This window comes from Mus caroli, unplaced genomic scaffold, assembly GCF_978045245.1.
Source record: "Mus caroli unplaced genomic scaffold, Mus_caroli_1 scaffold_17, whole genome shotgun sequence".
Lineage (NCBI taxonomy): Eukaryota > Metazoa > Chordata > Mammalia > Rodentia > Muridae > Mus > Mus caroli.
Window position 1 is genome coordinate 42,476,091 of NW_028227272.1, and position 110,405 is coordinate 42,586,495.

At 40.8% G+C, this 110,405-nt stretch overlaps 3 protein-coding genes, 1 long non-coding RNA gene and 1 pseudogene across 5 annotated transcripts; 2 read left to right on the forward strand and 3 right to left on the reverse strand.

Moving 5' to 3' along the window:
* Nucleotides 1–17,956: 17,956 nt before the first annotated feature.
* Nucleotides 17,957–21,888, reverse strand: LOC110311310 (OX-2 membrane glycoprotein-like). Its single transcript, XM_021184577.3, has 3 exons — nt 21,825–21,888; nt 18,899–19,237; nt 17,957–18,261 (listed from the first exon to the last, which is right to left on the reverse strand). Exons 1-3 carry the CDS (start codon nt 21,886–21,888, stop codon nt 17,957–17,959), a joined length of 708 nt encoding a protein of 235 aa, XP_021040236.2.
* A 1,043-nt stretch (nt 21,889–22,931) lies between these two features.
* Nucleotides 22,932–24,379, reverse strand: LOC110311311 (TNF receptor-associated factor 4 pseudogene; annotated as a pseudogene).
* Nucleotides 24,380–25,330: 951 nt separating this feature from the next.
* Nucleotides 25,331–91,090, forward strand: Slc9c1 (solute carrier family 9 member C1). Of its 2 annotated transcripts, none has more exons than XM_021185158.2 (28): nt 25,331–25,394; nt 29,484–29,731; nt 30,968–31,068; nt 32,701–32,829; nt 34,078–34,243; nt 36,998–37,123; nt 39,448–39,609; nt 42,149–42,248; nt 43,467–43,610; nt 44,857–45,031; nt 45,799–45,880; nt 47,384–47,550; nt 49,462–49,587; nt 54,088–54,185; nt 56,061–56,180; nt 58,389–58,584; nt 60,366–60,551; nt 61,783–61,932; nt 63,241–63,292; nt 64,632–64,780; nt 67,324–67,449; nt 68,611–68,709; nt 71,144–71,317; nt 83,530–83,661; nt 83,777–83,962; nt 85,884–86,010; nt 89,250–89,305; nt 90,908–91,090. In XM_021185158.2, exons 2-28 carry the CDS (start codon nt 29,578–29,580, stop codon nt 90,950–90,952), a joined length of 3,528 nt encoding a protein of 1,175 aa, XP_021040817.1. In that variant the 5' UTR covers nt 25,331–25,394; nt 29,484–29,577; the 3' UTR covers nt 90,953–91,090. The 2 variants fall into 2 exon arrangements, with proteins under 2 accessions (XP_021040817.1, XP_021040818.1); XM_021185159.1 differs by lacking the exon at nt 25,331–25,394 and adding an exon at nt 25,519–25,580.
* Nucleotides 25,574–60,556, reverse strand: LOC110311692 (uncharacterized). Its single transcript, XR_002379986.1, has 3 exons — nt 60,494–60,556; nt 58,217–58,314; nt 25,574–25,952 (listed from the first exon to the last, which is right to left on the reverse strand). It is a non-coding gene; the product is annotated as an uncharacterized LOC110311692 (long non-coding RNA).
* A 3,908-nt stretch (nt 91,091–94,998) lies between the features above and the next one.
* Gcsam (germinal center associated signaling and motility) lies at nt 94,999–104,671 on the forward strand. The gene is made up of 5 exons (XM_021185581.2): nt 94,999–95,103; nt 100,451–100,507; nt 101,402–101,448; nt 103,306–103,334; nt 104,309–104,671. Exons 1-5 carry the CDS (start codon nt 95,075–95,077, stop codon nt 104,624–104,626), a joined length of 480 nt encoding a protein of 159 aa, XP_021041240.1. The 5' UTR covers nt 94,999–95,074; the 3' UTR covers nt 104,627–104,671.
* The last annotated feature ends 5,734 nt before the right edge of the window (nt 104,672–110,405 follow it).

Sequence of the window (110,405 nt, forward strand, 5' to 3'; positions counted from 1 at the left end):
AATTATAGATATTGATAATAAGCTACATTTCTTTAAACCAAGAGGAAGAGATTTCAAAAAGAAATGATAAATGTCTGTATAAACAGATATGTTTAACATGTTATCAAAATACCTGGTACTTCATAAACATCTATAATTTTTATGTATCAGTTCAAATAATTCTAATTTTAGTTTCACAACCTAAAGATATTAATATTGATAAAACCTCACTTGAATGTACTGCTTCCTGGAATAGGATTATATAGTAAAACGTGTATTTATCTCAGCTTATTTCTAAAATGATAATTGCTACTAGCCAATGCATGATTTAATTTGAAATGATAAATCATAAAAAATATCTAGTGACATAAAAACATATATACTTCCAATATCTGTCTGGTGGTGTGGGTTATTAGGTTCTCACCCTCTGTTGATGGTGATGTGGACATCAGAGTTGACGTTGTATTAAGATTCTGTGTTGGTGATGGTTTCGGCAAGTTCTCTGACCTAGAGATAACGTGACAGTTACAGAAATAAACAATACTGACCAAACACTCATCATTGCAGCACATTGTAAAAGCAGGCTATCAATAAAAATTGAAGACATTAATATACAAATCTTTTTGAACACTTGTCCAATATATTACAACTTGCCTAATGTTTTTAATCTAACCTAATAAGAGCAATAGTTTAGGATGTATCTCCATGGAGACCATATCACTATATCACAAAATTAATCCTCTGTTCCACAAACGCTAAATTCACACATGCAGATATTTAATTATCATACTCTCTAGGATATAAAGCAGGCATTTAAAAATTACAGTGTTCAAACAGGGCTCTTAGTCCTCTCTGCAAAGGTTGTTCTTCCTCTACTTTTGTGCATATTTGTACAAGATTTCTTTAATGCTAAAACCCTTGCCATGAGCAAGATAAGTCTTTTTTCTCCACAGCTGTCACTCAGGAAATCTACCTGTTTTAAACATAACCTTAATCCTGCTCCCTCCTCTTTTCTACTCCTTCTTATAGAGAGGCATCACTGGTCATCCAGACTAGTGTAGCATTCTGTTCAAAATACTTCTTAATTCTTGCCTTCTACCGCATCTCTCCCACCTCCCAGTGAAAGAGACTTCTGGATTAATTAGACACGAAACATTCCAACCTCTTTGATTTATGTGCTTTCAGGGCTTGAGATAATGCAGCACAAAATCTCACAGTATCTTTTTACATTTAAATATATGGCAGTAGAACAAATCACATGCTGATGATTATGTCTATATTATCTGCTGTCACTCACTAGTATTTTCCTATTTATATTTTCCTCACATTACATATTGCTGTCCACCAGGGGAGCTGGAAACATGGCTGAATATTTTATTCTATTAATCCTATAAACTAGGCTTACCATTTCACCTTACACCTCATCTGGACCTACCTCAGACTTCTCATTTCTGTCCCTTCGGGTTTTTTTGTTTTTTTGTTTGTTTGTTTTATGGTTTTGACACTCGGGTACTCTTTCCATCTGTAGTCCTGACCTTATGCTCTCTCCTGTGAAAATCTATTCTCAAGAATGAGTCTTAAACTTGGACTGAAGAAATAGCTCAGCAGTTTAGACCATTTGGTGCTGGTTCAGAGCACCCTGGTTCAGTTTCTAGCACCTATATGGAGTTTTCATAACTGATTGTAACTCAAGTTTTAAGACCTTTTCTGGTCTCCACACACATAAGACCCACATGTAGTGTGTGTACACACACACACACAGGCAAAACACACAAACACATAAAATAAAAATAAAGAAATAAATTCTTTTAAAAAGACTTACAGTCAATTCACTACTTAAAAAAAAGTTTGTCAACAGTCTACATTTTACAATCCTCTGATGTCAGATAATGTGCAGCACATGGAAAAGTTTTCCTTGAATATTCTCTTCATGGTGAATTTTCCCAGACCCCTTAGAATTTAAAAAAATAACAACCCACAAGCCAGGCTGTGGTGACACACGCCTTTAATGCCAGCACTTGGGAGGCAGAGGCAGGCGGATTTCGGAGTTCGAGGCCAGCCTGGTCTACAAAGTGAGTTCCAGGTCAGCCAGGGCTACACAGAGAAACTCTGTCTTGAAAAACCAAAAAAAAAAAAAAAAAAAAAAAACCAAACAAACAAACAAAAAAACACACAAAAAAAACAACCAACCAACTAACCAAGCAAAACAAGATTACCCCCAATAGCTCTATTTTACTTAACCTCTCTGTCACATCCAGTTATCCTATATCTTACCTTTTCTTTTGGAAATAAATATAGAGACCAGCACTGATGATGCAGGAAACAAAGAACAAAATGATGAGTGCAATTGCAGTTATCATCCACTTTAAACAAGGATTCGTGGTACCTGAAAAACATGAACCAGAATACATTAATTCTCTGGCTACACTGTGCTGCTATCTTGGGGTCTTGACTTTGTAAAGCTTTCTTGTCTTGCTACAGCTTGATTGACATACAGATTTACTCTATAACAGGCTTTGCCGTTACCATGGAATAAAAAGTAAGAACCTGGCCGGGGTAGCGGGAGCGCAGGGTTGCCTGACACCCGCCAGCTACCCACGACCCCCGCCGCAGGATTTTGGGACTGCTGGTGAGTGGAACACAGCTTCAGCTCCAATCCAATTGCGCGGGACCTGAGACTGCATTAGTTAGGGAAGCAGAAACCGGCCTGAGTAGGGCCACAGGCCACATCCGGCCGGATCAGCGCCGGGGTAGCGGGAGCGCAGGGTTGCCTGACACCCGCCAGCTACCCACGACCCCCCGCCGCAGGATTTTGGGACTGCTGGTGAGTGGAACACAGCTTCTGCTCCAATCCAATTGCGCGGGACCTGAGACTGCATTAGTTAGGGAAGCAGAAACCGGCCTGAGTAGTGCCACAGGCCTCATCCGGCCAGATCAGCACCGGGGTAGCGGGAGCGCAGGGTTGCCTGACACCCGCCAGCTACCCACGACCCCCGCCGCAGGATTTTGGGACTGCTGGGGAGTGGAACACAGCTTCTGCTCCAATCCAATTGCGCGGGACCTGAGACTGCATTAGTTAGGGAAGCAGAAACCAGCCTGAGTAGGGCCACAGGCCTCATCCGGCTGGATCAGCACCGGGGTAGCAGGAGAGCAGGGTTGCCTGACACCCGCCAGCTACCCACGACCCCCGCCGCAGGATTTTGGGACTGCTGGTGAGTGGAACACAACTTCTGCTCCAATCCAATTGCGCGGGACCTGAGACTGCATTAGTTAGGGAAGCAGAAACCGGCCTGAGTAGGGCCACAGGCCTCATCCAGCCGGATCAGCGCCGGGGTAGCAGGAGAGCAGGGTTGCCTGACACCCGCCAGCTACCCACGACCCCCACCGCAGGATTTTGGGACTGCTGGTGAGTGGAACACAGCTTCTGCTCCAGTCCAATCACGCGGGACCTGAGACTTCTCTGGTTGGGGAGAGAGAAATCCGGCCTACATAGGGCCACAACCCTCTTCCGGTCAGAAAAGCACCGGGGCAGCTGGGGCGCAGGGTCTGCTGACACTCGCCAGCTACCCACAACACCCGCCACAGGATCTTAAGACTTCTGGTGAGTGGAGCACAGCTTCTGCTCCAATCCAATTGCGCGGGACCTGAGACTGCATTAGTTAGGGAAACAGAAACCGGCCTGAGTAGGACCACAGGCCTCATCCGGCTGGATCAGCGCCGGGGTAGCGGGAGCGCAGGGTTGCCTGACACCCGCCAGCTACCCACGACCCCCGCCGCAGGATTTTGGGACTGCTGGTGAGTGGAACACAGCTTCAGCTCCAATCCAATTGCGCGGGACCTGAGACTGCATTAGTTAGGGAAGCAGAAACCGGCCTGAGTAGGGCCACAGGCCTCATCCAGCCGGATCAGCGCCGGGGTAGCGGGAGAGCAGGGTTGCCTGACACCCGCCAGCTACCCACGACACCCGCCGAAGGATTTTGGGACTGCTGGTGAGTGGAACACAGCTTCTGTTCCAGTCCAATCACACGGGACCTGAGACTGCTCTGGTTGGGGAGAGAGAAATCCGGCCTACATAGGGCCACAACCCTCTTCCGGTCAGAAAAGCACCGGGGCAGCTGGGGCGCAGGGTCGGCTGACACTCACCAGCTACCCACAACACCCACCACAGGATCTTAAGACTTCTGGAGAGTGGAACACAGCTTCTGCTCCAATCCAATTGCACGCGGGACCAGAGACTGCATTAGTTAGGGAAGCAGAAAAACGGCCTGTGTAGGACCACAGGCCTCTTCCGACTGGACCAGCACCGGGGTACCGTCAGCTACCCACGACCCCCGCCGCAGGATTTAGAGACTGCTGGTGAGTGGAACACAGCTTCTGCTCCAATCTTTAAACAGTGACAACGATAACAACTAACCCCAGAGATTACCAGATGGCGAAAGGTAAACGTAATAATCTTACTAACAGAAACCAAGAACACTCACCATCATCAGAACCCAGCACCCCCACTTCGCCCAGTCCAGGGCACCCCAACACACCGGAAAAGCTAGACACGGATTTAAAAGCATATCTCCTGATGATGATAGAGAACTTCAAGAAGGACTTTAATAACACACTTAAAGAAATGCAGGAGAACACTGCTAAACAGGCAGAAGACAATAAAGAGAAAGCACAAAAATCCCTTAAAGAATTGCAGGAGAACACTGCTAAAGAGTTACAAATCCTTAAAGAAAAACACGATAACATAATCAAACAGGTAGAAGTCCTTACAGAAAAACAGGAAAACACATCCAAACAGATGATGGAAATGAACAAAACCATACTAGACCTAAAAAGGGAAGTAGACACAATAAAGAAAACCCAAAATGAGGCAACACTGGAGATAGAAAGCCTAGGAAAGAAATCTGGAACCATAGATACGAGCATCAGCAACAGAATACAAGAGATGGAAGAGAGAATCTCAGGTGCAGAAGATTCCATAGAGAACATCGGCACAACAATCAAGGAAAATGTAAAATGCAAAAAGATCCTAACTCAAAACATCCAAGAAATACAGGACGCAATGAGAAGACCAAACCTACGGATAATAGGAGTGGATGAGAATGAAGATTTTCAACTCAAAGGCCCAGCAAACATCTTCAACAAAATTATAGAAGAAAACTTCCCAAATCTAAAGAAAGAGATGCCCATGAACATACAAGAAGCCTACAGAACTCCAAATAGACTGGACCAGAAAAGAAATACCTCCCGACACATAATAATCAGAGCAACAAATGCTCTAAATAAAGATAGAATACTAAAAGCAGTAAGAGAAAAAGGCCAAGTAACATATAAAGGCAAGCCTATCAGAATTACACCAGATTTTTCACCAGAGACTATGAAAGCCAGAAGATCCTGGACGGATGTTATACAGACACTAAAAGAACACAAATTCCAGCCCAGGCTACTATACCCAGCCAAACTCTCAATTAACATAGATGGAGAAACCAAAGTATTCCACGACAAAACCAAATTCACACATTATCTCTCCACGAATCCAGCCCTTCAAAGGATAATAACAGAAAAAAAACCAATACAAGGACAGGAACCAAGCCCTAGAAATAACAAGAAGGTAATCCCTCAACAAACCTAAAAGAAGACAGCCACAAGAACAAAATGCCAACTTTAACAACAATAATAACAGGAAACAACAATTACTTTTCCTTAATATCTCTTAATATCAATGGACTCAACTCCCCGATAAAAAGACATAGACTAACAAACTGGCTACACAAACAAGACCCAACATTTTGCTGCTTACAGGAAACTCATCTCAGAGAAAAGGATAGACACTACCTCAGAATGAAAGGCTGGAAAACAATTTTCCAAGCAAATGGCATGAAGAAACAAGCTGGAGTAGCCATTCTAATATCTGATAAGATTGACTTCCAACCCAAAGTCATTAAAAAAGACAGGGAGGGACACTTCATACTCATCAAAGGTAAAATCCTCCAAGAGGAACTATCAATCCTGAATATCTATGCTCCAAATACAAAGGCAGCCACATTCATTAAAGAAACTTTAGTAAATCTCAAAGCACACATTGCACCTCATACAATAATAGTGGGAGACTTCAACACACCACTTTCACCAATGGACAGATCATGGAAACAGAAACTAAACAGGGACACAGTGAAACTAAGAGAAATTATGAATCAAATGGATCTGGCAGATATCTACAGAACATTCTATCCTAAAACAAAAGGATATACCTTCTTCTCAGCACCTCATGGTACCTTCTCCAAAATTGACCACATAATTGGTCACAAAGCAGGCCTCAACAGATATAAAAATATTGAAATTGTCCCATGCATCCTATCAGATCACCATGGCCTAAGGCTGATCTTCAATAACAAAATAAATAATAGAAAGCCAACCTTCACGTGGAAACTGAACAACACTCTTCTCAATGATACCTTGGTCAAGGAAGGAATAAAGAAAGAAATTAAGGACTTTTTAGAGTTCAATGAAAATGAAGCCACAACATACCCAAACTTATGGGACGCAATGAAAGCATTTCTAAGAGGAAAACTCATAGCTCTGAGTGCCTCCAAAAGGAAACTAGAGAGAGCACACATTAGCAGCTTGACAACACACCTAAAAGCACTAGAACAAAAGGAAGCAAATTCACCCAAGAGGAGTAGACAGCAGGAAATAATCAAACTCAGGGGTGAAATCAACCAAGTGGAAACAAGAAAAACTATTCAAAGAATCAACCAATCAAGGAGCTGGTTCTTTGAGAAAATCAACAAGATAGATAAACCCTTAGCCAGACTCACTAGAGGGCACAGGGAAAGCATCCTAATTAACAAAATCAGAAATGAAAAAGGAGACATAACAACAGATCCTGAAGACATCCAAAACACCATCAGATCCTTCTACCAAAGACTATACGCAACAAAACTGGAGAACCTGGATGAAATGGAGAAGTTCCTAGACAGATACCAGGTACCAAAGTTGAATCAAGATCAGGTTAATGATCTAAACAACCCTATATCCCCCAAAGAAATAGAAGCAGTCATTAATAGTCTCCCAACCCAAGAAAAGCCCAGGACCAGATGGGTTTAGTGTAGAGTTTTATCAGACCTTCAAAGAAGATCTAATCCCAGTTCTTCACAAACTATTCCACAAAATAGAAACAGAAGGTACTCTACCCAACTCATTCTATGAAGCCACAATTACTCTGATACCTAAACCACAAAAAGACCCAACAAAGATAGAAAACTTCAGACCAATATCCCTTATGAATATTGATGCAAAAATCCTCAATAAAGTTCTTGCTAACCGAATCCAAGAACACATCAAAACAATCATCCATCCTGACCAAGTAGGTTTCATCCCAGGGATGCAGGGATGGTTCAATATACGGAAATCCATCAACGTAATCCAGTATATAAACAAACTCAAAGACAAAAACCACATGGTCATCTCGTTAGATGCGGAAAAAGCATTTGACAAGATCCAACACCCATTCATGATAAAAGTCTTGGAAAGATCAGGAATTCAAGGCCCATACCTAAACATGATAAAAGCAATCTACAGCAAACCAGTAGCCAACATCAAAGTAAATGGTCAGAAGCTTGAAGCAATCCCTCTAAAATCAGGGACTAGACAAGGCTGTCCACTTTCTCCATACCTATTCAACATTGTACTTGAAGTCCTAGCCAGAGCAATTCGACAACAAAAGGAGATCAAAGGGATACAAATTGGAAAAGATGAAGTCAAAATATCACTATTTGCAGATGATATGATAGTATATATAAGTGACCCTAAAAATTCCACCAGAGAACTCCTAAGCCTGATAAACAGCTTCGGTGAAGTAGCTGGATATAAAATTAACTCAAACAAATCAATGGCCTTTCTCTACACAAAGAATAAACAGGCTGAGAAAGAAATTAGGGAAACAACACCCTTCTCAATAGTCACAAATAATATAAAATATCTTGGCGTGACTCTAACTAAGGAAGTGAAAGATCTGTATAATAAAAACTTCAAGTCTCTGAAGAAAGAAATTATAGAAGATCTCAGAAGATGGAAAGATCTCCCATGCTCATGGATTGGCAGGATCAACATTGTAAAAATGGCTATCTTGCCAAAAGCAATCTACAGATTCAATGCAATCCCCATCAAAATTCCAAATCAATTCTTCAACGAATTAGAAAGTGCAATCTGCAAATTCATCTGGAATAACAAAAAACCTAGGATAGCAAAAACTCTTCTCAAGGATAAAAGAACCTCTGGTGGAGTCACCATGCCGGACCTAAAGCTCTACTACAGAGCAATTGTGATAAAAACTGCATGGTACTGGTATAGTGACAGACAAATAGACCAATGGAATAGAATTGAAGACCCAGAAATGAACCCACACACCTATGGTCACTTGATCTTCGACAAGGGAGCTAAAAACATCCAGTGGAAGAAAGACAGCATTTTCAACAAATGGTGCTGGCACAACTGGTTGTTAACATGTAGAAGAATGCGAATCGATCCATTCCTATCTCCTTGTACTAAGGTCAAGTCTAAGTGGATCAAGGAACTTCACATAAAACCAGAGACACTGAAACTTATAGAGGAGAAAGTGGGGAAAAGCCTTGAAGATATGGGCACAGGGGAAAAATTCCTGAATAGAACAGTAATGGCTTGTGCTGTAAGATCGAGAATTGACAAGTGGGACCTCATGAAACTACAAAGCTTCTGCAAGGCTAAAGACACCATCAATAAGACAAAAAAAACACCAACAGATTGGGAAAGGATCTTCACCTATCCTAAATCAGATAAGGGACTAATATCCAATATATATAAAGAACTCAAGAAGGTGGACTCCAGAAAGTCAAATAACCCCATTAAAAAATGGGGCTCAGAACTGAACAAAGACTTCTCACCTGAGGAATACCGAATGGCAGAGAAGCACCTGAAAAAATGTTCAACATCCTTAATCATCAGGGAAATGCAAATCAAAACAACCCTGAGATTCCACCTCACACCAGTCAGAATGGCTAAGATCAAAAATTCAGGTGACAGCAGATGCTGGCGAGGATGTGGAGAAAGAGGAACACTCCTCCATTGTTGGTGGGATTGCAAGCTTGTACAACCACTCTGGAAATCAGTCTGGCGGTTCCTCAGAAAATTGGACATAGTACTACCGGAGGATCCAGCAATACCTCTCCTGGGCATATATCCAGAAGATGTCCCAACCGGTAAAAAGGACACATGCTCCACTATGTTCATAGCAGCCCTATTTATAATAGCCAGAAGCTGGAAAGAACCCAGATGTCCCTCAACAGAGGAATGGATACAGAAATTATGGTACATTTACACAATGGAGTACTACTCAGCTATTAAAAAGAATGAATTTATGAAATTCCTAGCCAAATGGATGGACCTGGAGGGCATCATCTTGAGTGAAGTAACACAATCACAAAAGAACTCACACAATATGTATTCATTGATAAGTGGATATTAGCCCAAAACTTAGGATACCCAAGATATAAGATACAATTTGATAAACGCATGAAACTCAAGAAGAATGAAGACCAAAGTGTGGACACTGTGCACCTTCTTAGAATTGGGAACAAAACACCCAGGGAAGGAGTTACAGAGACAAAGTTCGTAGCTGTGATGAAAGGATGGACCATTTAGAGACTGCTGTATCCAGGGATCCGTCCCATAATCCGCTTCTAAACGCTGACACCATTGCATACACTAGCAAGATTTTGCTGAAAGGACCCAAATATAGCTGTCTCTTGTGAGACGATGCCGGGGCCTAGCAAACACAGGAGTGGATGTTCACAGTCAGCTATTGGATGTATCACAGGGCTCCCAATGGAGAAGCTAGAGAAAGTACCCAAGGAGCTAAAGGGATCTGCAACCCTATTGTTGGAACAACATGATGTACTAACCAGAACCCTGGAGCTCTTGTCTCTAGCTGCATATGTATCGAAAGATGGCCTAGTCGGCCATCAATGGAAAGAGAGGCCCATTGGACTTGCAAACTTTATATGCCCCAATATAGGGGAATGCCAGGGCCAAAAGAATGGGAATGGGTGGGTAGGGAAGTGGGGGGCGCTATGGGGGACTTTTGGGATAGTATTGGAAATGTAATTGAGGAAAATATGTAATAAAAATAAAAAAAAAAAAAAAGTAAGAACCTGGATGGCAGCTGCTACTTCTCTTTATAATTAGGAGTGTGCGTCCTTCTCAGTGAGGCAGTATGGCGTTATTTTTAACTGAACCAAAGTGGTTTTATCTGGTTTTTACTATTGTTTTTCAATAAGATATTACATAGCAATTTTAGATAGGTGGAGGAGATTGAATGTGAAGAATTTTACGTGGTAATACGAACTCTTTTCTGAAGGTAATTCCAACAAAGCAGAAAAACGACATTTGGAATTTCACCAGAATGAGAAATTCACATCGCTAATATTTAACATAAAATGAGCAAGGCATAATGTTTTTCTGAATTGATAAATTGCTTATTATTGACATTTGCATTTTAATAATTAAAATCAACCATAATAAAACAGAAAGGTTTATAAAAGATACTTACGACATTTAATTCATATAATCCAGTTTTATGAATTGGGAGCACTTACCAGAAAAAGGATCTGGACAACTTGAGTTTCAATTAACAAACATAATACAAATACTTATCTCTAACATTTCTTGAGAATCTTTAAAAACAACATTAATATAAAATGGTTAAATAAAAAGCAGCAAAAATACTGGCATGACCTTCAGTGTGAGGAAACAGACAACATGGAACATGAATCCAAGCATGAGCGCCTAGGGTACAGGAGGAAGACAATTAGTGAAAGAAATGATAGAATACTTTCACACTTTTATCCCCAGATACAACTGAAAAGAAAAAACTCTCTTAAAATGGGTAATGAAGAAAATCCTCCATTGCTGGTGGGATTGCAAACTGTTACAACCACTCTAGAAATCAATCTGGAGGTTCCTCAGAAAATTGGAAATAGATCTACCTGAAAACCCAGCTATACCACTCTTGGGAATATACCCAAAAGATGTCCCTCCATGCCACAGGGGCAATGTTCCACTATGCTCATAGTGGCCTTATTTGTGATAGCCAGAAGATGGAAACAACCTAGATGTCCCATGACAGAAGAATGGATACATCCTGAGTTTTTCAGGCAAATTGATGGACCTAGAAAATATCATCCTGAGTGAGGTAACTCAGACCCAAAAGGTACTCATAATAAGTGTATATTAGTGAAAAAAAAAGTACAGAATACCCAAGATACAGTCCACAAAACTCAAAAAGGTCAACAAGCTGAAGTGTTCAAGTGAGGACTCCTCAATCCCACTTGGGGGAGAGAGAAGAAAGCAATTACAAGTGAGGAGGGAGGGAGGGACCTGGGAGGGAAAGTGGACAGGGTAGATGGCAGGGAGAGAGTGGAACCTGATCTGATACTGGGTGAGGGAAAAGGACCAAAGCCCTGAGGGCCAGAAGAAAGAATGTAAACAGGCAACCTCTGGAAATAGGAGGTTGGGGTTGACCCTCCAGAATGCACCAGAGACCTGGGAGGTGAGAGACTCCCAGGACTCAAAGGGAGGGATCTTAGATGAAATGCCTGACAGAAGGGAGAGGGAACTTATAGAGCCCATCTCCAGCAGGAAGACATGACATCAAATGAGGGATGGGGTTGCCATCCCACAGTCACATCTCTGATAAATAATTCCTGTCTGAAAGAATTACAGGAATGGAAATGGAGAAGCGCCTAAGGAAAAGAAGGTCCAGTGACAGGCCCAAAGTGGGATCCAGCTCAAGGGGAGGTCCCAAGGCCTGACACTATTCCTGAGGCTATGGAATGCTCACAAAAAGAGATCTATCATGACTGCCCTCTGAAAAGACCCAACAAGCAGTTGAAAGAGTCAGATGCAGATATCTGCACCCAACCAATGGACAGAAGCAGCTGACCCCAATTGTGGAATTAGGGAAGGCTTAAGGAAGCTGAGAAGAAGGGCGATTCTGTAGGAGGATCAGCAATCTCAATTAATCTGGTCCCCCAAGATCTCTCAAACACTGGACCACCAAACAGAGAGCATACACCAGCTGATATGAGGCCCCCAACACACATACAGTAGAGGACTTCTGGGTCTGTGTACATCCAGAGAAGATGCACTTAACCCCCAACAGACTGGAGGCCCCAGGGGAATTTAGAGGTCAGGTGGGGCAGGGCGTTGGGTCAACCATGTGGAGACAGGGTGTAGTGGGGAGGAGTTGTGGGATGTGAAGCAGATGAGGGGTGGATGGGGGGTACAGGGAATGGAATATGGAGTGTAAGAAATAAAAAGAAAATAAAAATTAAAAAATAAAACCTTTCTTCTCAAAAGAAGGAAAAGTACCATAGAAGAACTTAAAGAAAATGTTTATACCCCCCCCCCAGAAAATATGAACAAAAGAAAAAAGTCATGGATATTAAGATGAAGTAAAATCCTAACCCAGATTGTTTAATGTACTTTTAGTGATGAAATTCTTCATGAAATGAGAATATATTCCCAATTTACTGATGCTTAGTGGTTCTTGGTTCCTGGGCTAATGTGACCAAATCAAGGGAAAGTTACCTATTTCTCACTAGTTTATACAATCCAGCTGTCATTCATCCTATCCTAATATGGGAATAGAGAAGAAAAGGTCTCATTAACCAAATCGTATTATTTCAGTCTCTCACCTCATTCTTGTTATAGTAATTTCACGAGAACTGTCAATATACAGGAGTAGAAACATGACCAATAGCCAGAGGTTTACTGCACTCCGTGTCACCAAGTATACTGGCTGGTTTTGTGTGTCAACTTGACACAGCTGGAGTTATCACAGAGAAAGGAGCTTCAGTTGAGAAAATGCCTCCATGAGATCCAACTGTAAGGCATTTTCTCAATTAGTGATCAAGGGGGAAAGGCCCCTTGTGGGTGGGACCATCTCTGGGCTGGTTGTCTTGGGTTCTATAAGAGAGCAGGCTGAGCAAGCCAGGGGAAGCAAGCCAGTAAAGAACATCCCTCCATGGCCTCTGCATCAGCTCCTGCTCCCTGACCTGCTTGAGTTCCAGTCCTGACTTCCTTTGGTGATGAACAGCAGCTTGGAAATGTAAGCCGAATAAACCCTTTCCTCCCCAACTTGCTTCTTGGTCATTATGTTTGTGCAGGAATAGAAACCCTGACTAAGACAAATTGGTACCAGCAGAGTGGGGTATTCCTGTGACAACCTGACCATGTTTTGGGGAGGACTGGGGAAGGACTTTGGAACTTTGGGCTTGAAGATCCATTGGTTAAGAGCTCTGTCAGATGTTGTGTAGGAGCTTGGAAGATAATGCTGAGAACAGTGCAGAAGATGGAGGTCTGGTTTATGAAAATTCAGAGGGAAAATTAAAGACTCTTTTCAGGGCCATTGCTGTTTTGATTGTGAAGATTTTGTAGTTCTGATTAGCTGGGGCTGAAGAATCAGCTGTGATTAACAAGATACCAGAACTACTAAAGCAAAAACTTTGTATTACTGGGACTATTGATGCTGGTTAACTGGAGCTAAGAAATTAGCGGTGATTAAGAAGAGACCAGCATCATTGATGTGACATCTTCTGGAAGGGTTTTCTGAAAGCACAAAGAGGCTGTGTTCCAGAGATAGGCAAGGTTGTACTCCTTCTGCAGCGGGACTTGGTAATGTGTAAGGGTCACCCAGGTGGTACTGGTTTTGAAGGCATGAAGGGGTCACACAGAGCAGCTAAGGCTCGGCACTGTGAGAAGCCATGGAAGGCCATTGGTGAAGGTGCAGCCTCAGTTGCAATTGAAGGCCCAGGACTGAAGGGGTCATGCAGTGTTTTGGAGATGCCAGTACCATGAGATGACCACCAAGAGCAGCAGCAGCAGTGGAGTACAGGCATCTGGAGCCCAGAGGACGACGTGTGTGCTGCAAAGGGCATGGCTGGAGAAGTGACCCAAGCCCTTGGAGGAGCCCAGAAGATCTTGAGTTGGATCCCAGATGTTGGACGGTTGGAGATTGATTTTTGCTTTGATTGTGACTGTGCCCTGATATTTTCCCTCTTGAAGGAAGAAACTATTTTAATGGAGCCCACAGTTAAGAGACTTTTAATTGTAAAAAGACTTTGGATTTTAAAAGAGATGGATATTTTAAAGAGATTGAGATTTTAAGAATATGTAAAGACTGTGGGACTTTTAAAGTTATTTAGACCTTGGGGACGAATAAGAATGTAAGGGTTGAGGCTTACTAATGATGTGTTTGTGTGTCAAGTTGACAAGGGGTCAATTATACTGGCTGGTTTTGTGTGTCAACTTGACACAGCTGGAGTTATCACAGAGAAAGGAGCTTCAGTTGAGGAAATGCCTCCATGAAATACAACTGTAAGGCATTTTCTCAATTAGTGATCAAGGGGGAAAGGCCCCTTGTGGGTGGGACCATCTCTGGGCTGGTGGTCTTGGTTCTATAAGAGAGCAGGCTGAGCAAGCCAGGGGAAGCAAGCCAGTAAAGAACATCCCTCCATGGCCTCTGCATCAGCTCCTGCTCCCTGACCTGCTTGAGTTCCAGTCCTGACTTCCTTTGGTGATGAACAGCAGCTTGGAAGTGTAAGCCGAATAAACCCTTTCCTCCCCAACTTGCTTCTTGGTCATTATGTTTGTGCAGGAATAGAAACCCTGACTAAGACACCAAGTGAGGGTCTGGAAACTCTGTCAGCTTGCACTGTATAACAGGGAAGGGGAAATGCACAGAACTTCCTTATCCTTCTTTTAGTTTCCAATAACCTGCTTGTCTTTCATCGGAGAGTACTGTTATATTTATCTCAAGCATAGTACAATTAGTATTAATTTTGTGGTCTATTTAATCATCTAAGCCTTATTCTCCCTTGGAGAATAATTTGGATCCCTTTATTGTAGGTTCTGATGGTGAAGCTCCTTATATGTCATATGTTCATAGTTAAAACTGAATTTTGTCCCAGTGGTGTTGCCATAGCTTTGCATCTGAAGTTCAGCAAACATAAAGACCCCAGGCTCTTCATACCTGTGTCTTTCAGATTCTAGGATGTATCCAAGGAAAAAGCAGAGAAGGTGAATCCCTGTAACACATTTCACCTGCTGGCAACCTTTGTTTTGTAAAGGCTAAGGTCTTAAGAAGGGGAATATTTTACTAGAATGGGTGCCTGTTTTCCTTAGCACTCTGAAACCTGAAATGCATCTGCTAATTTGAAAAATGTCCAGAAATCAATATCAAGATATACAAGGCTACAAAGCTCAAATGAAAAGCTGATGGTCTGCAGACAGCACATGGTTAATGAAATCCTGCAGCGGAGTGCCTTGGTGGCCATTGGCAATCCAAGGGTGCCTTATTTCATACAGGTATTTATAGTTCCAAATAATTTGTTCATATACCAATATAGTAATGCAAATTATAGCTACTTAAAAACACACTTTGACCCAATCGGAGGACTATTAAGAAAAAAAATCTGACTAGCCAGGTATAATGGTGCATGCCTTTAATCCAAGTATTTCAGAGACACAGGCAGGCAGATCTCTGTGAGTTCAAGGCCAACTTGATATACATAGGGATTTCCAGGTCAGCTAGAGCTACATAGTGAGACATTCTCAACCCGCTCCTTCCACAAATGAAAATAAGGAATCTAACACTCAATATTCAAGAAGATGTGGGGAAAAGAGGAATGCTAACTCACTGCTAGTGGAGCTACAAATACTTTGGAAATTGGTGTTGAGACTTAACAAGCAATTAAAAAGAGAATTACCAAATGGTCCAGCTAGACTCCAGATTCCAGATTCTACCATAGAGGCACTTGTATGTCCATGCTTATTGCTGCTATATTCAGAGCCAAGATGTTCATCAACAGATGAATGACTAAACAAAAACATGGAATATATATATAATGTGATATTATTCAGTTGCAAATAAAATATAAAATCATGGAATTTGTAGAATTTCATCATAATGTAGAATGTTCATGAAAATCATGAACATTGAGAAAGGTAAAAACAAACTCAGAGTGACAAAAGCCCTTATATTCTGCCTCATGTGGATTCTATACAGTGTGTGTGTGTGTGTGTGTGTGTGTGTGTGTGTGTGTGTGTACAGGCCTAATTGTGATTAAAGTCTTTTTTTAAAAATCTGGAAAAGAGAATGAGAGAGAGTAATCTTACTAGGTGTATACCTAATAAAAGAGGTGGGATCAGGGTGTGGACACATGGACCCGTGAACCCCGAAAGAGAAAGTAAATCAAGAGTGAGGAGGCTCTAAGGCAGAAGGCACTAGGTGGCAAGGGCATGGGGGAAATGGGAGGAAGGAAAACCACAAAAATTCACGTTGTTTTCAAATGTCATAATAAGATATACTGATCTAGACAAGACAATTTTTCCTAATGCTATTCACCTATCCTTGTAGACCACAGCCTAGCATAATCGCCATCAGAGAGGTTTTATCCAGCAACTGATAGAAGCAGATGCAGAGACCCACAGGGAAACACTGGGCAAGGCTCTAGGAATTTTTTGGAATAAGGGAGGAAGGCTGGTAGGAGCCAGAGGGATCAAGAACACCAGAAGAACATGGTTCACAGAATCAACTACCCAGGGCTTATAGGAGCTCACAATCTGGGACCTGTATGAGTCTGTACCAGGTCCTCTGTATATATGTTATGGTTGTGTAGCTTAGTGTTCTTGTGGGACTCAGGACTGCCTCTGGCTCTTTTGCCTGTTTTTGGAACCCTCTTCTTCCTACTGGGTTACCTCATCCAGCCTTGATATGTGTGTGCCTAGTCTTATTGTATTCTCTAATGCTATGTTTGATTGATATCTATGCGAAGCCTGCTCTTTTCTGAAGAAAAATAGGGGAGGGGTGGATTTGATGGAGAGAGAATGGGAGGAAAGAAGGAAGGGGAAACTGTGGTCAAGATGGAATAGATGAGAGACAAAATTAATTAATTAATTAGTTACTTAGTTAAAAAATAAAATTTTAAAGTGAGGAAGAGCCAATGGCTGTCACCAAATAGATGAAAAGAACAAAACTAACATTAATTAAAATGTTATGAAAAAGTTTAAAAAAAACCATATGTGACAGAAAAGTAAAAATGGGTATCATTGCCTCAGATAAAGAAAAAACAAAAACTATGAAAGAAAAAAAAAAAAAGCAAACAAAACACAGGCAAACACAGTAAGGCAAAGAGTATATTTAATGACCCCTATTGCAGCATGCAAGGTTAAGGTGGTCAAGTATCTGTGTTCTTTGATTTGACATTTTAAATAACATCTTTCCCTACATCACTAGTTGTATTGGTACTCACAATGTAGACCTGGCTGGCCTTGAACCTGCAGAGATCCTTGTGCTTCTACAACCAAGTGCAGGGATTAAAGTGTGTGCTACTGAGCCTGGCTTGATTGATTGATTCTTTAATCATGTGCGTACTTTACACTGATTTACTTCTTCAAAAATAGCTGGCTTGTATGAATACTTTTCATAATAGATTTTTAAAAGATAAATCTTCTCTCCTCTCTCTTTCTTTCATGTGTGTACATGTATGTGTAGGTCTCTCTCTGTGTGTAAGTGCACGCTTGCTTGCATACATGTTTGTTTGTGTGTGTGTGTGTGTGTGTGTGTGTATACTTGCATGTACTATGGAAGCCAGAGATAAACCAAGCTATCCAACTTGTGGCTTTGCTAACATTATTTATCTTAGAGAATTTAATTGAGAGCAGAGGGTCACTGATTACTCTAGGCTGTCTGGCCAGCGAGTCCTCATAATTCATCTTCACTTGCCTGCCCAACATTGGAATTAAAAGCACACACCCACAAATGGCTTTTCCTGTGGGCATCAAACTTGAGTTCTGTGCTTTCATGACAAGCATTTTACAGACTAAGCTGTTTTTCCCACACCAGCTGCCCCCCCTCCCCCCGCGCCTTTAACCCCACTGTCTCTTACTTACCTCCTTCATTGACTGGCAGATGGACTATCTTCTCTTCATTTCTTACGGGGTGAGTCATGGACACAACCAGGTTCTGGAGACCCAGGGACCTCGCAGTTTTCAAAGAGATGTTGTAGATTTTAGTGACAGTCACTGTGGCATTGGCATTCTGAGCAAAGTACTCTTGTAGGTGGACTATGACTTGGGAAGGGTAAACAGAGATTCCAGGGGCAGGCTTTCCCACAGCTGAACCATGAAGGCTATAAAGATCTTCAGAGCCAGGAACAGACTGGAGTTCAGTTATGAGTTCAGATACAGCTGAGGCAAAGAGAGGGAAACAAAATCACTACAAAAGCAAGTCATACCAAATTCTCTGCTGTGAGAGGGTGGTCTTTCCCCCAATTTCTATATGATACACAAATGCTGAAAACACGTCCCTGTCTGATACCTCTTGACAGATGTCACAAAACTTCCAATATCTTTTGCTTTGTCCACTGACTGCTGTTTCAACTTCCATGCATCTATAAATTATATTATATACATCCCAGCACTTTACATTTATAGCAGCATAATACAGAACTTGTGTTCTTACTAGTACTGTGTTTTTGCTTATTTAAGACTGAGAAACACTAATTCCCTTAGTTTTTACCTTCCGTTGTTCTTGTCTGGGATCTCTATTTTTCTCACACTTTCTTCTCCATTTAATACTCTGATACCTTCTGGCTTTTCTCCACTCAATGGAAGCCAGTGCAGCATAATTTAAAGAAATGATTGGAGGTGGGAGGCAGTGCTGTCTGAGCATATCAAGTTATTAGTTAATCTAATACCTTGGATTAATCATCATCACCTTTTCATTATATAACTTTCCTTCTCTGAACAACATCTTTAAAAGCTAAAGCTATAACTCCATGAGGTATAACCCCATAATAGGACCCTTGAGAAAGAGGCTCTATACTTAAAATGGTAAGGCAGGTTTGTTCTCCATGGCTGCCTCGTGGGAAAATGTTAAACAGACACTTGTAGCAGGCTTCATCTTCAAATGTCACTCCTTGGATAGTCATGAAGGAGGTGCTGGGTTCCAGAGTCTTGCACTGCAGCCTGTTTACATATGGTGGGAGAATCTTTTCTCCATATGTATGGCTGTAAGTGCCAATATTGTGAGGCAAAGAGCCTTGGATTTTCTGCCAGGTGATTTGCAAAACATTTGCCAGACTTGTGAAGTTGCAGAAGAGGGTCACGTTTCTTCCCAGGACAGCTGTTTCATAATTCTTATGCTTTATTCTCTGTAAAGACCCTGAAAATGAGGTTGAGTATTAAGTAAAATATAGATGCATACTACTCCAGATGTCCTAACAGCATTTCTCTTTGCCTTATGATAACCATTTTTTATTACCTCTTCTACACAATAGGAAACGGCACACTCTATACCAAGGATGTATGATTACAAGCAAGCTTGTATCAAATAGTTTTCCAAAACTTCAGTGTATCTAAGCTGTACAAAATCATGAGGAACATCTTAAACACATGAAGCACATTTGTTAGAGAAGCCCTGTGTTCATCAGGAAAATCTGGGCTCGTGCTTCACATGGGCTGATCTGAAGGACTGTGGTCTTCTAGCAATATTTTACTTTCCTGTAGCTCAGCATGTTCCGCTCCATAATAGCCTTAACTGACACGACCTGACTCACAGTGTCAAATCAACACAAGGCCATCGGACAGTTAAAACCACTACAGACATTTTAGTTTTCATAAGTAGTTTGTTCCTTGCTTTCAGCAAAGGATTAAATACACAAGAAAACCGAAAGAAGAAGAAGAAGAAGAAGAAGAAGAAGAAGAAGAAGAAGAAGAAGAAGAAGAAGAAGAAGAAGAAGAAGAAGAGGAGGAGGAGGAGGAGGAGGAGGAGGAGGAGGAGGAGGAGGAGGAGGAGGAGGAGGGAAGGAAAGAAGAAAGAGAGAGAGAGAGAGAAAGAAAGAAAGAAAGAAAGAAAGAAAGAAAGAAAGAAAGAAAGAAAGAAAGAAAAGAAAGAAAGAGAGAGAGGAGGAGGAGGAAGAGGTGGAACAGGAGGAGGAGAGAAGGGAGGAGGAAGAAAAGAAGAAAGAAAGAAAGAAAGAAAGAAAGAAAGAAAGAAAGAGAAAGAAAGAAAGAAAGAAAGAAAGAAAGAAAGAAAGAAAGAAAGAAAAGAAAAGAAAGAAAGAGAGAGAGAGAGAGAGAGAGGATGGAAGGAAGGAAGAAAGGAAGAGACAATCAAGCTGCCATCACTGATTCATAACAGTCTCTACACTGTGTAGTCCCTCACCAGCATTTGTTCCCAGGCCCTTTCTCTTTACAGTGAGAGCTATACCATGATAGAGATCTTTCTCATTATGCATTTTATTTACTTAGTCTTTACTGTTGCTAGGGATTGAACCTCATGATAATAAAAAGCTTTATCATTAAACCTCAGCCTCTCTTTTTCCCTCTTGTTTTTCTTTTCTTTTTTAACTGTTTTTTTTATTTACATTTTAAAATGTTATCCTCCTTCCTGGTTTCCCCTCCACAAATCTCGTATCCTTTCCCCTCTGATTCTATGAGGGTGCTCCCTCACCCACTCACCCACTCCTACATCACTGCCCTAGCATTCCCCTACACTGGGGCATCAAGCTTCCACAGGACCAAAGGTCTCCCATTCTATTGATTCCATATAGGGCCATCCTCTGCTACATATGCAGCTGGAGCCATGGGTCCCTCCGTGTGTACTCTTTGCTTGGTAATTTAGTCTCTGTGAGCTCAGGGGGGTCTGGTTGATTGATATTATTGTTCTTCCTATGGGTTGCAAACCCATTCAGCTCCTTCAGTCCTTCCCTAACTCCTCCATTAGGGTCCCTGTGGTCAATACAATGGTTGGCTGTGAGCATCTGCATCTATATTGGTCAGGGAGACAGTTATACCAGGCTCCTGTCAGAAAGTATTTCTTGGCATCAGCAATAGTGTCTGTCTGCCCCTCTTTGACCATGATTTTGGCTTCCTCTCCTAAAATATTTTTTTAAAGATTATATTCTAGGTTTTTAATTAGCTTGTTGTGGGGATATGTGCCCTTGAGTGCAGGTAACGACAGAAGATAAGGGGTCTTTGGATCCCCTGGAGGTTGATTGGCAGGCGCTTGTGAGCCTGGTGATGTGGGTGTTTCCAATAGAACAGGGGTCCTACAAAAGTATATTATTTGCTTTTAACTCTTAACCACTGAACCACCTGTATAGATCATTAACCCCAACTCTTAAAGGTTCATCATAGATGCATATAATCACCTTAACATGAAGCCAACTGATAGTTTTAATGCTCTCCATTCAGTCACTCAGTATGAGCAGAAAATAATAGGATGATATGACATAAGTTCTCAAATTAGGTCCGCTTGCAATGAGAGACAAATCCAGAGAGCAGATTATTTATATAACAAAAACATCTTAATGAACATGAAGAGTCTTGAGACAAGTCGGTCTCAGATTTAAAACATATGTGTGCTGCTCAACTGTGAACACAGCCATAACTCTAAGGAGCAGACACATGTGAAGAGGTCCTTTCTGTCTAGCAGATATGCTGCCTTTAAAGTTACACAGAACAGACATCATCTATTACAGGAAACTATCTAGGTTCAGCAAGGTGTGCACACCTCAGAAGCTGTGTGCCCATCTTCATTCACACTTCCCCCACTTTCTATAGTCACTATTTTAAATATAGTCACACTATCTGATTTGCTAGCTGTGAGAGTATACACATCTATGGTGAGCACACAGAACCAAGCGCACGTCCCTCTTAACTACTTGTGTGGTAGTAAATGGCCTGCAAGATAGTATTTGTTTGCCATTGACTTCCAGCTAAATATCTGTAAAAGAAAATAGAGTTACCTGATTCTTGTGCACAGGGAGGAAGCATTAAGAGATGGAGAATGCAATGAAGTAAAAAGCCCATTGAATCTGTGCATGGAGTTGCTTCCTTGCTGAACTTCCAACGGACAATGTAATTTCCTCCTACTTTTTCCCACCAAAAAAAGTTATTCATTACCTCATCAACTGCTCTCAACGCCAGACTGAGTTGTAAAGAACAGCATTTCAACTAATAGCTAGAGAAGTACTTGGAAGGAAAATGGATGAAACGTTCCATCCACATAGAATCAAAATAAGCCAGGGCTATAAAGAGAAACCCTGTCTCGAAAAACAAACAAAACAAAACAAAACAAAAAAGCCAGTCTCAGAAAGACAGCAAGTTTTCTTCTATTTGTGTATCTTAGATTTAGTATAGATGTGTAAACCATATGTATGCATCACTATACATAACTAGAAAGCAGGAGTCAGTGGACAGGAAAGACTAGTGAGACGCCAAAGGGAGAGAAGAAAAAGTGAGAGAAAGGAGAGGTTATGGGAGGCGAATACGGTCAGACTACAGGATCCACTCAAAAGGAATCGTCTCGATAAGACCCATGCAGTGATCATCTGTCAAAATCAATAATCTTTTCACAAGCATAAATACTATTATTTCATTTAATAACCTAATTCTATTTTTTATATATATAAACACAGTTCAGGATTTATTTTAAAAAATCAGAGTTTTCCTCCTGTGCCCACCTAAGCACTAGAGAAATAAATAACCAGAGAGGGCGCCACTGGGTGAGTGGAAAGAAGTTAACCTCAAGGCAGATTCTTCTAACAACCCCTCCTTTTGCCAATACCTCCCACGCCCTCTATGGTTCTTGGGACATAGCACCTGAGCAGGCACCTCAGTCCAGGTAGAATGTGGCTGGCACCAAGGCATGTCTGCCCTGCCCAGGAGGGGACACAAGCCCCGGGATCACGTTTCTAGCCCTTGATAACCCTGAGACCTGCTCCCCTCAGGGGCCAAGGATGAAGCACCAATTGGAGGTACCTGAGGGGTAGGGATGCTGGGTGGTAGTAGGGAGAGTGAGCTAACAGCCTAGGCAAAAGAAGCTGAAAGGAGGTCCGGCCCTCAATCTAGTTTCAGCCAGTGCCTGAGATCCGGTCCCGCCTCCCTTCCCACTTGAAGCCAAAAGTCTCTACTCTCAGCTGAGGATCTTCTGCGGTAAGGATGAAAACCGCATCATCCCGCATGTAATTTCGTTTTCGGATGTCCTGGTGGGAAATGAATTTAGGGTAGCCAAAGCCCAGAGAACTCTCATCCAAGGAGCCTTGCCAAGTGCCAGGCTTCTGGAAGTTCTTCCGGTTTGGATAAGGGTGGAAGGTCTCAGTGACATGCTGTGGCTTAGCCAAACCTGGGTCACTCTGATCCAGCAGGGAGAAGGTGACCTAGGCGTGCAAAGGGCCACTCAAGGAGATTGTCAAAGGTGCCTGGCAACACACGAATGTAGATAGAGAGTTGTGTGACTCTCACCACTGCCGTTGCCATTAAAGAATGCAGACACCTGCAGCTTGTAGCCATACATATGGGTACAGAAGGCTGGGCTGAAGCACTCCAGGTTAAGTCTTGGCCTTGGCCTCTTGTAGAAGACGCCCATAGCCGCCAAACTTCCAGATGAGCACTCCATCACTGCCTGTGGATAGCTCTCCCAGCTCTCTCCACAGCTCCCTCAGCTCTTGCCACTGCTGGCTCACCAGGGCACACATCATAGCCAGATGTGGCTTTACGCTCTCCGCCATGTGACGTCCCATTGCCAGCTTAGGGCAACCGTGCTTGCAGCTAGACTCTTTGAAAGGGCAGAACACAAAGGTAATGGGGCAGCTATCCTTCAGATGGGTGGGCAGGTCCTTCCGAGCCACAATGCTCACTCCACATTGGTTGGGGCAGGGAACAGGCAGGCGTGGGTATTGGTACCAGTGGCTCTAGATGGTGTCGTAAAAAAGATCCTTAGTACAGTAGACACAAGACTGGACGTATTTGGGGCACTCAGAAATGGCATGCTGGGCCAACAGTCGCCTCATCATGCGGTTCCCACACTTGCTCTCACAGTACACATTCTCTTGGGGGCACATACCCTCGTGACTCTCATAGGCCTCCCCACTGAATTCACAGACACACACACACAAAGTCACACTTGAGGCTGTATTTAGAGCGATCCTACTGCCAGTGGGTGGGCAGTTCACTCTGGCTCAGCATGGCCAGGCAGTGATTCGGGCAAGGGACTATATTGAAGCTCCAAGTATTCAAGTGGCCCTGTAGATGACACAGTGGCCCATGCCAGCGGCAGCCCCCCTCACTGTGGATGCTGCGTATAGACAAGCCTAATACCTGGATCTCCAGTCTGGGTCTGGGTAGATCTTGGCATAGCTGGTCCTCAGGTCCTTGGAAGATTCCTTTACTGAGGAACTCTTGCAGGCAGGTGTCGCAAAAGCGGTGGCCTCAGGTAGACACCTGCACAAGCTCGCGCATGGGTTCCCAGTGGAAACAGCAGCCACAGCTTGGACTTCTCCAGGAACTTGTAGTCGGGCATGGCGCGCTGGCAATGGGCACGTGGTAGTCTCACAGCCCGCCCCTTACTCTGGCCAAGTTTCCCCTTAATTCTATTTTTAATATAAGAAAGGCATTCAGATCTTATCATTTCCATGTAAATGCTTAGTTGAGATACTCTTAACTTTCATTCCATTAAAACTTTATAAGTAGTTTATCAGTTTTAAACTTTCATGGTTTCTTTGACCATTTGCGAAATGGATTTACACTGTTAACTTGTGGAGATAATTCCTTTCAATGATCCCTATCGTTTGGAGCTGTCAGGCTGTATAAGGCTAGGAACGTTTCTCCACACAGCCAAGATGACAATGTAACGCTCTCCTGCTTGCTCCCTGTCGGTGACAACTGCAGAAGACTAAGGAGTTGTGATGCTGCCATTTTGGACAGCTCCTGCTGAGGCATCTCTGGGCAAGGGCAGGAAGGAGGGGCTGGAAGCTGCTTTGAGGGATTTTGCAGCGCACCACTTAGGGACTACACTCTATGTGTCTTGATTGCATTCTTCTGTTCCCAGAACCAAGTCCTCAACCCAAAGTTTCAAATCCAGCAACCATAAATTCTGCATTCAAAATATCTATAACCTCACTGTATCCAGAAGACTCTCTCTTACTTGAATTCAGAGAAAGCACTGTGCATGTGTTCATGGCCAGAAACTCACTATACCACAGCTTAAATGTACAAAATATATTTACTGGATTGCATTTATTGTAATGTAAACAATACATTTAACTGGAGGATTCTTTTCTCGATCCTTTACTATTTTTCTAAATAAGTACAGCTTTAAATTTTTCAATGCCTTTAATACACAGTAAATGGATGCTGTTTCTATGAGCCAATCAAATCAGGAGTTAGGAACCTCTAGCCAGTAGGCACATAGTAGGGGCGGGGCTTGGAACAAGTAACTGTCAGTGAAGTTGCAGTTGGTTTTGGACAGTTCTGGAATGAGAGGAGGTTTCTGGCGTCCATTTCTCACATTCTCCAGGACACTCCTGTGCCCGATGGTGAGCCCTTCTGTTGTTTCTCTTTCTGGAAATTGACCTTTCCAACTGTTACTTGGTCTATGATGCTCCTCTGTTGGACGATCAAAGGAAGCCACAGCATTTAGCTTTAGAGTTGACTCCTCCATTTAGGTCCTTGGGCCTTACTTGTTACAACCAAAGACTCTCCCTAAGATCAGTTGTCTCATGGTGAGTTGCTGGCTCGCCCCTTCACCATTAAACTTTTTATATCAGTTCTTGAGAAACTACTCACCGCCACGTGGATACCGACTTCCCATTGATGAGGTACTAAGTAGTCATGCCCTCAACAAAAGTGAGGTAGAGGGTTGTCAGCCCGGGCTGTTCACTGTGGGTTCCCAGCACCCTGAGTAGAACTCCCTCCCTGTTCAGGGTCAGTGAGTTGGAAGGCTGTTAAATGTCTCAGAGTTCACTAAGCAGACATCGAGACCCTCAGTTGTATCCAATCCCAGTTGTGAAATTGTGAGGCTTGCACTTCATAGCTTGTTCAAATGAGTAGGGCGTCCATTGCACACTATTTGAGATAGTTCCGTCTCTGCATTCCTACAAGATAGTAATGGCAAAAAAAAAAAAAAAAAGTTTTCAGGAGCAAAGTGAATGAATGTAACTTTCCTGCTATGAGAAAGGGAATCTCTCTGAGCTTTGGTTGGCTGGCCACTAAGGGTAATCAACATGCCATCTTTTGAGAGGGTAGACATCAATATCTCCAGTCAAACAAGACCAAAACATTTCCTTGGTGAAGTCATGTCTGAAACTATACAGGAAAAATCATTATGTTTCTCATAATGAGACTTAAACTTATAAATTTATCTAAACATACAAAGCTGGTTTATTCTGCAGAAGTTTTGATGGCATTTTTAATCTGGTTGTTTTTCCTGTAGCTTTTGTACACATATCTTTAAAATACTAAAGTATAGAACTACTAGCATTTACAAGATAATTTGTGATGAAACATTTTTGGGGGGAAAAGGCTATTTGGTATATGTTTAGTATTTACCACACCATAAACACGACATTAAAAATTTCTGTTGAACTTAATCTGGGGTATCCCTAAATGTCGGCAATAATCAAAACTTGGGGTAATTATTTAATTTTCTGAGGCTGGTTTATTAGAATTAAATGTTTTAAAATGATTTGAGAAATGAGGGAAGTGTTTATGGGACTATGTGTTCCAATCTGCAGTTCTGAACCAGAGACCCCCCCTCTGCTGTTTTAAATGCTGAAAGCAGGCAGGGAGGGTCAAAATGGGACTCGTATAGTACCCATGGCCCAGGATGCACTCTGGATCGATGGCGTTCACCTCTGAGGGTAGTAACTACGCATCGGGATACTTTTCCCTCTCAGCTTTCCAGGTGACGTGTGTTGCTGCTGAGATGGATGGAGTGTCTTACGCGGAAGACAGAGCTGAGTGCCTTTGCTCTATTTCCAGATCAGTCTCAGGCTCTTGTTCTGTTTTGTCTTTTTTTTACTTTTGAGGTAGGCTCTTGCGTAACCCAGTCTGTCTTTGAATTTGCTCTGTGGCCAATGATGTTCTTGAACTTTTTATTCTCCTGCCTCCATCTCCTGAGTGCTGGGATTTACAGGTATGTGTCACTTTGGTCTGTTTAAGCTATGCTGAGGATTGAACTCACAGCTTTGTGCATATGAAGCAAGACTTGTAGCCCTATCTTGAGCTCTTGTTACATTAAGAATACATTGAAATATATGTTCTTTGATGAAATACAAACACACACACACACACACACACACACACACACACTTTAACTCTAGAATCTAGACTGATCCTTACGGTTAGAGATCAATGTTCAGGTAGCCTGACTGATGTGCTCTTAGCTGGGGCAAGTTGTTCTACTGGACACAAATAGTCCCACAGAGCATCAAGTTTACACATGAAATGGCCAGGTGTGATGTCACATAGCTTTCATTCCAGATCTTGGGAGGCAGAGGAAGGCATTTATCTATCTATGAGTTTGAGGCCAGCTAGATGTAGTGAGACCCTGTCTCAAAAATTACTTAGTTAGTTAATTAATAAAACAACTAATTGAAACAGATACAAGATACTTGTGTGAGCGCTGTGACTCCATACATCCCCGCTTTCACTTAACAGCAAGCTCTTTGTAAATGACATCACAGTGCTGTTTATTCAGACTTGCTCTCATTATAGGTTAGATTTATTGAGATACCAAATAACACTATTGTCCCGACACACCCAAATTATAGGAAATCCTCACCCCATAGACCTTTTCCAAAATCTCTCAAAGTGTAAATCTCATAAGAAGTTCTCTGTAGCATCATTTTACCAAGGTACTCCATGGGCATTCCCCTAACTGCTATGAATAGTAAAACCTGCTAACTACACATGCATTTGTGATTGTGGGCATCTTTGTCACAAACCTAATCAAAATCAGTGCTAAGCTTTGAAACTGAAAAACTGAGGGACAGTTTCCTTTGAGCGGGGAGAATTACAGCAATTGTTAAGTAGTTACATATTAAAATCACCCGGGACATGTAGGTGATCTCTAGGCACACTGCTCGATATCAGTATAGCTCCGCAGGGGATGAGAAATTCAGAGAGCTGAGTGACATGGGCTGGGAAATTAAACAAATATGAAAACAAATCAATGGAGTTGGAGAAAACAGGCTTTCCCACTACAAAGAGAAGCTAGACATACCTCTGTGTCCAGGCAACCTGAGCATGGAGTTTGTGCCCATGTGATGCAGTCACTATAAATACTGTGTACAAGTCTTATTGATGCTAATGATACAGGAACACTAAGAAAGCAGGATGCAGCATCGTTATAAGAGAATGAGCTGATCAGTTTAAAGAAAGCACAGAAAATCAACTCGGTGAGACCCATGTGGGCGATTTTACTGTTCTGTTTACACATTCATTATTTTAAAGTTAAACATAAGAACATATTTATTTAATTTGTTTTTCAAAACATTGTTTGTAACCAGAAAAGTACACACACACACACACATACACACACACACAAATATATTTATATTTCAGGTCAACCTGGGCATGAGGAGTCCTTGCCCCCCACCCCACAAGATAAGAAATCTTGAAGGCAAATAAAGACCTCTGATATAAAACTGTTTTACCTTGGGAAGAGATAAGTTCTCTGAATGCGGCTATTGTTCATTGTTTTAAACTCTTATCAGACTCAGGGCCTAATAGTGTTCCACATGGGATAAAGTCCTGGTTGCGCCCCATAATCAGCCTCCAAACCCAGACACTATTGCATATGCCAGAAAGATTTTGCTGAAGGGACCCTGTTATAGCTGACTTGTATGAGGCTATGCCAGTGCCTGGCAAATACAGAAGTGGATGCTCACAGTCATCTATAAGATGGAACACTGGACCCCTAATGGAGAAGCTAGAGAAAGCACCCAAGGAGCTGAAGGGGTCTGCAACCCTATAGGTGGAACAACAATATGAACTAACCAGTACCCCCCAGAGCTCATGTCTCTAGCTGCATGTGTAGCAGAAGATGGCCTAGTCGGCCATCACTGGAAAGAGAGGCCCATTGGACTTGCAATCTTTATATGCCCCAGTACAGGGGAACGCCAGGGCCAAAAAGTGGGAGTGTGTGGGTAGGGGAGCAGGGTTGGGGAGGGTATAGGAAATTTTTGGAGTAGCATTTGAAATGTATATAAAGAAAATATCTAATAAATAAATTAATTAATTAATGAAAAAAAAGAAAGTCCTGGTTGCTATTATGGTCTGGTAATTGTACTCTGATTAAAATTTACATAGAAGTCAAAAGGTTCTTTCACTGCCTTATAAAACTGAATAACCTGCTTCTGGTCTCAATGGAGCGAGAAGGGTTCTGTGAATGATTCTTTTGGCAAGTTGAAAAGGTTCAAAATGATGCAATGGCTGGGTAGCATTCAGGGCTGCAAATGGATACAGAGCACCTCTGGCTAGCTCCTATCACCTGGGATTCTGCATTTTACATTTCATTCCAGTAGGAAGTGTCACAGAAAGGAGTTGCATTCCTAATGTTTATGGGCCCCGAGTGAGGACTTGAGATACTTAAAGAAGAAATATGTGATTTTCTTCTCTTTTAGAAAAAGCATTAGGAGACACCAAGAAGAAAAGGCCCTTTGATCCTCTGTGAGTTTTTCAGAGACACATAGAGCTTGAGGCAGACTGTAATTAAACATGGACATGGAAGACGTTTCTGAAAATTTAACTGCATCCCACAGTATCAAACTGACTAATATGTGGCTGGAACTACTCAAAAGTGTGTTTCTGAGCACTCCCCAGGACCTCCCTGAAATCATCCTGATACTATCTTTGATCTGTACAGTTGGAGGTAAGCTAAGACCCATCCCTCCTCAGTCTAGTCTATAGATACATTTTATAAGTGATATATAGAATTAAAGAATGTAACAGCAGTAGGAAATTAGAATTTTATACCTCGTTTCATACATTTAATGTAATATGTTCAGCTGAAAGAATTAAACAGTACCTATCTCTGGGAAAAGTTGTCTCATATCTGTCATCAGGGTCCTTCATCTCTCTCAGGTTAAAGGACTTACAGCACAGTCACTACTAGGTCAGACTCATCTTTCAGTAACTAGAGCAATTAAAGGAGATAGAAGAATCAAAGTTCTAAACAGAAACTTCCAGAAAAACTAACTAAATGATAAACCTACACTTACCCTTTATAAATGGAGGAGGAGGAGGAGAAATGATGAGGAGGAGAAGGAAGAAGGAGAAGGAAGAAGAGGAGGAGGAGGGAGAAGCAGAAGAAGCAGAAGCAGGAAAGAAGAAGAAGAAGAAGAAGAAGAAGAAGAAGAAGAAGAAGAAGAAGAAGAAGAAGAAGAAGAAGAAGAAGAGGAGGAGGAGGAGGAGGAGGAGGAGGAGGAGGAGGAGGAGGAGGAGGAGGAGGAGGAAGAGGAAGAGGAAGAGGAAGAGGAAGAGGAAGAGGAAGAGGAAGAAAAGATTGAAAATGGTGTTTTTCTTTAAAAATTATACTAAAAGAACCAGAAAAAGTAACTGGAAGAAAATGTACTGATACTTAACAGAGGATTAGGTGCTGCCTTTTCACAGAAATGGCAAACAAAAGCAGAAAAGTTACAAGTTACTGTGGTTTTCTTGTTTCTGTTGGGCAAATTGTAGCCAGGTTCTCATTCCATTGTTCCTAAGACAGGAATTTCCATTAGTTAATTATCCTTTTACTAGAGAGTAACATAATTTGGGTTACAACCATGATAGTGGTTATAAAAAATATTACAAGTATTACCCAAGAACCAATGGTTTCTAGCAACACTTAACTAAAGTCTCTAAAGAAATGCAATCCATCATAAAAGTTACAAAGCAGGAATCCAATCAGCTAATGTCAGCATTGGTTTTGTGTCTTTAAGTATGAATGCAGGTCTTGATTACATGTAAATAGTAATTAGTAGTCGATACTTCTCTACTTCCTTGATATTTAGAAGTCGCATAACATATAATAGTAAAGATCAGTAAATATAACATTTCCTTGTCTATCAGTAATGAGTACAGATTTTGCATTGTCTATCAGTAACAAGTATACTTTTTACAGCATTTTTGAACATGCATCTGAAAGATTTTCCAATTCCTCTTCCTGTGATACTATTTTTAATTGGATGCTGTTTTGAAATTCTGAGTTTTGCATCTACCCAGGTATGTATAATAAATGAATATAAACATTATACCTAAGAGTTGCATAAATGCAAAGAAGGATAAAGCATTCTTGGGAAAAAAACCCCAACAAAACCTGATCTTCCACTTAAACAAGCAAAGGATGCTTGTAATGATGATGATGATGATGGTGATAAGAATAATAACAATAAGAAATAACCACACTGAAAGAACAGAGTCCACAGTCTGAAGGCACAAAGGTTGTTGGGAGTGAATATGTATACAACTACTAAGGATAGATCAGAATTCCTAAACAAGAACTTGGCCAGGAAGATAGCATGGAGTGTCTATCATAGGATTCTGGTAGTAAGATAATTCTGATAGTGATCTGATACGGTTGCCTCAGTTAAAAAATGTTTTATACATTTTCTATAAGCCATGCTTATCCTTAAAAGGGGCATAAGATGAGATATATAAAGAAATATTAATTGAGCCTATTCCATGAAATGAAAATGACAAAGACAAAAGAGATTTAGATAAGGAAGTGACTACTATCATGGACATTGGGATCATGTAGACCGAGGAGAATACTTATTACAGGGAATGTAGAGGGTGTTCCCAATGCATTAAACAGTGCTCTCATCCAGAAACTTAGGGTAAAACTATCTCATACTCTATATATGAAATGAACAGTGAGTCAGATTTAGCCCAAGGGCTGTATTTAGCCAATGAACACTTTAGGCAGTCAGTTCAGTGAGTGTGAGAGCTGCTTTGAAGGTGATGGACTTTTCAGATATAGCCAGTAATGTTAAAAGAGTCTGTCTATCTGCACAGGACAAAAACTGAACTGTTCACTTATCTAACCCCAACTTTGACATAAATACAACTTTAAGTCCTTCCACAATCTCCACCGAGGGAAAATGTCTGTGTCAAGAGCTGTGGCCTAAGATAGCACTCTGAGATCTGGTAAGCCAGCCTGCCATGGATTCAGTTCCTGAGAAAGCACAGAACTGGGCCAGAGGTAAAAGACTTTTAGAAGAACAGCAATTATGGGTGTGTGAGCTTTATCTTATGCCTGTTCTCAAAACCTTGATAGCATAGGCTAAAGCCATGGAGGCCAGCTGAAATATGCACATGGGGAAGGCTACACCACAGAAGAAAGATGAACCAAATGAATGTTCCTAATAGAGCCTGCTGAGGTCTACTAACATCAGGAAAGATGCCCTCAGCTATTTCACTACTCACATGAACTTCTTCATCTTGGTGCCAGCTAGTCTTCTCATTCTTTCAGAGACGTTGATTAAATGTGGCTTTTTCATAGCTCCTGGGACTTCATAGGATCATTTATTCATTTATAGATTCTTATGTGTAAGAACCCACTTACTTAAAATTCTCCTTTGTTCCGGCAAATCTGCTATATGATCTTTACTCCCTGTGTCAATGTGTTTCCTCTATCCTCTCTCTGAGAAGGGCTCAGAGATGTGTATCAACTTTCCATCTGCCAATCAGATGGAAAGTTGTATATAACTCATCAGAATAAGTCTTCAACCACCTACTGTGTTGTATTTTTTCTGAAACTTTCTTTCTTTCCCTGTTGCTAGAGAAGGGTCTCTGGCATGTGTTATCTGCTAACTAAGGGCGAATATGTATGAATAATCAATTTTATATTACCAGATCCAGATATATGCAGATGCCATACAGTGGATGGATCCAGACATATTCTTTGGTATATTCACACCAGTGATTATCTTTAACGTTGCCTTCGACATGGATATATACATGCTTCAAAAATTATTTTGGCAGGTAATGGTTCTGCTTTCAAATTATTCTCCATACACTAACCATGTTAATTAATTTCAGTTTATAATTTTATCCCAAAAATAGAAAATCAAGAGGATGAGAAAGTATGGTATATCGAAGTGAATAATCTAGAAAGAAAGAAAAAGAGAGAGAGAGAGAGAAAGGGGGAGAGAGGGAGGGAGGGAGGAAGGAAGGAAGAGAAAGAAAGAAAACATTGTCTTAGGGTTTCCAAGGCACCTCTTATAAGGCCCACATTTAACTGGGGCTCGCTTACAGGTTCAGAGGTTCAGCCTATTATCATCAAGATGGGAGCATGAAAGTATCCAGGCAGGCATGGATGAGAGTTCTACATCTTCATCTGAAGACAGCTAGCAGAATACTGATTTCCAGGAAACTAGAATGAGGATCTTAAGCCCACGCCCACAGTGATACACCTGTTTCAACAGAGCCACACCTACTCCAACAGAGAGACACACCTACTCCAACAGAGAGACACACCTACTCCAACAAGGCTACACTTCCTAATGGTGCCTCTACCCCAGACAAACATATTCAAGCCATCACACATAATTTGGCAGTGTTCTAGCATATTGGAAACTCAGGGAAAAGTTGGAGAAAAGAAACAATTCTGACTATTGGCAAAATTTGATAACAATTATCATTTTAGCTCTGGGAATCTGTAAGAACGTGACGATGACATGTATTGTCTCAAGGAAGAAGGAATTTGATGAGCAATGTCCCATTTTAAATCCCTACCATCTAAAGCTACAACTGCTGGGAATAGTGGAAACGCAGAGAGAGACTCACGGAAGCAAGCATAATCCAAATTGCAGTGACATCTGAGTACCAAGAGGCGAGGTCTTTGTTAATGAAAGCCACTGAGATAAAACTCATCTGGTCACAAGCTGTGCATATATGTCTTGCAAAGCTATCAAAAATAGTTCCGTAAATAGGAGGCTATGGCCTAAACACCATCAGAAGCAATGCATTTTAACTTAAAACCAGGCACATTGAGTTCAGGCACTTGACCAGGAAGCACAGGGGACAGGAGAGCACTAGCTGCCGAGAGCTATGGTACATATTGGCCCAGAAGACCTATGCTCAACCACTTCCTGTTTAGGTGGGAAGTGGGGGATGTTGTTCTAGCAAAGTGAGCTAATGAACTGCTAGCCAGTTCTCTGTTTGGTCTGCTGCTTTTCAAAACAGACTGCAAAAGAGATCTTATCTCTCTAACACCAAATGTCTTTGCAGATACTACTAATTACAATCCCTGGATTTCTGATTAATTACACCTTAATACTTTGGTATCTGCAGTCTGTGAATAAATTATCTTTGAAGACTGTCCCCTGGTTACTATTTTCAGCTGTTCTTATAAGTTCAGATCCTATGCTTACTTCAGCCTCCATAAGAGACCTTGGTAAGTACCCCTTTCTCTTCTCTTTTCCTTTCCTATACTGAGGACATAGTTTGTAGCTAGCTCATCTTCATATTAAGATCCTTTGTCAGAGATGGACTTAACCACATGCACTGGTGTGGTAAGGGACTGGAAGATACGGGAGACTAGCACAAATACTGCAAGTGATGCTTAGGAGAGAAGGAAAGACCAATGAGGAGCTTATCCTGCATCTAAAAAAAGCAGTTTCCCATCATGGAATAGGGTCATACAAGCATCTCCCTTGCACTGACAGAACACTATGGACCGGCACATTAAGATGTACATGCTGTTGTCAATTTTCTTTTGCTTAATATTTATTATCCTTTGAAAATAGTCAATAGGATAATGTCATTTAAAATGCCCTTTGTAGTCACTGAGAACATTCATCAAAAGCCAGAAGAATAACAAACAATAAAATTACACATCATAGAGTTGTTGTGGTATATGCTATTTAGAACTGACTACACATTTGTAGCAAACTTGCAGCTTGGTCTTCATGAGGGACCCCTAACAAGTGGAGAAGGGTCGTCTCAGACTCTGTTCCCTGCCACTGGGTCCCCTCCCCCTTGCTGGACTGCCTGGCTAGGCTTCAGTGCTTAGTTCTTCTGGGACTAGATGTCCCAGGGTAGGGTGGTACCAGAGGGGGAGGGGTCCTCTCCCTTCTCTGAGGAGAAGGAGAGGGAGCTATATGGGGAAGGCTTTGTAAGGATGGATCTGGGAGGAGAGGAGAGAATGGGGCTCTGAAAGGGTTGTTGAGTGAATAAAAAAATTATTGGAGAAAAAAATAAATTAAATAGACTATCAGGGGAAAGAGAAGTAAAATATTAAATTAAATTACTCAGAAAAGCAAAGTAATACAGATTTTTATACAGGAAAAATGACCTAGTTCCCCTATTCAATCACCTTTTTAATGATGGACTTCTATTTTATTTTAGATAGACTATTAATATGGATTAATCATGGGTTCCTCCCCTGCACACACACACACACACACACACATATGCACACTAACAACACACACATATTCTTGTAAAATTAAATTCTACTCTGTGACCAGATAAATGGAACAGGGATGCTCTTAACAAACAGGAATAAAATATGAAAGACATGTCAAGTGTAAATATATGAAGAAAGGAAAGCTGAGTCTTGAAGATAAGGAGACTAAGATGGAAAAGGGAAAATGTGTTTATTCTATTGTATGCATTCATTTGGTGATACTGAGAATGGAATTCAGGTTTTGCAGCATGGTAGGCAAGTGTTCTACCATTGTGCTATACTTCATAAGAAACTTTAAAAGAATATGCTTAGCTGGGCAGTACATACTGGGAATCCTAGAACGTGGGAGACTAAAGCAGAAGAAGCATGAGTTCAAGGCCAGCCTGAGCAACAAAAGGAAATACTGTCTCCAAATTCAAGCAAGCCAGAATCCATCATTAACCATGGGTTGTCATCTTCTCGACACTCTTCCTCCAGGTTCTTACCTTTTGTGAATTTCACCAATCTAGCCGTTCTCTACTCAAAAGATGTACATTTTTATGATGTGGAGAATCCAATGCTGGACCTGTTTTAATCTCTTGTACTCTAGTATTCCTCTTCATTTTTCCTTGTCCTTTTAAAATTACAATCATCTACTTGGAAGACTGACCTCATAAACACTGGGCATTTTGCTATTAGTCTTGGAATTTTCCTGTTCTTCTAAAGTTGAGTCTTTCAAAAAATATTTGCAAAAAGGTGTCTTTCTATCAGCAGCATTTTGCTTGGTCTTGAAAAATCAAGATTTTTGACCTTGTGAGTACATGGGTATGTACACTTGAGGCACAAGTGGGTGTGCACCTGTGAGAACTGAGAACTTAAGAAATCATCCTGATTTTCTTTCACTGCCTTGGAGTCAGGCTCTTTCACTATGGAAGCTCACAAGTTTGACTTGGTCAGTCAGGGAGCCAGGGAACTGGCTGTCTCTCTCTACCTTCTTAGTGCTGGGGTTATAGGTGCAGATGGCCAGATAATTCACATGAGTTCATGATATCCAGCTCAGGTCCTCAAGATTGTATACAAGAAGTGTACTGAGTGCACTGTGTCTCTATCATCTAAGTATTTTTAAGCTCTATAAATATGATGTACTTGTATACGTCATATATAGTTGTTCATTATTCACAAGAAACCAATCTGCCGACGGTGTCGACTGTATGCCCATACAGGACATACATTTACATTGTGTTCTCGAGGTTTGTTTTTGTTTTTTTTGTTTGTTTGTTTGTTTTCTTTCTTGACTCCAAATTTGTTATTAATTTTCAGACAGTCCCTGTTTGCTTAACTAGTTGTATTTTATGAACTGGAGCAATTATACAATAGTAGGTTTTGCTGATGAATGAACACCCCAAATGTGGTGGCTTAAAGCAAAATCTGTTCATTACCTAAACATAATGGACTATACTTAATTTAGTATTTGATTATGAGACTTAAGAGTTGGTAAATAAATAAATTTACTTGTTTTTTTTTCACCATGTAGATAGTTTAGGTGACTCAAATCCATAACTAAGAATAGGTCCAGAATTAGATTCTCTGCATCATAAAAATGTGTGTCCTTTGGGAAGAAAACTGCTAGACTGAAGAAATCCACAAAAGGTAGGGACCTGGAAGAAGAGTGTGGAGCAGATGAGAACCCATGGTTAATGCATGCTAATACAGTTTTATTCTTTAATATTGATGCAGTTTTATCTTCCTCAACATGTTTAGGTCTTTCTAGAAGCCTCACAAATTTAATTAATGGAGAGAGTCTACTGACCTCAGTGTTTTCCTTAGTTATATATAGTGGTGTTGTGCATATCAGATTCAAGTCAAAGAATGTGAACCGTACCCTAGGTAAGAATTTTTCTCTAACATCTTAAAAGGTGAATTGTTTTCTTAAAGTGCTCATGAATGTTGTGTCTTATTATAAATTATGCTTATAGAAAGTAGCAAGTATTGGCAGGCTGACTTGACCTGTACATAGCATGCTTTCTCACTGTGGGCTGGGGTGAAGCTTCCCATGGGATCATTTGTGTCCAAGCAATGAGATGATGGGATTTTCTTGTTACTGCTGCTGTTGTTTTGTTTTCTTTTGTGTACCCCAACAAAAAACAAAAACAAACAAAATAGCTTAGAAGATAAGGCAGTACTTGCCTTTCATTATGTTGGTATTTGGCCATTACCCAATGACTGTATACTCAGGTCATGGTAGCTCATTAGTGAGTAAACATTCAAAGGTTTGAACCTACTGGGGGCCATTCTCTCATTCAAACCAACTCATCCTACACTAGGATAAAGCTACAGAGGGCCTCAGACCCAGGGAGCTAGAGCAGTTTGTGTTATGAAGACTGTTTCCATTCCTTCATGTTTCACAAACCATAACTTCCTCTTTTTATATATAATTTACTTATTTTCATTTTGTGTACTTTGGTGTTTTCCCTGCATGCATGTCTGTGTAAGGGTATCAGGTCCCCTAGAACTAGGGTTACAGACAGTTGTGAGCTTACATGTAGGTTCTGGGAATGGAACACAGGTCCTCTAGAAGAAAGTCGGTGCTCTTAACTGCTGAGCCATCTCTCCAGCCCCCATTGTCTCCTTTTCCAGTGGTAGACGGTGCTGGACTAAGCTGCATGTTCAGAACTCAGGTGCATACAGGGCCATTCCCAGAATTCTCCTGTCATACTCTAGTTATCTCTGGAGAAATTCCTCTTTCTACTGGACAGATCAAAGATTCCTTCCTTCCTTTTATCGATGAGAGTGATTCCAGGTGGGAAGGAATCCAAGCCACCTCAGCCATGTTGATGATACCGTACCTACTAATGGATATTTACAGACAAGACTTACAAAGGAACCCTCTTCCTTGCCTTTAGCCACACCAGAGTACCATCTCCAGATTCACTTCCCACAATTAGCCAGCACATGGGAGGTGGAGGCGGGAGTAGCAGGCCTTAGAAGTCTTAGCTACGTGTTGAATTCACTGCCAGCTTGGGCTAACTGAGACTGTCTCTATACAAATGAAGACATGGGCAAGCCAAAGAAAACTCAGCAACAACAATAAAACAATAAAATGGAAGGAAAGCTGTCTTTGGAACTTAGGAAGAAATCAGAGAAGCACAAAGCATTTCATGTAAAAATATACAATGAGGAATTGCCTTCAGGAAAAGAAGACAATCACACCATCCAACAATAAAAAGTTACTAGTCTCTCAGGTGACAGACCAAAAAAAAAATAAAAGAGATTGACTGGGCAGAGACAATGTTTTATTTACTTCTGTATTCCTCTGCCAAGTAAGCCTGTATCCTGAACAATGCATGTGAGGAAATACTGATTTGGGGTTCAGGTTGCAGAAGGTTGCAGTCCATCCATCATCCATCATAAAGGGACACTATGAGGGACTGATACGACACACATCAGCCACAAATGTCATCAGTTACCATGGAAATACAAACAAGGCACACAATAAGATATAACCTCTATTGACTCCTATTCAATTGACATTTGTTAAAAAAAAAAATCCTGGCTATGGGGATGTAGAGGTAGCTCACTGGTTAAGAACACTGCCAGTTTTTCCAGCGGAGCAGGTTTTGTTCCCAGCACTCAATATTGGCTCACAACTATTTGTAACTCTAGTTCCAGGAGATGCAACGCCCTCTTCTGACAAAATCAGGTACTAAGTATACACATGGTACACAGCCATAAATGTAGACAAAACATACTTCCATATAAAACAACATAAGAATAATGTTTTAAGAATTACTTCTTTTATCTTTGAGATTATGATATTTTATGTCGTTTCCTCCTTCACTTTCCTCCCTACTAACCCTCCACACAAGTAACACTATATAGACTAAGTGGGTTATTTTCATGTACTTAGAAACAAATTAATTAAAAATAAAAACCTTAATGTTGGTGAGTATATAAAGAATAGGCACTCCTATGAACCATTGGTATAAAGTAATTCAGCTATAGGATCCTTAATGAAGGGTCCTTAAGAAGCTACAAACAGAACTAAATATAGTCCAGTAAACTTAGTACCTTGAAGGGATACTTATACTCTGATGTTCATTTTAACAGAGCTAACTTTAACCATGACAGAATGAAAACTTGAGTAGAACATCATTTAACATGAAGGCCAAGTGAGTTCTATGACTGGTTTTCATGTATCTACTTTCTTGTAGCCCACAAAGTCATGTCTACAGCTTGGTCGTATATTGTTGAAAGCTTCATTACTGGAATCGTATTTACAAAAGTGATTCAGTTGTGGATGGCCACCATCTTTGGTGATGATGTCAATCATATCACTCTCATCTTCTCAGTTTTATACCTCATCTTCTATGTTTGTGAGTAGGAGGGCTCATGCTTTACATTAAATTATATAGACGGGGTAGGTGTAAAAACACCGGCAAAGAACAGATAACTATGAAAACATTTATGATTTTTTTCAAGTGGAATACTTTTATTCAAATACTATATCAAAAATTTTTAAATGTGCACACCTGTACACAGAGAACAATGTACCCAGGCATAGAAAGCCAATACTATTAAAAAATAAAGAGGCATTGGACAGAGCTACAATTGTAATCATACTTTATTGGGCCATTTCTAAAGAAAGAGTTTCATAACCAATTGTACAAAAAACTATGAGTATAAATATGAGTGACATGCTTAGCATACATGATGTAGAAAAAAACGTACTCAACAGAACAGACTGCATATACTTTGCCAAGACATTGGCTCTCAACCTCCCTAATGTTGCAACACTCTAATACAGTTTCCCACGCTGTGGTGACCCCCAACCATAAAATTATTTTTGTTGGTATTTCATAACTGTAATTTTGCTACTGTTATAAATTGTGGTGTAAATATCTGATATGCTGGATATCTGACCTATGACTCCCCCAAAAAGGGGTTGTGACCCAGAGGTTGTGAAACCCTGATCTAAGCCCTCCATATCTGGAAATTCTGATGATTTTACATTGACAAAAATTTATAAGCTATTTAGGTGTAAACCTAAGGAGCTTGGGTGTACACAGAAAAATGCAAATGTTACTGAGATCTATAGGATTTGAACAAATTACAATGGAGAAAGACTTCTGTTTATAAATTCTAGAAGAAGTGGGCACTCTTCTGTGAAGAACATTCCCTACTAGACAAATCTCAAAGCATTTAGTAAGTCTATAGCCGTTAAAATGTAGTTCTTGAAATACAAAATTCCTAAGGAAATCAAATAGATAAAGTGACCCAGAACTGAGCTCAATATGTGTGTGTGTGTGAGGAACTTAAGTGAGAGTGGTATATCCAGAATATTTCTTAACTTTAAGAATACATAACTTTGCCGGGCAGTGGTGATTGCACGCCTTTTATCCCAGCACAGAGGCAGACGAATTTCTGAGTTCAAGGCCAGCCTGGTCTACAGAGTGAGTTCCAGAACAGCCAGGGCTACACAGAGAAACCCTGTCTTGAAAAAACAAAAAGCAAACAAACAAACAAAAAAGAACACACACTTTAAGGTGTGTTAATTAATTAGATTAAGAGGGAGCCTTTCATAGACCTGTGCGATCCCATTTCAGAGTGGCACAGTGTGACTGTGCGCATTGTATGGGAGTGTGTGGAGCAAAGATTACTCATAAAAAGAATTCTGACTCAGTTATTTAAAATCCCCAAACTCTAGAAAACTTCTTTGCAAACTCAAACACCTCAGGACTCATAAAATGACCAGCATTTCCTTCCTCACAGCCTCCTTAGTTTTTGCCTAAATCCACAGTCACTTCTGGAAAACTCACAACGAAGTCTCATCCTATATAGCTCATGATTCTGTCAGATCCGATGGCTCCCTCTGTTTCCTCATGACCTCATCTTTCCTGCCTCGTTTCTGCTGTTTGTCTTCAGTGTAAATATTTACTGAGCATGTGTGTATGCTAGCGGCTGTTAATTGGCTCTCATCCATAGTCCAAAGCGTTGCAAATTCTTTCTTTCCAGGGAACGTTAATGTTTGTCCTAAAATAAACTCCAGTTTAAAAATTGCCCTTCATCTGTCATTTTAGTTATTGTTTTGTTTTAGGTCTTGGTTTTGAGGCAGTGGCTCACTATGTAGACCTAGCTGATCTGGAATATGCTGTGCAGGACAGGCTGGCTTTGAACTCATGGACCTCCTGCCTCCTGCCTCCTCCCTCCTCTGCCTCCCAGGGCTGGGATTGCATATTTGCACCATCACATCTAGTTCCCAAAACAATTCTTTAAAGTTATATCTACAGTCTTAGGAGTGGAATTATGAATCTTCTCTTTGTGTTGTACCATATAATTAAAGTTTTTACAAGAATGTTACCTACCTAAAAAACAAAACAAAACAAAACATTGACAGTTTTCTATACCGTTCAGTGCTTCTATACTAGATGCATCAAAAATTAAAAAAAAAAAAGTAGGAGGAGATCCACATGGGGGCTTTGTTGTCCCCAATACCTAATTCTAACACAAAAGATACCTCTTGTACTATCTTCCAAATAGGAGGTATATAAAGTGGCTTGGTCCTTGCAGAATTCATCAGGTCACCCTTTTGACTTTTGATTTGTGAATCAAGCATTCCTTTGAAACAGTAAGTATGTAAAGGATTCTTAGCCTCACTGGGATAGAGGAGAGATTTTTGAACTGCTGATGATATGAAGCTGAAGTGGTGTAAGGACATACATCACTTATTTTACTATACAATGGAGTGTGTATCTGAGGAGGAGAAACTCTGAACAGCAGTAATAACTTGTAATATTTTCCAGACGAAACTAAGTTGGGTAACTTCTTGGTAAGTCCATGATATCTGACATTTTAACACCCAGTAGAGATCATGTTACCATTGAAGTTGATCTTTGTTGTTCATTCTCAAATTAGGTGAACTCTTTGGAATGTCTGGAATATTTACTCTGGCCACCATAGGACTTTTTCTAAATTCTACAAGCTTTAAACCAGGAGTTGAAGCATTTCTGCTCGAGTGAGTGGCTCTCCTGTTTTGACTTTGTTTTATACACTGGAAGCTATGAGATTTCAACAGTAATTGTATCTGTATGGTGTGAGTAAAACAGTGATAGGTAAAATATCCCACTAACTTTTCTGTAACATTCATTGATGCATAATTTTAGACAAAGCCGGTCACTGGATCTTGAGTTTACATTGGATATATTATCCCCCTAACTCATATCCCTTTTAGTTAATATTTTGGTTGCTATATCCTTATGACTCCAGCAAAATTGCCATTATTCCTAGTGCTGTCGATAAACATAAACTCTTCTGGCTTTTGGTTTCCAAACCTTCTTCCCTCCTATGTACTGCCTACCGCCTTACCTGAGCCACTTATTCCACAGACATATAAATAACTACTGTATAATCCCAATTCCAGGAATCTATTTAAAATATAACATACATCAGGCCCTGTTCCTAAAGGTGGTATAAGTCTAAGATGATAGTGGTAAGTCCTACTGCTTACTTCAACAACCTAGAAAGGATTCACTCTACTGTTCTGAGAGAGAAGACAACTCTAGCTTCCATCTTTTTTCTCATTCTCTCTGGTCCCCCATTTCTCACAACTCTGTAACTTCTCAGCCAAGTCATTGATGCTATCACCTGTACCTCTCCCATCCATCTTGTCATAGGCTGGATTCCTTTGTCTCTAAGCCACTGTAACAACTGTAAGGCTTCTGATCTCCTTTACCTATGAACTTAGACATTTTCATGGCAAACTGGTGATGTTTGTCTCCTGACACTTCTGCACTGATTTCTACCAATCACCACCTTCTATCCTCACCACATTCTATCAGTTAACATTTTATTATTAGTGATTTTTTAGGACTTACATTTTTATTAATAAGATAATTTTTATTATCAATGTTTTCATGTTACATGAACCATGGCGTATGGATGATCAGCTTCTCTGCTACGTCATGTTGCATAGATAAAACTGAAACTTTCTTTCAGATTCAATAGAAAAAAGAAAGTTACTAATTTACGCAAATTAATTAATTGCTTTTGAATCCTATGTTTACCTGCATTAGTGTTCTTTTCTTAACTGTTTACTTTTAACATATATTGAGTGTTGATAAATTCCTCCTTCATTTTTATTTCATTGATTATTGCATAATGTTTCATGTAGGTAAGCTTTATAATAAACATATAAGTTAACTACAACTATATTTTATTCTTCTCCAAAATGCAGATTCTGGAACTGCCTGTCTTTTATTGGTTTTCTTATGGTGTTCACTTTCATTGGACTTCTAATCCCTGCACACACATACTTGCATATATCATTTTCTGATGTATATTATTCATTAAATATCTACTTCACACTGATTGTTTTAAGGTAAGAATGCCATGTGAAATGTGTGTATAGAAAATTATCTCAAGGATGTTTTATAAAATAAAGAAATGATTTTTTACCTCAGCCTGAACAGTTAGTTGACCTAAACTTCTCAAGTTGTCATTAGCAAAGTAATGCCCAGGAGTTGTATCAGGTAGATTTTAAATGAATTTGAGAGCAACATAAACACTTTGTAAAATTTCTGAGTATAATAAGTTCACAATCTACTAAAATTATTAAGAGGCAACTACTATTAATATTTGTCATATTTCACTTGGTATTTTTTATCTTTGTACAAGGTTAGAAACCTTACCTAACAGGAGGAATTGTATCTTGTAATTTTTGCTCAATATTAGGTTATCATTTCTTTGAATTCAAAACTTGAAATGGAAACAGCTCTTTAAAAAATTATCTTGTCTCTAGCTGCATATGTATCAAAAGATGGTCTAGTCAGCCATCACTGGGAAGAGAGGCCCCCTTGGTCTTGCAAACTTTATATCTCCCACTACAGGGGAACACCAGGGCCAAGAAGTGGGAGTGGGTGGGTAGGGGAGCAGGGTGGGAGGAGGGTATAGGGGACTTTTGGGATAGCATTTGAAATGTAAATGAAGAAAATATCTAATAAAAAATTGAAAAAAATAAAACCAAAAAAAAAATAGAGTTAAAACATTCTTGTAAGTCCCCCCCCCCCCCAATAATGTTTGCAGTCACCTTATTCCAGGCTTATGTACACAAGAAAGGAAGCCATAACTGGAGCCTCATCTGTCACTCAAATAGTTAAAATTCTATTTCCATCTAGTGTAATCAGTTGATATCAACCAACTACTTGCAAATATTTATCCCAAGTGATCATGCAAAATTGGTATAGCAGGAATGTCACGGGGGATGGAAGAAAACTGAACAATACAGATGAAATGAGCAAGATGAAAACTTCAAAGCAAAAGAAAGGGAGGAAATCCCCACCCCGATTTTCTGCTTACCACTTCTTATTGTGGCCTTGAGATTACCAATGGTCTAAGTCTTCCACTTAGAGACGCACCACCCACACGTGATGTGAAATTCCCCTAGCGCTCAGCAGTGCAAAGACATAACAAGAGCCAGTCATTCTCTGTGTGTGTGCCTCTAAGACGCACACCTTTTGGAGCCACAACAACAATGTGTAAAACATAGCTCACCAGGAATACAGTAGAATAAAACAGAAAGACGCGTCTACAACAAAAATAACGTTACAACTCTTTTTGTTTTCCAGACTTTTGGTCTTTCTGCTAATGAGCCCCATCTTGTCTCGACTTGGTCACGGGTTCAGCTGGCGCTGGGCATTCATCATGGTCTGGAGCGAAATGAAAGGAACACCGAACATAAATATGGCACTCCTGCTTGCCTACTCGGACATTTCTCTCGGTTCCGAGAGGGAAAGATCTCAAGTAAGGAAAGCTATGTTTTCTTATTTGGGTATTTGATGCGAGTGCAGTTCAGTGTTGATTTTGTAGAGCAAGCTTCCCAGGGGGTTGGGCTCTCGGTTTGTAGTCTGTTGTGAACTCCCCTATAAGGAAAACTTTGTGACAAGGACTCTAGCGTGTAGGACTGGCCAGAAAAAATCAAATTATTTTCATCCCCCTACCAGCTAAAGACACTCAGCCTCCTTCACAAATCTAATGGGTTTCAGATGATGGTGAATTAAAAACTGTAAGTCATTTTAAACAGCAGCTGTTGCAAGACATATTCTCAATTGTTTTTACTTATTCATTTTAGAATCTGTTCATTTGAGGAGATAGTTAGATGAAAATTTGCTCTATTTCCTTGAGTCACTCTATAAGCTTACCTTTAATAATTCTAGAAAGCAAAAACGTTTGCCAGGTAAGGATGTCTAAGTAATGCCCTAACTGAACATACTAGAATGCTTCTCCCTTTATTGCATGTTAAGGTGAGATTATTAAAAGAACTTTGCAGACCCCAAGAGGGAAGACGCAGTTCTGAAACTGCTTTTTTTTTTTCTTAAAACATGCCTGAAGATGCATGGGTGCAAGAATATAGTGAGTCACCATACCACTTCTTTCATGTCTGGTACCAAATTTCCTTACTTGCTTCAATCATTTGTTAGCATATAACAACCTAGTTCGATTTATACTACAGAATACATTGCAATAAATTATTCTGAATACTTACTTAATGTATTTGTTTTCAATTCTAGATACTATTTCATGGAGTGTCAGTATGTGTAATTACCCTGATTGTCAATAGATTTATTTTGCCAATGGCAGTTACTAAACTAGGTAAGCCCCACTGTTTACTATGGTGAGAGAAAAAAAATATTCCAAATACTCTAAAAAGCACTAATAAGAAAATATCCACCTAAATACAATTCACAGAGTTTTCCAATTGAAGAGGAAATTGAATCAGTATATAAAATGCAAAAATCATTCAGGCTAATAGACTTATTTTAAAAGATTTTTATGTTATCCTAGTATAATTAAAGGGTAGTATAAGTTCATTCAATTATTCAGAAAACATTTGGGTAAGAATGCTCTAGATAGTAGACACTATTGTAAGAAGTATTACATTCTGAAGACAGGTAAGATGTCTAAGCTGGCAGAGTTCACACTGGAATAAAGAAACACAAGCTGTGACTAAGTCAAGTGAATTTGTGAGATTCGCAGATACACTAAAGTAAATAAGCTTTGTGCAAAGTAAAATAGAGATGATGACAGGTGCTGCTTTCCTGAGGAAACTAGCAACTGTGCATTCAAGGACAGAAAGCAGTAGATGGATGTGACCCTCAGGGAATAAGGCAGGTGATTCATCTGGCAGGCTTATTTGCCTGTATGACTATGGACATTGCTTTTCAAGAACTTCAGTGTGAATGTCTGAGAAATGAGAGAGTCATTAACATAAGTTCTAATCCTATGAGGTGGTGCTCCCTCCCATATGTGGGTGATGAAGGTTAGACATTTTGTAAGATCAAGGCCACAATAGCATAAGCCCAAAAGAAGAAAAAAAAAATCAAGTTACAAACAGTACTGCTTCCTCGCTTAGAAAACTGGGAGTAAAGACTCACCCTGAAAATAAATAAATATAGATAAATAAATAAAATAGATAGTAGAGACTAGTGAATACAAAATGCTGAGTCATCTTTCCCTAACACGTAGTAAGCATTCGATAAATATCCACTATTGCTCTTACATCTGGATCTTAAACAGAATCTGCAAGTACAAAAGCCTTGAACTGCTAGCATCCTTGCCTTTAGAGAGTATATGTAGAATCTGTAATGTCTAAACATAAGCATACTTCATGGCAGGGCTGGAAGATAGATCAGTGGATAAAGTATATCCTGCCTAAGTATAAAGGTGTGAGTCTAGAACCCATCCCCCTCTCCCCAAAAAGCCAGATGTGGTGATGTATACCTATAAACCTATAGCCCTAGCCCAGAGAGTCTCATACAAGCATATGCCAGGATCCTGCTCACTGACCAGCCATGGTAGCCCAGACAGCCAACTCCAGGTTCAGTGAGAGATCCTGCCTCAAAGACTCAGAGGAGGATGTGATTGAAAAGGGCATATAAATGCCAACCTGTGGTCTCTACATCCAACCACACAAGAGACGTGTACCTGCACGCATGCACATACCACACACATACACACACACACACACACACACACACACACACACACACACACACACACGGTTAGTGTTGGTAAGTAAAGAACAAAAGGATATTTTATAACTCTTACGAAAATCATATCTTTCTGTTGTTTGTACAATGTGCTTTTTGCCCTAAGGACTTCGTGATGTCACATCAACAAAATATAAATCGGTTTATTATACATTCCAACACTTTCAAGAGCTAACCAAATCTACAGCCACGGCCCTCAAATTTGACAAAGATCTTGCTAATGCTGACTGGAACATGGTTGACAATGCAATTATACTTCAAAATCCATATGCAGTAAGCACATAATAGTTTTCTATGCCACTAGAGTAAATATGAATGCCATTAAATGTAGATTTAATCATATGTGTTAATTCAAATTGAAAACATTTATAATTAAATCGTAGAGAGGTATATTGGTCACTCCTTATTTTCTGTAATAATAAGGAAAACATCTTAATACTGTAGATATTGCATGACAAAGTAGAAATCTCAACCAATCTGAATTCATAAGACATACATGTAAAGTAAAAGGAGAGAGCAACATACTGGCATGGCCTTTTAAAAATATTGTTACAAAGAAAAATGCCAGCCTCAGACAGGCTCACAAGATCAGGAGTCCGAATGGTCTTACAATCACTTATTTATTCATAGTTTATTTAGGTTATTATGCCTGTTAAGCACTGGCTACAACCAGTATGTATGGTTAGTTGCATTTTATATAAAATAGAGGCCCAGGTCAGCACCAAAAGTTTCTCTGTGTTTGAAATAGCACTTTCTATCTCTGAGCAATACTTAGGCATTTTAAAGCACTCAGGACATCAGCCTGGGCTACAAGAGAAGCTGACTCAAAAACAAAAAAACCAAAAAACAGTAGTACTCACCACAGCACTGAGTTATGGCTGCCATAGGGGAAATGGTAAAGTATCCCTGGGTCTTCCCAAGGCCATTCTTCTCTTCCCATGGCCTGAGCTGTGCAGCTTCTCATTGTCGTCTTTGTCTGGGTCACACTGTGTGAAGGGCCTGTTTTGAGGAATGCAGAGGTGTGGTCTCTAGGAAGTAAGATTCCAAGTCCATTTCATATTCATAATCTGTGCTTGAAGATGTAGCTGGGGACTCAGAACCAAGTCCTGTCCAGGAATACAACTGGAATTTCTGCTTAGACAAATACTGGGTTCATTCCAACGGTTTCTTCAGTTTTACTCCATCTCTGATTAGACCATTTTGCTGACCTGTCTCCTATCCGGATCCTCTGGAACGCCATTGATCCCCTGCCCCTCAGAGTCTGATGCACATTGTGGTACCAGGCATTTTCACCTCATTCCCCATTTGGTCATAAGGAAGTTCCCAGGCCACACTTGATAAGTTTCCAAAGCAGATGATCAAGGCCCAGCATTGTCCTGTTTGTGGTGCAGCCCTGGCGTGATTACCATGTTATAGATAAGACCTGGGCTTCATACTCAGAAGATCTAGCTTATATTCCAGCTTTTAACTCATCGCTTTTTTTCTTTTTAAAGCAGTAGACAGAAGCAGGAGCCTTGCACTAAGCAAAGCTAAGTCACACAAGGTGGCTGTAATTCCCCTGCTTCAGTCTCCCTTGTGAGTGGAATTATAGGTCTGTATCGATATCCCTAGTGTTCTGTCCTCTTGGGAAAAGATTTTTCTCTATGCTTCAGTTTTCCTTCTTGGCAAATTTTCCACACTTGCATCTCTTTAATATATGCTCACTTTGTTTTATTGTTTCTTGGTTTTGTTGTTTTTGTTTTTTTCTGCCTTGAATGATTCATTTAAACCAAACTCTAAGGGCAGCAGACACAGTGACAGCTACCCACCTCTCCCAGTTCTGACACAATGGGTGATACCAATGTACACATTTCCAGCAAGTGATGCTGAGGCTGTCAGGGAACCATACAGAATCACTAGCTCAAAGTGAGACTGTATATGTTTTAGCTTTTACAAGCACTCCATAACTCCATAGAGAGAGAAAGGTATAAATCCTTCCCTCCACCTGCCCACCATTTCATCTCCTATAGAACTGAGCAGATAGTGAGGCCACCTAAGCAAATGAGGAGCGATTGGCTATCTTTATATACCTGCCAGATTCTGTTATTTCCCAAAACAACTAATGTGATATAATAGACTGTTTTGCTAAAGGATATATTAATAATTATTTATTACATTTTTGCTTCTTTTCATTGGCTTTATTAGTTGAACCAAGAAGAAATAACAGAGCATCAGAAGGTGAAATGTCCAGATTGCAACAAGGAAATAGATGAGACCCTCAACATTGAAGCCATGGAGCTGACCAACAGACGTCTCCTGTCAGCGCAGATAGTTAGTTCTTCACTACACTCCTCTAAACATGCTGGGCATCCAAAGCTGTGCTGGGCAGCTTCTCTCTTGCTTGATATAGTTTGGTTACTTCCACGTACACAACTCAACACAGGCATGCTAGCACGAAGGCTAGTACAGAATACCAGCATTGGGGGAATTCAGAAAGAGAAACACTAGGGGTGGGGGGGAGGGAGGAAGGAAGGAAGGAAGGAAGGAAGGAAGGAAGGAAGGAAGGAAGGAAGGAAGGAAGGAAGGAAGGAAGGAAGGGAAACAGATGGAAGGAAATCTCAATGTATATTATATATAAAATGCATATTATTTCCAATATATTTTGTGTTATAGATACACTATATATTATATATATTCCATATCTATAACACATAATATATATGTATATAATATATTCCCTATCTATAATATAGAAAATAAAGGGAATAATATATAATAATATATACTATATATGTTTTTGTAAATAGTATATATTTACATTTTATATATAGTATAGATTATATATATACTATATATGTATATATAGTATATATATAAAGGTGTTTAGTTTGGAAATTTCACAGATGCAAATGGCAGCCTTCAGCTGTGTTTAAAACAGCTGGTTCCATAAGTCTACCATCTCTGATTCTAATTCAGGTATTTTCCACGAAATTCTCTAATAAATGCAGTTAGAGGCTATTGTGCTTTCATTCAAAAGTCAGTTAAGGATTAGAGATGCTCTGTGGTGAAACCATGAACAAGATTCTAGGCAGTTGCTTTTGGCCTAGTCTCAGCTTTCCCTCCAGGTCAGGATCCTGGGCACATGCTAGGACTCACTCCTTCACAGCTTCCATCTTCCTTCTCCTTACTTGCAGAACAACCCGTACTTTTCAACTATGGCAGCCTTTCAAGATTCTAAGCCTTCTTTCTGCCCTCTCACCCTGCTTGGGAAATGGGCAGTGTGTAAGCTCTGAGTTTTCTCTCTTCTGCAGTAATCAAGGCAGATAGGAGACATGTTCTCGTAGCCCCCACTTACTTGAAACCTAAGTGAAGCATCAGTGCCGTGTCTATAGTGGATGAGTAATGGGCTGCCAGGTACTGAATGTCACCTGCACACTTCATACTTGTCGCACCAGATTAAGTGTAACCATCTGTGGGACAAGACTGTCCTCTCTCATAGTTAGGTGAGCAGGTGGGAAAGGTTTTGTTGTCGGTTTTTGTTTTTGTTTTTGTTTTCAGCTATTCTTTTATTATGAAAGCCAAAGCCCCAGGGAGCTGTGGTCCCTAAGGTAAGCAGAGAAAAGACAGTCAGCAGGGTTTTTCCTTGAAACTCTCTTAGCAGCTTCTACAGCAAGGACAGGAAAGTGCCTCTTCTTAAATATATGCCAGCAGAAAAGAGGGCAAAAATGTGGGTCAGAAGGAAACGGGAATAGGAGAGGCAGCAAGCAGAGCACAATTTCAAAGTAGAAGGGGATTTTGAAAGAGTGGTGGCCTAACCCTGGATAATCAGGCCAGCCCTGCTTGGCTTCTTTTAGCTATGACGACTTACTGTTTGTGTGTTACGGAATCAGAAAGGGAAGTTTGAAATTGGTCTCTAACTCTGGGGAAAAAAAAAGGAAACTTCATGCCACATATTGTTACAGGGCTCAGGAAATTGAAATCACTTTTCTAGTTTTTCTGTGAAAGTCCCCAGATTGAAGCATTCTAGTGTAATAGAAAAAAATCTTTAAGATAGAGGTTGAAAAACACACTGTGGACAAATCAGCCACTTGTACAGCTGTATAACCTAAATCTGTCTGAATCGGCTAAGCACTGTCTTGCAATCAAGACAGCAGACTCTTTTCATATTGCTTTTCCAAATGCACAGCTCATCCTTCCCCATCACCTGAAGCACAGCCATCTACTTTCCTCTTAAATAAACGGCATCCTCCAGCCATCTGTCTCCTAAAGCCCGTACCTCCGCCCTCACCTCATTTCTGCTGTGTCTCCTTGATTCACTTGCCCTGGTCACATGTGTGCAGACACACTCCAGCCTGTCCATTGGTCACTCAACTTTGCCACATGGCTCCGCTTCCACATGATTTCTGCCATTGCTCTTCTGTCCCACGGCTACCCGCCATATCTTTTATCCATCGTGTTATTAAATTTTACTTTAAAAATTTTTATTGAAAATAGATTTTTCTCATATAATGTATTCTTATTATACTTTCTCCTCCCCTGACTCCCCACTGTCCTTTCTATCTCTCATTAAAAAACAAGTAGACATATAATAATAATAATAATAATAATGGTAATAATAAATGAGAATAGGACAAAACAAACAGAATAAAAGAGCCAAAGAAAAGCCCATGAAACATATATAGAAGCAGAGACACATTCACACACAAAGGAATTTCACAAAAACACAGAATTGGTAAACATAATATAAAGTAAAAGACCTGTAAGGTAAAAACAAACAAACAAATAAAAAGCATAGATAAAGTATTATGAGACAAAAATCCTCCCCCAAATACCAGTGAGTTTGTCATATTCTGGCTGTCTAGTGCTGTGCGTGATTGAGGCCTGACCTTTAAGTGTGGGTTGTATACCCAGTGAGGCTCTGCCAGAGAAAACTAATTTCTTCTTTTCAAGAGACTATCAACTGGAGATAGCTTCTGGATTAGGAATGGGAGTCTAATTTCTGTCTCAGTTCTGGGACTTGATCTGGCTCAGACCTTCACAGGTCCCGTGCGTGCTGCCACGGTCTCTGGGACTTCCTATGTGTATCAGTCCTGCAGTATTTAGAAGGACTTCTTTCCTCAGTGTGTTTGTTTGGCTCCTATAATCTCTCCTTTTCTTCCACAGAGTTCCCTGGGCCCTGAGGGTAGAGATCTGATGGACACATCCCATTTAGGACTGAATGTTCCGAGGTGTCTCACTGTGAACATTATCCTGCTGTGGGTCTGGGCCTTTATTTGCATCTTCTTCAGGAGGAAGCTTCTCTGATGATGACTGAGTAGGACACTGATCTAGAAGTAGACCACAATGTCTATCTAGTCTCAGATTTTTGTTACAGTTTATCTAGTCTCAGGTTTTTGGTCAACCAAGCAGTGACAAGGATGGGACCCACCGAATGGAGTGAGCCTTAAATCCAACAAGGCAGTGGTTGCTGACTCCTGCAAGCGTTGTTCAAAAAGAAATGCTCTTGTTCCCAGCAGGTTGCTCACTCTGCTCATGTCATTCCACATGGTTGGAGTCCATCTTCACCTTCACCGTCTTTGCATATTTCCTGTAATGTGGCCAATTTCTGGGCTCAAAATTCTAAGGCTGATAGTAGTAACAACTGGCCTCTTTCAGTCTTCCAAACTTTGTCATTCATATCTTAACTACTTCTGGTTAACTGAAAGAACATTTCCTCTACTGTTGTAGATTAGAAAAGAAAGTATGGTGTAGCAAGAGAATCATACAGAATGGCATTGCATTGTAATGCTGATGAGAAACAATGTGTCACACTCAGATAAGTCTGGGCTTCTGACATTATCTTGAAAACGCTGCCCTTTGCATCTGTCATAGAGTGAACTCGATTCCTCGTGAAGTGAAACATATATAGACTAATTAATTCAATAAGCGTTGCTTTCTACAACCAACCATTTTCATTTCTCTCTGTTTAGTGAAAATGATCATTTAGAACTTTACATTTTTTCTAGTCTCTAACCACTTCACTACAAACATTTCTAAGGTTTAATGGTATCCATATGATTTTCCACTTTCTCAGTTCTTTTTCCCCACAAATTACTATTTTTAACTTTAAAGATAATGAGAATATTATTTTAATTATATACTCTTCATGTGCATTAACGCTGTTTAAGGGGAAGACCACTGCTCTGTTGAATTCCTGTTGCCATAGGCATCTTTAATAGTGCTGGGGATCCACTTAGACTTGACCTTAGTACAAGGAGATAAGAATGAATCAATTCGCATTCTTCTACATGATAACCGCCAGAAGCTGGAAAGAACCTAGAACCCCCTGTGGGGGGTTCCCACAGCCTCAAACATAGTCCCTGAAGATCAGCAGATTGTCAGTAAGCAGCAAAATGGTGATTGCTTTGTCTTATAGACAGGGGACAGCAGAGTTGGGCTGTGAACTATTTGGCAACAGGGAATTCAACAAAGTGAGTTCCAGGACAGCCAGAGCACTACAGAGAAACCCTGTCAACTCAAAAAAAAAAAAAAAAATGACTCAAACTCGTTTTAACCCTTCGGGACTTCTAAACACCCTTAACAAATAAGTTTCACAGTGCAACAACCCCTAAGTTATTTTTCACATAACTACTTCTTGAAAAGCTGGTCACTGACTAGCAGTTCCAGGGTTTCCAATTGGCAACATGGTGGCCTGAATGCTGTAGAAAAATTCTTCCTGCAAGTATGTTATATAATTTGCCTTCTTTTTCATGAATTTTTTTCCTATGAAAGAGGTAATAAGTTGTCACTGTGTCCACAGCACATGTTAACTTTAATCAACACTTCTTTTAGGCGAGCTACCAAAGACAGTACAGGAACGAGGTTCTGTCCCAGAGTGCAGTGCAGGTGTTGGTGGGCGCAGCTGGAAGCTTTGGTGAGAAGAAGGGAGAGTAAGTACGGTGTCAGGGGAGGGCTTCTCCCCTAAAGCCCCTCTGCATGGGCATTTTCATGGTTGTGTGTTGTAACACCTCCCCTGGTCATCTGGTATCATTTGCACAAAGCACCCCCTGCTCTGCACACCATACTCAGTCCCCTCCTTTCCATGTCCCAAACTCAAGGCCTTCGGGCTAGTGTATTTGGCAAGCATCTTCCTGAAAGAAATAATCCTTTTCTCTTTCCTTTCCTGAATGCAGAGCCAAAGTGTAGCAAACTGGTTTTCCTTTTAGCCTCTCTGAACACCTGCATAGGGGCCAAGTGTCCCTTAGTCTCCGCAGATGCATCTTCCCAAAGCACCAAAGTTAACACCTGGTATAGTCTTTGTGAGCTGGGACTGATTTCCTCAGATCCGTCATCTCAGCAAAGCTGGTGTATTGGGGAGCACCCTCTGGTCACCATGGGTAGGGATATGCACTATATAATTAGCAGAAGGAGAGCAGTTAAACTGCCATGTAGTTGACACAGTGTCTACCCAAAGCCCAGACATACCTCCCAACCCTACATCTCCCCCTGAATGCTGAAGAAACTTAAATCCAGCTAAAATGACTCCAGGGCCATTTCCAGAGCCTGCTTTGACATGTACACTTGGCTCACTATCCCACAGAGAAGCCTGGGCTTCGGTAGCCCAGACAGTAAAGAGAAAAGCTGTTTATCAGAAGAGAATCATGGTTAATCTACAGCACAAGACATGTACAGAAGATGTAAATTCTCATGGTAGCCCAAGCACAGACTTCTCCCAAGAGCACAAGAGTTTTCATTTTCAGCCAATCTGTGCAAACCATTATGATACTTTATGTGTCAAGGTAAAAAGATAAAACGTGGGTTATTTAAAACCTGGGTTTCTTACCATGTATTTAAGGATGCCCATGTATGGCACAAGAATCTCCATTTGTTCTCCAAATCTGTGCCTTTCAAATGGGTGGATGACCTCTGCAGAATTGAAGGAGCTGGGCAAATGTATCTTTTTGAAACAATACAATGCCAATGCTCTGGGTGGAGAAGACAGATACACAGAACACAGTGGAAGCTTTGAAATGACTGAATAAATATCACCCTAAAAACCTTCATCAATATGTTGGCTTGGTGAGAGGCGGAGTGAGAAAAATAAAGTTTCAGAGGGGCAGGGGAGCCTCGATCTTTACCTTTAAAGCAGAAGAAACCCAGGCCCAGAGGGCTGAGAGAGAATTGACGCAAAGAGAGGGTACAAACAAATTCCTTATAAAATCAAGAGTGCTGACTGAGTAAGACCAAGTCACCACTTACAGATCAGAGCTACTCCAACACAAAAATTAAAAGAAATCTGTAAGAAGCTCCTGATAAGTGCTACCAAAATGCTTTTGAGCTCTTTGTGACATTGACCTCTCCAAGTTAACATGTGTGCCTTCTCATGGTGACTTCAACACAACCACTTGCCTTGAAGGGAATTGGGTGAGGTGGCCCAGATGCTTTATGCACTCCTGAATTTTGCCAGCCTGACATAGCTATTTCACCCCTATAAACAAGCTTGCTGCTGAGATAATTTCTTCATCACCAAAATTGATTATGACATCTAAAATGAAAAACCTAGATGTCAAATATTTGAAACATTGATGAATGTTAAGATTTCTAGGACTTGTAATCCTTAATAATCTGAATTCTCTTTAATAAGTTGGTCTCACAACCTGACTCCACAGATATATATCTACAATTCAAGACTTAGAGCCATGCTATGAGAGGGTTAGTCATTGTCACACAAAATAGTCCTCCCTGGTTCTGATGGTACTGCAATGGACTTATCTCAAAATATGTAAAATGCATTTAATGATTCTCTCTTTCTCCCTCTTTCTTAGATATATGAGTCCTGAGAATATAAAGAATTTTTCAGAAAGCAAAAAACTCCTCTCCTTTCTTAGAAAATTACTACTCAACTGGGTGTATAATACTAAAAAAGATAAAGGGGTTCCATCGAGGTGAGCAATGCTGAAATCAGAAATGTGATGGTAACTTTTGAAAGTTAGTTTCTTTTTAAATTATAATCTAAATAATTTGAAGTCGTTTATAATTTAATTCCTTACTCACATGAAAAAGTACTTAAGAGAAAGGGAGATGTAAAAGTGACTGGGAGATTTGGGAGACTGGGGTGTTTTGTATTTTTGGGAGGGGTTGGTTTTTTCGAGACAGGGTTTCTCTGTGTAGCCCTGGCTGTCCTGGAACTCACTCTGTAGACCAGGCTGGCCTCGAACTCAGAGATTTGCCTGCCTCTGCCTCCGGAGTGCTGGGATTAAAGGCATACGCCACCATGCCCAGCTGTGTTTTGCATTTATAAGGTGCTGTGTATGCTAGACAAATATTCTAGTACAGTGCTAAGTGTTCTCTTTTTAATTAGTATGGTATAAATATTTAATTATATTTAAATTTACATAATAATTACATAATTATATGCAATTATATTTAATTAGTATGTTATAAATATGTACAGCAATATATTTCTTATGACATTTTCATACACATAATATTCAGTTCTGCTGTCCACTTTTGTCACCCTCCAACTCTTCTAAACTAACTACTCTTCTACATTCATGTCTTTGAGTGTGTGTGTGTGTGTGTGTTGGGTGTATATGTGCATGTGTGTGTGTACAAGAGAAGAGAGAAAAAAGCTGTTATGCCCCCAAAATGGTCCAACGAGGAGCTAATCTCATCCAGTGATATTTATTTCATTTTCTTATATTTCTGGGATGAAGTGGGTATTTAAAGAGATCCAAGGATATTCCTGGGAAAGGGGTATCTGGAAAAACTATGGGCCTCATTAATGTCAATACATTCTCAAACAGTTCTATTTGCAATCCTTCTACTTTTTTAAAAAATAAAAATAAAAATCTGGAATTTCCCAGTCCAAGTATGAGGAAGGGGAACCTGGTACTCGTGGGAGCTGTGAAAGGAAAACGATTAAAAGGGTTTGTGGTGGGAGTCTGCACAGTAGCTAGAAAGTCTGTGATCTACTACTTACAAGCAGTGACAAAGCTGAAGAAATGTTCTCCCATCAGCTCTCAGCTGCATATATAACCACAGGAAAGAGGTGACCCTATACTCCAGACATTACAGCATGTCGGCTTCTGCATGACCTTAGCTGTCTCAGTCGTCTGCAGACCTCATACAGTGACAGCTGCTGTGAGCTCAGGCAGACCGCAGCTGTTAGACCTGAAGTCCTTTTCCTACACTCCTCTCCCCACTGTCTCTGACCCTTCTCCCACGATGTCCCCTTGGCCTCACAAAGGGTGAGATAGATGCTCCCTTAGGACTGGGCATTTAACAGTCATCTATTCTCTGTAAAATTGCAAAAGGGAGCTTCTCCTATCAAAGCTGATAGCAGCCACAGTAGTCTATGGACATAAACATGGCTCTTTAATAGGCTTGAGTGGGCACAACATGTCCACTTTGCACAATGATAGCAATAGTTTGCCCACTAGAGCCTACTACCTCCCCATCCAAAGGCTTTTTGACCAGTTGACAATTCCAGACATAAATTGCCTCATCCAATCAGAAAGCAATTGGTTGGCCCCCAAACAGCCTCACCACTGGTGCTGGTGCATTGGTTGGTTCATCTTGTCTGGCCAGTCCAGCCAACATGGTTTCACATAGTGTTCACAGGTGAGCAAGACTGGCCATGATATTTTTTTCCCTAGAAACTCCATGCCACCTTCTGAAACTATGAGAGCTAGCTAGCAGGAAGGAAACTCTGTTTCAGCTTGATTTCTCTATATCCTGTAACCAAGGCATTTGGGTCAAGCAGTAGAGTCTTACCAACTAGTGTTGGTAGGCAACCAGTAGCAGTAGCAAGTGCATGTATTTTTTTCCTGAGGTGGCATTAGGGGAAGCCTCAGGGATATTTCTGATCAACAGTTCATAGAGAAGTTTCTGCCCTTGGCACAAGGATTCTCATTTTAAAACTGTATTCTCCCACACAAGGTATTTCCAATGAAACTCTTTTTAAAAAAAATTAGCTTACCATTTGCCATATTTGATCAAGGATGCAGACACCAAACTAGTGAGGTTACAGCCTAGAATCCAGCAGAGTTCCCTGGCTCCAGTTAAGAAGGAATAGAACTGACCAAATAAGGAAAAACAATTCATAGAATTTTTTTAGATTAAAATTGTATCTTCCCTTCTTATTTTTTCAGATACATGTTTCTTCATGCATGCCATAAAATAGTCTTCACAAATGAATTTGAATATACTGGATACCTTGCGGTATTAATGAGCACATATCCTATGATAATCTGTTGGATTTCCCGACTAAAAGACATCTATGACAACGAGATAAAATGTGCTAACTACTATTTTCTTGCCTTCTATATTCTAGAGGCTCTACTTAAGGTAATATAAAATGTGTGCACATGAAAGCCTCATGGGAGATGAGGAAATTCCCTAATCCCATTTCAACATGAGCTGGAGCATTTTGAAATTATGTCTCTTCTTAAAGCACACTTTCTTCAGATACACCAGAAGAAGGCATCGAATCCCATTACAGGTGGTAGTGAGCCACCATGTGGTTGCTGGGAATTGAACTCAGGACCTCTGGAAATGCAGTCAGTGCTTTTAACCTTTGAGCCACCTCTCCATCCCACACAAACTTAATTTTTTAAAGTGACTTTGAGAGGGACAGTAGAAAATATGGATGCTTTAGGCACTGACTCTGTATTTGCCAAAATAAAAATTTTAAATAATATAGGTTAAAGAGATGCAGGGTGGGTTTAAACTGTATTGGTCATGTTCTTTTAACTTATTTTTCATACAATACTTATTCTTTACTCCTCCCAGATTCTAACCACCTCCTTTCTCTCTCTCTCTCTCTCTCTCTCTCTCTCTCTCTCTCTCTCTCTCTCTCTCTCTCTCTCTCTCTCTGTGTGTGTGTGTGTGAAAATCAAACAAACAACAAAGAAAACTTAGTAATACAAAACCCAAACAATGGAGGGATGGCTCATTGGTTAAGAGCACTGACTGCTTGTCCTGAGTTCAATTCCCAGCAACCATGGCATGGCTCACAGCCATCTATAATGAGATCTGGTGCCCTCTTCTGGCCTGCAGGTGTACAAGCAGGTAGAACACTGCACCGGATGCGTCTTTAAAACAGAGCAAAACAAAAAGCACACAAACCCCACAGAGTCCGTTTTGTGTTCACCCACTACTCCAAGACAGGATGGTTTGAAAACATAATGTACAAAAAAGATTTTCTGAAATGGACATATTTGAGCATGTACCACATGTGATGCCCTCTGTTAGCTTTACAATGTACTGAAATAAGAGGACTGGTGCACTTGCCAAGGCTGTTTTGATAAAATATTTACATTTCCCTAAGTTTTCAAGGTATTCAAAATGATTTATTTTACATCATCCCAAAACAAAACTGAGAGAAGAAAAGACATCCTTTCACCAACTTAATCTTTAAATCTTGAACTGACTTGATAAAATCTAGACTGTTTGAATTGCAATATATATGATTTCCTTACTACTTACATTTGATATAAATTAAATAATATAAACAGAAACCTCGGGATTCTTGTGGCATTTAGGACTGTTGGAAAGGTATCCTTGTTACAGGATATATATATGACTTTGTCTTGCCTTCCAACTGCTGACCAGTGAGAACTCCGGTGCCATTTGATGAATCTGCCTTTCGTCTACACCCGAGCTGTAACGTCATGCCTATATCAGTAGTCTTAACAGATTTTCTTCACTAATGGGTGGCATCCTGAGCATCCTCTGCTCGCTTGCCTACCTGCGCCTGGTATTACTGGTGGTGTTTCTGACATACTGCGCCCCAGGAAGATTAGGGGAAAGATAACTGGTAATGTTTGCATTCCCTTTCGGGGAGGTGGGCAATGCTTCCTCAGCTGAATTTAAGGAGTGGGCCACTGAGAGTTTGAGTACACTTGGTGATAACACAAATTGTTTGGCTGTTGTTCTTGTTGTTGTTGTTGCTGTTGCTGTTGTTTTGGCTGGGGGAAAGGTGTCAAGGACAGGGGGGGTTGGGGTGGACAGAGACGGACTGAGAAGTGAATATGATAGGGCTGTACCCCGAAGAGTCAATGAAAATATTATGTTGGCGGGAGGAAAAGCCGAAAACACGACAGTGTGATTTCTTTTTTTATCAACAGGTGGCAGCAATGAGGAAGGAATTTTTTTCACACACCTGGCTCCTGTTCGAGCTGGGGATTACCTTAGTCGGCACCCTAGATATAATACTTATCGAAACAGACTCCATTAGTTACAATTTTGACTTAACTGAGACTGTGGTCTTCATGAACGTGATTCGACTCCTTCGTATACTGCGCATCTTGAAGGTAAGGAGCAAGGGCAGGACACATGACTTCCGTTTCCACCGTCATCTTGGAGTCAGGGAATGTCAGTTAAAACCAGCCCAACAGGTTCAGGGAAAACATTTTCTGGCTGGCTGATGTTTAAGCCATTTAGCTACTTTTAACAAGTCAAGTTTTAACATTTTATGCTATGAGTACTCATAATATAAAGCAGTTTAGCTCATAGAGCTATAGGCACTCATCACAGCTTTCCCTTTTAGTGCAGAGTGCTTGAAAATCCACAATTACGTAGTTACAAGTGCATTGTAAGTAGTGCTTTTTTGTACAGTTTACCTGGGAGTCAAAAGATAAAACTCATCAAAACAAATCACCACACAGACCATGCATATGGACAAAGTCAAATGTATATATTCACACAGTTCAAAGACTAAAATAAACACATATCATATTGTATAAATTCGGTGTTACACAAAATTGCTTGCCTAATCAATGTTGCTTTACCACATCTGATGGCAGTTCCTTGCTTCTTATATTACATAAGTAGTTGGGAAGTTGTTCCATGATACATCAAAAGAGGATGTTTGGGTGCAGACACAGTCATAGACTATTGTCTTTCTTACACAATCTTAGAAATGCTTTGGAGACTAAGCCCTAAAACCAAGCCCAAGGTCAGCCATCAGTGTATACTTCTGTAGTATTCTTCAGGACAATACATCACACTAGCACACAATTTTATCTAAGGACACCAAGTCTACAGTATTACAAAGTCTATAGTTCTTTCTTTCCAATATGGAGTATACGGAGTCTGCCGAAGAGATAAGGAATTCGGGATCTGTCTAAGAAAACTGTGGAAATGTATTCAGAGAACTCTGAATGTTTGTGTCAAATGGTAGACCTTGTGAGTAGGAAGAGAAACTAGATGTCATCTTTATTCCTTTGAAGCATGTTGTTAGAAGGGAAATGGCATAAGAATCTCTACATCCCAGCGCCCTGGAGCAGAACGGCTGCAAAATAATAGCATGCTGGTTAGTTTCCGATACCTTTGATAAAGAGCCATCACCAAGGTGGCTTAGAAAAGAAAGACAGGGGCACAAGTCTGTTGAAGGAGGGAGATATGGCAGCTGCAGCAAAAGCTATGGGCTCACATCTCGTACTGCGGTCACAAAGCAGAGAAAGAAATGAGGCAAAGTAAGCTAAGCATAAACAAAACTATACAGGTAATGCCTAATAATAGTTCCTTTTTTTTTTTTCTTAGCTTGTAACACCAAAACTGCTGCAAATCATAGACAAAAGGATGAGCCAGCAGATATCCTTTCGGTATTCTATACTGAAAGGCTATGTCCAAGGGGAAATGGATGTACTGAATATAATTGATCAGATTGCAAGTTCCAAACAGACTAAACAGGTGAGAGCAAACGCAAACATGAGGAGCAACCACCACTCTTTTTACTGCCCTATTGCTGACACGCACATGTCCCGAGTGTCTGACTCCTGGCTTGCTATATCACTTATCTTATTCAACAAGAAAGTCTGTAAATGCTAGTGCCATATTAGCATACTAGGAGCTTCCTGGAAGGTGCCTTTGCATCCTTGCAAAGGGTTCAACCCTCTCTTAGCGCAGGCTTCAGGATTAGTGAGGGACGAGTGCTAAGCGAGGAGTGGTGGCCACGGAGTTTCCTCACCATTTCCCAAAGCTCCGACCATTTCTTTCCACTTTTCTGGTTTTGGTCCAGATAAAAACTAAGGAAAATAGCAGCCACTAGCCTGAGAAAAGACAGCATTTAAAAGACTGACAGTTATCTGCATGTACCCAGTCGTCTGTTCGCATTGTGCAGATGAGAAATGGGATCAAATGAGATTCATTTGATCATGCCTATACTTCCTTGGCTGGTAAGTGGCAAACACAACTCTCAGACCTAAATACTAGAGCTTTCTTTTTATTCTGTTTGAAACATATTAGTGTTTGTACTATCTAGGTGGTACACAGCTATGCAGAATTCAAGCTTGTCTTCACTGCAGTTTGTAACACTTGAATGCCAAATTATATGTGCCAAAAGCATAGTAAAAATATTGCACACCAAATTAACGGTAGGACAGCATTTCTTTCCTCTGCTACCTGCAAGTATAAGCCAGTATTCCTAAGTTTTCTTACAATCTCTCACGACTAACACCTAGCAATAAGATTTGAGAAGGAAAGGAAAAGACACAAAGGACTTGGGTCTCTAAAATATCAATAAATTTTTGTTACCATTTCAATTCTCATACTTTGGTCAAATGTTCTATGTGTTTAAGATTGAGAACCACCCCAGTGTTCCTAATTTGAAAGCTCACTGCCTAAATTCAATTCTGATCCTTAAAACATTCTCCTTCCTGCATAAAAATACTTATTTTAATTTTATGTGCATGAATGTTTTGCATGTGTGTATAACTGTGTACAATGTAGATGCCTATTACTCAGTGAGGCCAGAAGAGGGCACCAGGTCCCCTGGAACCAGACTTAGGAACAGTTGAAACTGCTTTGTGGGTTCTGAGAAATGAACCCCAGGTCCTCTGCAAGAGCAGGAAGAGCTCTTAACTGCTGAGATATCTCTCCATGCCCTCCCTTATCCTTTTGAATAAACTTATCAGATTAGCTTAAAAATCAGTTACAAATGCAAAGCTCCTTTGTAATGGTTTATTTTCCCAATGAAGATGATATCTTTTTGTTCTATAGATACTGTTAAAGCGGGTAATGAGGAATATGGAGCATGCTATGAAAGAGCTAGGTAGGTACCTTCACTCTAAATATACAACTTAACCATCTCTTATAGTTATGACAACCTCAGAAAAGCCATGGTCTGTACCATGTAGTTCTGCAAGAGACCAGAAGAAGGTAGACTCGCTTGGAACTGAAGTCAAGACAGTTGTGAGCTTTCATGTGGGTTCTAGGAGCTCTTAGATAAGCAGGTGTTCTTAGTCACTGATCCATCTCTCCAACCCCCAAAACCTAATTCTTAACAGTAAAATGGTAAACTTAAACAAATAATATGGTTGTGTTTTCTATGGAATGTAATGTTAGTGTAAAGTTATATTAACATATAATAAATGTATTAGTGTAGTATTACCTCATCATATTTGTTCTCTGCCTGAAAAAATACAGGTTTTTAATGTGTTTTCAAACGATCCATGTTACCACACTAAGATCCTGTATGTCATTTGTAGCCTGATTAATTTCCCTCTCTTCCAAACCAGATATAACTTGTGCCTTCATGAGTGACTCAAAGAATATCGCCACAGAGACTCATGACTTATGGGTTGAAATCAGAATAGAGCCCGAGGGTCTCTCTGAGGAGTGCAGAGGGCTCAATGCCCACCTGGCAAGAGTGTCACCTTTGAGTTATGCCAGGCTGTACCTCTGGTATAGGGAAAATCCTGAATAGAACATGCACCCTCATAACATAGGGCTCACATGTGAAAACAGGGCTTGGCAGGAAGTGGCTGGCAGCAAAAGAGCCCAGAGAGCCTGGGGGTGGAGCTTGATTGAGCTATGTGGCAAATAATCACAGGGCAGAGAAGCAATCATGACTAAGGGAAAGCCCACATGTCCAGAGTGAGTGGAGTGAGGTTTAAATGGGCATCTAGGAATCCAGAAAACATAAACAAAATGACACATACAAATGTGTCTTCTAGATTCATCAAGAGAACATGGGGAAAATGGCCCAGAAAAAGTCAGCTATATGACTTAGTTGGAAACCATAGATGAACAAGCAGTACATACTCAAAGATCCTGTTTTGAACCGAACAAGAAAATGGATTGTAAATACCAGATATGTGGCCCCAAGCATGCTTCCAGGGCCCAGTGATGCTGGGCCAATGTATCCATTAGTTTAAGGGCAGGGCTTTCCATCCCTTTTCCATAGGCTCAGCTCAAGTGTGAGTGTTATCCAAGAAAAGGGCTGAATCTCATCACTACCAGTGAGGGGCTGGAGACAGCAGGCCTGCCAGTGGAATGCTTGTCCCAGGGTGAATGTTGTACCTTTTGGACTTAGAGGAAACTAGTTAGCTTCGGGTCCTTACTTAAGACAATCTTCTCATTTTACCTGAAAATATTGCGCTGTTCTTCAGGCTACTTAGAGTATGATCATCCGGAAATCGCTGTCACTATGAAAACCAAGGAGGAGATTAATGTCATGCTCAATATGGCCAGAGAAATTGTCAAGGCTTTCAGGTCCAAAGGAATTATACACAAGGTGGAAGGCACTGAGATTAACAAGGTGAGATGGCTCATTCTCAGAGTAAGCATGTAGATTTGTGACATAAGTCACTGAAAGGATGAGACCAGGATATTAGAGGTTTCACTCCTTTGTGCTTTGTGAGCATGAAGCATGTGCAAACTTGCACTAGACTGTCGGATCTTCGAGATGTTAAACGCACTCCTCAGGATGTTCACAAATAGCATCCAAAGACGAACCCAAGTGCTTCACTATAAAAGTAAAACTAGACAGAGCAAAAGCAGCATAATAATGGAGGACCAAAAGAATTATCAGTGTGTTAAAAAGACAAATAGGAGAAAACAAAACACGTCAGAATGGCAGAAGAAAATCTTGTGGGGAGTTGGAAGAAAGTAAGGTGTAGATATAAGATTTTAAAGACAAATATTTATAGAAACTTACCTTAAATTTATATTAAGTTCTCCAAATGAAAGGCAGAGAGGAGCAGAAAGGCTAAAACTAACATGATCAAACCACAGGCTATTTTCAGAAAATAAGGAAGTCGAACCTTTACCTAAAACCAGGCAGATAAAATAATTCAAACTGCATACATGGCCTAAAAATAAAATCTAAAACCATAAAATTAAAGGAGAAAACATAGGGCAAAAAGTCCATCACTACTTAGACTGACTTATTGAAATTAATGCCTAAAGCACACATAGAAATAGAAAGAAGGAAAGACAGAAAGAGCACTTTAAAATGTTCATTAAATTATCACATACTAAAAAACTTATTCACAGACTGAGATGGAACATTTTCAGTATATATATTTAAGATATTGATACATAGAGAAATTTTCTAAAGCTAGTCAAACCTGATTTTTAAAATGAAAATTGATCTGAAAATACATTGCACCCCCCAAAAAAAGACTTCTAAATAGCGCAGTAAACATGTAGAAATTTGCCTACTGTCATTTATGCCCAGTGAAATCAAAATGTAAACAAATGAGACAACAAACAGAAATGACACCACGTCTCCCTGTCACACAGACTCAGGGAAGCAGAAAATACATGTCAGTCAGCAAACAGAAAATGGAATCCCTGTGCACCATTGGTGGGAATATAAACTTGTACCGAGTACAAGAGTAGTGAAGCTCTCACAACACATTTGTGTTGCTATTTTGTCTAGCAGTTCTTTGATATACACTCAAAGGTAGAAAAGAGCCGAGTCTTTAATAGGGTTCTATATCTGTATTCATAGAAACATTATTCACAGTATCTGCCACACAGACAGATGAATGATGATAGAGAATGTACTATATGTATAGAGTCGAATATCCTCAGTCTTAATGAAGGAAGAAATGCAGGACATGGGTGGATGAACATGGAAGATTCTATGCTGAGGGAAATAACCCAGTCACAAGCACTGTGCAATTTACATAGAACGTTGCAAAATGAAGGGCTCTGGCCAGTGGCAAGGACTGCACAGTACAGATGTGGTCAGTTAATGCCACCGCAGCACAGTGTCAAAAACAGCTAACGCAGCAAACTTACCCTATGTAAACTTACACCTTAGCACAAGGAGATTTTGGAAATTTTGAGGGGTTATCTATTACTCTAGAGGTTGAGCCATGCTACAATAATAAAATATTGCAAAATTACAGGAAAAATGGGGGAAATGAGTGGGTAGAACATATTTGAGTCCAGCAACAGGCCAAAGACTTACATGAAAATAACTCTGAAACTCTAAAATCACTATAATGCTATTTATAGAAATTTTTTACTCTTTATGAGGAAAAAACTTGCTAAACTACTCACTGCAAAGTCCGTATTTTTGTTTAATTTACATAGATCATACCACATCAGCTGTAGAACTTCACACAGTGAAATGAATTGTGAGTGAATAATGTAGCAGTGGTGTTGAGGACTGGATCTCCTGGAGCTGGCCTTGCAGGCAGTAGGTAGAAGAAGCAGAGGGATCACATCCTCAACCTCAAACATAAAGCAGAGAAAGCAAATTGATGTGGGCCAGGCTAGAAACTCTAATCTGACTCCTAGTGACATTCTTCACCCAGCAGGGCCACACCTCTCAAACCATCCCCGAATAATGTCACCAACAGAGGACCAAGTCTTCAAACATGTGAGCCTCTAGGGAACATTTCTCACTCAAAGCACCACAATCCAGAATAAGAAACTGTTACGTGCTGTGGCTTGGGTCTGCGTACAGTAAAAAGCTGCTGCTGCTGCTCTTTTTGCTCCTCCTCCTCCACCTTTTCCTCTGCCTCCTCCTCCTCTTTCTTCTTCTTGTTGTTGTTGTTCTTCTTCTTCTTTTCTTCTTCTTCTTCTTCTTCTTCTTCTTCTTCTTCTTCTTCTTCTTCTTCTTCTTCTTCTTCTTCTTCTTCTTCTTCCTCCTCCTCCTCCTCCTCCTCCTCCTCCTCCTCTTCCTCTTCCTCCTCCTCCTTTCTTCTTCCCTCTTCCTCTTCCTTCTTCCTCCTCCTTCTTCCTTCCTCCCTCCCTCCTTCTTCTTCCTTCTCCTCCTCCTTTTTCTTGTCTTCATTCTGTATACACAGTTTTTTTCACCTTCTTTCTTACATATTGTGCTTCTAGTTAATCATGGCCAAAAAGATCCAGGTGCTTGATCTGCAGTCTGTTATCCAGCCATTTAATGTTGAAGAAGCCCCATGCAATATCCCATGGCTTAGTGAAGATCCTGAAGCCATAACCTTTATTCAGGTAAAATTTTCACCTCCTGATGATGCCTTTAATGCACTACCAAATAATCATGAAAACAGTAAGGATTTGACCATGATACTCGCTAGTTAAAACTCTGTAATTGTCCCTTGCTATCTATAGGCTATGATCAACATCTCTTTGAGTACAACCCACAGCCCTGGGACAAGATGCCTCCCACCTGCCTCTTCACCTTCAGCTTCTGTTTCCTACCTGCCATATGCCCTTTATTTTGTTTATGCTGAACTATTGGTGGTGCCACTCACACTAAACTCTCTTCCAAACCCGCTAATCTGTGGATTCTCTGTGATTTCTTGGAAATGCCCACTGGTCCTAGACCCTTTTCAATCTATCCTTACTTGTTACACGTCTGCAAAGTACCAGACATAGTCAGAGATGTAGGTCCTTGGGCTAATTTCTCACCAGAATACCATTGTGTTGTCTTTGGTGTGAAATAAGAAATGTGTTACTATTGTTTCCAGTATGCATGTGTGCTGTCCAATTATATTATACTGCAAGTAATTTTACATCTCTGCCCCCACTGCTTAGTTCATTCGTCTTTCCTTTTTCTTTCTTTCCCTTTTGTTTTTATTGTCATTGCTATGTATTGCAAACTGGCTTCTAAGTCTCACTATCTTGCCTCAGCTTCCCACGTGTCAAATTACAAACATGAGCTACCAGGTCTGGCTTCGTTAATCCTTTGAATACCCACCCTACCATTCTCATTGATTGCTTGCAGAATGAGTAAATCAATAGCATGTTTTAATGGTATTCTTTTCGGTGCTTGTTGAGTACCAAGCTTAATCTTCCCCTTAAATATTCACAATGGGTTGTTATATACTTAGATTTTAGAGTGCCCGAGATATGGACACGCCATTCATCCTGTCTACCTGAAACTTTTCACCTAGATGAAGCGTTTTCATTCTCTCACTCTGTTCTTATTTCTAGATTATTTTTCTTCATACATGTATGAGATTTGGATACAAAAATTATATTTGCGGATCTCCAAATTCCCCTGCATGCATTTATAATCCTCTTTTCTCTCACAAAATTGCAACCGACACAATCTCTTAGATATTATTGAGTATTTAATTTAAATGTATAAAAGCTCTCTTAAAGTATAGATCAACATCCCAAATTTCTTTTTTCTTTTTTTCTTTTTAGGAAAAAGCAAAAGTTGTAACATTTGACTGTGGAAATAACATATTTGAAGAAGGGGATGAGCCAGAAGGAATCTATGTAATAATTTCAGGCATGGTTAAGGTAAAGCAGAGATGCTTATGAATGTGGTTGTGAACATTCAAGTTGTTTTTTTTTTTTAAGAAAAAAAAAGAACTTTGCAAAATTAAGAATTAATGACTTTTCATGCTATAAAATGAAGAGACGCTTTCTTTTTTATTTTATTTTTTTATTGATCCTTTATTCATTTACATTTCAAATGGTATCCTCCTTCCTGGTTACCCCTCCACAAATCTCCCATCCCATCTACTCTTACTCCCTTTCTTTTGACTCTGTAAGGGTGCTCTTCCACCCACTCATCCACTCCTACCTCACCTCTCTAGCATCCCCCTATGCTGGGGCATCAAGCCTCCACAGGACCAAGGGCCCCTCCAATTAATGTCATATAAGGTTATCCTCTGCTACAAATGTATCTGGAGTTATGGATGCCTCCACGTATACTCTTTGTTTGGTGGTTTAGTCTCTGGAAGTTCTAGGTGGTCCAGTTAGTTGATACTGTTCTTCCTATGGAGTTGCAATTCCCTTCAGCTCCTTCAATCCTTCCCCTAGCTCTTCCATTGGGGTCCCCAGGCTCAGTCCAATGGTGGCTGTGGGTATCTGCATCTGTATTGATCAGGTACTAGTAAAACCTCTCAGGGAACAGCCATTACAGGCTCCAGTCAGGAAGTACTTCTAGGCATCAACAAATAGTGTTGGGTTTGGTGTTTGCAAATGGGATGGACCCCTAGGTGGGGAGGTCTCTGGATGGCCTTTCCTTCAGTCTCTGTTCCATTTCTTGTCCCTGTCTTTCCTTTGGACAGGAACATTTCTGAGTGACCAATTTTGAGATGGGTGGGTGGCCCCATCCCTCAACTAGGGGCTGTGCCTATTTGCTGGAGGTGGGCTCTACAGGCTCTATCTCCAATTTGTTGGGTATTTGGCTAAAGTTATCTCCATTGAGTCATAGATGGCTAACATCCAAAATATAACAAAGAACTCAAGAAGTTAGACTCCAGAGAACCAAATATCCATATTAAAAATGGGATACAGAGCTAAACACAAAATTCTCAACTGAAGAATCTTGAATGGCTGAGAAGCACTTAAAGAAATGTTGAACATCCTTAGTCATCAGGAAAAAGCAAATCAAAATGACCCTAAGATTCCACCTCATACCAATCAGAATGGCTAAGATCAACAGACGCTGGCAAGAATGTAGAGAAAGAGGAACACTCCTCCAATGATAGTGGAACTGCAAGCTGGCAAAGTCACTTTGGAAATCAATCTGGCAGTTCTTCAGAAAATTAGAAATAGTTCTACCTGAAGACCCAGCTCTACCACTCCTGGGCATATACCCAAAAGATGTTCCAACATATAACAAGGACACATGCTCCACTATGTTCATAGCAGCCTTATTTATAATAGCTAGAAGCTGGAAATAACCCAGATATCCTTCAACAGAAAAATGAATACAGAAAATGTGATACATTTACACAATGGAGTACTGCTCAGCTATTAAAAGCAGTGACTTCATGAAACTCACAGGCAAATTGATAGAATTTGAAAATATCATCCTGAGTGAGATAACCCAGGCATAAAAGAACACACATGGTATGGATTCACTGATAAGTGGATGTTAGCCCAAAAGTTCTTAATACCCAAAATACAATTCACAGATCACATGAAGCTCAAGAAGAAGGAAGAACAAAGTGTGAATGCTTCAGTCCTACATAGAAGGGGGAACAAAATAATCATAGGAGGTAGAGGGAGGGAGGGACCTCGGAGAGAGACAGGAGGAAGATGGAAAAGGGGGGGAGGGGACAAGATCAGGTATTTGAAGGTCAGGAGAGAAGTACATAGGGTCAGGAAAATGAATTGAGAGATGTAGCAGTGGGAAATGGACAACTGGGAATAGCCACTAGAAAGTCCCAGAAACCCGGGAAGAGAGAGGCTCCCAAGAGAGCCTTTCTTAAGAGAGCAGTTAGCATGAAAATGGTGATTTTCAAAACCAGACACCATGACCAACAACCTGCTACCTTCCAAGCTGTACCTTTCTTTCTTTCTATTTATTTTCTTCAAACACTGCCCCTTCCTGTTCCCCTCCTCACTGAGACCCAGCCTCACCCCCATCTCCCATCCTCCTTCCCCTTCTCTTTTGATAGGTAAGAGGAAACTACACAAAGAACAATCTCTGAAGATGTAAATTTATCAATTGTGGCTCTTTGTGTGTTTACATGAGTGGAAGATTCACCCATTTAAAATGGATACACGTTGGCCTTGACGAGCAGTCAGAAAGAGCTACCTGTTTCAGAATATTCTGTGGGAAAGTCACTGCTCATTTAATAACTTTATTTTAAGAGGAACTATTTTCAGGATGCTGCAAATACAGTGTAATTGTTAAACTCGAAGCAGGAAAATGGCAAGCAGTTTGGGTGACGTAAATTAACCGGCATATGTGTTTTTCTCTCTTGTTTCTTAACAGCTTAAAAGGTCAAAGCCACACCTGGAGATGGAAAGAGTATCTGCAGAGTCAGAGATTAAAATTCATCCACTGCCCCACACAGAGTACCTGCTCAGCGGGGAGATAATAGGGGAGTTAAACTGTCTGACTAAAGAACGGATGCAATATTCTGCCACCTGCAAAACTGTTGTGGAGGTCAGAACAGCTCCTCTGCCATGATGCTGTATCAAACTTAGAATGTTTTTAGTGCTTAGCATGTGCCTAAGGGCCAGCAGCCATGTGTGTTTTTAAATAGGAAAGGTAAAGAAACACTCACTGTTTACCATTGGATACATACTTTACATAACTGTTTGTTGAAAATGGCTTGTTTCTGAACAGATCACACTGAACCAGCACAGTTCCCACCAAAGAGGTCCTTTATTGAAAGGGGGGAAGAAGCGAGCAAGAGGAAAGAGAGAAAAATAGGTTGGGTTTCTGTCTTTTATCAGAACCTTAATGTAGGTAACCTAGCTGATGACACACACAATCGATGTGGGTAAGGGAGTGCAGTTGCCATGGCAACAGAGGCAGGAGGGTCCCAGTCTCCTAGGGATGGCATCATCACTGGATTCAGAGGCTAGCTGTAAACAGCTTCTGATGCTAACAATAATGCCCTAGCAAAATAGTTTCAAAAGTGAGTCTACCACAATGAAAGAATTTAACCAGGAAGTTTGGGCCATATGAGCTGTTTCACTAAGATGTATATAAAGTTTAAGTCTGGCAAATTCTTACTCCAAATGAAGATTTTAATCTAGCTGTGTGGTTTTTTTAATTTGTGAATTCATCAGAATAAAAATTGTCTTTATTTAAAAAGGACAAGAAAAAGAAAAGAATGTAAATTGTAAGATAAGGAAGGGTCAGCACTGGAATGTATTGGTAGGAAAGCTGATCAGAGGGGATTAAAAAAAAAACCTCCCTCCCACTCGAGACATGACTGAGGACAAAAATGATCAGTGCACCAGGGGTCTCCAGTGGCCCCCAAAAGAATAATGTCCACCCATGAAAGCACAGGGAAGAAACGAAAGCGAAGGTCTTTAAACCCGGAGGCAAAACTATGATCTGGAAATGGTTTTCCAGGAAACACAAGGAGACAAACAAGTCAGTGAAGCCAAGAGGGAAATCATCTGCTTTATCTACAATGTGAGACATCCTGAAGGACGAATGACCTGACATTTTAACAAGTCAATGGCATTAAGTGGGAACAGGAACAGAGAGAGAGAGAATATTAGGACAAGTGGACACAAGAGATGTAGCACCCATGTGTAATTGCTCTACTTCAGATAAACCAAGTACAAAGAGATATATTGGAGACAATTTGGAAATTTTTCAATATGAATAAAGTGTATGATGCATTTATAAGCAGACCTATATGAAGAGACATTTTTTTAAAGTGTGGCTCTAGGAACCTTTAAGCATTCTAAATGTGAAGATGTTTAGCTAATAGAAAACACATTTGCCATATATTTTACGGATAGAGCAAGTAAGACTGAGAAGGCTGTGGTAAAGGAGGAAACTGAAATTTAGCAGGAACATGTGTTTCTTAAACAAAGGTTACTCTTTTAAGTGGGAAAGAGGCCTGCAAGTCCAAAGGTTGTGGATGGGGAGTTTTTAATCTCTGGATTAACGCTCAAGGGCCAATATTTTTCTTTCTATTTTAGCTTAGGTGGGTGGGAGCAGGGAGAAAGAAGCATAGCCTTGGTAGAGGGATTCAACTGAGCTGCATAAAGCTTGTCACTTGAAAGAGTTACAGAATGTCTAAGTATCAGTTGCACATGATTGAAATGTGATGCTTATGCATGCATGCATGTATGAGCTCATATCTATGTATGCACACGCACAAAAGATCATCATTATCATTTGGAGGCTGGTAATCCAGGCACGGATTTTAGACAGCTACCTAATCACTCACTGAGCCTTTTAGACCTCTTTAGATGGATTTTTTTTAAGTAGAATAATCAAATCTATTACATTTTAAAAGTATCTTTAAGTAGTGGCACAGTTTGTAACATTCTTCATACCTAGGATTTGAATAAAAACACCAGCAAGCATTTATAAAGGCACTGTATACATAGCAAACCCATCACAACCAAGTATAAAACCTCACCAAATTCATGGGACACTGTTTTCCATCACAATAAGCAGGCATGTCCAAAATAAGTCTGAAAGCCTTCAGAAGAGAAATCAATAAGGTTGGCCATGCACTAGTTATTTTGAACTGCCAATTTGACACAGTCTGGGAAGAGAGAGAGTCTTAATTAGAAATGACCTACATCAGGCTGGCATGATAGGCTGGCATGTGAATGCATCTCTAGGGGATTGTATTGATTTTTATCTGATGGGAGATGGAGCCCATTGTCCGTAGCCCTGTTCCCTAGCCAGGGGACTATAAACAGTAAAACAGAAGAGAGAGAGCTAAGAGCAAGCTAGCAAGATGAGTTTATTCTCTCTCTGCTCTTGACCATGGATGGGATGTGACCAGTTGCTTTGAGCTCCTGCATACCTTACACAAAATGATGGACCCTTACTTGGAATGAGAAGCTAAAAACACCTCTTTGACCAGATGATTTGTTTTGGGGGTGGGGGTCAGAGTATTTTATCACAGTAACAGAAAAGAAAGTAGGACAGCCCTTAAATGCACCCTGAGTCCCTGCCTCCCACAGTTCTCCAGTCACCATGCAACAAGAGCCTAGAGAAGATGGTGAGTTTGATGAATTGTGAAATTGTATTCAATAAAATGGCTGAAATAATAGACCAGCTAAAACTATAAAGAAAGACCAAGACCTTGTGTCAAAACAAACAAACAAAAATAACAACCAAAGCAAATACTGCCAAAATGTAAGGATTTTTAAGGTTTAGTTGTCAGAAAGGAGATATTTTAAACAACTAGTATCCAACTGAAGGACCAGGAATAACAGACCATGAAAGCAAAGACTGGACATAAAGTGGCCTTCTGTTGATCTGTCCCATCAATGCTGTGCATGAGCCCTGCCTTCTCCAGATCTACTGTATGAAGGCTGAGAGGAAACACCGCATCTCTAAATCTACAGTGTCAATGCTGAGAGGGAGCACTGTCTTCTCTAGATCCACTGTGTCAATGCTGAGGGGAGCATCGATAAGATCCAGAATAGAGATAGTTTCAAATTTAACTTACTTTCATGTTACTCTGCTTTGAAACCCAGCTAAAGCCACCTATTGATTAACCCAAGCAAATTATAAAGGCCAGCCTTCACTGAGCCTCCGTGATCAGATAATTAATAGCTCCCTGCAACAAATCTCAGCAATTCAGAGGAATAGAGAGGAATCTTTTTGTTGTTGTTGTTCAGTAGTTGTTTCTTTTTTAAAATTTTTAATATTTTTTATTACGTATTTTCCTCAATTACATTTCCAATGCTATCCCAAAAGTCCCCCATACCCTCTCCCCCCACTTCCCTACCCACCCATCCCCATTTTTGGCCCTGGCATTCCCCTGTACTGGGGCATATAAAGTTTGCATGTCCAATGGGCCTCTCTTTCCAGTGATGGCCGACTAGGCCATCTTTTGAATCTGTAATCTCTACAGTGTGTCATCAGGAATCATGAAATTTTGAAAGCTTTTTCTTGAGATTATAATTTTCACACATACAAAGAAACATTAAACAATGATGGATGTCAGGATGGAGTGATGCATTGTATAAAAAATAATGTTAATATCGCCCAGAGGATGCATTGAGCTAACAAGTCACTGAAGCAATGAGTACAGATAGAGCCAACGAACTCGAAGAAAACATACGTAATTAAAGAGAAACTGCTCTTAAACATAGGAGAGATGGAAGATATCAGCAAAATATACACATGAAATGAATGGTCAAGTGGAAGGTTTAAGATTTGCTCTATACAGATTGAGATGCCAGTTTAAAAATAACATGGGGAAGGGAATGCTAGAAATGGTGTAATCGGTAAGAAGGACAATCGAAGGGAATCTAAGGCTTGAAAGGAAACAGAAAACTGGGTGTGGTGGTAAATGGATTGTGACTTAGAAGCTGGCCTGAGCTATATACAGAGACCCTGTCAAGAAAAGAGAGATGGGAGTAGTAGGAGAGGAAAGTGTGAAGGGAAGGGAAAAGAAAGGGAGGGGGAAAGAAGCAAGCAAACAAGCAATCTATGCAGTGGCTTCTGCCAGCATGCTGGCAAACCCTGCAGTGATATTTTCACATCTATGTAAAAACCCATTTTAGCACTTTACAAGAATTGAGAAATTCAAGTGAAAGAGCACCAAAGAAGGAAGGAAAGAAAAAGAAAGATAGGAAACCAGGAACCAGAAAAATAGGAAAGAAAACTAAGGAAAGCTGCAGAGCAGTATTCATGGCAAACACAGAAACAGAAATTCTCAAAACAAGGCTAGCAACCCAAACACAAAAGCACAGAAAAGATGTTTCATCACAAGTATGATGTATCTCAAGTATGCTCAAATGACTGAAGATACACAAGCCAGCCAAGGTGATACGCTACCACATCAACAGCACAACAGGCAAAATCTCAAGCTCCATCACAAATAAACACTTTATAAAATTCATCATCAACTCATAAGAAACAGTCTGAAAAGTTAGGGATAGAGGAGAAAAGCACCGGGGCAGCTGGGGCGCAGGGTCGGCTGACACTCTTACCCACAACACCCGCCACAGGATCTTAAGACTTCTGGTGAGTGGAGCACAGCTTCTGCTCCAATCCAATTGCACGCAGGACCTGAGACTACATTAGTTAGGGAAGCAGAAACCGGCCTGAGTAGGGCCACAGGCCACTTCCAGCCGGATCAGCGCCGGGGTTGCTGGAGCGCAGGGTTGCCTGACACCCGCCAGCTACCCACGACACCCGCCGCAGGATTTTGAGACTGCTGGTGAGTGGAACACAGCTTCTGCTCCAATCTTTAAACAGTGACAACGATAACAACTAACCCCAGAGATTACCAGATGGCGAAAGGTAAACGTAATAATCTTACTAACAGAAACCAAGACCACTCACCATCATCAGAACCCAGCACCCCCACTTCGCCCAGTCCAGGGCACCCCAACACACCGGAAAAGCTAGACACGGATTTAAAAGCATATCTCCTGATGATGATAGAGGACTTCAAGAAGGACTTTAATAACACACTTAAAGAAATACAGGAGAACACTGCTAAACAGGCAGAAGACAATAAAGAGGAAGCACAAAAATCCCTTAAAGAATTGCAGGAGAACACTGCTAAAGAGTTACAAATCCTTAAAGAAAAACAGGATAACATAATCAAACAGGTAGAAGTCCTTAATGAAAAACAGGAAAACACATCCAAACAGATGATGGAAATGAACAAAACCATACTAGACCTAAAAAGGGAAGTAGACACAATAAAGAAAACCCAAAATGAGGCAACACTGGAGATAGAAACCCTAGGAAAGAAATCTGGAACCATAGATACAAGCATCAGCAACAGAATACAAGAGATGGAAGAGAGAATCTCAGGTGCAGAAGATTCCATAGAGAACATCGGCACAACAATCAAGGAAAATGTAAAATGCAAAAAGATCCTAACTCAAAACATCCAAGAAATACAGGACACAATGAGAAGACCAAACCTACGGATAATAGGAGTGGATGAGAATGAAGATTTTCAACTCAAAGGACCAGCAAACATCTTCAACAAAATTATAGAAGAAAACTTCCCAAATCTAAAGAAAGAGATGCCCATGAACATACAAGAAGCCTACAGAACTCCAAATAGACTGGACCAGAAAAGAAATACCTCCCGACACATAATAATCAGAACAACAAATGCTCTAAATAAAGATAGAATACTAAAAGCAGTAAGAGAAAAAGGCCAAGTAACATATAAAGGCAAGCCTATCAGAATTACACCAGATTTTTCACCAGAGACTATGAAAGCCAGAAGATCCTGGACGGATGTTATACAGACACTAAAAGAACACAAATTCCAGCCCAGGCTACTATACCCAGCCAAACTCTCAATTAACATAGATGGAGAAACCAAAGTATTCCACGACAAAACCAAATTCACACATTATCTCTCCACGAATCCAGCCCTTCAAAGGATAATAACAGAAAAAAACCAATACAATGACAGGAACCACGCCATAGAAACAACAAGAAGGTAATCCCTCAACAAACCTAAAAGAAGACAGCCACAAGAACAAAATGCCAACTTTAACAACAAAAATAACAGGAAACAACAATTACTTTTCCTTAATATCTCTTAATATCAATGGACTCAACTCCCCGATAAAAAGACATAGACTAACAAACTGGCTACACAAACAAGACCCAACATTTTGCTGCTTACAGGAAACTCATCTCAGAGAAAAGGATAGACACTACCTCAGAATGAAAGGCTGGAAAACAATTTTCCAAGCAAATGGCATGAAGAAACAAGCTGGAGTAGCCATTCTAATATCTGATAAGTTGACTTCCAACCCAAAGTCATTAAAAGAGACAGGGAGGGACACTTCATACTCATCAAAGTTAAAATCCTCCAAGAGGAACTATCAATCCTGAATATCTATGCTCCAAATACAAAGGCAGCCACATTTATTAAAGAAACTTTAGTAAATCTCAAAGCACACATTGCACCTCATACAATAATAGTGGGAGACTTCAACACACCACTTTCACCAATGGACAGATCAGGGAAACAGAAACTAAACAGGGACACAGAGAAACTAAGAGAAATTATGAATCAAATGGATCTGGCAGATATCTACAGAACATTCTATCCTAAAACAAAAGGATATACCTTCTTCTCAGCACCTCATGGTACCTTCTGCAAAATTGACCACATAATTGGTGACAAAACAGGCCTCAACAGATACAAAAATATTGAAATTGTCCCATGCATCCTATCAGATAACCATGGACTAAGGCTGATCTTCAATAACAAAATAAATAATAGAAAGCCAACCTTCACGTGGAAACTGAACAACACTCTTCTCAATGATATCTTGGTCAAGGAAGGAATAAAGAAAGAAATTAAGGACTTTTTAGAGTTCAATGAAAATGAAGCCACAACATACCCAAACTTATGGGACGCAATGAAAGCATTTCTAAGAGGAAAACTCATAGCTCTGAGTGCCTCGAAAAGGAAACTAGAGAGAGCACACATTAGCAGCTTGACAACACACCTAAAAGCACTAGAACAAAAGGAAGCAAATTCACCCAAGAGGAGTAGACAGCAGGAAATAATCAAACTCAGGAGTGAAATCAACCAAGTGGAAACAAGAAAAACTATTCAAAGAATCAACCAATCAAGGAGCTGGTTCTTTGAGAAAATCAACAAGATAGATAAACCCTTAGCCAGACTCACTAGAGGGCACAGGGAAAGCATCCTAATTAACAAAATCAGAAATGAAAAAGGAGACATAACAACAGATCTTGAAGACATCCAAAACACCATCAGATCCTTCTACCAAAGGCTATACTCAACAAAACTGGAGAACCTGGATGAAATGGAGAAGTTCCTAGACAGATACCAGGTACCAAAGTTGAATCAAGATCAGGTCAATGATCTAAACAGCCCTATATCCCCCAAAGAAATAGAAGCAGTCATTAATAGTCTCCCAACTAAAAAAAGCCCAGGACCAGATGGGTTTAGTGCAGAGTTCTATCAGACCTTCAAAGAAGATCTAATCCCAGTTCTTCACAAACTATTCCACAAAATAGAAACAGAAGGTACTCTACCCAACTCATTCTATGAAGCCACAATTACTCTGATACCTAAACCACAAAAAGACCCAACAAAGATAGAAAACTTCAGACCAATATCCCTTATGAATATTGATGCAAAAATCCTCAATAAAGTTCTTGCTAACCGAATCCAAGAACACATCAAAACAATCATCCATCCTGACCAAGTAGGTTTCATCCCAGGGATGCAGGGATGGTTCAATATACTGAAATCCATCAACGTAATCCAGTATATAAACAAACTCAAAGACAAAAACCACATGGTCATCTCGTTAGATGCGGAAAAAGCATTTGACAAGATCCAACACCCATTCATGATAAAAGTCTTGGAAAGATCAGGAATTCAAGGCCCATACCTAAACATGATAAAAGCAATCTACAGCAAACCAGTAGCCAACATCAAAGTAAATGGTGAGAAGCTTGAACTAATCCCTCTAAAATCAGGGACTAGACAAGGCTGTCCACTTTCTCCATACCTATTCAACATTGTACTGGAAGTCCTAGCCAGAGCAATTCGACAACAAAAGGAGATCAAAGGGATACAAATTGGAAAAGATGAAGTCAAAATATCACTTTTTGCAGATGATATGATAGTATATATAAGTGACCCTAAAAATTCCACCAGAGAACTCCTAAGCCTGATAAACAGCTTCGGTGAAGTAGCTGGATATAAAATTAACTCAAACAAATCAATGGCCTTTATCTACACAAAGAATAAACAGGCTGAGAAAGAAATTAGGGAAACAACACCCTTCTCAATAGTCACAAATAATATAAAATATCTTGGCGTGACTCTAACTAAGGAAGTGAAAGATCTGTATAATAAAAACTTCAAGTCTCTGAAGAAAGAAATTATAGAAGATCTCAGAAGATGGAAAGATCTCCCATGCTCATGGATTGGCAGGATCAACATTGTAAAAATGGCTATCTTGCCAAAAACAATCTACAGATTCAATGCAATCCCCATCAAAATTCCAAATCAATTCTTCAACGAATTAGAAAGCGCAATCTGCAAATTCATCTGGAATAACAAAAAACCTAGGATAGCAAAAACTCTTCTCAAGGATAAAAGAACCTCTGGTGGAATCACCATGCCGGACCTAAAGCTCTACTACAGAGCAATTGTGATAAAAACTGCATGGTACTGGTATAGTGACAGACAAATAGACCAATGGAATAGAATTGAAGACCCAGAAATGAACCCACACACCTATGGTCACTTGATCTTCGACAAGGGAGCTAAAAACATCCAGTGGAAGAAAGACAGCATTTTCAACAAATGGTGCTGGCACAACTGGTTGTTAACATGTAGAAGAATGCGAATCGATCCATTCCTATCTCCTTGTACTAAGGTCAAGTCTAAGTGGATCAAGGAACTTCACATAAAACCAGAGACACTGAAACTTATAGAGGAGAAAGTGGGGAAAAGCCTTGAAGATATGGGCACAGGGGGAAAATTCCTGAATAGAACAGTAATGGCTTGTGCTGTAAGATCGAGAATTGACAAGTGGGACCTCATGAAACTACAAAGCTTCTGCAAGGCTAAAGACACCATCAATAAGACAAAAAAACCACCAACAGATTGGGAAAGGATCTTCACCTATCCTAAATCAGATAAGGGACTAATATCCAATATATATAAAGAACTCAAGAAGGTGGACTCCAGAAAGTCAAATAACCCCATTAAAAAATGGGGCTCAGAACTGAACAAAGAATTCTCACCTGAGGAATATCGAATGGCAGAGAAACACCTGAAAAAATGTTCAACATCCTTAATCATCAGGGAAATGCAAATCAAAACAACCCTGAGATTCTACCTCACACCAGTCAGAATAGCTAAGATCAAAAATTCAGGTGACAGCAGATGCTGGCGAGGATGTGGAGAAAGAGGAACACTCCTCCATTGTTGGTGGGATTGCAAGCTTGTACAACCACTCTGGAAATCAGTCTGGTGGTTCCTCAGAAAATTGGACATAGTACTACCGGAGGATCCAGCAATACCTCTCCTGGGCATATATCCAGAAGATGTCCCAACCGGTAAAAAGGACACATGCTCCACTATGTTCATAGCAGCCCTATTTATAATAGCCAGAAGCTGGAAAGAACCCAGATGTCCCTCAACAGAGGAATGGATACAGAAATTATGGTACATTTACACAATGGAGTACTACTCAGCTATTAAAAAGAATGAATTTATGAAATTCCTAGCCAAATGGATGGACCTGGAGGGCATCATCTTGAGTGAAATAACACAATCACAAAAGAACTCACACAATATGTATTTACTGATAAGTGGATATTAGCCCAAAACTTAGGATACCCAAGATATAAGATACAATTTGCTAAACGCATGAAACTCAAGAAGAATGAAGACCAAAGTGTGGACACTGTGCACCTTCTTAGAATTGGGAACAAAACACCCAGGGAAGGAGTTACAGAGACAAAGTTCGTAGCTGTGATGAAAGGATGGACCATTTAGAGACTGCTGTATCCAGGGATCCATCCCATAATCAGCTTCTAAACGCTGACACCATTGCATACACTAGCAAGATTTTGCTGAAAGGACCCAAATATAGCTGTCTCTTATGAGACGATGCCGGGGCCTAGCAAACACAGGAGTGGATGTTCACAGTCAGCTATTGGATGTATCACAGGGCTCCCAATGGAGAAGCTAGAGATAGTACCCAAGGAGCTAAAGGGATCTGCAACCCTATTGTTGGAACAACATGATGTACTAACCAGAACCCCGGAGCTCTTGTCTCTAGCTGCATATGTATCGAAAGATGGCCTAGTCGGCCATCACTGGAAAGAGAGGCCCATTGGACTTGCAAACTTTATATGCCCCAATATAGGGGAATGCCAGGGCCAAAAGAATGGGAATGGGTGGGTAGGGAAGTGGGGGGCGCTATGGGGGACTTTTGGGATAGCATTGGAAATGTATTTGAGGAAAATATGTAATAAAAATATTAAAAATCAAAAAAAAAAGTTAGGGATAGAAACTCAATAAGCAAACAAGATCAAGGCAGATTGTGCACATATACATGTGTATATACATACATGCATGCACACATATACTTAGTGCAAAGCTAACGTTATAATGAAAGGGAAAAGCTGACAGCTCCCTTTCTCCTATCACAGATTTTCACCATTTTCACTCAACAGACTACTGAAGTGTGAGTCACAAAAATCAAGAGGACAAAATAAACACAGGGTATCCAGGTAGGAAAGGATGTGGTCAGTCAGTGACGGTGAAATGACCACAGGCAGAGAATATGCCCCAAGACCATCTGAAAAATGGTAGAACTATCAAACAAACTCAACAAGATCATAAGATGTAACATACAAAAATAAGTCCTGTTACTATATGCTAATAGCGAACCATCTTAAATAGACATCAGAAGAGCAATCTTGTAATAACTACAAAGGAATAAGTTTACCCTGGGAAAGGAAAGATCTTTACAGTGAAAATAAAATACTGATGAAAGGCACTGAGAAGGTCAACAAAGGCTGGAAAGACAGCCTATGTCCCTGGAGTGGGAAAATCAATGTAAAGAATCTAAACGAAGAAGGGATCAGCAGACTGTGGAGACACCCATTTATCCATGTTTACATTCACAAGTCAAGACATGAAAACAACCACAGCATCCAGCAACTGATTTTTGGTTTAGGAAAACATGTGTACTGTGGAATACTATTCAATCTCTGAAAAGAATGATGGGCTTGAGAGATGGTGGGCTCATTGATACAGGCGCTTGCCTCCAAGGCTGATGACTGAAGTCCCATCCCTGGAACCCACTTGGTTGAAGGACAGGATCTACTGCAGGTTGCCCTCTGATTTCTGGAGGTGTTCCATGACATCTGTGTGAATTAATTAACTTAGAGCATAATTGTCATTCCTTAAAGGTATAAAATGTTTTACTGAATGAGATTCTATTTTTTCAAGAGTATGAATGATCTTGAAGATGATTGTGCAAATATTAGAAACCAGGAACAGAAATCAAAATACTACATTTTTTGGTTTTATCTCCATATGGAATATAAAGCAGAAGGCTTCTCTCAGAAAGCACAGAGGGGTGGTTACCAGAAGTGTAGGGCAAGGGGAAAAGGGAAGGTGCTAGTCAAGGGTACACTTTAGTTCACTGGAAGAATGTATTTTAATGTTCTATTGTACTGCATGGTGAACGCAGTAATAATAGTGTTTATGTCAAAAACAGTTAAAGGACTAGATTTGTAATGTCCTGAATACAAAACCTTGCAAGCTGGTAAGGTGTAGGACATGCTCATGAGCTTGATGTGTGAGCATACATAGCTATTATTGGCCAAAGAAAAGAATAAAAATAAGCATGGAAGATGGCGACTGGGGTTTAGCTTGGTTTAATTTCAAGATGTGCCAATGCCAGACCACACCAAGAAATGCATAGTTTTAAAAAATAAAAAATAAAAAATAAAAGCTGAAAAGTCCTTGTTGGACCATGGAGCTTTCTAGACTTGTGTCTGTTCAAGATTGCAAGCCTGAGCTAATAAATGCATTTTATGAGATTTCTGGGCTGCAACATGCCATCTTAATTCTTAGCTTGACTGCCACTGCATGGACATGACAGATATTTCTTCAGCCATGGGCTTACACAAATTTTTCAATTTGTTTTCCCTTTTTCCAGACATATTTTATTCCCATTAGCCACTTGTATGAAGGCTTTGAAAAAAGATGTCCTAACATGAAACATAAAATGTGGCAAAAAATTGGACTTGCCATTACTGCCCAAAAGATCCGAGAACACTTATCTTTTGAGGTAAGAGGGGTTCCCGAATTCTTCCCACCCACCCCTGTCCCCAAGCAAACCTGCACAAAGATAGGGGCAGAAACCGACTGTAAGCTAGTGACATGAGCCTGTGCTTCTCCTTAAGGACTGGAACTACAAGCTGCAGTTGAAACTCTGCAATGCCTTCATAAGAGACATCCCCAAGTCCACGAAAACCGACATCTATGACGAAACAGTAACCCACGTTGTCCTCATCCATGGATCTGCTGAGGACTGCCAGCTGCGAAAAATTTATAAGGCGCCTTTCCTAATTCCTGTGACGTGCCATCAGGTACAGAAACAAGCATCACACCAAAAACGCATTGATCTTAGAAAACCTGCCACTGCGATCTGGCTTTCTGCCCCTGCACCTCCTCCTCTCCTTCCTTCCAGCCCACTATCCTATATTTACCCACAGCCATGTGCGTTCACTTAGACAGCGGTCATGGACGGCATTCGCACCCAATGACCTAGCCAGAAGCTTTTTCCATACAATGCCAAGGCCAACAAAACTCACCGAGGAATAGAATTTTGGCCACAGTTACAACGAAACACACAACAGTATGGATTTTTGGCCACCATTACATTTTAGTGCAGTGGCACCTAAGAGAACCCACTAGTTTCTTCATGCATTTCAGAAGGACTAAATCAACAGTACTCTAGAAGGTCCTGACAAGCCCCACTAAATAAAGTGGAAGCAATTTTGTTCCAACTCAGAAGATAAATATAAAATATAAAAATATAAAAATGAACACTTTGCTATTTAAACTGTTAGGAGTTCAAAGGGACTCTTTGCTCCATAATCCTTGGTTTCCTAGCAACCACAGCCTGCCCTTCTCCCTGGCTTCTGTTTCTGCCTTAGGCGCTCTGTTCTCAGCATTCTCAGTACAGCAGTCACCCATCACTGTCGTACTATCTTATGGTCTCCTTATAGCCTTTCAGTGGCCTTTTTACAAGTGGCTACTACCATTGCTAGAACAAGAATTCCGGGGTTCCTGATTACTTTTTACTCAGCTACCTCTGTTGGCTGTATCTGAAATAAGACCATAAGTAGGAGAGAGATTTTAGACCTAACATTCCAATGCTAAGGGAGAATATACAGGAAAGAGGCCTTCCAGGCTGCCTTCAAGAAACTAAGAGATAGCTTGTTTACATAGAAAGAGCAATAGGGTACTCTTGTAGTATACTAATCACAGTCTTCTCTCTCTCTCTCTCTCTCTCTCTCTCTCTCTCTCTCTCTCTCTCTCTCTCTCTGTGTGTGTGTGTGTGTGTGTGTGTGTGTCTTCCAGTTCTACCAGTGACAGCCCTTTCATATGCACCAATCATAATTCTTTTATGACTAAACACAAGCTTTGCCCAGAGTCACTGGGGAAGGCTCCCTTTCCTGCCCTCTGTAAGAAAAGATAAAGGATGAACATGGTTACCCACCACAAGTTGACAGAGGCTTATTTTACCTGGAGTGGGATGCTGTAAAGCTGATGAAAGTTGCTTAGAGCATCAGAGTAAGGTCTCCTATGGCAGCTGGAACACAAACCTGAACAGGAGCTGCGACTGCACTGGTCCATGCAGCCAGAGTGGAGTTTTCTTTGAATGATCACAGGAGTTACTAGACCAGAAGCTGTGTGTCTAGCACAGCTAAATTCAAGACTACAAGACCTAAGGTAGAGTCCGTCAGCTGTCAATCAAAATGTCGAGTGGCCCTACCAGCTACTAATAGCTCAAAAAGGAAAAGATATTAAATGATGCTTACAATAAATGCTATTGTGGAATGATCACCCTCAATAGTGTTCCCCAGGTTCAATCCTTATCCAAATATCCTTAAGAATGGATACATCATCCTAAAGATGCATTATCAATAGTACTCACCTATAACTAATCATATAAAAGGCAAAAATCTGGCAATTTCTGATATTTAGCAAAGAAAATATGTCTTAAATGCTCTGTTAGAAAAAGAAGCAGCATATTTAGTGTGGCTTGGTCTTCGGTTATTAAAAAAGAAAGCAAACTGTATCAGTGTAGTTATCATAAAGTCTATGTGAAATAATATGCCCAGATGCATCCAGGAAAAGTGTATGTGCAGAACCAGGTGTAGTGGCTGATGCTGGTCATTCCAGCAGTCAGGAAGCTGAAGACCTAGTATACCTGCTTTCCAGAGCAACAGGTAATTACATAACAGCCACTTAGAAATTAATATGCATTCTCTTAACTTTCAGATACAAGGCATGGAAGACTTCACAAAAGTAATGATTATTCAAACTTCAATTGCTGTAAGAAAATTCAGATGGAATGTAAGAAAGTACATCCCACCTCGAAGAATTTCTATGAAACCAGATTCTGAAAGTGAGTTAGCTGTACTGGGCATGATTATAAGGATTTGTGTTCCTTTCATAAAATAGTGATGTCTGCGTTTAGGAACAAGTACATGCATTCTTCCTAGAGTATTGAGAACCTCCTTTAGCTGCCATATTTGACATGTTAAACTTCCCATCACTATGACAAAAAAACATGAAATAAACAGCTTACTTACAGGAGGAGAACTTCATTTGGGTCCATGGTGTCAGAGACTTCAGTCTGTTCTTTACCTACTCTGTTGCCATAGGTTTGTATGGCAGATAGAAGATAGAATGTGTATAACATCATGGAACCAGAAGCCTGGGGGGGTGCGACTTTTCTTGTTCTTCATGGTATCTAGGAGGCAAAGAGAGACCAAAAGAAGCCAAGACAATATATTCCAAACACCAAGACCTACGATGGTACCCCATATCCCCAGGCAAGAGAAAGAAACAGGAAACAGACACTAGCACTCAAGTACCCTTAGGTACCTGCAACTTTACATCCCTCTTGGACTCCCCCCTTTCCCTGCTCCCTCCACATTCCAACTTCTTTTATTCTCATTGTCCAGTGGTTTAAAGCATCCAATCAAGATGTAAGTCACTATTTGTATGGGACAGAGAAGCCAACATTGTATATAAAGCTCTGCTTGGACTCTAAGACATCTGGAGAAGCCTATAATTGGTACAATTGACTACTCCTGGTAAAAGAGACCTTGAGGTCTAGTTTCTTGGACTTGAATGCCTACAGAACTAGTCATCTCTATTCTCTGTAAATGTCTTCACAGGCACACAGGAAGTGTACTTCATTAACTGCCCGTTCAGGTGTCCTCTATCTAATCAAGTTATCCTTTGAAGAAAACCGAAATCAATTATCCCAATATACAATATCAGAGATACACTTAGAAATATTTATATTTCATCTATAAATATAAGCCTGCATAATTATCAAAATAATATGAAAAAATGATTGACAGAATTGTCAGCTCTTCACCCAAAAGAAAATGTCAGGTATATGAATAGCAAGATAAAATATGGCTTACATTCTGAATGGCAGACATATGAATCACTGGATAGTGTTGGCAGAAAGCCTGTTCTTTAAACAAATTTCATATGATAAAAACTATATTACAGCAAATAGGATTGTTTAGGAACTACAATTCCTCATCAGTTGAATGACATAGAAGGTTTACAGGTTCGTCTTCTTCATTAGTGATTGTTTTCATTATTTTCCTCATTGCTGTGACCAACTACTTAACAAGAAGTAACTTAAAGGAGCAAGGGCTTATCCCAGTTAGATGTAATTCATCACAGCAGGGAGACCGTGGGTGGCCTTGGGAGTGAGAAGCTCTGGTCACTGTGTATTCTTTGTAGGAAGCAGAGAGAGACGAATGAGCTGCTCAGCTTGATAGAAAAGAGTTTTTCTCTTTTTACCCAGCCCAGGACCCCAGCCCAGGAGATGATGCTATCATGCTCAGGGCGGTTCCTCCTCAGCTAAACCGTCCAAGAAACTTCCTTAAAGACACACTCAGAGATGTCTCTTAGGTGATTTTTAAACCCAAGTTTATAAGGATTTCCCATCATAGTGAGATTTTAAAGCATATATATGAGACTCATTTATGAAAAAGGAATAGTAAATCTGATATATTTTCTTACTTTATTGGTCCTAGTATAAATTAATGAAATTATAGAGATTTTAAAAATAATAAACTTTATAACCTTTGATTAAATAATGTGATTTCTAGACATTAATTACAAAGATATAAAAAAGTATAAAAAGATAATTGGGTATCACTATAAAGATAGAATATTAGAGTCAGTGAAACTGTATAATAAATTACTATTTAATTAACAATTTAATCAAGAAGATTGATTATTACATCATCATTAAAATAATAACTTTTCATGATACAATGTTAAAAAAAAAAACCCTGTGTCATATGTCAAGTAAAACTACCAATGCTATGGTGTTAATTCTAAGTGAATTTTATCTTTATTGGTGTATACGTAAAACCTATTAATATATGTTTTAATTAGGTGTGGGTTTGTGCATGTGTGTGTAGGTGCCCAAGGCCAGCAGGGAATAAGAACTCACTGGAGCTGGAGTTGTAGGCCATTGTGAACTTCCCGACATGGGTGCTGGGGGCCAAACTCCAGAAGAACAATACATGCTCTTAACTTCTGAGACATTTTTCCAGCTCCCAGACATTTACAACTTTGTGGACATAAAATCCTGTCATCATACAGGTTGCTACTGACCATAAGATCCAGAACCTGGAGATGATGGTCCTGGAGTTGATACTATCTGTCTCTCTGTGGCTGCCATCTCTTCTCCTGAGTCTCAAAAACCTAGAAAGGCCAAATGACCAATGGTTCCTCTGAAAAAAAGACCTAGTGGTCTCTAATTCTTGGGCAACTTCATGTACTGTTTCTACTACCTGGGACCCTCAAACCTTCCCCATATCTCTCTGTTCAAGGACTTGCTGCACCATGCTTTTCAATCTCTCTCTCTCTCACTCGCTCTCTCTCTCTCTCTCTGCCTCTCTCTCTTTCTCTCTCTGTCTCTTTGTCTCTGTCCCTTTGTCTCTCTATCCCTCTTTCTGTATATCTGTCCTATTTTTTTTTGTTTCTGTCTCTCTCTCCATCTCCCCATCTCTCTCTCTGTCTCCCTCTCTCCCTCCCCCCCACCGTGTGTGTGTGTGTCTGTCTCTGTCTCTCTTTCTCTGTCTCTCTCTCTCTGTCCATTTGTCTCTCGGTCCCTCTTTCTGTACCTCTGTCCTATTTCTCTTTGTCTCTGTCTCTCTCTCCATCTCCCCATCTCTCTCTGTCTCCCTCTCTCCCTCTTCCCCCTCTCCTGCCCCCCCCAAGAGTCATAAGTGATCATCTCACCACAAACCGTGTTCCATGTTTGTTTACCTGTACTTTCTGCTGACAAAAACTCCAAGAAAGCGTGGCTTTCACATGGGTCCTCATTGCTAACATAAGCATTCAGAAATACATATTAACATAGTAGTGTTAAAGGATATTAAAATCATAAATGCTATTTTTTCTCAGCTTTTCACTTCTCTTGAGCACTTGTTTCATATCTTTACAATTAAAGCCTGTTAGATACACTTTGAGAAGTGACCTTTCATCCCACTGGTGTGAGATCACAGATCCCTTGTGTCTGCAACCCAAATGGGATCATAGATGACCTACTTAAAAGTGTGACTACCTCCGGGGATGGAGTAACTCTCTCTTCCTTTGCAGGAGAATCATTTGAAACATTGGATGAAACCTCTGAAGAGGACAATGGTAAGAAAGAGGTAAGTGAGAGCCCCCTTTTTCAAGTTATATTAATTTAAAAGAAAGTCTTCAATTTATGTAAACTACCAATGCATTTCTCTTATCCTGAAGGACTTTACCTACTAATCATTTTACAGATTTCAATGGGAAGAGTTCTCTTTGCCAAGCCTATAATAGGCTGTTAACATACTTTTGTGTAAATATTATACAAATGACTAACAAATTCAAGAGATGGCAGAACATTTGTCTTGAATCATATTAGCACACTAGCATCAGCAAGGATAATGTTGGCTGAAATCTGAGCCCCTTTACCGCTGTCATGTTCTAAATTTGGCCAGGTTCAAAGGCTGCCACAGCTTCTACAACTACCTCTGCAAAGCATCTAGGATTATTCAGTCTGGAGAGTAGCAGCTAAGCCCCTAGAATCACAGTCCTTGATGAATGCAGTGCCGAGTATTCTAATCTCTTCTGTCCTGGACTAACCTGAATTTCTCAGAAAGCCCCACACTAACTTTCTAGGCCTAGGATAGCAAAAGAAAACTTCAATTAAAAAACCATGTAAAGAAAACAATTAAAGGTAAAAATATAAAGTAAATTTAGTTTGCTTGGCAAGCTAACCAAGCTTATGGAACTCAGCCTCCTGACATATTTTAGAGATGGAAAAGAGCCAGGGAAGCTAGTTTTCTTGTACCTGTTTTAAAAGAATGGTGCTTGTCCATCATTTTTTTTTAAATGGCACACACTTAAAGTTCTTGTGTTTGAGAAATCTAGTACTTGAGAAGTTGAGGCAGAAAACTAATGACTGCATGATATTCTTTCTTTCTCCTTTAAAGCAAAAGCATTGAGAAGCTGAGGGTTTAAGGAAAGACAGAAACAGCAGCCGGCTGTGTTGTTGAGTAGATGTTTTTTATTCCCAAGTGTTAGAGGTTGCTTATGTTTGAGGCCTACTACCGTGTTCCTTCCCACCACTATCATCCCAGAACGTGGTTTTCCTTGAGATGGCAAGATAACCCCTCAAAGCCCTGACCCATCAAGAGACAGACCCCTGTTCTGGTCCTTCAGGATGGAGTATGTACAATGACCACTGCAAGAGTCCCAGGCTTGCCTCCTCTGCTCTGTGTCAGGTCCCACACCAGCACTCCTCTGTCCATCAAACCCTTGTGCTCTAGTTTTCTTTCTGTTGTTGCGACAGACGACAACAGCAACTTGGAGAAGAAAGGAATTTATTTCAGCTCATAATTTTACATTAGAATCCAGCTTTGATGGGAGGTAAAGGCTAGGACTTCCCATCACTGCCACACTTAAGAACAGGAAGAAATAAATACATATGCATTTACTGTCGTACTTACTTGCCTGTGCTCAATTTGATTTCTCTGCTCCTGGATAGTTCAGGACCCCCTTCAGAAGGAATAAAACTGCACACTCCAGACTACCTCTTCCTCAAGTAACATAACTGAGTCAGTGCCACGTAGACATGCCCACAAGCCACGGCAATGCAGACAGTCCTACTTGAGACTCTCTTCTCAGATGATTCCAGAATGCTTCAAGTTGACAAAACTTAACCATTATACTTTCTTTAAAAAGACCTGAAATCTGATTTATGTTTTCATATCCACTTTTAGAATCAAGAAAATGAGGAATTGATAGAAGACGATATTAACATCTAAAGAGTCGCCTGGAAAGAAAGTTCAGTTCACTGCCTAAGCTTCTCAAAATGACCATGAAAACATTTACTTCTGGAGATAGAGACAAGCCGAAGTTTATGTGCCTTTTATGTGATAATGTGAATTAAAGCACCTCACACTAACCGACCAACTCTCCAAATGATGATGTTATTTCTGTATTTAGACTGGGGTGGGGGATAAAATAAGATTCTAAGATTTTCTTGTAGGCTTAGATTTTTTTTGAACCTACTTTTAATAAGGATTCTCAAACACTTCGACCCCCTGCTAGCCCATCCTCCAAAGGTAGGGGAGAATAGATGGTAATTAGGACAAGGGGATGTGGACATGATTAGAAAGTAGTATTTTGGGGTGATTCCAATCTCGGTTTGTCAGGATACTAGCAGTCCTATGCAGTAGTGTCTTAGGGTCTGTACTGGCTAGTTTTGTGTCAACTTGACACAGCTGGAGTTATCACAGAGAAAGGAGCTTCAGTTGAGGAGATGCCTCCATGAGATCCAACTGTAAGGCATTTTCTCAATTAGTGATCAAGGGGGAAAGGCCCCTTGTGGGTGGGATCATCCCTGGACTGGTAGTCTTGAGTTCTATAAGAGAGCAGGCTGAGCAAGCCAGGGAAGGCAAGCCAGTAAAGAACATCCCTCCATGGTCTCTGCATCAGCTCCTGCTTTCTGACCTGCTTGAGTTCCAGTCCTGACTTCCTTTGGTGATGAACAGCAGTATGGAAGTGTAAGCTGAATAAACCCTTTCCTCCCCAACTTGCTTCTTGGTCATGATGTTTGTGCAGGAATAGAAACCCTGACTAAGACAGGGTCTTACTGCTGTGAACAGACACCATGACCAAGGCAGTCATAGACAACACTTAATTGGGATGAGCGTACAGATTCAGAAGTAAAGTCCATTATTATCAAGATGAGAGCATGGAAAAGTACAGGCAGGCATGGTACAGGCAAAGCTGAGAGTTCTAACATCTTCATCTGAAGGCTGCTTAAAAGACTAACTTCCAGGCAGCTAGGATGGAGGTATTAAAGTCCACACCCACAGTGACACACCTACTCCAACAAGGCCACACCTCCAAATAGTGCCACTCCCTTTGCCAAACATATACAAACCATCACAAATCAGCAGCAGTGGTACTATCCAGCAGAAACCTCCAGGCCTCTGGGAGGAGAAGGGGATTGAAGAATGCAAAGACAATGAATGGAGAGTTACCCCTCAATCTGAAACAAGCATCGGAGAGGGGAGATGTGTTCTCTACCAACAGCTTATGAGGATATCAGTGTATTTATGGAGGAAGGGGTGGTTAGCCTCGTTTTGAAGAGGAAGCAATGGAACTTAAAGAATTCAGATAAATTGCTTGATATCTTCACTATGTGATGGACTCACTATACAGTTGTGAACTGGTTTAATCATATGCCATTTGCTAGGCTGCTGAGGTTTTCTTGGTCTTATTTTCGAAATCTAGGCTACTAAAGAGAAGTATACAGGCCCAATTTCAATGATTGTCAGTGTCCGGCTTGATGCATAGTCTGGATTGTAAAGATCCTGTAGGAATTGATTCTGTCGCAGAGATCTAGATCTCTGCCACACCCCAAGCCCAACAACAACCTGAAAAGAACATGTAGAGCTCTTTTATCCCTACTCGCCTACAAAAAGCAGGAACTGGTAGCAAGATAACCACAGAATTCACCTATAAAAAAGCTCTAGAGTTTGCGACTGTCAGAAAGCCAGTAAAGTATGGTTATTCAGATCTTGTTACCTTATTATATAAAAGTAGAGTGGAATAGTTTTTACACTGGTGGTTAACTGCCCACACAACAGCAAACAAGAAGTAGATAAGGGCAAAGATCTCAGCTCATAAATCTTCTCACTGGTATAAATATCCAGGTTTTTGTTTCTAGTTCAGGGAGTGTAATTTCTTACAGTTCTTAAGTACTGGAGTAAATGCTGATGGGAATAAAGAGAGAAGGGCTCAGAGATTTCCTTTTTGGACTTGTAACACTTTCATCCCATTGCAGTGGGAGCAGTTTATTTAGCCCCAAATCTGTACCACACCAACAATGAAGTTAATGCCCAGCTCCGCCCCTTGCAAAATCAACACATTTTCTTTCCTGGTATCTGAGACTCCCACAGCTCAATGTCTTCATCTAGTGGTCGGTAGTAAAACTGAAACTTGAAAACTGGGACTCAATAACCCAAAATGTCAAGGCAGACTGATGTTCAATCCCGGCCCCTAGTGCTTTGACTCTGGTTGTAGACAGCCAATGTGAACATTTGGGGAGAATTAGGAGGTGTGGCCTTGTTAAAGTGGGTGTGACCTTTTTTCAGGAGTTGTGTTGCTGGGGGAGGGTGGGCGTGGTAGTTAAGCTTTCAAAAAAATCCCAAACAAGGAAAAATCCTTGTTCTCTCTGCTGCCTGCACATCAGGATGTGAAGTTCTCAGCAACTGCCCCTAGGCCATGCCTGTCTGCTTTCCACTATAGTGAATCCCCTGAAACTGTAAGCAAGCCCACAATTACTTTCTTCCATGCGGGGTGCTTTGTTCATATTGTCTTTCACAGCGACAGAACAGTAACTAAGATAGTTCCCATCCTGCGGTTTGCCTTAGATATGACTTCTGTATTGCTGGAAATCAAATAAAGAAATATATCTCCTCTGTTCTGCTCACTTTTGAGCCCAGGGTCCTCGGCACACAGTAGGTTCTCAACACACACTTGTTGACGGGATGAACAAACGAGTAACCAAACAAGAAACAACCATCATGTGAACGATGATTGCAGTCCCAGGATTCATTTAAGCAGTATAACATACAGTTTACACATCCTTAGTACCATAGTGAAGAAGGCAGAGACACACAGCCACTATAGTGGGGACAAAGAACAAGATCCTCTCCTAATATCATTGCCACCTGTCTGTGCAGGGAGTGGGGTGCTCCTGGCAAGCACTCCAGGAGATATTCAGATTGTTTCTGGGTCCTGGGTGTCTGGGCCTCTGAAATGCAAGGTATCTGCAGCAATATGGACTCAAATTCTGCCTTTAGAGGGCAGCCAAGAGCAATAGCAATAAGGCTCTGTGTGTAGGGAGTCTGATAGCCCTGACCAACAGCTCAAAAGATGATTTATAAAGGGCGGTGCTGCCGTTTCGGTTAGATGAATTTTGACTCTTGGAGGAGGCATTGTCAGACAAGATGGGGAATTTTTATTTAAACCAATATATTTATGCACAGACTTCCATAACTGCAGGTATTTTTAGGTAGAGAGCTAGTAGTATGACTCCTTGTGACTTTTTCAGCCATCCTTACTGTCATTTTACCTTCCTCCTTCTGGATTTATCACCCCCCCCACACACACACACACACACACAGAGAGAGAGAGAGAGAGAGAGAGAGAGAGAGAGAGAGAGAGAGAGAGAGAGAGAGAGTAATTAGAGTGCTCCTATTTTTCCCATTTCCCACATCAAACCATTTCACCCTACGATTCCCCTCTCTATGGCTCTGTGGCCACTTCACTCAGCAATGGACCCTCTCAACTTGCCTTGTTTGTACAGTTACTCCAGTATATGTGCTCGGGAGTACATTTTGAAAGTTTATATACGTCCAGCTAGACTGTGGCTTGATTCTGTTTTCCCTTTTGGAGGTTTTATTTTTTTGGGGGGGGGTATTTGATATTTCAGACTTTTTTGTTCTGTTTGTTTATTGTTTTGTTTTGTTTGCTTCTAAACAATGATCCTCCCCCATTTGACTTCCTTACTAAATACAGGTGTCTGCCATGGAAAATCTCCCATGGTTCCTCCATTAGGAAAAGCTTGGGACTCCCTAGTGGCTAACCCTCTCCCTAACCACCCTTTCTTTCGTTTGGTTAATAGTCTGGTGCATCAAGGCCCTGGCCTTTCAAGACACACAAATGTGCCTCTCATCTCCCCCTCAGCCTCTTCCTCCTCCTCCGTCAGGCAGGCACCTCCTCTTTCTGACTCTACACGGGTGACCAGAGCAGCTCTGAAGCTACTGTCAGTCGGAAACTGCCAGTTACAGAGCACAGTGCCAGACCAAGGTGCAAGCCGGCTGAGAAGGAAGTGGAGACTACCAGAGGGAAGGTGCTGAGAGGCCCGCCTCATGGGGAACTGTTTGCAGAGGACAACCAGGTGAGCTCACCCCCTCCTGCAAGCAGAGACCTGAGCCAGAGGTGAAAGAAAAAAAAAAAGAGGACAGCTTTTAGGGTGAACAGACTAGGGAAGGGGTGTGACAAGAATTCAGTCCCTCCTGATCCATACACCATGTGACATCCTTACAGGTTTTCACACATACAGACAATGACAACATAAGAACAGGTGAAATGAGAGAAAGAACTTATTAAAGGAGGACTCCTGTCCATCTAAGAAATGAAACATCTGTCCTGGGGCTGGGGAAAGGCATCCTTTCTTGGACCCTGGATGTTCCTGAATGAGTTATATGTGCCCACCATTTTGGGGAGTCTTTATAAATTTAAAATAACACCACATTTCCTGCCATGTTGAGGCGGCAGTTAGTACACTTATAAGCAGGTTAAGGAAAAGGTCATGTCACTAGGGAGAAGACTTGCCTTCATGTTCCTGGACTTTGGTCTCCTCATTTTAAATGGAAAAAAAAATTGTTATAATCCTACCTGGAGGTTCCAAGTGTAGATGGTGGCACCATGGTCCCTGACAGAGAAGGTCTCAGTGATGGGGGACTCTTCTCAATTTTCAGAGCAAATCTTTCATCCAATCAAAGAGAACACATGTAAAAGAAAATATGATCACACAAAATAAGAGAATTTCTATGGTATAAAGTCTGGTGATCTCTGGCAGGGGGTCTTCCTTGCTGCCTTGGTCTTAAATAGCATATAAAGGGGAACATAGAAAAATGAGGTCTTGCACAAATGCCACTTACCCAAAGGAGGCTTGGCAGTATTCATATCTTTTCCAGAGAGCCAGTATTTGCCCTGGACTCTCCCAACCCTCCTCCCCCTTCTAGTAGCCTTAGTAAGATTATGAATGGCTGCCCTTATAGCTCCCTGTGACATCCTGTAAAGCACAATTGCTTCTTAATTTCTGCTCACTGCTTTGTGAATGCCTGGTTCTTGCCTTTGTTTCTGGCACACAGCAGGTAGTCAGTGCTAGACTGATGACTGGAAGCATTCCTGAGGAGAGAGAAAGCAAGATAAAGATATGGTATAGATGAAGAAGCAGTGATAGATGACACACCTGCACTTTCGTGTTTCAGAACTTTGCTGTGGGGTTAAGTGGTGTAACACCAAAGTATATTTACTATGAGAAGGTGAAGTGTATAGAAATACAAGCAGAAGAAGATGAGACGAGCTGGTAACCACACTTACAGTTACAGCTTTATACCCACAGTCTTCATTTTAGCTCCTATATCTGATAGTCACTTGTACTTCTTTTTCTACTAAGAGCCAGTATGCCTTCAATTAATTTTTCTTTGAGGTTTAGTGTATTTTGTTTCTGAAGTTAAAAGCTATTTGTATTTTTAATAGTTTTTTCTCATAAATATTGCAGAAATTAATATTTTTTCTAGTCTGTGGTTAGATTTTTATTTCTGTGTTCACTACATTTTAAAGATGATCCAATTCTTTCAGGAAATCCCTTAGGTTTCTTTCCCTGTGCTCACTCCTGGTAGTTCTTCCTTACCAATTCACACACTCATTTTTGTGTGATTTATTAGTTTACATTTAGTCTTATACATCAATGCATGGTTCAGATATTATTGTATCCCTAAATAATTGCCCAGTTATTCCAGCATCCCTCTTCCTGTGCTGGCATCTGTTGTCCATCTTTCTTCTGTTATCCCCATGGGCACATTCCTTTCTATGTCTCTGTAGATCAGAGGATAGAAAATATCTCTTCCTAACAGGAAGAGCCCAAGGTCTTAGAGAAAAGCATTTTCCCAAAAGGAAACCTAGCTTTTCCCCCTTCTTGGTTGTAGAACCTCAAACAAGTTGCCTAAACTGTCCCCAGATTCCTTGTTAGTATATAACAGGACAATAGCATCAACCAATGGCCTTGTTCTGAAACTAAATGGAATGCAGCACATAAAAAGACTGGTGCATACAAAGAAGTACTCAACAATTTTATTTCTTCATATTTTCAATTTCCAGCAAATTGGGAAAAAACAGTTTAAACAGAAATCCAATCAAGTGAATGACTTTATTGTCTCTATTTTATTCTTTCCTTCCCTTTCTATATATCCCTTGTTCTCTGGATTTCTGAGAAAGGTGCTAACTCACTGAAGCCCATTACTTGGGTGCAGGCCCTGGAACCTCAGTGAATAAGAGAAGGAGCAGAGAAGCCCAGGCCTCTCCCTGTGAGGTGGTATTTTCAGGCTGATGAGGATTCTCAGGAATGTTTTTAGCATCACAGATGCACTGTTTTTTGTAGTGATAAAGATGTTAGATCTGAAACCACCGGCAGTGCTCCGAGCTTCAGAAGGGGCCATTCATAGATGACAGGGCAATGAGGGAAATGCTTAGATGGTTCAGGATTGCACATAAACAAAACAAAACAAAACAAAAAAAGTTGAGAGAAACATAAAACTTCAGTGGGAATTATGGAAGGAAACACTTGGTCCATTTCTGATATTTAAATCTTAGATGGCAGCTGGACATGCAGGAGACACCTTGGAATCTGAGACTCAGTGCCAAGGGAAAAACATGCAGGTGAGAGTATATGCTACCCAGAAAGAAGCATTTATCAGGGCGGAGGCTACACGTCCCCCACAGCTGAGGCCATCCATTATGGTGGTGAGCGTGTGAAGGACAAATAGACAACAAGACTGCCTTACACTGAACAAGAGACATGCTGCTATTCTAAGAGCCTGTGTCTCCTTGGCAACAGGAAATCAGATGTGTAAGTCCCTGGTACAACCTGAAATAAAGATCTGAAATCCTGTTGCTTCTTTGTTTGTGGAATAATATACCTTTGTGCTCAGATCTCTACCTTAGCTTTGTCATGTTAAGCCTTGAGTTTCTATTTCTGAGCTAAATGCACTCTCCCATGTCATGAGGGGGAAAGGCTTGTGGAGAGCTGCTTGTGTAAAAGCCAGTGCTGCAAATCTACTACAGCTTTATGCATTCTGCCTGGGTGGCCTTTTGAGTACTCAGTCTTAGGCAACAACGAAGTAAAGAACCTTGTACCATACTAGGACCTAAGTAAGGTCTAAGAATTTCAAATTGTGGCAAAGCCTGTTGTTCTGTGACCTACAGAAGTTGGCAGCAATTGTCACAGTGTTTCAGGAGGTACATTTGAGAGAGGACCTGGAAAACAAACCGAAAATCCAAGACTATCTTAGAGACAGGGACCCAAAAGTCCTTCCCATCCAAGGCTGAATTTCTTCAGTGCAAGCTGAGAATTATGTATTTTGAGAGGTGTCATTGGCCATCTATTTAAGCGTGTATATCACATGATGGAATAAAATAAAAGAATGGGGGAGAGAGAGAGAGAAAGAGAGAGAGAGAGAGAGAGAGAGAGAGAGAGAGATCATAAACATGAAGACAGTAAACATTTTAAGAAGACAGGCGCCTGGGACTGTTGGTGTCTATTTGATACTGCAGAGGTTTGTCTCTGCAATTCACAGTCACAATACAGCTTTTCCTGTGTGACCCTTTCTGGAAGAACTCCAGGCCTAGCTCACTGGCAGGCATATCTAAAGATATGCCTCTTTCCAGCACTCTTGAATATGTTGTAGTCAACTTATCCAAACTCACTCAAAACCAAACACACACATTAAAATGCAAGACTTCATGGCAAGGGGCTGCCATGTATGGAGGACAGCTCTCAAATCTCTTTTACCCATCATCACCTTTGTATGATCCTTACAGCATCATGAAGTAAGTAGAATATATACCCTCATCTTACAAATTAAGAAATTGTGGCTCAAGATGTTTAGAAATATAGATCTAGTAACTCAAAACTCAACCGTTCCCTTACCTTTCGCTTCCTTATTCCCTTAATGAACCTACTTTCTACACACCAGTCAGACTCAAGAGTTTCCTTATGATGTCTTTTAACAACAGAATAGGAAGATGAAAGCAAATGGTTTACAGGGCACAAAGTACACTAAAGGTGACCTAAAAAAGAGTGGAAAATGGTTGTGTCCCACAGCCCCAAAGATCCTGATATCACATAAAACCTAGATGCCACCAAAATGTTCAACCAAACTGGTCATCCCTCCCATGACCACAGGTTGCAGCCAGCCTTTCCTGGGCTGCTCTTTGGGGGAAACTACTTGGGAAGTTCACTGGGGACACATTTTATAATGGTATTTTCCAAATGTCTTTATAGAACACAACTGGTACTTGTAGTGCATTACAGGAGGATTTTATGGTAACCCATACGGTTTTAGTTTCTACCATCAATTTGGAAAGAATCATAGAAAGCTAGACATCATCCTAGATGTCTCACTTCAGAGTTGGCTTTCCATCTGCTACCATAAAAAGCACAAGCCTTCTGATGTAGCTATACCATCAGCGCTTGGGTGGTAGATCTGATGGCCTTCCGTTTTGGTGGCCGTGCACACAGATACTCATTATATTTCCATCAGATGTTTATGTATATCAGAGAGGGTGGCCTACCCTGGTGAGATAAGCTATGATGGAGTGGGTGGATATAATGAACTTTGTGAGGTTCACATGCTAGGGTAGGAAGGAGATGGCCGTGTAATTAGCCCATTACAGTGGAGAATAGGTACGATCGATTAGAGAGAACTCTATGATATCTAGAAATGTGCCTGACAGTGAGGTATCCCTGGAGTTCCCTCAGAAAGGGTAGCACAGGAAAAGCTGTATCATAACCACGGGACCATGAATTAGAGAGACAAAGTCTGTGATATCATAGGGATGCCAGCAATGCCAGGTGCCTGTCTTTTCATTAGACCTACTGTCCTCAACTCTACAATTTTTCTCTCCCTTATCCCCACGTCCTTTTCTTTTATTCCCATTGTGTGATATATGCACTTTAGTAGCTGCCCCTACACACACAAAATGGTTTCTCAAATATCTATAGGCTTGAACCTTGGTTTTCTGGAGATAACTCCATTTCAGATATTCAAGTAAATCACTAGAATTATGGGTTTTAATTATATTGTTTCCCTTATTGAGAATAATATTGAAAGGATTTATCCCTGGTTAGAAAATGACAGTGTCATAGAGTCGTGTCCAACTCACCTAAGAAATAAGCAACTAGGGGTTGGGGGAAATGTCACCTTTAATAAAGCTTAAGAAACCAGGTTTAAGCCAGGCATGGTGGCACACGCCTTTAATCCCAGCACTTGGGAGGCAGAGGCAGGTGGATTTCTGAGTTCAAGGCCAGCCAGCCTGGTCTACAGAGTGAGTTTCAGGACAGTCAGTGCTACACAGAGAAACCCTGTCTCGAAAAACAAACAAACAAACAAAAAACAAAACAAACAAACAAAAAAAGAAACAAACCAGGCTCACTGACTTCTGGTCATCTCTCTCAGATACTTCAGGGGCAGGAGTTGTTGTCACATTGTTGAAGGATGCTCCTGCCTTCCTTGGTAAGTAAAGCATTGCTCCAAGGAGTTAATTCTCCACCTTTGTATTCAGTGTGGTACTTGTACCTGTAAGCTCCTTCCTCTTTGTGGCTACACCCAAGCCTAGTACCAAGCTGAGATATAGTCACGGAGAATCAGTCAAGGAAACAGCCCCTGGTGTGTGGTAAGAATCAAGAATAATTGCTTCATGGGTGGTGGCTTCTTCTCACAAATGTAAGCCTCAGATGCAAGAATGAAACTGCCCATTAGTATTGAGAGTATTCACATTGTAAGTCCCTTGTATAGAAGTACACATTTCTGCCTTTTGCATGGAGAAGATGCATTCCAGGTGATAATCTATTGTCCAACCTGAGACAATCTGGGAGAGTAAAAGGATTGCTAAAAGTAGCTAATTGATTGATAATGACATTAAGTAATCTTAGCATATCAGACCAGTGGTCATCCTTATAGCAACTGTGTCTTTGTCCACCAGATAACAATGGGCTTCTAACATATTTCTAGGGACCCTTCTGTGCAGTGTACTCTAAAGGAAAATGTTTGGTTTTCTGCTTGTGTGATCACAGGTTGGGCTTGGGACTGAAAAATGCCTGCTCCTTCATTTGCATGGTAAAAACAAAATGGAAGTTTGAGTCAAAAATATTCCCCCGAACTGTAGCCTCTTGACACCATATATGTGCAGATCACATTTCAAACTAGAGGCAAGCAAAGGAGGGAGAAAGGAAGATATTTCTGCTTAACATCATCTTATATCTTCCCTCTTACTCTTTTATTCCTATGTGCTCAAAGAAGTATTATAAAAGCATAATACCTAGCAAAGATTGGAAGTGAAGTCTCATAGTATAATGTTTTGAGAGCTTTCAAATATTGAGACAACCCATCTACATTCCTTTCTTACAGGAAAAACAGAGGCACATTTAAAGCCAGACAAGAGTCTCCAAAGCAAAGTAAGTCCTCATCTCCCCATCATTTTTACTTCTGATGCACATACATTTCTAAAACGCCCTTTCCCTATGCTCCCCAAAGCCCAGTGAGGATATCCTTACCAAAAACCTACACATAGTGCTGCGCCGATTCATCCAGTGCCCTGTTTATTTGTTGTGTGTTTGTTTCTATTAGACTGTGGTCTCATTGATACAGGGAATGATTTATTGACCCCCATATTCCTCAATCAATGCCTGATCTGGAAACTGAAGGATCTAGCTGGCAACAAATGTGCCAGCCAGAGCACAGAGAGGCAGCTCAGTGTTTTGGTCCTCCCCTTAAGAGCAACAGGAAAGAATGGAGAAGTTTTCCAAAAGATGAGGGATAGTCAGTGTTTTAGTCAGGGTTTCTATTCCTGGACAAAACTTCATGACCAAGAAGCAAGTTGGGAAGGAAAGGGTTTATTCAGCTTACATTTCCACATTGCTGTTCATCACCAAGGAAGTCAGGACTAGAACTCAAGCAGGTCAGGAAGCAGGAGCTGATGCAGAGGCCGTGGAGGGATGTTACTTACTGACTTGCTTCCCCTGGCTTGCTCAGCTTGCTTTCTTATAGAACCCAAGACTACCAGCCCAGAGATGATACCATCCACAAGGGGCCCTCTCCACTTGATCACTAATTGAGAAAATGCCTTACAGCTGGATCTCATGGAGGCATTTTTCTCAAATGATGCTCCTTTCCCTGTGATAACTCCAGCTTGTGTCAAGTTGACGCACAAAACCAGCCAGTACAGTCAGATTTGCATTAAGGGATCATCCAGCCCAGTGGCAGAACCCTTGGTAGGAAGTCATGCCAGCAGACCTCTTACAAGGCTGTGGGGACAGATCAGTGCTGGGTTAAAGTCACATGATCTGGTGGGTGGTTTGGGTGGTTGGAGAGTAGCAGTAAATGGGAGAGAGAGAGAGAGAATATAAGGAGGTGTGGCTTTCCCTCACTGGGTTTAAAGTGGAAAGAATAGCTCACCCATGCACTGAGTCTCTGTGCTTAGGAGCTCTGTGGGTATTTTGTGCGGCCCCTAGTGCTCCTAGCCTGAGCTCTTTCATCCCAAGGTCCCAGCAAACCCCAATTTCCATCCAAAGAAAACTCAACAGAAAGAAGGCCACTGGTGACAAAATTCAGAACCCTTTCTTCTAGTGACAATCAGTGAAGTCCCACATGGACATAAAAGCTTGCAGTGATGTATTAAGAGACATATAAACCCATGGACCATGTTGTCCTCCTATCTGTGATCAGCTCTGCCTCCCTTCTTCCTACTTATTCTGCTTGGATGCCAGGCATGGGAAGTGTGCCTCTGCTCTGTGGTTGAAGCCAGTCAGTTTGGAGTAGATGATCTTTAGAAAAATTGCTTTGCTTCCACAGAAACATAAATATTAAGCCTCCATGCTCCCTGCTCCAAAAACTTCCCTCAAGCACCAGTCCCTCTGCTACCACCATCCCATATTACCTGTTAGAAAGAATACTCTCCTATCTGCTGTGTGGGACTCTCACACTGTCTGGTATGTTCTCTGCCTAGCCTTGAGACAGCACACTTACTTCTGGTGAGTCTTCCTCCCTAGTGTGTTTTACCAAGTAGGTACACAATGATCATTACATGAGGAAAGAGAAGAGAAGGAATGCGATTTGCTGCCTAAAGGTGCAGCAAAAATACCTTCCTCCACTGGACCTAGCAGCCTGAGCAAGCTATGCTATGGCTTCTTCATGCTGTCCCATGACTCTTAGGGATTGACTATAAACTTCTGTAGACTACTCCAGCTGTCCCTTGGTTGTCAGGCTGCATACATCTTAACCTGTGATTCACTGAATGTATTTTCTTTCTGCAGATGAAGGGATGACTTCAGCTCCCATTCAGGTAATAAGATCCCTTTTGATCCTAACCTGGAAGAACCCTGTAAATGCCAGGGCTGAAACCCAACGCCATTTGCAGTGCCTGGTGGCAGAAATATCAGCTCTCCTGTTGCATAACTTGGAGGGTGCTAACATTTGCCATACCTTTTGTTGATGGCAGGCATCTTATGTGGTGAGCTTTTGATAGGCATCTCATGTAACTGTCACAACAACCCATATTATTGCTGTGTCCTCTGACTTCACAGAAGCAAAATGTAAAGGATGAAGTTATATCCCCCAAAGTCATGCAGCTGAAAGATGCCAGAGCCAACATTCAACACCCAGGCTCCCTCTAATATCCATGTACTTTCCACTGAACGTTACTGCCTCTGATTTTTAGCTCCTGAGATTTCCCTATTAATGAAACCTCCTCTCAAATTAATAATATGATATTCTGCAATGAGGAGCCTGTGAGTATAGTACAATTTGTAGAGAGTGCTTATGTAGCATGCAGGGAGCCCTGGGTTTGAGCCCCAGCACAGCGTAAAACAGGTGTGGTGACACACATACTTCTGTGGTTCTCATAAGATAAAAGTAAGAGGAATGGAAGTTCAAAATCATCCTCTGCTACATTTTGAATGGGATACAGGAGACTTTGTCTCAAAGAATAACAACATCGTGATGAGTAGTTAAATGTTATATAAGCACATCCAAAGTTCTAAGACCATGGAAAGTATACAAGTTGGTCAAGGGTCACTCTGGACTACATGAAAAGGGGACACACTAAGCCACCTATGTGCTTTGGGTGACATGGACTCTCCATCATCTAGTCTAGTGTTTGGAATGCTCCTGCAGCCATTTAGGAAAGACGATGGAGGGGTGGAGAAGACAGTGGTAGAGGAAGTCAGAATTGCCCCCATCAGGTCTGTGTCGTTAATTGAAGTATAAATAGAATGGAAAGAGGCCAGATCTTTATAGTGCCTTCCCTTTGACCTGCAGGACAATGCTAACGAGACCTACACAGAAGAGTTGTGCTACATCCTTGTTGATCACGAAGCTGTCAGGGGAAGGCCATCAGTGAACCCTGCTGAGGGGTTCTATGAGAACGTCTCTAACAAGGCTGAGAGACACAAAGAATCTTCAAGAGGAACAGAGACTGAGTATTCGGTTCTCCGTTTCTCTTCTCCCCCTCAGCCCCTACCTTCCACAGACGATGAATATGAACTTCTTATGCCCAGCAGACTCTCCTCACATGCCTTTCAACAGCCAAGGCCACTTACAACCCCCTATGAGACACACTTTTCTTATCCACAATGAAGTGACTAGGTTGGAGTTTGTTTAGCACTGACAGATAAATGTAGGAGTTAGGGACTCTAGGTGAGGCAGCCATAGATCAGGGAGATCCTTAGTTTACTTCTTCTAGAGGCCCTTGGTAGGGCAGACTCTACAAGCCTCTCAGAGTCTAACAATAGTTAAATACTCAAAAATTAAACAACTGTCTTGCACATTGCATTGAAAAAAGGAGTGACCACCTTTGTTTCTGAGTGGTGTTAAAAATAATCTGTGGTAGGAAGGGCTCCTGGTATCTCCACTGGGGTGTACCACAAAAGGCTCTGCTCTTCTCAGTAAGTTCTTACAAATTGTCCCCACAACTTTACTCTGCAGTCAGGGGAAGTTTACTCATTGTGATCCAGGACCCCAGAGAGAATCCCTCATCACTGTTAAATTCCAGCTTAGTACCACCACTTGCTATGGAAACTGGCAATATTCCTGTTATTCCATAGGTCTAACATTCATCCTTTACACAGTGTCCTTGGATTCACGGTCCCCATGACTTGGAATTTCCTGTACAGTCATTAATAAAATTTTAAACTATATATTTAAACTATGAGTTTCTCATCAGAATTGTCTTTCTCCTATGGTACAGGAAAACATTCTCAGAACCTCCTCCAGGGTAGGCAAGGGATCAGCTATGAAGTGACAGCTCAAATGCTGCCACATAAATCTCAGTAGAACCACCATAATGTCAGGAACTGACAAAGTGGAAAGTTTCTGGAAAGACTTTAACCCCACTATTTCTTTTTTACTGAGAGAAAATTGTTTGCCCCATGTTACAGTATCAGCATTAGTGGCAGAACTTTATTTTGGCTTCCAAGTCAGTGTTGCTGCTGCATGTGCTATATGATACAGTAAATTTCTCCATAAATGGTCCAGCATGCATGCAATGTCCACATGAGAGAACTAACACATACCTTTTCTCGGTGAGCATCCCTCTCTGACTCGAGTCTTTATTTTCCACCACTGTTTTCTTTGGACTTTCTGGAATCATTTCTGTGCTAAGTTAGCCAATGATACACAACCTACTGACTGGCCCAATCTAGCCCACCACCTGTATTTTTGTAGATAAACGTTTAGTGAAACACAGCTGCACTGATTTGTCTATATACTATCTATGGTTGCTCAACCATGGTAAAATTGATTTGTGACACAGACCGGAGACATTACAAAGCTAAAAATATCTGTAATTTAACCTATTCTAGATAATAATCTTGCAGACCTCTGCCTTAAACAGTCACGGTTTGAGATAAACTGGAGAGGATTACATTTGGTTATTGATACACTCATTAGGAGCAGAGAACAATGAGCTGGCGGGAAAATATTAAACCACAAAAGAGATAAGCAAGACTAAAACAATTACTAGCAAATGAGACTATTTGTACATTCACACCTGCATCTGAAAGGTGTTGTCATGGCCACTGTCCTAATTTTAGGGATGCTAAAAGGTCAAGATGTTCGTTGAGATGAGCTTGGGAAGGACTATGTATTTACTTTCTATTTTGTTATCAAAGATGAATAACTCTTTACTTAAAATGTCCCACAGGGGTAGCTCTGTAGTAGGGTCCTTGCCTAGCATGTACAAGACAGACAGAGAGAGAGACAGAGACAGAGAGACAGAGAGAGAAAGAGAGAGAGACAGACAGACAGACAGACAGAGACAGAGACAAAGACAGAGAGACAGAGAGAGACAGAGAAAGTACAAAGCAGGCCAAGTGCCCACTGTAAGTGCAGTGGCTTAAGGTCCTTTGGGTGGCTTTGCTGAGACATAAAGCAGTTGATCACTTTCAGAGCCAACAAGATCTCAGTACCTCGGTCTCCATTAACTTCTTTTCTTCACAGATATCTTTCATCCAAAAGCCTAAGTGTAGTGTTTGGCCAGAAGTCACTTGGGTCCAAAGGATGTGTTCATGGAGATAAGAAATGCTATACAAAATGTAACACGTAGCTTGTGGGGGGAAAAGTGGGGGCCAGAGCTGGATTTAAATCTTACTTTCCTTTTGCCCTCCTTTCAGCCCAATCCACATACTTATAGGCTCAATCTACTGCGTCCATACATTGGATAGCTGCATTTGATATGTAATCATCCATCCTAGTTTGCTTTAGGCTGCTGGGATAAAACACTGGCCAAAAGCTAATTGGAGAAGAAAGGGTTTACTTGACGTATAGTCCGTCATAGCAGGAGCTTAAGGTAGGTTCTGAAGTGGAGGTCATGGAGAAATGCTACTTATTCTCCATGACTCTCTTAGTTTCCTTTCTTATACAACCTAGGGTCATCAGATCAGGGGGGTGGCACTGCAAGGGGGTGGCCCTCCCACATCAATCATCAATCAAGATGATGCCCCAAAGAAACATCCACAGGTCAAGCCAATGGAGTAGATTGCTAAACTGATGTTCCTTCTTCCCAGGTAACTCAACTTTGTGTTGTTGATAAAAACAAAACAAAACAAAACCCTCGACATTATATCATCTATCATAGACCCTGAGGATAAACGATAGCAAAGAATAGAGAGAAGCAGATGCCTTTTAAAGCATATGGGAAAAGACATGCTGCTGCAACAAGTGCTTAGAGTCCCCAAGTTCCCTCCAGCAAGACAGACATCAAACAGATGGCTCTATGTTAGAACTCTATGCTAAACCTTTGTGGCAGAAACGCGATGGAAATATTTCCAGTATGATACAATGAGCTGTATTTGTTTGCAATTCATTAATAACGTATTACCTGACCCCAAAAGCAAATGCTTTAAAAAAAAGTCAGGACCTCATTAAGTCTAAATGCTTAGACCAAGAAGCACGTTCACATGGTAAAATTAGAAGATTACACAACAGCCATGTTTCTAGATTAAAGAGTCATTTGGGGTATCTCAAAGCGTCTGCTATGAGTGCAAATGAGACACCTTAGTGACTCAAGTGCTTATTGAGCAAACGTGACAGCCTGGATTTGATCCCAGGACCCTGGATTTGAAGGAGAAAACTGATTTCTGAAAGTTGTCCTCTGACATCCACACTTACACATAACCATACACGAACAGCCCACACATAATAAAAAAAATTTAAATTTAAATTTGTGTTGTAATCAATATTATGTATCGATCAAGAACATATACCAATAATGTTTTTAAATCTGAAAAAAAAAGTCCTACGAACTGAACTCAGCATATTGCTGTGGTTTGAACATGAAATGTCCCATAGTTCCCGGGCACTTGGTTCCCTGCTGGTGACAGTTTGAAAAAGATACAGAGCCTTTGGGCTTATAGCCTAGCTAACAGAAGTGACTCTCTGAGTGGGAAGAGGAAATCCTTGCTCTAGTTCTGGCTGGAGCCATCTGTTTCCTTATCTGTCAGGGTATGAATGTCCTTGTCACAAACTCCCACCACTGCAGACTAAGTTGCTCCAGTTACCATGTTGTCTGTCATAATGGACCGTGACCCCTGGAACTCTGAGTCAACATAAGCCTTGTTCCACTTTTTGCTTCTGTCAGATATTGTTGGCAGGAAAATATAGCTGATGTACTTGCATAATATATAAAATACCTCCAATTTCATAGCAGGGTTTATGTCCAAATATTGCCACAGTGCTCAGACTTTGTCCTCTGGCATAGATGGGGTGGATGTTATCCAGCACCATGCTTACTAAGGAGCTAATGGCAGTGGAGAGTTGTAGGATGGAGTCAGGGGTCATTCTTCTTGGAAGAGGTGGTGTCTGGTAGGTTCCCCATCTCCAGTGAATGCCCTATACACATACACATGGGGAGAGCTCTAACTGGACTTCATGGGCTATCAAAAAGAAACCTATGAAGTTGGGATGAGAAGGGAAAAATGGAGGATGGAATTTCATTTTATATGTTTTAATTTATCAACAAAAAAAAAACCCATACTCACTGATGGCACCCCACAGGCTGATGCTGATCCTCTTTTCCACACATTTCAAGAATTCTCAAGAAACTGTGCAGTCTTGCAGAAAGTATACAGCAGTGCAGATGTGTGTGTGTGTGTGTGTGTGTGTGTGTGTGTGTGTGTGTACTGTTCCAGGAGGTTAGTAATGCAACCCCTCACTTAAAGAATCCTGGTTCTTCATCAACCAAAGAACATACATGGGCTGAACCTAGGCCTCCCTTGCACATATGTAGCAGACATGTAGCTTGGTCTTCATGTAGGTCTGGACCAACTGGAGCAGGGGCTATCCCAAAAGCTGTTGCCTGCATGCAAGATATGTTCTTCTAGCTGGACTGCCTTGTCTGTCCTCAGTGGGAGAGAAAGCCCCTAGCCTCAGAGATACTTGATGGGCCAGGGTGGAGAGATACTCAACTTCCCCACTCAGAGCAGAAGGGGAGGTGGAACAGGGGAAGGTTGTGGGAGGGGGTGACCAGGAGCTGGGTAGTGATCAGAATCTTAAGTGAACAAGTAGAGAAGAAAAGAAAGAAAGAAAGAAAGAAAGAGAGAGAGAGAGAGAGAGAGAGAGAGAGAGAGAGAGAGAGAGAGAGAGAAAGGGAGAGAAAGATTGAAAAAAGAATCCTAGTTCTTAAGAAAGAAACTGAGACTGAGTTTCTAATTTACTCTTTCAAGTTACAAATATAAAAATAAACATCCCTCCCCCCATAGGGCTTCAAACAGTACACAGATAAAATGGAGAGATCCACAGTGCAGGCCACCGCAGCTTTTGTGGTTTCCGCTCACATTCGCATTAGCACCTATAAATAAACTACCATTCTTTTAATACATTCTTATTTAAAACAGAAAAGCGAAATAGGAAAGGGGCAAAGACAAGGCAGGGAAATGTACCACTGACAAGTTCAAATTCTTCCACGATTAGTACAGCCTGAGGATGGCCTCTTAAGGATCTTGGGATGGAAGGTATGGGGAGGGGCAGAAAGGAAGGCTTAGGGAACAGGATGAAGGGCATGGGGTGGGGGACAGGATGGAAAGCCTGGGAATAACAGGATGGAAGGCATGGCGTGGGGTGAGGGGAAACAGATGCATTTCCAGGTCAGCAGCAGAACCTACAGGGGGAAAGAGGCTTTCTCTTGCTGCATATGGCTGTTTTGGTTTTTTTTTTGTTTTGTTTTGTTTTGTTTTTTCCCGAACCTAGCCTCTGAACTTCACAAATTTGACAGTTTGTATTGTTTACAGTTAAACCTAGCTATTTTTTTTTCTCTGTTGCTTCCTGTTCCATACACACAGGTCTTGTTTATCTTATAACATTAGCAACTTCTTTTCCTGTCTGCTTCACTGGTATCATCTATGCATGCATGCAAAGAAAGAAAAAAAAAACCCACATGACTCAAAAAAAGATCTACAGGTGGCCAGAGAGATGGCTCCATGACTAAAGGTGCTCGCTGCTCCTGCAGATGACCTGGCATCTGTCCCAGCATCATTGTGGCACCCACAACTGTTTCAGGAGATCTAGTGCCCTCATCTGATCTCCTCCAACTACAGAACACATGTGATGCATATACATATGCTCAAGCACAGATAAATAAATAAGTACACTCAAGCACACATAAATAAAATTAAATAAAGATTTTTAAAGATTAAAAATATAGGCCGGGCGTGGTGGCGCACGCCTTTAATCCCAGCACTTGGGAGGCAGAGGCAGGCGGATCTCTGAGTTCGAGGCCAGCCTGGTCTACAAAGTGAGTTCCAGGACAGCCGGGCTACACAGAGAAACCCTGTCTCGAAAAAAAAATATAGAGAAAAAAATTAAATTGCAAACCAAAAGGAGTTGGGCATATGGCTAGAAATTTTGTTGAAAACAGGACAAG

Coding starts and splice junctions, on each gene's coding strand:
- LOC110311310 (XM_021184577.3), bottom strand. CDS start 21,888: ATGGGCTTTTTACTTCATTGCATTCTCCATCTCTTAATGCTTCCTCCC. Junction 19,238..21,824: donor TCCCTGTGCACAAGAATCAG/GTAACTCTATTT, acceptor CCTCATTTTCAG/GGTCTTTACAGAGAATAAAG. Junction 18,262..18,898: donor AACCTGCCTTACCATTTTAA/GTATAGAGCCTC, acceptor TCTTTGCCTCAG/CTGTATCTGAACTCATAACT.
- Slc9c1 (XM_021185158.2), top strand. CDS start 29,578: ATGGACATGGAAGACGTTTCTGAAAATTTAACTGCATCCCACAGTATC. Junction 68,710..71,143: donor TAATTTCAGGCATGGTTAAG/GTAAAGCAGAGA, acceptor GTTTCTTAACAG/CTTAAAAGGTCAAAGCCACA. Junction 71,318..83,529: donor CCTGCAAAACTGTTGTGGAG/GTCAGAACAGCT, acceptor CCCTTTTTCCAG/ACATATTTTATTCCCATTAG.
- Gcsam (XM_021185581.2), top strand. CDS start 95,075: ATGGGGAACTGTTTGCAGAGGACAACCAG. Junction 101,449..103,305: donor ACAAGAGTCTCCAAAGCAAA/GTAAGTCCTCAT, acceptor TTCTTTCTGCAG/ATGAAGGGATGACTTCAGCT. Junction 103,335..104,308: donor TGACTTCAGCTCCCATTCAG/GTAATAAGATCC, acceptor TTTGACCTGCAG/GACAATGCTAACGAGACCTA.